Below are 144179 nucleotides of genomic sequence, written 5' to 3'. Positions count from 1 at the left end.
CCTGCCTGGTTTATTTCCTGCCCCCCCTTCTACTGTGTTGGTTTCTCAGCCGCCCCCCACCACCACACACCCCTCTCAAGATTGGTGGACTGAAAAGAGCAGGTGGGGTAAGAGCTGGGCTCTGGGATCAACGTCCTGCCTGAGACATGAGTTCTAACCCACCCAGCTGTGATGTGAGCCCCTGAGATTTCTCAAATGAGAGATGGAAAGGTAACTGAACCCACATCCCAGGGTGATTGTGGAGACTGAGATCACATATAGTCACACCTCGGCGTCCAGTACACGTGGGACACCAGCCATGTTGCCCCTGATGGGAATCCCTCTATGCCCCCTTTGCTACCAGAGTCAACTCCCAGAAGTAGCTGTGGAGGGTACATCCTCCATTCCCACCCCACTCACCTCCCATGGCTCCACGCAGTGACCTGCCACGCAGCGGCCACCAGCAAACCCAGTCCCACTGGATAACTGACCATCCCCCCCACTTTGGGGCGTCTTCCACTTGCAGTTCTGAAGCAGGCCAAGAAACTGCCTTCAAGGGCACTCACCTGTTCCTTATTGCACGTAATGACCTGCCACGCAGGACCACCAGCAAACCCGGCTCCACCATCCAGGCTCCAGGGAATAACTGACACCCCCCACCCCCACCTTGGGGCTTCTTCCATTTGCAGTTCCGAAGAGGGCTGAGAAACCGCCCTCAAGGGCGCTCACTTGTTCCTTATTGCACATAATGACCTGCCACGTAGGGCCACCTGCAAACCCGGCTCCACCGTCCAGGTTCTGGTGGGTAACTGCACCCCTCCCCTACTTCCCCCTGGGGTGTCTGGGAGGCTCAGAAACTGCCCTCCAAGGACACTCATCTGTTCCTTATTGCACTAATACCTCGTTTACAGAAATCCACTTTGACTTCCAGCACTGCAGGTGTGACAATTTAGGAATCCTGCTTGCTTGCAAGCTCCAAGAGCTTGAGGTCACGTCCACCTCACCAGCATCCCAGAGACCCAGCACTGTCCCACTGTTTAAAATTCCAAAATACTCTTTCAAAATGCTATTGGCATTTGGTTTGTGCATAAAATGCTAAAAACCTTCAAGTGAAACAAGTATCTTCAACAGTTTGATTCAATCATAACATGTGAGTTACATATCTGCCAAGTTGTAAAGCCTCATGCATTTATAACATTTTATGTATGGTCAAATTGTTCATTAATATAAATTATGAGAATCTCTAAGAAACAGGTTTTTTTCTGGCATTAGATGACCAAAGGAAAACTGAGTTCTGGCTGAGCTTGCGCGCCTGTAGAGGCAGATATATCTGCTGACACAAACAAGCTCCTTCCCACTGACGTGGCCTCATCCCAGGCCCCTCACCCGGATGCCTGCAGGCACCTGGAGGAGGAAGCTGACCTGCCCACATTTCTCAACTGCACAGCTGTTGCTCACACCGCAGATGGAGCTCAAGGCACGAGCAGGCCACCACACTAAAAATACCACGCAGCGTCCACGCCAGGTGACGGTGCTTTTCACTCCATCCCAAAGCCCCATGTGTGAGTTTACAGCCATGACTACTAAATGGATTTTTGGACCCTCAAGACATACTTTGTTTCCTTTATATGCAACAAAGTGAAAAGACTATCCCTCACATATAGGCTCTGAAACTGTGGAATTATTTGGGAACAGAGCGTCTGCCACATCAGGATAAGCACTTGGGACAACACCCTGTGCCATCGGTCCACACAAACCCATCCAAACCAGAGGCCTCCTGCACTTCTCTGGAATTTGTGGATTTCTATAAATGAGGTATTAGTGCAATAAGGAACAGATGAGTGCCCTTGGAGGGCAGTTTCTGAGCCTCCCAGCCACATGACCACGTTCAGGCTGAAGCCACACCACCTCCAGAAACACTGTCCCTCGCCGAGGTATGCCTGGCTTCTCCCTTTTTCCAGAACTTAAAACCTGAAAGGACAGGTCTGTGTAGAAAAAAAACTACTTGCCATTCCTCTTCCCAGTTCAGGCTGTAGGAAGCTCATTTCAGCCCTCACTGTGTTCTGACTGTGACTTGGTTCCCATAAGAAATAAAGTCAGAATTCTAGTCCCTGTCTCCTGGGCGGTGTGGCAGGCATACATACCTTCAGTTACATGAGGAAAGGCGTGGCGAGCTCCCTTCCTTCAGTAAAACTGCACGGTTCCCAGAACCCTGATGCCATCCCCCTCACGCCACTGTGAACACCTGGACACAGCACATTTCAATGCGTGCACCTCCGTGGACTAGTTTTCTATTTCTCCACTAAATCACCCCAAATTTAGCACCCTAAACACTGACTTATTTTCTCACATTTCTGGAAGCTGGAGCCCAAAACAGGTCCCACCACCTAACATCGAGGTGTCGGCAGGGCTGGCTCTGGCGAAGCGACTGTCTCCTTGTCTCCCACAGCCTCTAGAGGCTTCCGCACCCCCTGGTCCATATGGCACCCTCTGTCTTCAGGACCCACAGTGGCCCTGATGGCCCCTCAACAGGAAGACACAGAATGTCAGGAGCCCGGGCTCTAGCGCTAGGGCTATGCCTCCCCACCCTCCTAGCTCCTCACGTACTCCGGTACGAGCTAATATAGATTCCACTTCAACTAGTGTCACCTGTGTAAGGGGTAAGTGCCCAGCTGTGAACTGGTTACCCTCGCCCACACAGACCCCGGGAATAAACTCACAGGCCATGGACCACCTGCTCACGGACCTCCATGGCCCAGCGGAGTCCTGTGGTGCCTTCCTATGGGCTCAAGGGACCGGTGGCTGGGGTGTGCAGCACCAGAGGGCCCTGGATAAAAAAGAAAGCTCCCATGTTGGGAGGCACCCACCTGCGGTTGGGTTCCTGGTACTTTAAGGAGCCCAGGTGGACAAGCCGTGAAGCGTGCAACTCCATCACCAGAATAGTGGCTGCACGTGGCGAGTGCACAGGTGGCCACCCCTCAGCCCAGCTGGCCGAGCTAAGCACATCACGGCCATGACCCCCAATCAGACTCAGCTGCTGGCACAGTCCAAGCATCTGCCCCCAAGAACATTCTGGATCACGATTCACAGTAGTGATTGTGATCAGGGCCACACGTAGCTGAATGTATTTACAGGAGGACGCCACAGCTGATCTGGGTGGACTGAGAGCATTTCCCACTGTACCTTCTTACAACACCATTTTATTTGCCCTTTATTAAACTTTTATGGTTTTTTTCTGTTTATCTACTTTATGGGAGTGTTTCTTATTCTTATGACTGCAGTGATACTTCAAGCTACAACTATCAATGTGTAAAATTAGTTTGGAAGGCGCCTTATCATTAAACATTTCACAAGCAAGCAGTCAGAGGCACCCAACCCGGAGGCCTGTTTTCTTCTCTGAGCCAAACCTACATTGGACTCAAAGAAAACGGCACATGGGGCTGGTTCTCCAGCTCCCATTCCTGGGGTGCCTCCTGGGGAGCAGATATGGAAGGAGAAGCCCTGGGCTACAGCACCATCTTACTAAAGAAAAGTCCATTTGGGTAAACGTAAGCACCAAACTGAAGAGATTAAGCAAACCATGAAAAGAAACCACTAACCACAGCTTCTCTAAAATAGAACTAAACTCCCTTTAGTTTGAATTGGAAAAGCAGAAGTGATGATCAGGATACAAAGAAAAAATGACAAAGTATCTGAACACAGGAGAATAAACAAGGGCCACCGTCTCTTCCTGTGTCAGTGGGAGCCTCACATCTAAGCTGGATTTAGAAGGTTGCTACTTTGGACTGAAAGTTATCCCCAACCCTAGTTTGTAAGCAAGCGGAGCAGAACGCTTCAATTATTTCAAGGTTTAGCGGTAAAGCTCTGCAACTCTCACAACCATTTTAATTGGTGTGAATTTTAAAGTGACTCAATCTGTTGGCTGGAGTATCTAACGGCTTAACCACGGGGTCATGTTGGAAAATTATTCCAATTGCTTTTGTTTTTCCTACTGAAGATGCATTTGAACGTTCTTGTAGTTTGCAGTTGGCTGGTTCTGATGCTTGGTCCTGAGGAGGCCCAAGTACCCGGAGAGGAAGAATCTGAAACCTCAAGACACTGGAGTGCTGTCTGGGGAGATGGAGGCCCCAGCCCGAGTGCCACTGTTGGACTCAGCATGGGCGCAGGACCGCCCTAGGCAACGGGCCACGTATATGCCACTTACAAAACAACATAAGCACACACCCCCAGGTGTGCACACACGCTCTGTACATGCTCACATCTGTCCGTGCCAGCACCAGCAAACACTGCCAGGTGTGCACACATTCTCTGTACACGCTCACGTCTGTCCGTGCCAACACCAACACACAACCCCGAGGTGTGCACACACGCGCTGTACACATCTGTCCCTGCCAATGCCAGCACACACCCCCAAGGTGTGCACACACATTCTGTACGTGCTCACATCTGTCCCTGCCAACGCCAGCACACACCCCCAAGGTGTGCACACACGCTCTGTACACGCTCACATCCCTCCCAGCCAATATGAGCACACACCCCAGGAGTGCCCACACACTCTGCACATACTCACGTCTGTCCCTGCAGCCTGAGTCAAACAGTCACAGAGAAGCAGAGGAGGAGGAGGAAGGACGCGATGGGCACTGAGGTCCTGGGCCGGTTCCCCTCCCTACCTCAGGAGAGACCCCTCATGTGATCCTGCCATCACTCACCCTTCCACCTCCATCTTCTACCCTCCCACATGGATCAGGAGGACGCCCACTGCACAGAGCTGTGATGAGCATGAACAGAAGATGGCAGGAGCTCGTGCCAAGGTGCTGAGCACGGGGCCTACGGAGTGCTTCTTTCTGCTGTGGCTGACATCATCAAACAAGAGGCTGACACGGCTTCTGCAGAGAATGTCACTCACTGAGAAACTGAAACGTGTGACCTAGGAGCCTGTGAAGGTCTAAGAACAAACCAACAAACCAAATGGCTTTGTTTGTTTTTCAAACACCATAGCCTGCTTTTTCCTTTTTTTTTTTTTTAATGCTCTACCTTGGGCATCATTTAGTTTAATTTCAAAGTAAGTCCAATAAATACACAAAATCGCAGCACTGAGCATGGAGCATTGTTTCACTTCATGTCCTCCAGCCTTTAGGACACATTAAGGAAAGACATGATTCCAGGATTCCCGCTAGAAAGGCTGCCCTGAGGCACCTGCTGGGGCAGCCAAATTGTAGCTGTTCATGCTGTCCCCAAGCTGCTTGGATGAAGCAGAAGATTCCGGAGGTCTCTTCTCTTCTGCCCCTCGCCCAGGAGAGAAGGTGGGGGGAGAAAGGTGAGAGAAGACAGGAAGAAGGAGGGGGGAGGGAGGGAGAGAGGAGTGGGGAGGAAGGGAGAGAGGAGTGGGGGAGGGAGGAGGGGCTTGTTCCATCCACCAAGGCAGCCGCACTGCAAAGAGAATGGAGGGTGTGTTGCCTCTCAGGACAGCAAGTTCAAGCTGTTTATAATTGTTAGCATAAACAGGGACCAGCAGAGGACAGGGCTGTAATTGGAGTTGACAATGTTTTATTTTCATAGTTGATATTGGGGACCTGGACCTAAAGCTCCGTGTCTTGCCCTTTCACCAGATGGGCCAAAGCCTCTCTATACTTGAGTCTATTTGACTAAATACCCAATATTGACTAGGAATTATGACATGTAGGATACCACTTACCACAGTAACGTCAAACTCACTTTCTAAATGCAATTTGCTCAGGGACTGGCTTCTAACTCTGGGTGGGAATGTTAAGCTCAGTCCAGTTCAATTCAATAAACATTTATCAAGAAACTCCTAGACCAAGAGCTGTGTTAGACACTGGGTATGGGGTGATGGGGATACGAAGATGTGGAATTAGAGCTCGAGAAGCTCAAATGCTTTCATTTAATTCCCTAATGCAATTACCTAGCTTCAACCTGATGGCTGTAATGTCTAAATTCACTTTTTCTTTATTCCAGTTCTACATAACAAAGCATAAATAATCACAGAGGAATGATTCTGTGTTGGACTATTCAGTGGACAGAGAAGAGCATTCTGACCCGCGTAAGACACTGTCTCCGTTCCTGGGGAGCCCGTGAGGTGGCTGCACGGAGCACACGCGTGAAGATTCAGGAACAGGAGCATCAGGTGATGGCAGGGGCACGGAGGCAGCACCAGGCAGATGCTTGCCGAGAGGCCACTGTAGCCGGGCTGGCCGGGAAGGTCACGGGAGCGGGCGCAGGTGTCTCCCTCCAGCCGCACTTGGTTTTCATGAGGACACCTGCAGGGAAGGGGATGACACTGAAATGCTGTGGCACTAAGGGGAGGAGGGGAGGGACGCAGGGCTGAGGGCTGGCCACCACCCCTTTCGTCCATGCCCCTATGAACACTGCCAAAATCAGCCCCAATGGGGAGAAGTGAGGTGGGTGAAACAGGTGGACAGACTTGGCTTCCATGGAATTCACAGATTCCAGTCATTAAAAATCCCTTCTGAGTTTTCATCTGGAAAACTTTGCAAATGCATTTAGGGACAAGAGGCAGAAGATGAAGCCAACACAGTTGGGCTCAAAACGCCGCCCTTCTCCTTCTCTCTGCATCCAGGACCCGCCCCGAGCCCCTGAGTGTGAGGACCCGGAGCTGCCCAACTCAAGGGCGTGGCCCCTGACCAGAGGAGGAAGGCTCACAGCGGGGCCCCCAGCAGTGGATGGCAGGATCTGTGCTATCTCAGTCCCAGGGCCCCAGGCAGAGAAGGCCTGGGGCTCCCAGCTGAAGTTTTGCTGTCCCCTCTGTCACCAAAGTCGAGAAGGACTGAGTGCGACCAACGCCGGACCTGCTGGCTCCTCGGTGGCTGCCGATGTGGCCCTCAGGCTGCGGGCGAGACCTTCTAGGGGAGCCCAGACAGCGGCGGGAATCACAGCCACGAGTGCTCCAGGGGCCCCAAAACACAAGCGCAGCCTGAGGAAGGCAGCGCCCGCTCAGATCCCCGTCCAGGCTTGTGTGCCACACTCGAGAGGTACATGGCACCAGAACCTGGCACTTTAAGTGTCTTTGTGGGGTGTAGGAACACAAAGTGCGGCCTCGAGTGGCTCAGAAGTCACTCCCACCAGCCCGCGGGGACCCGGGCGGCCCCTCTGGAGGTGGCTGGCGTCTCTCCAGGGTGGGCTCCAAAGTCCCCTGGAGGAGGTGAGCGTGAGTCTTGCTCTGACCTGAGGAAGGCCCCTGGCAAGTATCCTGAACACGCAGGCACACAGCTGGCTGACTCATCTGAAGGGACCTGCTGAACCAGGAGCCAGGGAAGGCTGGAGAGAACTCGACGAACACACGAACCCTGCCCAGGCGCCCACCTAGGGCGCCCATGAGAAAACTAGGGAAGCTGTGAAGACGGAGGTGTGCATGGGGCTGGGAGAACCCAGGGAGGAGCCGCACTGGGGACCGGGAAGGATGGAGGGCTGGGGCCCACAAGCAAATGAGGGGGGCACTCAGTGCCCTGAAGATACCGCTGCACCCACAGTTGCAGGCCTGGCTGGGAGCACTACCTTGGCTGCAGGGGCCCAGGAGCACGTGTGTTTGGCAGGAGCTGCCCTCCTTGAGCCGCACTAGGGAAAATCAAACATGCCACCCTGAATTACAGCCGTGTCCTCAGCGGGTCACTGTTTACGCTGACAATTACAAAGAGCTTGAACTCACTGTCCCAAGAGGCAACAAGCCCTTCATTATCACTGCCGCAAGCCTCTGTGCGGACCTCCTCCCCCGCGGCTTCCTGTCGGGGCAACGTGAAGTCCCGTGACAGTGACTCAGAGCCAGCCCAGTAGCTTCAGTGCAGGAAAAATCACAAAAACTCAGACACATCCTAAACATGGGCAGTTGGTAGGAGCCGATTCCTCAATTAAACCTGTTCAGAGGCTTTCTGGGCTAGCACAGCTCTAATCACAGGCTTGCGCTTTCCGCTCCCTGTGAAGGGCGGGGAGGGGGCCGGGCTCTGCCATTCTGCAGGCTCCGCTAGGTGGAGTCTGCCCTGTGGCCTCGGTGGCCTGTGCCAGACAGTGTGACCGTCGCCCGCAGTGAACACTTGGCACAGCAGAGCAGGCTTGGGGAAGAACAGAAAGTGACCTCTAAGTCTGCAGAAGACGCTAAGCCACGCACGGCCTCACGTGCACTGCGTGTCAATCACTGCGGAAGCCCGAACGAGCTCTTAATAGTTCCAGGAAATGCAAAGGCCGCCCTGGAAAACTGCGTGAACCTTTCTGACTACTCACAGGTGGGGAGCCACTGCCTGAGACACAAAGGTAAAGAATTAACCTGAAACTGCATATTATAAAACTTATTTTGAAATGACGGCGCTTAATTTAAAAGACTTCCAAAGAATACTGCATTAGAAAGTGACAGAGTGAAACCGTGAGGCTGACCACAGGAGTCTCTGGAAATTTCACCAAATGTTGTGTCAAAACCGGGAAACAGAAGAACCACACCTGATGAAACATTCGATTAATCACTCGAGTCCTCCCCACATACAAAGCTCTGTTAAAAAGTGTTCCAAGGGTGGAGAGGATGATATTTCTTCCGATTTCGCAGGGGGTGTAAACCACCCCTGTGATATGATTCCTAATATGCATGGGGAGAGAGGGTGCTATTTGTCTCATTATTGTGGGAGGTGTACACTCCCTAGTGATATGGTTCCTAATATCCAGGCAAGGAGAGGACGATATCACTCCCAATAGAGCAGGGGATGTACACCCTTTCTGTGACATTGTTCCTAATAGCCAGTGGGGGAGAGGAAGATATTACTCCCAATATTGCAGGGGGTGTACAGCCCCTTGTGATATTGTTCTCTATATCCTGGGAGGGAGACGATGATACTAGTGGTAATATCGCAGGGGGTGTACACACCCACTGTGATATTGTTCCAAATATCCAGAGGGAGAGAAAATGATATGACTCCCAGTATCACAGGGTGTGTACATCCTCCTGTGCTATTGTTTCTTATATGCAGGGGGAGAGGATGATATTACTCCCAATATCGCAGTGGTTGTACACACCTCCTGCGATATTGTTCCTGATATCCCGAAGGGGAGAACATAATATTTCTCTCAATATGGCAGGGGCTGTACACCTCCTTTGTAATATTGTTCTTAATATCCATGATGGGAGAGGACGATATGACTCCCAATATCACAAGAAGTGTACAGTCACCTGTGATATATTTCCTAACATCTAGGTGGGGAGAGGATGATATTACTGCCCATATCACACGAGTTGTAAAACCCTTTCGATATTTTGCCTACAATCCTGAGGGGAGAGGATGATATTGCTCCCGATATCGAAGAAGGCATACACCCCCCTGTGACATTATGCCCAATATCCACGTTGGGAGATGATGACATTACGCCCAATATCGCAGGGGATGTACACCCACCCTGGGATATTGTTCCTTATAGAGAGAGGGGGAGAAGGTGCTATTGCTCCCAATCACACAGGGATCGTGGCTCTACACCCATCCTGTGATATTGTTCTTAATATCCTACGGAAGAGAGGATGATGCTACACCCAATATCACAGGGGGTGTACACCCACCCAGTGATATTGTTCTTAATGTAATCCACCCCCCACCACCAGGGATATCGTTCCTAATATCCAGGGGAAGAGAGGATAACATTATACCCAATATTGCAGGGAGGTGTACACACCCTCTGTGATGTTGTTCCTCGTATCCAAAGGTAGAGACGATGATATTACTGGCCATATCGCAGGGGGTGTACACCCTTCTGTGATATTGTTTTTGATATTCAGTGGGGGAGAGGATAACATTAATCCCAATATCGCAGAAGGTGTACAGACCCCTGTGATGTAGTTCCTAATGTACAGGAGAAAGAGAAGAGTATTGCTTTCAATATTGCAGGGGCTGTAACCACCCTGCCCCCCGAATATTGGTCTTAATATGCAGCGGGGTGGAGGCTGATAGTACTCCCAATATCCCAGAAGGTGCACACACACCATTGATATAGTTCTTAATATCCAGCGGGAAAGAGGCTGATTTTACTTTCGATACCACAGTGGGTGTACACCGCCCCCAACCCTGGGGTATCGTTCCTAACATCCAGGCAGGAAGAAGATGACACGGCTGACAATATCGAAGGGGGTGGACACCTCTTCAGTGATATGGTTCCTCTTATCCAGGGGGTGAGTGGATAACATTACTCCCAGTAAAGTAGGAACCATACAGCCACCCTGGGATTTTGTCCTTAATAACCACAGGGGAGAGGTGATATTATTACCAGTATTGCAAGGGGTGTACACCCCTCCTGTGATACTGTTTCTTATATCCAGGAAAGGAGAAGATGATATTAGTACCAATATTGAAGGGATGGACAGTCCCCATGGGATATTGTTCTAAAGATACAGGTTGAAAGAGGATGAGATTCCATCCAATACAACAAGGGGTATACACCCCACCTGTGATATGAACCGTAAAACCTAGAAGAAGAGAGAATGACATTGCTTCCAAAAACACACGGGGTGTACACCCACCCTGTGATATTGTTCCTGTCATCTAAAGGAAGAGATGGTGATGGTACTCCCACTACTGGAGAAGGTACACACCCCCCTGTGATATTGTTCCTCATAACTTGTGGGGGAGAGCATGATTTAACTTCCAATACGACAGTGGCTTGACACCCAGTCTGTGTTATTGCTCCTAATTTCCAGTAGGTAAAGTACAATGTTCCTGCCAAGAGAGTAGTGGGTGTACAGCCGCCCTGTGATATGTCTCCGAATATTCAGGGAAACACAGGACGACATTACCCCAAATCTCCCAAAAAGTGTACACCCATTGTGTGATATGGTTCCTAATATCCGGAGGTGCAAATTGTGGTATTCGTTCTCCGATCGCAGGCTGTGTACACACAACGTACGAAATTGTTCCTAATATCCTGAAAAAAAGAGCTGCATTGCGGTGGGGATTAATTGGCTATTAAGATCCCCATCGCGGGGGAGTGAGGCACCCCCCGCGATGTGGGGAGTAATAGCCCCCTCTCCCCCCCTGGCTATTATGATCTACATCGCACGGTGGTTCAGGACACCAGCCCTGCCCCAATCTTGACCCAGACAGTGGGTATCATGGGACCACCTCAGGGTGGGTGTCAGCTCAGCTCTAAGGTATCCCTGCTGCCAAAGACGAACAGTTCCTGCTTGTTTGAATCCAGCCACAGGGTCTGTGTTGGTGAGACAGATGACCATGAGGCAGACACCCTGAAATCTAGCACGACAGAGCTCAATGCCCCCATGAGAGGCACCATAGCACTCAAACTTTGCAGACATACTAGCGAAGGCCACAGCAGGCCCTGAGTGAGGAACAATCTGACCAAGATCCTGGGGTCCTGCCACACAGCCTTTAAACCAGGGACTGGAAACTGTTTCCCTAAAGAGCCAGGAGTCAGTATTTTCAGCTTTGCTAGCTGATCTTCGCCTCAAGGATGCATCTCTGCCCTGGCTGAACGACAGCAGCCTTCTGCAGGTGGCCTGTGAAGAGATGGGCAAGACTGCACCTCCATAAAACTTTACTTATGGACATGGAAACTTCTCAGTGTCGTGAAGTGTTATTTTTTTATTTGTTCAACCATTTGGAAATGTAAAATCCATTCTTGATTCATGGGCCACAAGAGCAGGCAGGGACAGGCTGCCCCTGGCCGACCTCTGGAATGAGCTTAGAGAAGGAAAGGACAGGCTGGGCCCGTGCAGCCTCCTCACAGCGGATTCGCTGCAGGAGGATCCTTCTTAGCAACCACTTCTCATCCTTCATCTTGGCTTCAAGTGCAATTCAGGTGGAGAAAGAGAGAACAGAACTGGCCTCAGGAACAAGAAGGAAGGAGATGAAGGGTCAAGCAGCCGTGTGGATCGGTCACACTCAACATTGACACCAAGCGGAGCACAGGCAGGACCAGCCCGGGGGTGCTGAATGGAGGCTCTCTGGCATGCGGGACCTCTGGGTGGGCAAGATTCTCTACCTAAAACTCACATAGAGGTTCTACACAGCAGTAGTTACAGAAAACACACACTACGAAAAAGGCCAAAATAAAAATAGGACACCAAGTTTGGCCAACTGGGTCTCAGAATCCAGTAGGTAAGAAAGCCCAGGAGGGCCCACCAGAGGAGCTGGGGGTGGGTTCCTGCCTGCAGGGGGCCTGGGACACCCCATTCCCACAGATGAGAACCCAAACTTTGGGGAGTAAGCTGTCAGAGTCACCAAGTGAGCTAATCAGAACTGGAGCCACAGAGCAGGTGAGGAGCCCTGGCCACATCCCCGTATGGGCTGAGAAGCTGGGGCGGGGGCAAAAGCCCAGGGGCAGATGCAAACAGTGGACCGCAAGCCTTCCTCCTGCCCAGAGGATGCTCAGCTCCCAAGGGACCACCAAGGCCTGGAACCCAGGGAGACACCACCTGACCATCCTGCCCAGGCCTCCTGGACCAGGCAATGTCCAGTACAGGCAGGCAGTCTGGGCTTGGGACCAGGACAGGGGTGGATGATCCTGCTAGGCAGGCCTCCTTCTCCCTACCAGCTGGGCTGGTGGCACTGTAGTTTTGGTTCTGGCAACATATTGCTGCCCACTTTGGTCACAACAGTCCCTGGTTCCCTGACTAGGCCCAGTGCTGTCCAACCCACTTACACAGACCCCACACACCCTATGCCCACCAGGCTCCTGTCAGTTAGGAGGACCCATGCTCATCCCCTGAAGTATCCGTGCGAGGCTGCATCCCACAGGGACCCACAACTCGGGGCCAACCTCCATGGGGGCCTCTTGGTTGTGGTGGTAGGGGCAGGGGGGAGTTGACCTCCAGCCCTCCCATCCTGGCCACTGGGTTTTGTGGGGATCATTCAGTCCTGGGAGCTTCCTGGGGACCCCAGAAGGAAGAGAACAGGGTGGTCATGGCAGCCTCAGCCCCAGGCTCTGGGCCCAAGGGCACCAGTCTTTTGATTCTGGTTTGATTTGGGCTGTAACAACAGGTCTTGTCATTTACACAAGGATTGGCTTCAATGTAATGCATCAAGGGACTGTGGAGGACACAGATCAGCCTCCAGCCCAGTTAAACCTGGTGACTTAGGCAGTGCAGGCTGGGGAGTGGAAAAGCTGACCCTTGACCTCCCCACCTACCCTGCCCACCAGATGCCAGTAGCGGCCAGGGATCCCTGACTTCAGGCAGAGGCAGACAGCACAGTTGCTGCCTCCTTTGATCCCATCCCAGGGCCCACAGCCCCTTGAGAAACCTGGCAGGGGCTGAGTTGGGAGAATCAGGCAGGGGGATGCCAAGTGAAGAATGTGAGGGACTGGGCATGAGGGGCACTAAGGGCACAGGGTCTCCTTCCCCTGGGGAGGGGGCAGTGAGACAAATAGTAGCCAAGCCTCCGCAGGCACCACCCTGCTGCCAGGCACACGTGGTGCCCATACCCACCCGAACGGCTGTGGGAAGGTTCTTCATCAACAAAAGGGAGGACGCACCCACACCCATATAGGCATTGGTGCCCACACACATCAGAGAAGAAAATTGCTGCTGTGCCCAAGGTGTGGGGAAAGGGACAGTGTCCCCTTCCTCCCCATGGTGGCTCCAAAATTACCTGCTCCTGCCAGCACTCTCACCCCCAACTCCACAAGCTATTGACCTCCACCACAGTGCCATGCCACGTGCCAAGAACAGCTCAGCAATACATCTCAAAGGGTACTATCCTGGAGCAGTTGTGCTGGGTAAGGGACATGTTTCCTAGTCACAGATGTTTTCCTTCTTTACCGCTCACTGGCCCTGTGCCTCAGTTTCCCCCACTGTGGCACAGTGTAAAAATCCCATCTTGAAGGCTAGGAACCAAGAAAGGTCACCACACCTGGTGAAATGGGCGGTGAAACTCCCTGCCTTGGACCTCTTGCTCCAGGACTGATGTCCATTGGGACATGGCCAGGCCAGCATCCTGGGGAGGGCTGCATTCTTTACCTGGGGAACATTGCTCCTGGTTAGGGATCACTAAGTTGAGGCCCCTAATGGATTGGGGGAGGCACAGGGGTAGAATGGAGGTAGCCCCATCATATGGGCCTGTGTAGACCCCAGAAAGCAAGCATAGAGTTCAGACTCTTGTCTGAAGCTGGCCACCTGAAAGTATTTTTGCTTTGGGGTGTGATGAGGGCCTGGGGTCAGGGAAAAAAGTGTGCTGGTTTGGACACGCAGGAGGTTCTCTGCAGCTCTCTCAGGTACAGGGTATGTTGCCAAATATATGCTTTTAAAACCCTTAGGAGGAGGCGGCACCCAGATGGGGCCCTGAAGTCAAGGGCAAGGTCCAGCGTTTCTACCTCCCCAGCTGAAGACATGCTGGAGGACAATTCTCCAGAGTTTCATAACAAAGAAGAGAAAAAAGAAATCAAAAAGACCTGGAGGATAGGCAAGCTAATGAGGGCTTACAGGGATCACCCTGCTTTATCCTCAAAACAAGCCTTCCCTATCTGTCCTCTGGGCCAGGTGAGGAAACAGGTCACAGTAGGACATTCAGACCCTGGGCAGGCACCTGGCAGCCTGGAGCCCAGGAGGTGCAAACACATTTTCCCTAAGGCACATCCTGCACAGCCCTAAATCCATTCAACCTTGAATCAACACAGCACATGCTTCTGTGAGCACAGGGTTGGGGCTGGGGTTACAGATTAACAGCATCTCAAGGCAGGAGAATTTTTCTCAGTACAGATCAAAATGGACTTTCTTTTTTTTTTTCTTTTTCTTTTTCTTTTTTTTTTTTTTGAGACGGAGTCTTGCTCTGTCTCCCAGGCTGGAGTACAGTGGCCGGATCTCAGCTCATGCAAGCTCCGCCTCCCAGGTCCATGCCATTCTCCTGCCTCAGCCTCCCGAGTAGCTGGGACTACAGGCGCCCGCCACCTCATCCGGCTAGTTTTTTTTTTTTTTTTTTTGGTATTTTTTAGTAGAGACGGGGTTTCACTGTGTTAGCCAGGATGGTTTCGATCTCCTGACCTCATGATCCACCCGTCTCGGCCTCCCAAAGTGCTGGGATTACAGGCTTGAGCCACCGCGCCCGGCCCAAATCGACTTTCTTATGTCTTCGTCTTTCTACATAGACACAATAACAGTCTGATCTCTCTTTCTTTCCCCCACACAGAGAGTGTCACCCTGTATGTCAGCCACTGGAGGACAGGCTTCAGCTTACACCCACCTTCCAGATTCCACCCTCTCACCTTGGCAGAAGCTGGCCAGGAATTGTGGCCAATGGATGGGTGGGATCTGCAGACGACACCATGTTCAGGTCCCCATGATGGCCTCACACATGGATGGTGGCCCTGCAGTTCCAGGTGCCACACACACGCCAGCCTCTGCTCGGACACTGATCTTTGAGGAGGGAGAGCAGCAGAACCCGGGAACTGACCCCACAGTACCACTCACACCCACAGATGATTCTCCACACAGGCATCAGGTCTCGGTGCTGGCTACCTCCCCCTGCAGGGCCTCAGCTCTTTCCTGGGACTCACGTGGTCCTTCCTCACATGCAGCTCTGGTAGGATGCTATGCTCTGTACCCAGAGGCTCTGAGGTGACAATGGCCACGCTCAAGTAGAGTGCAATGGCACAGGCTGGGTGTCCATTGTGGGGACCCTGACTGCAGCACTCCCAGACTATCATCGGGCATGCTGGCCCCCAGGCTTAGCTAGGGCACCAGCGGTAGGAGTGCACTGCTCTGGACTCTGCAGAAGGAGGACAACTATCACTGCATCTTTATGTTCTCCTGCTGGTGTCACTCTGTGCTTCTCATCACTCAGGGCAGACTTTCTGAAGACCTTGTGGGAAACAGCAGAGTCCAGCAGAGAAGAGGAGAAAAGCCCAGCTGCAAAAATGAAAAAACGGCAGGTGTGACATGGGCACCCAATCAGATTCTGTATTTAAATTAGGTATTCCGGAATACCTGCTCTCATTGGATAATACTTCAAATATATATATATATAAATATACATATACATATATATATATATTTTTGAGACAAAGTCTCATTCTGTAGCCCATGCTGGGGTGCAGTGGCATGATCTCGGCTCACTGCAACCTCGGCCTGCCGAGTCCCGGTTCAAGCTATTCTCCTGCCTCAGCCTCCCAAATAGCTGAGATTACAGGCATGCACCATAATGCCAGGCTAATTTTTTGTAGTTTTAATAGAGACAGAGTTTCACCATGTTGGCAAGGTTGGTCTTAGACCCCTGGCCTCGGGTGATTCACCCACCTTGGCTTCCTAAAGTGCTAAGATTACAGGCATGAGCCACCCTGCCCAGCCCATTGTGGCATCTTAATCACAGAGGAAAAGAAGTCCTGGACCCAGCATGAAGATGATGGAAAGGGGTAAGAGCCGCTCTCTCACCTATGGTGTTGCCAGGTGCTTCCAACTTTCTACATAAGGGACACTAAATAGCTCTCCCAACAAAAACAACTGAGATGTTGGGTAAAACCTACCAAAATGCATCTTTGTAAGTGCATTACTGAGCTGGCATTGAAGGATGGAATCCACAGCAGTCAATAAAGAATTGGCAGGAACCAAAGTGGAATTTTTTTTTTTCTGTTTAGACAGCTGCACAGAGGATGGGGCATCAGAAACAAAACCGGATGTCTCTCCAAAATGAGGTCAGAAATCTGACATCTTAGCCTTAAAACAAAAGCCCACCTCAGAGCAGGAGCAGCAAGGAGAGCAGCTGTCCCTGCATTGGTGCTGGGTGGAGGGAAAACCACTGACCCTGAGAACTGATGAGAAGCAGTCCTTCAAGAGTTCGTGCTGGAAGACCTCGAGAGCATGGGTCAAATCGACGTGGCACCAGGCGGCTGCTCACTTCACCTCTACCCCATGTGAGTGAACATCTTTGCTGAAACAATGCAACCCTGTCCTCAAAATATCTCCCCACATAAAATTCCAAGGAAGATAAGTCCACGTGCAAAACGTTACAAAACTTAAGTAAACAAAGTACTGTGGATACATCCAATAATTCAAGAAACAAATTCAGCAGAGCCACAAAAATCCACAAGGTGGAAAAGATCAACTGCTGGCAAAGTATCCACTGCTGTTGCTCCTGTTAAGAGACTGCATTTCATACAAAGCTAGACACGCCCCTCTGTGGCCTCACACTTGCCTTCTCCGGCATGTCTGCCCCAGAAATGCCCTTGCACGGTCTTCTCCAAGAGACATATATGGGGCAAGAATATTTAGGCAGTGATTCTAGAAATAGAAAACACCTGAAAGTCATCCAAACACACCTCTATCAAGTAAAAAAGCTGCCCTAGTCACATTATGGAATATGATACAGCAGTGAAAATGAACGGCACTTAGAAGCATCAACAATGAAAAATTACAGGGAACAAAGGAAATTACTGAAAAATACACTGCTATTCCATATACAGTTCACAAACCATAGTATATGATGTTGCTTAATAATATACGCAGAAATGATAAAACTTATGAAAAGCAAGACAAACATTAACACATTAGTCCTATGTCTGGGTGAAGAAGGGAGACTCAGGTTATCAAGGAAGGGCATATTGTAGCCTTTCAAGACACTCGATGCTAATGGATGATGACATCAGCGCAATTATTAATCTATTGGATTATACATTCAGTTTTTGTTTGTTTGTTTTTGAGGTGGAGTTTTGCTCATGTAGCCCAGGCTAGAGTGTAATGGCACGATCTCGGCTCACTGCAACTTCTGTCTCCTGGGTTCAAACAACTCTCCCAACTCAGCCTCCCAAGTAGCTGCGATCACAGGTGACTGCCATGATGCTCAGCTAACTTTTTGTATTTTTTTAGTAGAGACGGGTTTCACCAGGTTGGCCAGGCTGGTCTTGAACACCTGACCTCAAATGATCTGCCCGCTTCAGCCTCCGAAAGTGCTGGGATTACAGGCATGAGCCACCATGCCCACCCAAATTTTATAGACTCTTTTGTGTTATGTATTTCATAATTAAACATAAAAAATAAAATATTTACTGTAGTGTGTAAATGAAAGAGCAATAAAAAATGCTGCAAACTTTTAAACAACAAACTTGTTGTATAGCTCATAGTGACCCCCGTATTAAGCTGTGGTAAGTTCCAAGTTGTATTTTACTGTAATTTTCTAAAAACTAGGTGAACAGATGCAAAACGGAATTCAGTTTTAAAACAAGATACTAAGATAATGTTACTGGTCAAAGGGGTCCAGGTTCTTGGTGTCTTGAACCAAGACTTGGACACAATGCAAAAACGGAGCAAGGAAAGAATGGAGCAGCAAATTAGAGATTTACAGAAAATGAAAGCACACTCCACAGGGTGGGAGCACCTGAGCACAGGGAGCCCGTTACTGAAGTTTCTGGGATTCAAATCCCCTTTGGAGGTTTCCATTGGTTACTTGATGTGCACCCTATGTAAATGAAGAGGATGAAGTAAAATTACAAAGTCATGTACTCGGTGTACGCCTTGTGTAAATGGAGAGGATATTTCCTGTCATAGCCCAAAAGTTTCCATTTGATTCATTCTCCAAAGTCAGGGTGAATCAGCCTTATGTTCCTGCCTCCAGACCCTTTTCTCCTGCCTCCGTAGAATGGATGGCAGACATGGAAAAGTGTTTTGTCCAAATGACATGTCCCAGGGCACTGGCAGCTGAGGACAAGAGGGAACCAGGTGGTGACACTGAGGAACGCTCACCCGCATCTCCACACCGCACAGAACAAAGTGAGTGTCCTTGTCCTGAACGCTCTAAAGTGAATATCTCGCCTCAGGGCTTTCATGAAACCCTTTTTTGGAGAGGCTCCTTCTCTCTCCTTCTGCAGCCACAAGGCAGCCGGGATAGCCCCTCTCGCGCTGAAGCTCTTCTTAAAAAAACAAAGAGAATAAAATAATAGAATTAATGTAATGAATAATAAAATAATGAAAATGAAACTTTTTTTTACAGAAGCAGACCTGGAATTTCATGTATTGGTGGCATTAAAAGCAGAAAATGGGCCTATAAGCCTGGTGGGGTGGCTCACGCCTGTAATCCCAGCACTTTGGAAGGTCGAGGTGGGTGGATCACGGGGTCAGGAGATCGAGACCATCCTGGCTAACACGGTGAAACCCCGTCTCTACTAAATATACAAAAAATTAGCCAAGTATGGTGGCGGGCACCTGTAGTCCCAGCTACTCAGGAGGCTGAGGCAGGAGAATGGTGTGAACCTGGGAGGTGTAGCTTGTAGTGAGCTGAGATCGCATCACTGCACTCCAGTCTGGGCAACAGAGCAAGACTCTGTCTAAAAAGAAAAGAAAAGAAAAGAAAAGAAAAGAAAAGAAAAGAAAAGAAAAGAAAAGAGAATGGACCGATAGAGCTCAATTTAATGGCAAAAAATTAAGGAAAGAATAAAAAGACTCTGCTAATAATGGTGACATGAGCTGCTCATATTGTCATTTTCTCTGGGACCTAATCTTGGGAGGAGGTGGGACCACCTGCCACCAGGCTCCAGGTGATTTTCAGGCTGTTCCCCCAAATCACTGCAGCCTCTTCCCTGCTGGTCCCTTGATGCTGCTGCCGTGCCGGGCGTCCTGTGTGGCAGGAGGCACCTCGGCAGCTTCCAGTGGGATAGGCCCGCGGCATTCTGAGCCTGAATGCCGTGATCTCTAGGAAGTAAGGAGCCACAAGCAGGAAGGGTTCAGGGATGGAGCGGCCGCTTCTCAGAGATCAGTCTCAGGCCCGAGCTGGGAAGAATCCCCTTTCAGGGCAATGGCCCCAGGCTGAGGTCAACGCTGTTTCTGTGCATTATGATGACTGACCTGCATCCACAGGGAAGCGTATCCGGGCGATGTTGGGAACACCTTGAAATGGGCACCGGTGGATTTCAATTCCAGCCTTCCAGAAGCCACTCCAAATGGAAATTGAGCTAAGGGATGTAGCTGGAGTAAGTTAACAACTTTGGGTCCCGAACAACAATTTTCACACACAATATAGTGTGCAGGGAGAAATAAAGCCTCGGGACCCCAATTCACAGCCAAAAAGGAAGAAAACATTAAGCTGGAAGCTGAATCATACAAGAAACTGCCTTTCCTTTTGTTCCTAAGCAGATAGCTACAGATAAAGGGTTACATATCTCCACAGGAAGCTGTTCTATGTTCGCCTTATCTTATGTGAAGGACTGATTTACTGCATGTGAGATGAAGACATAACTGATCATTCCCCACCTGCTCTCTTTCTCTTGCAACCTGAGGACGACCACAGACTCCCTCTTTCCCCTCCAGCCCACCCTTTTCCTCCAGCTCACCCTTCCCCTCCAGCCCACCCTTCCCTCCAGCCCACCCTTCCTCTTCAGCCCTCCCTTCCCCTTTAACTACTGAAACCCTCAAAATCGTCTTGGGAGGAAGGCACAGACCACAGACTGTTTCTGTGATTCCATGGTTTTTTCTCCCAAGCACGTCCTTAACCTTGGCAGAATTAACTTTTAAATGGATTGAGATCGGTTTCAGGTACCTTTTGGTTTACAATCGCATGCCTCAGCCATCGCTCAGCTCTCTGGTCTTTGTCCTCTTTTACCAAAGGAGGAGGGTGGATTCCATGACCCTAAAACCCCTTCAGCTCTCCATAGGTTTCTGGGGGGACACAATTACCTAAGAGATTAGAGAGAGCATCATAAAATGTAAGTAGATGGTGTGTGGCAGTTAAGGTTAAGTTTGGCTGCATAAAACAGAAGACTCAAGCTAACAGAGGTTCACACATATAAAGGTCTGTCTTTTCACATGAATGGAATCTGAAAGCAGTCAATCCTCCCCTGTTCACTGGATCTGTGGTCTTATCAGAGAGCCCAGCTTCTCCTATCATTCCCTCAGGCACTTTGACTGTAGGTGGTTGTATCTTCTAGATCACCTCATGCCCCAAGATAGCAGCTTTGTTCCTGCAATCACAGCTGCATTCAAAGCAGCAGGAAAAAGAAAAAATAAGAAAGAGCCATACCCAGTAGTTTGGCCCCTTTTAAGGAGTCTTTTTGGATGTCCTGCTCAACAATTCTACTTATATCACATGGGCCAGAATGGACCCACGTGGCCACATGGGTGCACAAAGACAGCTGCGGAATGAAGTATTTAGTGCGGAGCCTTGGTCACAAGAGGAGGAGGAAATGGATACTGAAGCAACTGTTTCTGTCACATGGTGTGTTAGTTGAGCTTGGAAGGATGAGTGGGTTATTCACAGACAGGTTTGGAGAGAGATACAAGCAAGGATCGTGTGTGGAAGAAGCACGCCGGGAATTCGCAGGATAAAAAGAGTCTTCCCCTCACTGCAGATACTTCTCGTTAAAAACTCAAGGGCTTCTGAATTATTTCCATATTCTTTCTTTCTGAATTTAGAAGATTTACAACTCAATTATATGTAATGCTAAGACATCGTCTTCTTGGGGATTGTTTAAAACAAGTCTGTTTGGGTTTAGAAAGAGAAACCTAAGACCCACGTAGAGGGGGAGGGAGTTTCAAGGTTCCTGGAACACAATGCTGGAAGGAATTCAGGCAAAATATTCCATGGTCTTCTGACTGCTCTCTGGTGCCTGTTGTGAAGTTTAAAAGCTGTGATGCTCCCCGGGAATGGCTATGTTCTGAAAGCTTTTCCAGGAAAGTGTCTTGAGCTGGGCTACATTATTAGCTCTCTGGTTCACAGAAAGAGCCTTCTCGAAGTCCAGAGGGCACTTAGATAAGACAGACTACATGGCACTCAAGGTTTCCTCTGTGGTTTTCTTCCAGACATCTCTGAGACATCAGTAGCAAGGGTCAACAGCTCAGTGTAATAGAAATTTTAAAATGAATCAAATATTTGGATGGAAGGAGAAACCTTCAAAATTATGCCTATTATTTAGCATTGTATCTTCCACAAAGCAAAACAAAGCTATAAACTTCTTACTGCAACTGTGAGGGAAGAGGATCCTAAAACATTTTGTCTTAGCCTGTTTTCTACTTCTCTTAGCAGAGTGTCTGAGACTGGGTAATTTACAAAAACAAAGATTCATTTTTCACAGTCCTGGAAGTGGGAAGCCCAAGGTTAAGGGGTGGCGGGCATCTGGCAAGGATCTTTGTGCTGTGTCATCCCACAGGAAGGTGGAAGGGCAAGAGAGCATGAAGGAGTAAGAGAGGTCAAACTCACTTTTGTAACAGACAAACTCTTGTAATAAGGAACCCACTCCCCCAATAACAACATTAGTCCACTCACGAGGGTGAAACCCTCATGACCTGATCACCCCTTAAAGATCCCTCCCCTCGGCACTACTACATGGGAGATGCAGTTTCCAACACTTGAAATTTGGGGGACACTTTCAAACCATAGTAAGAGAGAAATGGCAAAAATAAATTACTTATACAGTGTATATCACTAAAAATAAGGTATGCACAAAACATCATTTATAGTCTATATTCACTATGATATGTTGTGCTCTATCTCGATGTTAATTCATGCAAAGAAATAAAAAACAGAGAGAAAGATTTTCGAGAGAGTTATTAAGAAACAGCACCATAACCTTTAGCAAAACTGAGAAACAGGTGGAAGTAATTGTTTTAAAAACCTTTTTTGTTTCCTGGTTGTTTGGAAGTCAGTGGTGACATTTCAAGGAGGAGTTGTCATTGGGAAGGCAGATTTCAGGAGGCTTTAGTAAGAGGGCATGAGGAAGATGAGGAAGGAAGGAGGACAGGTGACATAGAAAGATTCTTGGTGGTGACTGAAAGTGCAGAAATAGAATGGTGACTTCAGGGAGAAGCAATTCAATGAATGTTGTGCTTTTGCTTCTCTCTTTCTGTCCCTCTCCCCATCTCGCTTTCCATCTCTCTCTGCCTCTCACTTTGTCTGTCTCTGTTTCTCCCTGTGTGCGTCTCTCTCCTGGTTGCTCTGTCTCTCTCTGTCTCCTTTTAAGACTCTGTGTATGTCTCTGTTTCTCTCTTCCCCTCATCTCTTTCTCCGTCTTTCTATGTCTCTTTGTGTCTCTGCTTCTCTGACTTTTTCTATCTCTCTCTCTGTTTCTCTCACTCTCCCTGTTTCTTTCTTTCTTTCTCTCTCTCTCTGTGTATGTGTGTGTGTGTGTGTGTGTGTGACTCACTCTCTTGGTTTTGCACCCTCACTCTGCATCTCGCAGCTTTCTTTGGTGAGGCACGCCTGTGATCTGGCTCCCAACAGCCACTCTGCCTCGCCCCTTGGCTATTGGGAGGCACGGAGGACTCACAGCCTGTTTCCGCTCTTGTGAGAAAAATCATCTCTCCATCTGCGAAATACGCCCTCTTTCACAGACGGGTGTATACCCCCAGTGTGTCCACCCTCAGAGGGTGTATCAGGAGTCATATCAACCTCTTCCTCCCTGAATATTAAGAACACTATCCCAGGAGAGTTCCTACTCCCTGAGATATTGGGTATCACATCATCCTCTCCCACATGGAAATTCGTAGCAATATCACCGGGGGCACGTCCACCTTCTGTGATATCGAAAGTAATATCTTCTCCTGGGTGGATATCAGGAACAAGTCTATTAATTATTAACATTAATAAATGAAATAAAAATTATTAGTAATTGTAGATATTAATGATCACAGTAAACTTAGTAAAAATTAATACTGGCTTAAAGTATTAACGTTTTGTCATAATAATTAATAGTAATATCACTATTAATAATAAAATAATGATAACAGCATTTAATCTTCCTTGAATCAATACAAAGTGATGCTGGTAATAAAATAAACATTAGTATTAGGGACTAATAATATTGTTCAATGACATTAATATTAATAATTTGAGGTGTGCATAATCATGTGTTTCAAAGAATTTTCCATAATTAATACTTGTATCCAATTAATTATTAGTATCATTGATAATTATTAAAATCGATCATTGATGATTAATAACCATACTATTACTCCTAATACCACAGGGAGTGTACACCTACCTGTGATATTGTTCCTGATATCCAGGGACGGAGAGCAAGACTTTAGTTTTAATATCGCAGTAGCTGTACACTCACCCCGTGACACTGATCCTAATATCCAGGGGTGTAGAGTATGACATGACTCCCAACATAGCAATGAATGGACAGCCACCCGGTAATATTGCTCCTAATATTCCCGGAAGAAGTCTAGGCTATTCCTCCCAGTATCGCAGGGTGTGTACAGCTCTTCTGTGATATTGTTTCCAGTACCCGGAGGGGAAGAGGATGATAATAATTCACAGGCTGTGTTCACCGCCCCCCCGGCGATATTATTATTAATATTGTGGAAGGGAGAGGGTGTTATTACACTCCGTACAGCAGGAGGGGAACACCCAGCCTGGGATATCGTTCCTAATATCCATGGAGGGGAGAGGTTGATATCACTCCCAACATGCCAGAGGGTGTACATCAACCCTGGAACACTCTACTTAATATTCCAAGGCCGACAGCTCGATATTACTCCCAGTATGGCAGACACAGTAGTACAACCTGTGATATTCTTCCAGATATCAGGAAGCGGAGAGGATGCTACCAATCCCCAAACGGTAACAGGTGAACATAAATTCTGTGATATCTGCAAGGCGCTCCCAATGATCTCAAAACCAACAGCTGCCACCCATCGCCCCCGGCTGCAGAAGGCCCCATCCCGGCAGGGTGAGGTACGCCCCCGATCGGCCTCCCAGCAGCCGCCCCACCTCGCCCCCCCGGCTGCTGGGGGCCCCATCGCCGGGGGGAGAGCCACTCCCCGCGATCGGCCTCCCAGCAGCCGCCCCCACCCGCCCCCCCGGCTGCTGGGGGCCATGATGGACTCACATCCTGTTTCCCATATTGAGTTGTGAGTTATATTATGCCCTCTGCAAATTAAGATCTCTTTCACAGACAGGTGTATACCCTCAATGTGTCAACCCTCATCAGGTGTATCAGGTGTCATATCATCCTCTTCCTCCCTGAATATTAAGAACACTATCCCAGGAGAGTTACTGCTCCCAGTGACATTGGGTATCATATCATCCCCTCCCACACGGAAATTCGTAGTACTATCACAGGAGGCGTGTACACCTTCTGTGATATTGAAAATAATATCATCTCCCTGATGGATATCAGGAACAGGCACATTAATTATTAATATTAATAAATGTTATAAAAATTATTAATAGTTATCAATATTAATGATCACAGTAAACTTAGTAAAAATAAATACTGGTTTAAAATATTAATGATTTGTCATAATAATTAATAATAATATGACTATTAATAATTAAATAATGATATCAGCAATTAATGTTTCTTAAATCAATACACAGTGATGCAGGTAATGAAATAATAATTAGTATTAGCGACTAATAATATTGTTCAATGACATTAATATTAATAATTAATTTGAGGCATCCACAATCATGTGTTTCAAAGAATTTTCCATAATTAATACCTGTATCCAATTAATTATTAGTATCATTGATAATTATTAAAATCGATCATTGATGATTAATAACCATACTATTACTCCTAATACCACAGGGAGTGTACACCTACCTGTGAGATTGTTCCTGATATCCAGGGACGGAGAGCAAGACTTTAGTTTTAATATCGCAGTAGGTGTACACTTCACCCCGTGACACTGATCCTAATATCCAGGGGTGTAGAGTATGACATGACTGCCAACATAGCAATGAATGGACAGTGACCCGGTAATATTGCTCCTAATATTCCCGGAAGAAGTCTAGGCTATTCCTCCCAGTATCCCAGGGTGTGTACAGCTCTTCTGTGATATTGTTTCCAGTACCTGGAGGGGAAGAGGATGATAATAATTCACAGGCTGTGTTCATTACCCGCCCCCCCACGCCCCGCGATACTATTAATAACATCGTGGAAGGGAGAGGATGTTATTACACTCCGTACAGCAGGAGGGGAACGCCTAACCTGGGATATTGTTACTAATATCCATGGAGGGGAGAGGTTGATATCGCTTCCAACATGGCAGAGGATGGACATCCACACTGGAACACTCTACTTAATATTTCAAGGCCGACAGCTCGATATTACTCCCAGTATGGTAGACACAGTAGTACAACCTGTGATATTCTTCCAGATATCAGGAAGGGGAGAGGATGCTACCAATCCTCAAACGGTAACAGGTGAACATAAATTCTGTGATATCTGCGAGGCAACCCCAATGATCTCAAAACCAACAGCAGCCACCCATCGCGCCTGGCTGCATAAGGCCCCATCACAGAGCGGGGAGGTGAGGTACGCCCCGATAGGCTTCCCAGCAGCTGACCCACCGAGCCCCCACGGCTGCTGGGAGACCCATCGCCGGGGGATGGGACACGCCCCCCGATCGGCCTCCCAGCAGCCGCCCCCAGCCCACCCCACGGCTGCTGGGGGACCCATCGCCGGGGGGTGGGACACCCCCCGCGATCGGCCTCCCAGCAGCCGCCCCCAGCCCACCCCACGGCTGCTGGGGGACCCATCGCCGGGGGGTGGGACACGCCCCCCGATCGGCCTCCCAGCAGCCGCCCCCAGCCCACCCCACGGCTGCTGGGGGACCCATCGCCGGGGGGTGGGACACGCCCCCCCGATCGGCCTCCCAGCAGCCGCCCCCAGCCCACCCCACGGCTGCTGGGGGACCCATCGCCGGGGGGTGGGACACCCCCCGCGATCGGCCTCCCAGCAGCCGCCCCCAGCCCACCCCACGGCTGCTGGGGGACCCATCGCCGGGGGGTGGGACACCCCCCGCGATCGGCCTCCCAGCAGCCGCCCCCCAGCCCACCCCACGGCTGCTGGGGGACCCATCGCCGGGGGGTGGGACACCCCCCGCGATCGGCCTCCCAGCAGCCGCCCCCAGCCCACCCCACGGCTGCTGGGGGACCCATCGCCGGGGGGTGGGACACCCCCCGCGATCGGCCTCCCAGCAGCCGCCCCCAGCCCACCCCACGGCTGCTGGGGGACCCATCGCCGGGGGGTGGGACACCCCCCGCGATCGGCCTCCCAGCAGCCGCCCCCAGCCCACCCCACGGCTGCTGGGGGACCCATCGCCGGGGGGTGGGACACCCCCCGCGATCGGCCTCCCAGCAGCCGCCCCCAGCCCACCCCACGGCTGCTGGGGGACCCATCGCCGGGGGGTGGGACACCCCCCGCGATCGGCCTCCCAGCAGCCGCCCCCAGCCCACCCCACGGCTGCTGGGGGACCCATCGCCGGGGGGTGGGACACCCCCCGCGATCGGCCTCCCAGCAGCCGCCCCCAGCCCACCCCACGGCTGCTGGGGGACCCATCGCCGGGGGGTGGGACACCCCCCGCGATCGGCCTCCCAGCAGCCGCCCCCAGCCCACCCCACGGCTGCTGGGGGACCCATCGCCGGGGGGTGGGACACCCCCCGCGATCGGCCTCCCAGCAGCCGCCCCCAGCCCACCCCACGGCTGCTGGGGGACCCATCGCCGGGGGGTGGGACACCCCCCGCGATCGGCCTCCCAGCAGCCGCCCCCAGCCCACCCCACGGCTGCTGGGGGACCCATCGCCGGGGGGTGGGACACCCCCCGCGATCGGCCTCCCAGCAGCCGCCCCCAGCCCACCCCACGGCTGCTGGGGGACCCATCGCCGGGGGGTGGGACACCCCCCGCGATCGGCCTCCCAGCAGCCGCCCCCAGCCCACCCCACGGCTGCTGGGGGACCCATCGCCGGGGGGTGGGACACCCCCCGCGATCGGCCTCCCAGCAGCCGCCCCCAGCCCACCCCACGGCTGCTGGGGGACCCATCGCCGGGGGGTGGGACACCCCCCGCGATCGGCCTCCCAGCAGCCGCCCCCAGCCCACCCCACGGCTGCTGGGGGACCCATCGCCGGGGGGTGGGACACCCCCCGCGATCGGCCTCCCAGCAGCCGCCCCCAGCCCACCCCACGGCTGCTGGGGGACCCATCGCCGGGGGGTGGGACACCCCCCGCGATCGGCCTCCCAGCAGCCGCCCCCAGCCCACCCCACGGCTGCTGGGGGACCCATCGCCGGGGGGTGGGACACCCCCCGCGATCGGCCTCCCAGCAGCCGCCCCCAGCCCACCCCACGGCTGCTGGGGGACCCATCGCCGGGGGGTGGGACACCCCCCGCGATCGGCCTCCCAGCAGCCGCCCCCAGCCCACCCCACGGCTGCTGGGGGACCCATCGCCGGGGGGTGGGACACCCCCCGCGATCGGCCTCCCAGCAGCCGCCCCCAGCCCACCCCACGGCTGCTGGGGGACCCATCGCCGGGGGGTGGGACACCCCCCGCGATCGGCCTCCCAGCAGCCGCCCCCAGCCCACCCCACGGCTGCTGGGGGACCCATCGCCGGGGGGTGGGACACCCCCCGCGATCGGCCTCCCAGCAGCCGCCCCCAGCCCACCCCACGGCTGCTGGGGGACCCATCGCCGGGGGGTGGGACACCCCCCGCGATCGGCCTCCCAGCAGCCGCCCCCAGCCCACCCCACGGCTGCTGGGGGACCCATCGCCGGGGGGTGGGACACCCCCCGCGATCGGCCTCCCAGCAGCCGCCCCCAGCCCACCCCACGGCTGCTGGGGGACCCATCGCCGGGGGGTGGGACACCCCCCGCGATCGGCCTCCCAGCAGCCGCCCCCAGCCCACCCCACGGCTGCTGGGGGACCCATCGCCGGGGGGTGGGACACCCCCCGCGATCGGCCTCCCAGCAGCCGCCCCCAGCCCACCCCACGGCTGCTGGGGGACCCATCGCCGGGGGGTGGGACACCCCCCCGCGATCGGCCTCCCAGCAGCCGCCCCCAGCCCACCCCACGGCTGCTGGGGGACCCATCGCCGGGGGGTGGGACACCCCCCGCGATCGGCCTCCCAGCAGCCGCCCCCAGCCCACCCCACGGCTGCTGGGGGACCCATCGCCGGGGGGTGGGACACCCCCCGCGATCGGCCTCCCAGCAGCCGCCCCCAGCCCACCCCACGGCTGCTGGGGGACCCATCGCCGGGGGGTGGGACACCCCCCGCGATCGGCCTCCCAGCAGCCGCCCCCAGCCCACCCCACGGCTGCTGGGGGACCCATCGCCGGGGGGTGGGACACCCCCCGCGATCGGCCTCCCAGCAGCCGCCCCCAGCCCACCCCACGGCTGCTGGGGGACCCATCGCCGGGGGGTGGGACACCCCCCGCGATCGGCCTCCCAGCAGCCGCCCCCAGCCCACCCCACGGCTGCTGGGGGACCCATCGCCGGGGGGTGGGACACCCCCCGCGATCGGCCTCCCAGCAGCCGCCCCCAGCCCACCCCACGGCTGCTGGGGGACCCATCGCCGGGGGGTGGGACACCCCCCGCGATCGGCCTCCCAGCAGCCGCCCCCAGCCCACCCCACGGCTGCTGGGGGACCCATCGCCGGGGGGTGGGACACCCCCCGCGATCGGCCTCCCAGCAGCCGCCCCCAGCCCACCCCACGGCTGCTGGGGGACCCATCGCCGGGGGGTGGGACACCCCCCGCGATCGGCCTCCCAGCAGCCGCCCCCAGCCCACCCCACGGCTGCTGGGGGACCCATCGCCGGGGGGTGGGACACCCCCCGCGATCGGCCTCCCAGCAGCCGCCCCCAGCCCACCCCACGGCTGCTGGGGGACCCATCGCCGGGGGGTGGGACACCCCCCGCGATCGGCCTCCCAGCAGCCGCCCCCAGCCCACCCCACGGCTGCTGGGGGACCCATCGCCGGGGGGTGGGACACCCCCCGCGATCGGCCTCCCAGCAGCCGCCCCCAGCCCACCCCACGGCTGCTGGGGGACCCATCGCCGGGGGGTGGGACACCCCCCGCGATCGGCCTCCCAGCAGCCGCCCCCAGCCCACCCCACGGCTGCTGGGGGACCCATCGCCGGGGGGTGGGACACCCCCCCGCGATCGGCCTCCCAGCAGCCGCCCCCAGCCCACCCCACGGCTGCTGGGGGACCCATCGCCGGGGGGTGGGACACCCCCCGCGATCGGCCTCCCAGCAGCCGCCCCCAGCCCACCCCACGGCTGCTGGGGGACCCATCGCCGGGGGGTGGGACACCCCCCGCGATCGGCCTCCCAGCAGCCGCCCCCAGCCCACCCCACGGCTGCTGGGGGACCCATCGCCGGGGGGTGGGACACCCCCCGCGATCGGCCTCCCAGCAGCCGCCCCCAGCCCACCCCACGGCTGCTGGGGGACCCATCGCCGGGGGGTGGGACACCCCCCGCGATCGGCCTCCCAGCAGCCGCCCCCAGCCCACCCCACGGCTGCTGGGGGACCCATCGCCGGGGGGTGGGACACCCCCCGCGATCGGCCTCCCAGCAGCCGCCCCCAGCCCACCCCACGGCTGCTGGGGGACCCATCGCCGGGGGGTGGGACACCCCCCGCGATCGGCCTCCCAGCAGCCGCCCCCAGCCCACCCCACGGCTGCTGGGGGACCCATCGCCGGGGGGTGGGACACCCCCCGCGATCGGCCTCCCAGCAGCCGCCCCCAGCCCACCCCACGGCTGCTGGGGGACCCATCGCCGGGGGGTGGGACACCCCCCGCGATCGGCCTCCCAGCAGCCGCCCCCAGCCCACCCCACGGCTGCTGGGGGACCCATCGCCGGGGGGTGGGACACCCCCCGCGATCGGCCTCCCAGCAGCCGCCCCCAGCCCACCCCACGGCTGCTGGGGGACCCATCGCCGGGGGGTGGGACACCCCCCGCGATCGGCCTCCCAGCAGCCGCCCCCAGCCCACCCCACGGCTGCTGGGGGACCCATCGCCGGGGGGTGGGACACCCCCCGCGATCGGCCTCCCAGCAGCCGCCCCCAGCCCACCCCACGGCTGCTGGGGGACCCATCGCCGGGGGGTGGGACACCCCCCGCGATCGGCCTCCCAGCAGCCGCCCCCAGCCCACCCCACGGCTGCTGGGGGACCCATCGCCGGGGGGTGGGACACCCCCCCGCGATCGGCCTCCCAGCAGCCGCCCCCAGCCCACCCCACGGCTGCTGGGGGACCCATCGCCGGGGGGTGGGACACCCCCCGCGATCGGCCTCCCAGCAGCCGCCCCCAGCCCACCCCACGGCTGCTGGGGGACCCATCGCCGGGGGGTGGGACACCCCCCGCGATCGGCCTCCCAGCAGCCGCCCCCAGCCCACCCCACGGCTGCTGGGGGACCCATCGCCGGGGGGTGGGACACCCCCCGCGATCGGCCTCCCAGCAGCCGCCCCCAGCCCACCCCACGGCTGCTGGGGGACCCATCGCCGGGGGGTGGGACACCCCCCGCGATCGGCCTCCCAGCAGCCGCCCCCAGCCCACCCCACGGCTGCTGGGGGACCCATCGCCGGGGGGTGGGACACCCCCCGCGATCGGCCTCCCAGCAGCCGCCCCCAGCCCACCCCACGGCTGCTGGGGGACCCATCGCCGGGGGGTGGGACACCCCCCGCGATCGGCCTCCCAGCAGCCGCCCCCAGCCCACCCCACGGCTGCTGGGGGACCCATCGCCGGGGGGTGGGACACCCCCCGCGATCGGCCTCCCAGCAGCCGCCCCCAGCCCACCCCACGGCTGCTGGGGGACCCATCGCCGGGGGGTGGGACACCCCCCGCGATCGGCCTCCCAGCAGCCGCCCCCAGCCCACCCCACGGCTGCTGGGGGACCCATCGCCGGGGGGTGGGACACCCCCCGCGATCGGCCTCCCAGCAGCCGCCCCCAGCCCACCCCACGGCTGCTGGGGGACCCATCGCCGGGGGGTGGGACACCCCCCGCGATCGGCCTCCCAGCAGCCGCCCCCAGCCCACCCCACGGCTGCTGGGGGACCCATCGCCGGGGGGTGGGACACCCCCCGCGATCGGCCTCCCAGCAGCCGCCCCCAGCCCACCCCACGGCTGCTGGGGGACCCATCGCCGGGGGGTGGGACACCCCCCGCGATCGGCCTCCCAGCAGCCGCCCCCAGCCCACCCCACGGCTGCTGGGGGACCCATCGCCGGGGGGTGGGACACCCCCCGCGATCGGCCTCCCAGCAGCCGCCCCCAGCCCACCCCACGGCTGCTGGGGGACCCATCGCCGGGGGGTGGGACACCCCCCGCGATCGGCCTCCCAGCAGCCGCCCCCAGCCCACCCCACGGCTGCTGGGGGACCCATCGCCGGGGGGTGGGACACCCCCCGCGATCGGCCTCCCAGCAGCCGCCCCCAGCCCACCCCACGGCTGCTGGGGGACCCATCGCCGGGGGGTGGGACACCCCCCGCGATCGGCCTCCCAGCAGCCGCCCCCAGCCCACCCCACGGCTGCTGGGGGACCCATCGCCGGGGGGTGGGACACCCCCCGCGATCGGCCTCCCAGCAGCCGCCCCCAGCCCACCCCACGGCTGCTGGGGGACCCATCGCCGGGGGGTGGGACACCCCCCGCGATCGGCCTCCCAGCAGCCGCCCCCAGCCCACCCCACGGCTGCTGGGGGACCCATCGCCGGGGGGTGGGACACCCCCCGCGATCGGCCTCCCAGCAGCCGCCCCCAGCCCACCCCACGGCTGCTGGGGGACCCATCGCCGGGGGGTGGGACACCCCCCGCGATCGGCCTCCCAGCAGCCGCCCCCAGCCCACCCCACGGCTGCTGGGGGACCCATCGCCGGGGGGTGGGACACCCCCCGCGATCGGCCTCCCAGCAGCCGCCCCCAGCCCACCCCACGGCTGCTGGGGGACCCATCGCCGGGGGGTGGGACACCCCCCGCGATCGGCCTCCCAGCAGCCGCCCCCAGCCCACCCCACGGCTGCTGGGGGACCCATCGCCGGGGGGTGGGACACCCCCCGCGATCGGCCTCCCAGCAGCCGCCCCCAGCCCACCCCACGGCTGCTGGGGGACCCATCGCCGGGGGGTGGGACACCCCCCGCGATCGGCCTCCCAGCAGCCGCCCCCAGCCCACCCCACGGCTGCTGGGGGACCCATCGCCGGGGGGTGGGACACCCCCCGCGATCGGCCTCCCAGCAGCCGCCCCCAGCCCACCCCACGGCTGCTGGGGGACCCATCGCCGGGGGGTGGGACACCCCCCCGCGATCGGCCTCCCAGCAGCCGCCCCCAGCCCACCCCACGGCTGCTGGGGGACCCATCGCCGGGGGGTGGGACACCCCCCGCGATCGGCCTCCCAGCAGCCGCCCCCAGCCCACCCCACGGCTGCTGGGGGACCCATCGCCGGGGGGTGGGACACCCCCCGCGATCGGCCTCCCAGCAGCCGCCCCCAGCCCACCCCACGGCTGCTGGGGGACCCCATCGCCGGGGGGTGGGACACCCCCCGCGATCGGCCTCCCAGCAGCCGCCCCCAGCCCACCCCACGGCTGCTGGGGGACCCATCGCCGGGGGGTGGGACACCCCCCGCGATCGGCCTCCCAGCAGCCGCCCCCAGCCCACCCCACGGCTGCTGGGGGACCCATCGCCGGGGGGTGGGACACCCCCCCGCGATCGGCCTCCCAGCAGCCGCCCCCAGCCCACCCCACGGCTGCTGGGGGACCCATCGCCGGGGGGTGGGACACCCCCCGCGATCGGCCTCCCAGCAGCCGCCCCCAGCCCACCCCACGGCTGCTGGGGGACCCATCGCCGGGGGGTGGGACACCCCCCGCGATCGGCCTCCCAGCAGCCGCCCCCAGCCCACCCCACGGCTGCTGGGGGACCCATCGCCGGGGGGTGGGACACCCCCCGCGATCGGCCTCCCAGCAGCCGCCCCCAGCCCACCCCACGGCTGCTGGGGGACCCATCGCCGGGGGGTGGGACACCCCCCGCGATCGGCCTCCCAGCAGCCGCCCCCAGCCCACCCCACGGCTGCTGGGGGACCCATCGCCGGGGGGTGGGACACCCCCCGCGATCGGCCTCCCAGCAGCCGCCCCCAGCCCACCCCACGGCTGCTGGGGGACCCATCGCCGGGGGGTGGGACACCCCCCGCGATCGGCCTCCCAGCAGCCGCCCCCAGCCCACCCCACGGCTGCTGGGGGACCCATCGCCGGGGGGTGGGACACCCCCCGCGATCGGCCTCCCAGCAGCCGCCCCCAGCCCACCCCACGGCTGCTGGGGGACCCATCGCCGGGGGGTGGGACACCCCCCGCGATCGGCCTCCCAGCAGCCGCCCCCAGCCCACCCCACGGCTGCTGGGGGACCCATCGCCGGGGGGTGGGACACCCCCCGCGATCGGCCTCCCAGCAGCCGCCCCCAGCCCACCCCACGGCTGCTGGGGGACCCATCGCCGGGGGGTGGGACACCCCCCGCGATCGGCCTCCCAGCAGCCGCCCCCAGCCCACCCCACGGCTGCTGGGGGACCCATCGCCGGGGGGTGGGACACCCCCCGCGATCGGCCTCCCAGCAGCCGCCCCCAGCCCACCCCACGGCTGCTGGGGGACCCATCGCCGGGGGGTGGGACACCCCCCGCGATCGGCCTCCCCAGCAGCCGCCCCCAGCCCACCCCACGGCTGCTGGGGGACCCATCGCCGGGGGGTGGGACACCCCCCGCGATCGGCCCTCCCAGCAGCCGCCCCCAGCCCACCCCACGGCTGCTGGGGGACCCATCGCCGGGGGGTGGGACACCCCCCGCGATCGGCCTCCCAGCAGCCGCCCCCAGCCCACCCCACGGCTGCTGGGGGACCCATCGCCGGGGGGTGGGACACCCCCCGCGATCGGCCTCCCAGCAGCCGCCCCCAGCCCACCCCACGGCTGCTGGGGGACCCATCGCCGGGGGGTGGGACACCCCCCGCGATCGGCCTCCCAGCAGCCGCCCCCAGCCCACCCCACGGCTGCTGGGGGACCCATCGCCGGGGGGTGGGACACCCCCCGCGATCGGCCTCCCAGCAGCCGCCCCCAGCCCACCCCACGGCTGCTGGGGGACCCATCGCCGGGGGGTGGGACACCCCCCGCGATCGGCCTCCCAGCAGCCGCCCCCAGCCCACCCCACGGCTGCTGGGGGACCCATCGCCGGGGGGTGGGACACCCCCCGCGATCGGCCTCCCAGCAGCCGCCCCCAGCCCACCCCACGGCTGCTGGGGGACCCATCGCCGGGGGGTGGGACACCCCCCGCGATCGGCCTCCCAGCAGCCGCCCCCAGCCCACCCCACGGCTGCTGGGGGACCCATCGCCGGGGGGTGGGACACCCCCCGCGATCGGCCTCCCAGCAGCCGCCCCCAGCCCACCCCACGGCTGCTGGGGGACCCATCGCCGGGGGGTGGGACACCCCCCGCGATCGGCCTCCCAGCAGCCGCCCCCAGCCCACCCCACGGCTGCTGGGGGACCCATCGCCGGGGGGTGGGACACCCCCCGCGATCGGCCTCCCAGCAGCCGCCCCCAGCCCACCCCACGGCTGCTGGGGGACCCATCGCCGGGGGGTGGGACACCCCCCGCGATCGGCCTCCCAGCAGCCGCCCCCAGCCCACCCCACGGCTGCTGGGGGACCCATCGCCGGGGGGTGGGACACCCCCCGCGATCGGCCTCCCAGCAGCCGCCCCCAGCCCACCCCACGGCTGCTGGGGGACCCATCGCCGGGGGGTGGGACACCCCCCGCGATCGGCCTCCCAGCAGCCGCCCCCAGCCCACCCCACGGCTGCTGGGGGACCCATCGCCGGGGGGTGGGACACCCCCCGCGATCGGCCTCCCAGCAGCCGCCCCCAGCCCACCCCACGGCTGCTGGGGGACCCATCGCCGGGGGGTGGGACACCCCCCGCGATCGGCCTCCCAGCAGCCGCCCCCAGCCCACCCCACGGCTGCTGGGGGACCCATCGCCGGGGGGTGGGACACCCCCCGCGATCGGCCTCCCAGCAGCCGCCCCCAGCCCACCCCACGGCTGCTGGGGGACCCATCGCCGGGGGGTGGGACACCCCCCGCGATCGGCCTCCCAGCAGCCGCCCCCAGCCCACCCCACGGCTGCTGGGGGACCCATCGCCGGGGGGTGGGACACCCCCCGCGATCGGCCTCCCAGCAGCCGCCCCCAGCCCACCCCACGGCTGCTGGGGGACCCATCGCCGGGGGGTGGGACACCCCCCGCGATCGGCCTCCCAGCAGCCGCCCCCAGCCCACCCCACGGCTGCTGGGGGACCCATCGCCGGGGGGTGGGACACCCCCCGCGATCGGCCTCCCAGCAGCCGCCCCCAGCCCACCCCACGGCTGCTGGGGGACCCATCGCCGGGGGGTGGGACACCCCCCGCGATCGGCCTCCCAGCAGCCGCCCCCAGCCCACCCCACGGCTGCTGGGGGACCCATCGCCGGGGGGTGGGACACCCCCCGCGATCGGCCTCCCAGCAGCCGCCCCCAGCCCACCCCACGGCTGCTGGGGGACCCATCGCCGGGGGGTGGGACACCCCCCCGCGATCGGCCTCCCAGCAGCCGCCCCCAGCCCACCCCACGGCTGCTGGGGGACCCATCGCCGGGGGGTGGGACACCCCCCGCGATCGGCCTCCCAGCAGCCGCCCCCAGCCCACCCCACGGCTGCTGGGGGACCCATCGCCGGGGGGTGGGACACCCCCCGCGATCGGCCTCCCAGCAGCCGCCCCCAGCCCACCCCACGGCTGCTGGGGGACCCATCGCCGGGGGGTGGGACACCCCCCGCGATCGGCCTCCCAGCAGCCGCCCCCAGCCCACCCCACGGCTGCTGGGGGACCCATCGCCGGGGGGTGGGACACCCCCCGCGATCGGCCTCCCAGCAGCCGCCCCCAGCCCACCCCACGGCTGCTGGGGGACCCATCGCCGGGGGGTGGGACACCCCCCGCGATCGGCCTCCCAGCAGCCGCCCCCAGCCCACCCCACGGCTGCTGGGGGACCCATCGCCGGGGGGTGGGACACCCCCCGCGATCGGCCTCCCAGCAGCCGCCCCCAGCCCACCCCACGGCTGCTGGGGGACCCATCGCCGGGGGGTGGGACACCCCCCGCGATCGGCCTCCCAGCAGCCGCCCCCAGCCCACCCCACGGCTGCTGGGGGACCCATCGCCGGGGGGTGGGACACCCCCCGCGATCGGCCTCCCAGCAGCCGCCCCCAGCCCACCCCACGGCTGCTGGGGGACCCATCGCCGGGGGGTGGGACACCCCCCGCGATCGGCCTCCCAGCAGCCGCCCCCAGCCCACCCCACGGCTGCTGGGGGACCCATCGCCGGGGGGTGGGACACCCCCCGCGATCGGCCTCCCAGCAGCCGCCCCCAGCCCACCCCACGGCTGCTGGGGGACCCATCGCCGGGGGGTGGGACACCCCCCGCGATCGGCCTCCCAGCAGCCGCCCCCAGCCCACCCCACGGCTGCTGGGGGACCCATCGCCGGGGGGTGGGACACCCCCCGCGATCGGCCTCCCAGCAGCCGCCCCCAGCCCACCCCACGGCTGCTGGGGGACCCATCGCCGGGGGGTGGGACACCCCCCGCGATCGGCCTCCCAGCAGCCGCCCCCAGCCCACCCCACGGCTGCTGGGGGACCCATCGCCGGGGGGTGGGACACCCCCCGCGATCGGCCTCCCAGCAGCCGCCCCCAGCCCACCCCACGGCTGCTGGGGGACCCATCGCCGGGGGGTGGGACACCCCCCGCGATCGGCCTCCCAGCAGCCGCCCCCAGCCCACCCCACGGCTGCTGGGGGACCCATCGCCGGGGGGTGGGACACCCCCCGCGATCGGCCTCCCAGCAGCCGCCCCCAGCCCACCCCACGGCTGCTGGGGGACCCATCGCCGGGGGGTGGGACACCCCCCGCGATCGGCCTCCCAGCAGCCGCCCCCAGCCCACCCCACGGCTGCTGGGGGACCCATCGCCGGGGGGTGGGACACCCCCCGCGATCGGCCTCCCAGCAGCCGCCCCCAGCCCACCCCACGGCTGCTGGGGGACCCATCGCCGGGGGGTGGGACACCCCCCGCGATCGGCCTCCCAGCAGCCGCCCCCAGCCCACCCCACGGCTGCTGGGGGACCCATCGCCGGGGGGTGGGACACCCCCCGCGATCGGCCTCCCAGCAGCCGCCCCCAGCCCACCCCACGGCTGCTGGGGGACCCATCGCCGGGGGGTGGGACACCCCCCGCGATCGGCCTCCCAGCAGCCGCCCCCAGCCCACCCCACGGCTGCTGGGGGACCCATCGCCGGGGGGTGGGACACCCCCCGCGATCGGCCTCCCAGCAGCCGCCCCCAGCCCACCCCACGGCTGCTGGGGGACCCATCGCCGGGGGGTGGGACACCCCCCGCGATCGGCCTCCCAGCAGCCGCCCCCAGCCCACCCCACGGCTGCTGGGGGACCCATCGCCGGGGGGTGGGACACCCCCCGCGATCGGCCTCCCAGCAGCCGCCCCCAGCCCACCCCACGGCTGCTGGGGGACCCATCGCCGGGGGGTGGGACACCCCCCGCGATCGGCCTCCCAGCAGCCGCCCCCAGCCCACCCCACGGCTGCTGGGGGACCCATCGCCGGGGGGTGGGACACCCCCCGCGATCGGCCTCCCAGCAGCCGCCCCCAGCCCACCCCACGGCTGCTGGGGGACCCATCGCCGGGGGGTGGGACACCCCCCGCGATCGGCCTCCCAGCAGCCGCCCCCAGCCCACCCCACGGCTGCTGGGGGACCCATCGCCGGGGGGTGGGACACCCCCCGCGATCGGCCTCCCAGCAGCCGCCCCCAGCCCACCCCACGGCTGCTGGGGGACCCATCGCCGGGGGGTGGGACACCCCCCGCGATCGGCCTCCCAGCAGCCGCCCCCAGCCCACCCCACGGCTGCTGGGGGACCCATCGCCGGGGGGTGGGACACCCCCCGCGATCGGCCTCCCAGCAGCCGCCCCCAGCCCACCCCACGGCTGCTGGGGGACCCATCGCCGGGGGGTGGGACACCCCCCGCGATCGGCCTCCCAGCAGCCGCCCCCAGCCCACCCCACGGCTGCTGGGGGACCCATCGCCGGGGGGTGGGACACCCCCCGCGATCGGCCTCCCAGCAGCCGCCCCCAGCCCACCCCACGGCTGCTGGGGGACCCATCGCCGGGGGGTGGGACACCCCCCGCGATCGGCCTCCCAGCAGCCGCCCCCAGCCCACCCCACGGCTGCTGGGGGACCCATCGCCGGGGGGTGGGACACCCCCCGCGATCGGCCTCCCAGCAGCCGCCCCCAGCCCACCCCACGGCTCCCGGGGGACCCCCCGGCGTCCGTCCCCACCCGCCCCCACTGAATTCTGTTTTTCATCTGTTCACCTAGTTTTTTGAAAATTATAGTGAAATTCAACTTGGAACTTATCACAGCTTAATACGAGGGTCACTATTAGCTACACAACAGATTTGATGTTTTAAAGTTTGCAACTTTTCTTATTGCTCTTTCATTTACACACTACTGTAAATCTTTTATTTTTTATGTTTAATTATGAAATGGATGACACAAAAGAGTCTATAAAATTTGGGTGGGCATGGTGGCTCATGCCTGTAATCCCAGCACTTTCGGAAGCTGAATCGGGAGGATCATTTGAAGTCAGGTGTTCAAGACCAGCCTGGCCAACCTGGTGAAACCCGTCTCTACTAAAAAATACAAAAAGTTAGCTGATCATCATGACAGGCACCTGTGATCGTAGCTACTCAGGAGGCTGAGGTGGGAGAGTTTTTTGAACCCTGGAGACAGAAGTTGCAGTGAGCCGAGATTGTGCCATTATACTCTAGTCTGGTCTACATGAGCAAAACTCTAGCTCAAAAACAAGCAAACAAACAAAAACTGAATGCATAATTCCATAGATTAATAATTGCGCTGATGTCATCATCCATTAGCATCGAGTGTCTTGAAAGGCTACAATATGCCCTTCCTTGATAACCTGGGTCTCCCTTCTTCACCCAGACATATGACTAATATGTTAATGTTTGTCTTGCTTTTCATAAGGTTTATCATTTCTGTGTATATTATTAAGCAATATCATATGCTATGGTTTGTGAACTGTATATGGAATAGCAGTGTATTTTTCAGTAATTTCCTTTGTTCCCTGTAATTTTTCATTGTTGATGCTTCTAAGTGCCGTTCATTTTCACTGCTGTATCATATTCCATAATGTGACTAGGGCAGCTTTTTTACTTGATAGAGGTGTGTTTGTTTGACTTTCAGGTGTTTTCTATTTCTAGAATCACTGCCTAAATATTCTTGCCCCGTATATGTCTCTTGGAGAAGACCGTGCAAGGGCATTTCTGGGGCAGACATGCCGGAGAAGGCAAGTGTGAGGCCACAGAGGGGCGTGTCTAGCTTTGTATGAAATGCAGTCTCTTAACAGGAGCAACAGCAGTGGATCCTTTGCCAGCAGTTGATCTTTTCCACCTTGTGGATTTTTGTGGCTCTGCTGAATTTGTTTCTTGAATTATTGGATGTATCCACAGTACTTTGTTTACTTAAGTTTTGTAACGTTTTGCACGTGGACTTATCTTTCTTGGAATTTTAAGTGGGGGGATATTTTGAGGAAAGGGTTGCATTGTTTCAGCAAAGATGTTCACTCACATGGGGTAGAGGTGAAGTGAGCAGCCGCCTGGTGCCACGTCGATTTGACCCATGCTCTCGAGGTCTTCCAGCACGAACTCCTGGAGGACTGCTTCTCATCAGTTCTCAGGGTCAGTGGTTTTCCCTCCACCCAGCACCAATGCAGGGACAGCTGCTCTCCTTGCTGCTCCTGCTCTGAGGTGGGCTTTTGTTTTAAGGCTAAGATGTCAGATTTCTGACCTCATTTTGGAGAGACATCCGGTTTTGTTTCTGATGCCCCATCCTCTGTGCAACTGTCTAAACAGAAAAAAAAAAAATTCCACTTTGGTTCCTGCCAGTTCTTTATTGACTGCTGTGGATTCCATCCTTCAATGCCAGCTCAGTAATGCACTTACAAAGATGCATTTTGGTAGGTTTTACCCAACGTCTCAGTTGTTTTTGTTGGGAGAGCTCTTTAGTGTCCCTTATGTAGAAAGTTGGAAGCACCTGGCAACACCATAGGTGAGAGAGCGGCTCTTACCCCTTTCCATCATCTTCATGCTGGGTCCAGGACTTCTTTTCCTCTGTGATTAAGATGCCACAATGGGCTGGGCAGGGTGGCTCATGCCTGTAATCTTAACACTTTAGGAGGCCAAGGTGGGTGAATCACCCGAGGCCAGGGGTTCAAGACCAACCTTGCCAACATGGTGAAACTCTGTCTCTACTAAAAGTACAAAAAATTATCCCGGCATTATGGTGCATGCCTGTAATCTCAGCTATTTGGGAGGCTGAGGCAGGAGAGTTGCTTGAACCGGGACCCGGCAGGCCGAGGTTGCAGTGAGCTGAGATCATGCCACTGCACCCCAGCATGGGCTGCATAATGGGACTTTGTCTCAAAAAATATATATATATATGTATATGTATATTTATATATATGTTTGAAGTATTATCCAATGAGAGCAGGTATTCCGGAATACCTCTTTTAAATACAGAATCTGATTGGGGGCCCATGTCACACCTGTCATTTTTCCATCTTTGCAGCTGGGCTTTTCTCCTCTTCTCTGCTGGACTCTGCTGTTTCCCACAAGGTCTTCAGAAAGTCTGCTCTGAATCCTACAACCAGGAGATGAGAAGCAGAGAGTGATACCAGAAGAAGAACATAAAAATGTGGTGATAGTTGTCCGCCTCCTGCAGAGTCCAGAGCAGTGCACTCCTACCGCTGGTGCCCTAGCTAAGCCTGGGGGCCAGCATGCCCGATGATAGCCTGGGAGTGCTGTAGTCAGGATCCTGACAATGGACACCCAGCCTGTGCCCTTGCACTCTGCTTGAGCGTGGCCATTGTCACCTCAGAGCCCCTGGGTACAGAGCAATGCATCCTACCAGAGCTGCATGTGAGGAAGGACCACGTGAGTCCCAGGAAAGAGCTGAGGCCCTGCAGGGGGAGGTGGCCAGAACCGAGACCTGATGCCTGTGTGGAGAGTCGTCTGTGGGTGTGAGTGGCACTGTGAGGTCAGTTCCCAGGTTCTGCTACTCTCCTTCCTCAATGACCTGGGTCCGAGCAGGGGCTGGCATGTGTGTGGCACCTGGAACTACAGGGCCACCACTCATGTGTGAGGCCATCATGGGGACCTGAACATGGTGTCGTCTGCAGACCCCACCCATCCATTAGCCCCAATTCCTGGCCAGCTTCTGCCAAGGTGAGAGGGTGGAATCTGGAAGGTGGGTGTAAGCTGAAGCCTGTCCCCCAGTGGCTGACATACAGGGTGACACCCTCTGTGTGGGGGAAAGAAAGAGAGATCAGACTGTTATTGTGTCTATGTAAAAAGACGAAGACATAAGAAAGTCCATTTTGATCTGTACTAAGAAAAATTCTTCTGCCTTGAGATGCTGTTAATCTGTAACCCCAGCCCCAACCCTGTGCTCACAGAAGCATGTGCTGTGTTGACTCAAGGTTGAATGGATTTAGGGCTGTGCAGGATGTGCCTTGTTGAAAATGTGTTTGCACCTCCTGGGCTCCAGGCTGCCAGCTGCGTGCCCAGGGTCTGAATGTCCTACTGTGACCTGTTTCCTCACCTGGCCCAGAGGACAGATAGGGAAGGCTTGTTTGAGGATAAGGCAGGGTAATCCCTGTAAGCCCTCATTAGCTTGCCCATCCTCAAGGTCTTTTTGATTTCTTTTTTCTCTTCTTTATTATGAAACTCTGGAGAATTGTCCTCCAGCATGTCTTCAGCTGGGGAGGTAGAAACGCTGGACCTTGCCCTTGACTTCAGGGCCCCATCTGGGTGCCGCCTCCTCCTGAGGGTTTTAAAAGCATGTACTTGGCAACGTACCCTGTACCTGAGAGAGCTGCAGAGAACCTCCTGCGTGTCCAAACCAGCACACTTTGTTCCCTGACCCCAGGCCCTCATCACACCCCAAAGCGCAAATACTTCCAGGTAGCCAGCTTCAGACAAGAGTCTGAACTGAATGCTTGCTTTCTGGGGTCTACACAGGCACATATGATGGGGCTACCTCCTTTCTACCCCTGTGCCTCCCCCAGTCCATTAGGGGCCTCAACTTAGTGATCCCTAACCAGGAGCAATGTTCCCCAGGCAAGGATTGCAGCCCTCCCCAGGATGCTGGCCTGGCCATGTCCCAATGGACATCAGTCCTGGAGCAAGAGGTACAAGGCAGGGAGTTTCACCCCCTATTTCACCAGGTGTGGTGACCTTTCTGGGTTCCTAGCCTTCAAGATGGGATTTTTACACTGTACCACAGTGGGGGAAACTGAAGCACAGGGCCAGTGAGCGGTAAAGAAGGAAAACATCTGTGACTAGGAAACATGTCCCTTGCCCAGCACAGCCATTCCAGGATAGTACCCTTTGGGATGTACCGCTGAGCTGTTCCTGGCACATGGCATGGCACTGTGGTGGAGGTCAGCAGCTTGTGGAGTTGGGGGTGGGGGTGCTGGCAGGAGCAGGTAATTTTGGAGCCACCATGGGGAGGAAGGGAACATTGCCCCTTTCCCCACAACTTGGGCACAGCAGCAATTTTCTTCTCTGATGTGTGTGGGCACCAATGCCTATGTGGGTGTGGGTGCATCCTCCCTTTTGTTGATGAAGAACCTTCCCACAGCCGTTGGGGTGGGTATGGGCACCACGTGTGCCTGGCAGCAGGGTGGTGCCTGCGGAGGCTTGGCTACTATATGTCTCACTGCCCCCTCCCCAGGGGAAGGAGACCCTGTGCCCTTAGTGCCCCTCATGCCCAGTCCCTCACATTCTTCACTTGGCATCCCCCTGCCTGATTCTCCCAACTCAGCCCCTGCCAGGTTTCTCCAGACCCTGTGGGCCCTGGGATGGGATCAAAGGAGGCAGCAACTGTGCTGCCTGCCTCTACCTGAAGTCGGGGATCCCTGGCCACTACTGGCATCTGGTGGGCAGGGTAGGTGGGGAGGTCAGAGATCAGTTTTTCCACTCCCCAGCCTGTACTGCCTACATCACCAGGTTTAACTGGGCTGGAGGCTGATCTGTGTCCTCCACAGTCCCTTGATGCATTACATTGAAGCCAATCCTTGTGTAAATGACAAGACCTGTTGTTACAGCCCAAATCAAACCAGAATCGAAAGACTGGTGCCCTTGGGCCCAGAGCCTGGGGCTGAGGCTGCCATGACCACCCTGTTCTCTTCCTTCTGGGGTCCCCAGGAAGCTCCCAGGACTGAATGATCCCCACAAAACCCAGTGGCCAGGATGGGAGGGCTGGAGGTCAACTCCCCCATCCCGCCCCTACCACCACAACCAAGAGGCCCCCATGGAGGTTGGCCCTGAGCTGTGGGCCCCTGTGGGATGCAGCCTCGCACGGATACTTCAGGGGATGAGCATGGGTCCTCCTAACTGACAGGAGCCTGGTGGGCATAGGGTGTGTGGGGTCTGTGTAAGTGGGTTGGACAGCACTGGGCCTAGTCAGGGAACCAGGGACTGTTGTGACCAAAGTGGGCAGCAATATGTTGCCAGAACCAAAACTACAGTGCCACCAGCCCAGCTGGTAGGGAGAAGGAGGCCTGCCTAGCAGGATCATCCACCCCTGTCCTGGTCCCAAGCCCAGACTGCCTGCCTGTACTGGACATTGCCTGGTCCAGGAGGCCTGGGCAGGATGGTCAGGTGGTGTCTCCCTGGGTTCCAGGCCTTGGTGGTCCCTTGGGAGCTGAGCATCCTCTGGGCAGGAGGAGGGCCTATGGTCCATTGTTAGCATCTGCCCCTGGGCTTTTGCCCCCGCCCCAGTTTCTCAGCCTGTAGAGGGATGTGGCCAGGGCTCCCCACCTGTTCTGTGGCTCCAGTTCTGATCAGCTCACTTGGTGACTCTGACAGCTTCTTCCCCAAAGTGTGGGTCCTCATCTGTGAGAATTGGGTGTCCCAGACCCCCTGTAGGCAGGAACCCACCCCCAGCTCCTCTGGTGGGCCCTCCTGGGCTTTCTTACCTGCTGGCTTGTGAGACCCAGTTGGCCAAACTTGGTGTCCTATTTTTATTTTGGCCTTTTTCATAGTGTGTGTTTTCTGTAACTACTGCTGTGTAGAACCTCTATGTGAGTTTTAGGTAGAGAATCTTGCCCACCCAGAGGTCCCGCACGCCAGAGAGCCTCCATTCAGCACCCCCGGGCTGGTCCTGCCTGTGCTCCGCTTGGTGTGAATGTTGAGTGTGACCGATCCACACGGCTGCTTGACCCTTCATCTCCTTCCTTCTTGTTGCCGAGGCCAGTTCTGTTCTCTCTTTCTCCACCTGAACTGCACTTGAAGCTAAGATGAAGGATGAGAAGTGGTTGCTAAGAAGGATCCTCCTGCAGCGAATCCGTTGTGAGGAGGTTGCACGGGCCCAGCCTGTCCTTTCCTTCTCTAAGCTCATTCCAGAGGTCGGCATGGGGCAGCCCGTACCTGCCCGATTTTGTGGCCCGTGAATCAAGAATGGATTTTACATTTCCAAATGGTTGAACAAATAAAAAAATAACACTTCATGACACTGAGAAGTTTCCATGTCCATAAGTAAAGTTTGATGGGGGTGCAGTCATGCCCATCTCTTCACAGGCCAGCTGCAGAAGGCTGCTGTCGTGCAGCCAGGGCAGAGTTGCATCCTTGAGGGAAAGATCAGCTAGCAAAGCTGAAAATACTGACTCCTGGCTCTTTAGGGAAACAGTTTCCAGTCCCTGGTTTAAGGGCTGTGTGGCAGGACCCCAGGATCTTGGTCAGATTGTTCCTCACTCAGGGCCTGCTGTGGCCTTCGCTAGTATGTCTGCAAAGTCTGAGTGCTATGGTGCCTCTCATGGGGGCGTTGAGCTCTGTCGTGCTAGATTTCAGGGTGTCTGCCTCATGGTCATCTGTCTCACCAACAGAGACCCTGTGGCTGGATTCAAACAAGCAGGAACTGTTGGTCTTTGGCAGCAGGGATACCTTAGAGCTGAGCTGACACCCACCCTGAGGTGGTCCCATGATACCCACTGTCTGGGTCAAGATTGGGGCAGGGCTGGTGTCCTGAGCTGCTGCGCGATGTAGATCATAATAGCCAGGGGGGGAGAGGGGGCTATTACTCCCCACATCGCGGGGGGTGCCTCACTCCCCCGCGATGGGGATCTTAATAGCCAATTACTCCCCACTGCAATGTGTGTCCATTATTAGCAGTCTCTTTTGTTCAGGATATTAGGAACAATTTCACAGGTTGTGTGTACACAGCCTGCGATTGGAGAACGAATACCACAATCTGCACCTCTGGATATTAGGAACCATATCGCACAATGGGTGTACACTTTTTGGGAGATTTGGGGTAATGTCGTCCTATGTTTCCCTGAATATTCGGAGACATATCACAGGGCGGCTGTACACCCACTACTCTCTTGGCAGGAACATCATACTTTACCTACTGGAAATTAGGAGCAATATCACAGACTGGGTGTCAATCCACTGTCATATTGCAAGTAATATCATGCTCTCCCCCACAAGTTATGACGAACAATATCACAGGGGGGTGTGTACCTTCTTCAGTAGTAGGAGTACCATCACCATCTCTTCCTTTAGATGACAGGAGCAATATCACAGGGTGGGTGTACACCCCGTGTGTTTTTGGAAGCAATGTCATTCTCTCTTCTTCTAGGTTTTACGGTTCATATCACAGGCGGGGTGTATACCCCTTGTTGTATTGGATGGAATCTCATCCTCTTTCAACCTGTATCTTTAGAACAATATCCCATGGGGACTGTCCATCCCTTCAATATTGGTACTAATATCATCTTCTCCTTTCCTGAATATAAGAAACAGTATCACAGGAGGGGGTACACCCCTTGCAATACTGGTAATAATATCACCTCTCGCCTGTGGTTATTAAGGACAAAATCCCAGGGTGGCTGTATGGTTCCTACTTTACTGGGAGTAATGTTATCCACTCACCCCCTGGATAAGAGGAACCATATCCACTTGGACTCGGGAAGGGGAACATCACACACCGGGGCCTATCATGGGGAGGGGGGAGGGGGGAGGGATTGCATTGGGAGTTATACCTTATGTAAATGACGAGTTGATGGGTGCAGCACACCAACATGGCACAAGTATACATATGTAGCAAACCTGCACGTTGTGCACATGTACCCTACAACTTGAAGTTTAATAATAACAAATGAATTAAAAAAAAAAAAAAAAGAGGAACCATATCACTGAAGAGGTGTCCACCCCCTTCGATATCGTCAGCCGTGTCATCTTCTTCCCGCCTGCTTGGGGCCCTGGGACTGAGATAGCACAGATCCTGCCATCCACTGCTGGGGGCCCCGCTGTGCGCCTCCCTCCTCTGGTCAGGGGCCGCATCCTTGAGCTGGGCAGCTCCCGGTCCTCGCACTCAGGGGTTCAGGGCGGGTCCTGGATGCAGAGAGAAGGAGAAGGGCGGCGGTTTGAGCCCAAGTGTGTTGGCTTCATCTTCTGCCTCTTGTCCCTAAATACATTTGCAAATTTTTCCAGATGAAAACTCAGAAGGGATTTTTAATGACTGGAATTTGTGAATTCCATGGAAGCCAAGTCTGTCCACCTCTTTCACGCATTTCACTTCTCCCCATTGGGGCTGATTTTGGCAGTGTTCATAGGGGCATGGATGCAAGGGGTGGTGGCCAGCCCTCCACCCTGCGTCCCTCCCCTCCTCCCCTCAGCGCCACAGCATTTCGGTGTCTTCCCCTACCCTGCAGGCGTCCTCATGAAAACCAAGTGCGGCTGGAGGGAGATGCCTGCGCCCGCTCGTGCTTCTGAATCTTCATGCGTGTACTCCGTGCAGCCACCTCACGAGCTCCCTGGGAAGGAGACAGTGTCTCACGCTGGTCAGAATGCTCTTCTCTGTCCACTGGATAGTCCAACACAGAATCATTCCTCTGTGATTATTTATGCTTTGTTATGTAGAACTGGAATAAAGAAAAAGTGAATTTAGACATTACAGCCATCAGGTTGAAGCTAGGTAATTGCATTAGGGAATTAAATGAAAGCATTTGAGCTTCTCGAGCTCTAATTACATATCTTCGTATCCCCATCACCCCATACCCAGTGTCTAACACAGCTCTTGGTCTAGGAGTTTCTTGATAAATGCTTATGGAATTGAACTGGACTGAGCTTAATATTCCCACCCAGAATTAGAAGCCAGTCCCTGAGCAAATTGCATTTAGAACGTGAGTTTGATGTTACTGTGGTAAGGGGTATCCCACACGTCATAATTCCTAGTCAATATCGGGTATTTAGTCAAATAGACTCAAGTATAGAGAGGCATTGGCCCATCTGGTGAAAGTGCAAGGCACAGTGCTTTAGGTCCAAGTCCCCAATATCAACTATGAAAATAAAACATTGTCAACTCCAATTACAGCCCTGTCCTCAGCTGGTCCCTGTTTACGCTACCAATTATAAACAGCTTGAATTTGCTGTCCTGAGAGGCAACACACCCTCCATTCTCTTTGCAGTGCGGCTGCCTTGGTGGATGGAACATGCCCCTCCTTCCTCCCTCCCCTGTCCTCTCTCGCTCCCTCTCCCCTCCTCTCTCCCTCCCTCCCCCCTCCTCTCTCCCTCCCTCTCCCCTCCTCTCTCCCTCCCTCCCCCTTCCTTCTTTCTGTCTTCTCTCACCTTTCTCCCCCCACCTTGTCTCCTGGGCGAGGGACAGAAGAGAAGAGACCTCTGGAATCTTCTGCTTCATCCAAGCAGCTTGGGGGCAGCATCAACAGCTGCAATTTGCCTGCCCCAGCAGGTGCCTCAGGGCAGCCTTTCTAATGGGAATCCTGGAATCTTGTCTTTCCTTAATGTGTCATAAAGGCTGGAGGACATGAATTGAAACAATGCTCCATGCTCAGTCCTATGATTTTATGTATTTATTGGACTTACTTTGAAATTAAACTAAATGATACTCAAGGTAGAGCATTAAAAAAAAGAAAAAACAGGCTATGGTGTTTGAAAAACAAACAAAGTCGTTTGGTTTGTTGGTTTGTTCTTAGACCTTCACAGGCTCCTAGGTCACACGTTTCAGTTTCTCAGTGAGTGACTTTCTCTCTGGAAGCTGTATCAGCCTCTTGTTTGATGATGTCAGCCACAGCAGAAAGAAGCACTCCGTAGGCCCCGTGCTCAGCACCTTGGCGTGAGCTCCTGCCATCTGTTCATATTCATCACAGCTCTGTGCAGTAGGCGTCCTCATCCATGTGGGAGGATGGAGGATGGAGGTGGAAGGGTGAATGATGGCAGGATCACATTAGGGGTCTCTCCTGAGGTAGGGAGGGGAACCGGCCCAGGACCTCAGTGCCCATCGCGTCCTTCCTCCTCCTCCTCTGTCTCTCTGTGACTGTTTGACTCAGGCTGCAGGGACAGACATGAGTATGTGCAGATCGTGTGTGTACCTCTGGGGGGGCTGTGCTCATATTGGCAGGGAGGGATGTGAGCGTGTACAGAGCGTGTGTGCACACCTTAGGGGTGTATGCTGGCATTGGCAGGGACAGATGTGAGTGCGTACAGAATGTGTGCTGGCATTGGCAGGGACAGATGTGTACAGAGCATGTGTGCATACCTTGGGGTTCCGTGTTGGTGTTGGCACGGACAGACGTGAGCGTGTACAGAGCGTGTGTGCACACCTAGGGGTGTGTGTGCTTATGTTGTTTTGTAAGCGGCAAATACGTGGCCTGTTGCCTCAGGCGGTGTGTGCCCGTGCTGAGTCCATCAGTGGCCCTCAGGTTGGGGTCTCCATCTCCCCAGACAGCACTCCAGTGTCTTGAGGTTTCAGATTCTTCCTCTCCTGGTACTTGGGCCTCCTCAGGACCAAACATCAGAACCAGCCAACTGCAAACTACAAGAATGTTCAAATGCATCTTCAGTAGGAAAAACAAAAGCAATTGGAATAATTTTCCAACACGACCCCTTGGTTAAGACGTTAGATACTCCAGCCAACAGATTGAGTCACTTTAAAATTCACACCAATTAAAATGGTTGTGAGAGTTGCAGAGCTTTACCGCTAAACCTTGAAATAATTGAAGCGTTCTGCTCCACTTGCTTACAAACTAGGGTTGAAGATAACTTTCCGTTCAAAGTAGCAACCTTCTAAATCCAGCTTAGATGCGAGGCTCCCACTGACACAGGAAGAGACGGTGGCCCTTGTTTATTCTCCTGTGTTCAGATACTTTGTCATTTTTTTTGTATCCTGATCATCACTTCTGCTTTTCCAATTCAAACTAAAGGGAGTTTAGTCCTGTTTTGGAGAAGCTGTGGTTAGTGGTTTCTTTTCACGGTTTACATAATCTCTTAAGTCTGGTGCTTACATTTACCCAAATGGACTTTTCTTTAGTAAGACGGTGCCGTAGCCCAGGGCTTTTCCCTCCATATCTGCTCCCCAGGAGGCCCCCTAGGAATGGGCACTGGAGATCCAGCCCCTCTCCGTGTGCCATTTTCTTTGAGTCCAACGTAAGTTTGGCTCAGAGAAGAAAACAGGCCTCCGAGTTAGGTGCCTCTGACTGCTTGCTTGTGAAATGTTTAATGATAAGGCACCTTCCAAACTAATTTTACACATTGATAGTTGTAGCCTGAAGTATCACTGCAGTCATAAGAACAAGAAACACTCCCATAAAGTAGATAAACAGAAAAATGCCATAAAAGTTTAATAAAGGGCAAATAAAATGGTGTTGTAAGAATATACAGTGGGAAATGCTCTCAGTCCAGCCAGATCGGCTGTGGCATCCTCCTGTGAATACATTCATCCACGTGTGGCCCTGATCACAATCACTACTGTGAATTGTGATCCAGAATGTTCTTGGGGGTGGATGCCTGGACTGTGCCAGCAGCTGAGTCTGATTGGGCGTCATGGCGGTGATGTGCTTAGCGCGGCCAGCTGGGCTGAGGGGTGGCCACCCGCGCACTCGCCACGTGCAGCCGTTATTCTGGCGATGGAGTTGCACGCGGCACGGCTGGTCCACCTGGGCTACTTAAAGTACCGGGAACCCAACTGCGGGCGGGTGCCTCTCGACATGGGAGCTGTCTTTTATTTTTATCTAGGCCCTCTGGCGCTGAGTTTATTCCCGAGGTCTGTGTGGGCGAGGTTAACCAGTTCACAGCTGGGCACTTACCCCTTACACAGGTGACACTAGTTGAAGTGGAATCTATATTAGCTCACAGAGGAGTACATGAGGAGCTGGGAGGGTGGGGGAGGCTTGGCCTTAGCACTGGAGCCCGGGCTCCTGACATTCTGTGTCTTCCTGTTGAGGGGCCGTCAGGGCCTCTGTGGGTCCTGAAGACAGTGGGTGCCATATGGACCAGGGGATGTAGAAGCCTCTAGAGGCTGTGGGAGGCAAGGAGATGGTTGCTTCCCCAGAGCCAACCCTGCTAGCACCTCGATGTTAGCTGTTGGGACCTGTTTTGGACTCTAGCTTCCAGAGATGTGAGAAAATAAGTCAGTGTTTAGGGCGCTAAATTCGGGGTGATTTAGTGGAGAAATAGAAAACTAGTCCACGAAGGTGCACGCATTGAAATGTGCTCTGTCTAGGTGTTCATAGTGGCGTGAGGGGGATGGCATCAGGGTTCTGGGAACCGTGCAGTTTTACTGAAGGAAGGGAGCTCGCCACGCCTTTCCTCATGTAACTGAAGGTATGTATGCCTGCCACACCGCCCAGGAGACGGGGACTAGAATTCGGACTTTATTTCTTATGGGAACCAAGCCACAGTCAGAACACGGTGAGGGCTGAAATGAGCTTCCTACAGCCTGAACTGGGAAGAGGAATGGCTAGTAGTTTGTTTTTCTACACAGACCTGTCCTTTCAGGTTTTAAGTTCTGGAAAAAGGGAGAAGCCAGGCATACTTCAGCGGGGACAGTGTTTCTGGAGGTGGTGCGGCTTCAGCCTGAATGTGGCCATGTGGCTGGAAGGCTCAGAAACTGCCCTCCAAGGGCACTCATCTGTTCCTCATTGAACTAATACCTCATTTATAGAAATCCACAGAAATTCCAGAGCAGTGTGGGAGGCCTCCGGTCTGGATAGGTTTGTGTGGACCGAGGGCACAGGGTGTTGTCCCAAGTGCTTATCCTGATCTGGCAGACGCTCTGTTCCCAAATAATTATTCCAGTTTCAGAGCCTATATCTGAGGGGTAGTCTTTTAACTTTGTTACATAAAAGCAAACAAAGTATGTCTTGAGGGTCTAAAAATCCATTTAATAGTCAAGGCTATAAACTCACACATGGGGCTTTGGGATGGAGTGAAAAGCACCGTCACCTGGCATGGACGCTGCGTGGTATTTTAGCATGGTGGCCTGCTCATGCCTTGAGCTCCATCTGCAGTGTGAGCAACAGTTGTGCATTTGAGAAATGTGGCAGGTCAGCTTCCTCCTCCAGGTGCATGCGGGCATCTGGGTGAAGGGCCTGGGATGAGGCCACGTCAGTGGGAAGGAGCTCGGGTGTGTCAGCAGATATGTCTGCCTCTACAGGCCCGCAAGCCAGCCAGAACCCAGTTTTCCTTTGGTCATCTAATGCTGAAAAAAAAGTTAGTCTCATAATTTATATTAATGAACCATTTGACCATACATAAAATGTTATAAATGCATGAGGCTTTACAACTTGGCAGATAAGTAACTCACATGTTCTGATTGAGTCAAACTGTTGGAGATATGTTTCACTTGAAGGTTTTTAGCATTTTATGCACAAACCAAATGCCAATAGCATTTTGAAAGAGTATTTTGGAATTTTAAACAGTGGGACAGTGCTGGGTCTCTGGGATGCTGGTGAGGTGGACGTGACCTCAAGCTCTTGGAGCTTGCAAGGAAGCAGGATTCCTAAATTGTCACACCTGCAGTGCTGGAAGTCAAAGTGGGTTTCTGTAAATGAGGTATTAGTGCAATAAGGAACAGATGGGTGCCCTTGAAGGACAGTTTCTGAGCCTCCCAGACACCCCAGGGGGAAGCAGGGGAGGGGTGTAGTTACCCACCAGAACATGCACCGTGGAGCCAGGTTTGCAGGTGACCCTGTGTGGCAGGTCATTACGTGCAATAAGGAACAGGTGAGTGCCCTTGAGGGCGGTTTCTCGGCCCCTTTCGGAACCGCAAGTGGAACGAAGCCCCAAGGTGGGGGGTGGGGTTGTCGGTTATCCCCCGGAGCCTGGATGGTGGAGCCGGGTTTGCTGGTGGTCCTGAGTGGCAGGTCATTACGTGCAATAAGGAACAGGTGAGCGCCCTTGAGGGCAGTTTCTCGGCTTGCTTCAGAACTGCAAGTGGAAGATGCCCCATAGTGGGAGGGGGGTGGTCAGTTATTCGGTGGGGCCGGGTTTGCTGGTGGCCGCTCCGTGGAAGGTCACTGCGTGGAGCAATGGGAAGTGAATGGAGTAGGAATAGAGGACGCACCCTCCACAGCTACTGCTGGGAGTTGACTCTGGTAGCACAGGGGGCATAGAGGGATTCTCATCGGGCAACACGACTGGGGTCCCACGTGTACTGGATGCCGAGGTGTGGCTATATGTGATCTTGGTCTCCACAGCCACCCTGGGAAGTGGGTTCAGTTACCTTCCCATCTCTCATTTGAGAAATCTCGGGCTCACATCACAGCTGGGTGGGTTGGAGCTAATGTCTCAGGCAGGACATTGGCCCCAGAGCCGAGCTCTTACCCTACCTGCTCTTTTCAGTCCACCAAGCTTGTAGAGAGCAGTGTGGTGGTGGTGGTGGGCAGAGGTCCTGAATTTCAGGGGGCGGCTGAGAAACCACAGTAGAAGAGGGGGCAGGAAATAAACCAGGCAGGAGACACAGGCAGTGCTTGGGAGGTCTGCGTGGGGTCTGGGTGTGGGGGGCACCTCTGTGAACACCGTTCTGTGCTCCCAGCTTGCCCAACCTTGGCCCTCAACCACATGCTGCGTGCTTTAGGTGAAATCTCAGTCCCTTGTGTGGTGGGGGCATCTTTTCCCCCTGGCTTTGCCTCTCCTTAAATCACGGAGTCTCAGTGGGGATGGCGGGGTGGTTGGTGGTCCACGGAATTTGACCTCCACCTCCCCATCCTTGTCCTGGCCTGTTACCTGAATCTGTGTCTCTCCAGAGCCTGCAAATGAGTGGAGGCTCACGGCAGCCTCGCGCTGACCGGCGCCTCAAACTTTTTTTCATCAGAATCGTGTTAAATGCTGATTCCTAGGTACCCCATTAGACTCTGTACGCCTGCCTGGCATGGGTACTTTGAGAAAGGTACAGAGGCTTGCTGGGCTGTTCCAGGAGGGAATTTGCATTTGTAGAATGTCCACTGTGGCCCTTCCAGCACTCTACTTTCCACGCATACGTGGCATTAAACCTGGAAGACCTCTGGGTGCTGTGCTGGTGAGGAAGCCCCCACTGGATGAGGGGCTGCTGGGGCTCAGACTTGATTCCTGGGCTGGGGGCTGCGGGCTTATTCTCTTCAGTGGGCCTGCTGATGGCATGCCCTGGGAAGTCCTGCTGTGCACTCAGGGGAAGGTGCAGAGACAGGCTTAGGAAATAGACCATGGATTTGAAAATTCCTACTGGAAAATCTTTTATGAGCAAATTAATTTGCATCTGACTGAAGACAATCATTGCTTGAATAGTTGTTTACAAAATTGGTCCTATGAACAGATTAAAATTATCTTTCATATCTTGTCTATAACCTAAATAGGAGCTATTACCGCAACCTAAATTACCTTTAAATTTTGTATCAGATTGCAGTCTAGATTACAAATGGCTGCTTGATAATCTAATTGATAAAACGGAGGAATTTAGTACTTGGAACCCAGAGTGAAGAGAACAGAATTGTTTTGGTTTCTCAAAAGTGTGCGACTGAGGGATGACGTGGGGTGAAGAGAAGTGGGTGGAGTCATTACACTCGAGATGATCTGCACCAGCCTTTCTCAGCTGTCTTCCGGATAAAACAAAGGGGCGATAAATGGAAAAATTCAGCACTGAGTTCGTCTATGCCCTGAGCAGCTTACATGGTCATTAATGTGACCTGGCTGTATCTGTGAAGCCTCCATGCAGGCACAAAGGAATTAGGCTGGAGTAAGGTGGCCGGCGACCTCTGGCGTCTGGGCCGCGTGTCATTTCCTAAAGCCCTTTTGGGTGAAATGACAGTTGCAATGTCTGTTCAGAGGAGTGTAATCTCATGTATGAGATGCAGATTTTAAACACCAAAGCCAGGAAGCTTGGTGGAAATGGCTGTCTTCCATGTGCTTTTCTGTGCTGCCATGGACAAGGCGTGGATGTGTCATCCGTTGGTGAGATCCACTGGTGAAGGGGCTAAGCAAACCCTTGGGAGGGGGGCTGGTGAAGCTACATCTCTTCTGGCACCCCAAGTTAGTACATTTTGTAAAAGTTGTGAATTTGACCCTAACCCTGAGTGTTGAAGTCTGGGGCAGTGTCTTGAGCCCTCTTCTACACTGAGGGTGAGTGACTGTAAATGACCGATCCCTCACTGGTGAAAGTTCAAATTTAGTTTTCCTGAGGAAGGCAGACCTCAGTCACCCATGTCTCCATTGTAAACACTGCAGCCCCTACGCAGGTGGCTGCAAGTTTCCAGGCCCTCCTTGGAGAAGCTGCCCTGCGGTGCTTGGTGATTTGATAACATCAGCCACCTTCTGTCTCTGTCTAATCATGGTTCAAATGATTCTCCTACAAGGAAATGGATCTGGTTTCTTCCCCGATCGTTGGAAGAAGCAGCCCACCTAGGGACTGCACCGTCCTCTGCACTTTCACAGCGAAGCTTGTGTCTATCTCCGAGGAGTGTCATGTGTGTCGTGGGAATTGCAGAAATTGCCTGCTTAATTCTGCGTGCTTTTGAGGGCTCGGGCAGCTCTGCCTGTTTCACCTGGGATGAGCAGCGGGTGGCCTCTGGCTGCCTTGGGACTAGGGCTTGGGGTGCGTCATCACATCCAGTGGCCTGTCCAGGTGGGCATCATTGTCTTTTGCCTGTTGGCTGAGGCAGCTGTGATGCCATGGGGGTCATGCTTGTGTCAGGTCCAACCCAGTTCTTCCCATACACACCTGTCCTACTGGAGTGCCTGTCCTTATGATGACGTGTTGATTTAGTGTGGAGAATGTAGAGAGGCTCTGGGCCTCTCCTTCCCATTCTTACTCCCTGGAGCTGTGATGTCCCACGAGGGAGCCCATAGTCAGAGGCTCCTTTAAATTTAATTAGAATAAAGATTTGATTACATAGCCAAACACATTTGAAAAGAACTTCACAGGTTAAATTCCAGATTCAGCCTTTCAGGCCCAGTGGCCACGTTTCAGGGCTCAGCAGCTGTAGGTGGCTGTTGCCTTCGAGTTGGCTGAGCAGATTGGGACGTTTCCAGTTCAGCAGGCAGTTCTCTTGCATGGCTCTACCTGTGGTGAGGGCACCTTGGCTGGAGAGCCTCCTGGGGATCCCTTAGGCCTCTGGCTGCAGCCAGGCTGCACGGTCCCTGTGCCCCGGGTCCTCTGCAGGCCCAGACGGATCCCACCACAGAGCCAGCACTGCTAGACTTGTGGTACTGTGTGCACACAGCAGAAGGGCACATCCAGGCCTTGCAGGGGCTGGAGTGACTGGCCGCCTTGGCCAGGCTCCCGTCTCCTAGTCTTCATGGGAAATGCATCCACCATCCACACTGTGTACCAGAGGAAAGCTGCAGGCTTCTCTGTGGATGGTGAAGTGAGATCATGCTGAGTGACTAGGCTTGGGCTCCTGACCAGCTTGGAACCTGATACCTTTAGATGGAACCCAACATGCCTCCGTGTGTACGTGGCAAAGAGAATGCAGCGTTGTCAGCTTGAATCCAGATGTGCTCCCGTTTTGAGGTGGAAGGTTCTGGGAGTATTGACCGTTGGTGATTGTCCTGCCGTGGAGGACTTTGAATGCAGGCACTGGTTTAGGATAACCCTGGTTTCCTGGTCCTGTATGTGGGTATCCCTGAATATCCCGGGCTGGAGGAAGGCAGGGCAGATGGGAGGGTGACAAGAGGTCAGGTGTTTCCAGCGGTGGGGAGTGATGCCATCAGATGGCCGAGATCAGGAGGGTGGTGGCCGGGGGACCAAAACAGGGGTGCATGGAAATGCCATGTTTCCCGGGGCATGGGGAGGACCTGTTGAACTCTATTTCTGGGCAACAGTTCTTCCATTCTCAGGAATCTGTGCCATTGTAATTGAGTAGCAAATTCTGTAATTGCTCTAATTACTTACTGTTAAGTCCCCATCCCAATTACCATGAATTAGCAACAGTGGTAAGTTTACCTGGTCAAGTCTTGCCAAGAAAAATCAGTGGAACTAGTTTTAGTTGCCTTGAGTTCCCTCCAAATCGGATTCCTTAGCGCCTTGTGTCCCCACAGCTGCAGCAGTTCCTCCTGGGCCTGGCAGGCACATTCCAGACATTCACATCTCAGTTCAGATGCAGGCGTGCACATTATTTATAGAAAATCGCACTGCGCTGTGATCAGCTTGAGCTGACGTTTTCTAGGTGGGAGATGGCGGCTGAGGACCTGTGAGGGACTGTCCGAGTGTCCTCTCATTGACTTGGAGCAGGTGCACATCTGTTCTTCAAAAGTTCTAATGGGATGAAATTAGAAATATGAATTTTTAAAATTCACGTGTTATGAACTCTGTTCAGTGATTTCCTCTGAAATGAGAGACTATTTGCATACGAGGCAGTCAGCCTGCAGCTCTCCTTAGAACTGTCCTAGTCCTCGATGACGTCCTATGGCCTCTTCATGGGTGTGGGGTGCTCTGCTTGAAGCAAAACCAAAGGAAAGAACATGGTCAGTGTGCATCACTACTGCAGCCAGCTCAGTGTGCACACCCACTGGGAGGGGGGCCTGATCACTTAACATTTTAAATGCATTTAACATTAAACCAGCAAGTCAGCCAGTGCTTTCTGTAACCAAGCTGCCTGGCTCATGGGAACCTGACACTTTTCGGAAGAGAATACTTGCTTCTGAGGAGTGTCAATATTTGTCTCATTTCTTGAGACTTTGTTCAAAGTAATGAACGTGTGTAAATTAGAACCTTTTTGTGTAAATTGGCCACAGAGCTCTCTAGGCACAGCCAGGGGAGTAAATGACTGTGAAAGATGCCACCTGATGTAAGCCGTGGCCAGGCGCTTGGGAACCTGGGATCCCATCTCCAGCCTTTCAAAGGACGTAGAGGAATCGGCCTGATGTGAGCCATGGCCGGGCACTTTGTAACCTGGGATCCCATCTCCAGCCTTTCAAAGGACATAGAGGAATATAAAATGCAGATGGGAGAGTTCATATTTTGGGCATCTCTGTTCTTTTGAAATCAAAGTGCAAAGAAAAAGTTTGCCTTGAGGTCTTACCCCATACTTGTTTTTCTCTTGAGGTTTCAAAATTTTCTTAACTGCTTTTTTCTCCCCTGATCCTTGGGGAACTTCCATCTTCATATCTTCTTAAAAGATATGGTTAAATTCAACACTAAAATTTAAAAGCATGTTTTCTTTTTTCTTTTAACTGATGTATCTGACATCAGTGAAGAACGAAGTGGGCGTATTGGTTTATTTTTATTTTTTTGAGACAGTCTTGCTGTGTTGCCCAGGCTGGAATGCAGTGGCATGATCTTGGCTCACTGCAGTCTCACCTCCTGGTTCATGCCATTCTCCTGCCTCAGCCTCCTGAGTACCTGGGATTGTGTCTGCCACCATGGCTGGGTTCATTTGTATTAGTAGAGAGGGAGTTTCAACATGGTGGTCAGGCTATTCCTGAACTCCTTTCCTCAGGTGATTCGCTCACCTTGGCCTCCCAAAGTGCTGGGATTACAGGCGTGAGCCACCACACTCGGCCTGCGATATTCTTGATTGTAACTGTAATAGATCTCTTTAATAAAAACAGAATAAAACAGAGCAACAACAACAAAAAACAGCTGTCTGAAAAGTCCCAAAATTAAAGAGCTCATTTGGACAGGGATTTGGACACCAGTTGAATGGCTCAGCACAAACCATAGTTACATGGGTCACTCAGCCTGTTAGATCCTTAGGGTATTTGAAGTCGTGGGGATATTTGCATTTCTGCCTCTGGATACCGTGTTACTACGAATTCGGCTAGCGTTTGAGGGCCAGGCTCAGATTCGGGAAAACAAGAGCCCCTGCCCTCACAGCACTTCTATGTGTGTGTGTGAGGAAAATACAAAGCATAAGAGATTTTTGTCAATGAGCTGGGAAGATGGAAAAACAAGCTTAAGATGTTTACTTGTTCAGAAGAAGGGAAGTGCAAGGAATACTCAGCTTTGCTGCTACTGAAGGAGGACCCTGGCGGAGGCTGCTTCAGAGGTGGGGTCTCTCTGAGAAAGGTGGTAAGAGGCAAATAGGATGCCCCATCCGGTTTGCCAGAGATGGGGTAAGTTAGTATCCCCAAAACAGCCTCAGCATTCTGGAAAAGGCTTCGGAAAACCAGCTAGGGTGTGGGACCTTGTTGGCCGCTGGGTACAAAGAAAACATTGCTGGTCCCGAGGACTGTACTCTTCTTCCACTGCTATAAAGAATTACCTGAGGCTGGGTAATAAGGAATAAAAGGTTTAATCGGCATACAGTTCTGTGGGCTGTACAGGCTTCTACATCTGGGGAAACTTACAATCAGGGTGGAAGGTGAAGGGGAGGCAGGCCTGTCTTCACATGGCTGGAAGGGGAGAGAGTGAAGGGGAAGGTGCCATGCACCTCCAAACAACCAGATCTCAGAAGAACTATCATGAGGACAGCACATGGAGGATTGTGCTAAACCAGTAGAAACCACCCCCATGAATCAATCACCTCCCACCAGGGCCCACCTCCAACACAGTTACAGTTCAGCATGAGATTTGGGTGGGGACACACAGCCACACCATGGCAGGCTTCCCATTCTTCTTCTGCACGTGCTTGGCAAATGGTTCTGTCATTGGTTTTTGTTTTTGTTGATACATAGTATGTGTACATATTTTCAGAGTGCGTGTGATATCTTGATTCATCCCTATATTGATCAAATCTGGGTACTTGAGATGTCTTTCACTTGAAATATTTTCTTTTCCTTGTGTTGGTAATGTTCAAGTTATTCTCTCCTAGCTGTTTTGAAATACACAGTAGATGACCCACTGCCATCCCCCTGCTGATTTATCAGTAGTAGGTCTTGTGCTCCCGTTAGGTTGTGTGTGTGTGCCTGTTACCAGCCTCTGCCCATCCTGCTTATGAGTGGGCTCTGCTGGGCCCTGTTGGCCACCTACTCTTGGTCTCCATGAGATCTGCTCTCAGTTCCTGCTTATGAGTGAGAACACGCGCCGTTTCTTTGCTTGGCTCGTTTACTTAACGTCATGTCCTCCAGCTCCATCCATGCTGTCGCGGATGACAGGGCTCTCCGCTGTGTGGTGGAGTATTGCTCCTGTGTATGTTCAGGCCACGTTCCCTTCATCCCCTGTTGGCGGGCACTCAGGTGATTCCGGACCTTGGCTGCTGTGGATGGTGCTGCATTGAAGCCGGGAGCAGTCACTGGCTTTATACTTGGGGAACGTGAGCCACTTTGATGTTCTCAAGCAGCCTATCCCCAAAATCCTCCGTGGAATGCCGCATTCCTTTGTGCCTATGGCTTCCACTAGGATGAACCGCTGGGAAGGGGCTTTGAGTCAACGCTTGGGTTTCTGTCTTTAATTGGTACCCGGCTGCACTGACCAAGCGGGGGTCCCAGTGACCCTGGACACTGCCTCACATAAGGTCCAAAGATGCAGTTAGGTTCTTTTTTTAACTTAAAAAATAAACAAACCCGCTTTTTACCTGGTTAAGCTATAGCATTATCAGTTAGTGTTTTTCATCTTGGAAAGGTGTATATTTTATTTTCTAAGAAGGAAAAAAATCCTGTTAAACACTCTAACCACAGATTAAATCATGTCAAGGAAAGAGGTACTATTTTGGGGGAAAAACACCCCTTCATGTCAAAGATGGAGATGACTTCCGTTGTTTGCATTAATTATGAAATCTTAAGTGGTTTTGAGAAGACGAACTGTGGATGCTCTAAGACATGAGACTGAGGCTGGTTTAATGTTACTCAGCCCTGGCAGAATGTGGCTGTTATTTAAGGCTTGCTCCAGTATTGCTTGATAAATTGTAAGTTAATGTAAAGATCTGTTTGATGCTTTTATGTTACAAAATATCATTGAGAAAAAGTTTGACAGCCAAGGAACAGCCTTCAACCAATTTCTTCCTAATTTCTATCACCAGAAAAATGTGTCCTGTTAATTCCAGAATTTACTTTTGGAAAGTTCCTGTAAGGAGAGCAGAGGTATTGGTGGTTGAATGGCGACTTGAATTTAGGTGAAGACTGTTAAATATTTCATAGTCATGTTTGTCTGGGTGGTTTTAGCAATTTTATATTAAATTTAGAACTGCGAGTTAAACCAAATGTGTTCTTTTGCTTTTGTGATACTCCTATGTTTGTATGACTATACTGGTAAGGAATGATAAAATGTGTATAGGGTATTTTTTTCTGTGTAGATATTAGGACTTTTAGGGGAACAAATTAATCATTCTTCTAATAGACATTGTGCTGTGTGTTGGGTCCTTTGTATATTGAATCACTAATGAGGACCACTTGAAAGTATGTTTCTATACAAGATCTTTTATATGCTGACTCGTGTTATGCAAAATCCTTCATCCTCTAAGAAGACTAAGCAATGGGTTGGAGGAGAGGTTTAATCCCCCATTAGGTCTATTCCAAATGCCCAGAATTGAATGCAAGTACGGATTATGTTTTTGAAGTGGGGCTGTTGTGGGTGTGGTGGACTCCTTTTGAGGTCATGGGAGGGAGGTAAAGCAAAGATCAGATTTGCTGAAGAACATTTGTGCATATTCAAGTGGAGAAGTCATATGACTTGACTGCACCTGCGTACTCTGATTTTGGTTTCATTAGTGTCCGTGTCCACAAGCCTCAGCCACCTCTGGGACCCACCCTGAGGGGCTGTGGTGAGGGTTATTACAGAGTCGTGTGTCTTAGTGAATGGCACAAATGGCCTTGTGTTTAGGTGTTTGAGCTGCCTTAAGAGGTTAGGTCAATTCTCACTGGTGTTTTCAGGGCTTTAGGCCTTCGGAACAAGCAGGAGGAAGTACAACTTTGTAGAGCTTTGGAAATCTCAACGGACTTCAGGGCCATCCCCCTTGGCAGGAGAGAGCCCCACTGGAGGTGAGCAGGGTGCCGTGCAGGCCTGTGCTGGGCCCAGGCATGTACTGACGTTGTGAGGGCCACAGGACACAGATCGGTCATGCTTCACAACTGGTGTCCATGGCCACGTAGCATTTCTGATAGGTACATGAGTACGGGGACTTGGGTTTCAGGGGGTGCATCCTGGTTGCCTAGTTGCTTGGAAGATCCCTATTCAGACCCCAGCCTGAGTCACTGTGACAGGCCTCCAGCATCACATGGCACACGGAAGCCGTGGCGTCAGTCACTGACTCCCACCAGATGTCAGATGTGCATGTATCTTCCCTGGTCTGGGGATGGGTCTTGTTTTGAGGTTATAGTAAACGTTCTTTAAGAGGGGATTTGGATTTTTTGTTGTTTGCAAGGAGGCAGCAGGGAGTGCTTGAGCAGTGAGATCCCCTTCCCAACCAATGCGATTTCAGATCACAGCAGGTAATTAGGGCAGCGGAGCTGTGAGATCACCTTCCCAACCAATAAGAATTCAGATCACAGCAGGTAATTAGGGCAGTGGGGCGGGTGGTAGAACCCTGAACTGTGGCTGTTTCTGGTGTCTTGCCCCGTGGACGGAGCGTGCTGGGGTCTCCATGGTCCTCTGTGGGGTGGGTGGAGCGCATGAGCTGGGTGCTGCTGGGCCGTGGCTGGCTCCCCAGCCCGGGGTTTATGTAGGACTCGTTCTGAAGACCACTTGGAACCCAGAAAGCAGCACGAGGAGAACGGGTTTTTGTGCGTTTCTGGATCCTTGGTGTTTCCGAGTCTCAGACGCTGCACAGGCTCTGAGGGGTCTCGCCAGGAAGACTTGCACAGTCGGCCCTGGGGTGGAGTGGGGCTGCAGCGGGTCTTGCAAGAGCTGGAAGTGGAGGTGAGTGTCTCGCAAGCAGGGCCTTTCAAATGGGCCCAGCAGGATGCATCTGTGGAAATGGTGCCACCTAATGCTGGGCTGCGGCCAGCAGGGCCTGAAAGGCTACAGCGGGCTGTGTTTCTGCTCTCTTAAGAGAGTCTCTGCACGGTTTTCCTTGGTTTTTGTCTGTTTGGAGGACGCTTCCCCCTTTCTTGGGCTTACTTAGCCTTCTGAGCTTCCTTGTTGAGTATGACAAAGGCCTGAGAAGGCATTTTTATGGCATAATTATGTTATCCTGGTGGCTGGATAAATGACCTGCAAATGCGGGTGACTCAGTAGCTCTGAGGGTGTTCAGTATCCAAGACAGAGGTGGGAATGAAATGTTCAGGCAGCCGTCAGGGGATCTGTTCTCTGCTTCACATGGTTTGAAGACGGTCAAAGAAGTCAACTGAAGTTGACAGTCAACTGAAGACAGTGTGGGGCCCTGGTTTGCTGATGGTCTTCACACTTGATCCAAAATGGGGATAATGAAGTCTCACCGATTCGACGTCAGCTGAGAGCTGCCTCCAGCACAGTCTTGTGTGAGTAACAGTTTATATGTTTGGTGCGAAGGGCAGGCATCATTTGATCTTATTTGTGGTGGTGCTTATTGGTGGCTTTTCCGTAAGGAATTTAGACTTTATTAGCTTTGGCAAGGGAATCCTGAGTGATAAATTGGAAGAATGTTTCAGGAAATTCTGAAACCTGCAGTGAATCTGGAATCTGTATGAAATTGGGATTTGGATTCTCATGATTTCCTAATGCTACCCCAAAACCCAGTAGTTGAGATAGTCATAGAGCTTCAGTTGTGCTGTCTCAGTTCCCCATTTTAAAAGGAACACGTAGCTTTCATCTAGAATGCCCTGAGCTCTAAGTGCTGCCAGTGGAGTGACCAGCTCTCTGCATCAGACGGAAAGCCAGGACTGCGCTCACGGCATCGCGGCAGCTGGGAGCTCACCCTGGACCTCAGGCACGTGTGCTGCTGACCATTTTCTGTCAACTCCAAGGGTGCAGTGGTCTCCTTGGCGCTTTACAGTCTTCTGAAGCTTTTGATGTGTCTGCACTTTATAGATTTTTCCAAAGTAGACGGCCTTTTCCCACACCCTTGGGCTGAGTTTTGTCAGAGGCTGGTGTGTGGGAAGCACCACACCCACATTCTGACAGGGAAGACTCTGGTGCCCAACTGAGGTCAGAGTGGAAATTTGTTTTTCCTTCCCTCCAGTCTGGTCCAGCTGCTCCCTGCTTGGCCAGAAGAAAATCATGCTTATCCAAGTCGTAGGCAAACCCCTAAATCAAACATTTGTCTTTTTTCTTTAATATACCCGTTTAGTTTATATGGAATGATAGAGAAATGTCTTTTTAGGGGAAAATTAATTTAATTACAGAGAACTTTTTGGATAAAAACTGCAATCAAGAGGCTATTTTTGTAGTAAGATCTAGTTAAATACTACAGTCGAAAGCTCCTTGTATTTGATCTTAAACTTGGGCCCGGTGTGCGTGTCCGCACACTCGTGTTCATGAGGCCAGGTTTAGCTGTGAACTACAGGCACAGTACATACTTTTCTGGTTGCTTTTTTGAAAGTTACTGCTTGGCCTCTCTGACTCAAATGTTGAGTTACATTGACTCTGTTCAGAATGTTCATCCCTCCGTCTAGGGTCCAGTCATCTTTCAGGGAGGAACCATCTTCCTCATCCTTGTCCCCTACAGTATTTAATAGTCAAATATTTATAGGTTACATGGGTGACTGATCCCTTCATTAGGAAAACAGTGCCAACTTTTACATCATTATAATGGACTTGTTAAATGATTATGTTAGTATAATGAAGTTTACATGGCAAAAGAGGCTTTACAGATGTGACTGTAATGGACAGTGAGATGGGGGAGGACCCTGGGTTGTCCAGGTGGGGTCCAGTGTCCTCACATGTGCCTTGATGAGAGGGAGTACGAAGGCCTGCCTCAGGAGGAGACCTGAGGATGAGATAGGGGCCAGAGGGCTGTGGGGCTGAGGGTGGGGATGGGGCAGGGGCCGGAGGGGCATAGGGCCCAAGGGTGGGGCAGGGGCCAGAGGGGTGCAGGGCTGAGGCCGGGGCAGTGGTCGGAGGGGTGTGGGGCTGTGAGCCAAGCTGCATGGTGGCCTCTATGAATTGGGAGACTCCAGGTAGGAACACAACCTACTGACCCCTTGGCTTCAGCCCTGGGACTCCTGACTTCCAGGGCTGAGAGGAGGTTTGCATTTGTGGTAATTTGTTGCAGCAGCAATAGGAAGTTAATGCATTGTGTCTGTTCTTCACCTCCAAACCTTTGAAAAGTAACCGTGTTGTATCAGCCCTTTGTGTGCCCTAAATTCTAATGAGATGGTTTGTAGGAAATAATGGACACAAACGATGGCAGAACAGAAAGTTGGACAGAAGCAGTGTCTTCTGTGGTTCTGTGGTTTGGGTCTGAAGTTAGATTTCGGTCAGAGTGTGTGGTCTTGTTCAGCGTATACCTGGAATACTTGTTCAGAGCTCCTGGGGGAGTGGTCTTTAACACTGTTAGGATTAAAACTTCACATCAGAGACAGAGTTCCTGAGTCAGTGTTAGGTGACCTTCGAATAAGAATTGGCATGTAGAATCTGCCCACTTTACTAGTATGAAGCAGCAAAACCTTTTTTTTTTTTTTTTTTTGAGATGGAGTCTCATTCTGTCACCCAGACTGGAGTACAGTGGTGCAGTCTCGGTTCACTGCAACCTCTGCCACCTGTGCTCAAGTGATCCTCCTGCCTCAACCTCCAAATTGCATAATTTATTTTCCTGTTTTATATACTTAGTATATGAAAACTCTGCAAACTTTATTAATACAAATGACATGCCAGAACTTATGAGAATCCAGCATTTTCCCATGCAAATTAGTAGTGATGTGGAATTCCTGGGTTGGTTTGGTTTTATAAGACATAGGGGGTGGATTCTTTGCCTAATTTCTGTGGAACTAACAATTGTTAATCACCCAGCACTCTTACCTCCCTCAACAGCTCAGGTGAGGGGTGCTACCCCCGCTGTCGTGTTGAGAGGTGGGAGACTGAGGCTTAGAAGAGCAGGTGACACGTTGCTGTACAGCCCCATCCACCCCATAGTTTCCTGCCATGGCTCAGTTATCTTCCTGCAAGAAAGGATAGACACCCTGGTGCTGGGTAAAATTCCTTGGGAACCCCTTTCCATCCTCCAGGAAGTTCTTGCTTTATGGTGGTGGCTCATGGGGAGGCCTCTGGCCCACTGAGAATGTGATTCATGTTGTAACATGACTCTCTCTCTGTCCGGCTGCTGTCGATTGGGTGATTTGTAAGCAGACATTTATTGCTCACAGCTCTGGAGGCTGGGAAGTCCAAGGTCAAGGCAGCCCAAGGTCAAGGCGCCTGCAGATCTGGTGCCCCAGGGCCTGCGGCTCACAGACGGCAGCATCTCGCCGGGTCTCATGTGGCAGCAGGCGTCTCGTCGGGCCTTATGTGGTGGAGGAGCAGGAGGGCTCCTTCAGGCCTGCCAACCAACGACACCAACCCCGGTCCTGAGATCAGGGCCTCCCAAAGACCCTCCCCACCTCTTAATGTATCCCACTGGAGATGGTTTCAGCATGAGGTTTTGGGGACATTCAGGCCAGAGCCGTTGCTCTGCTGTGGTGTCAGGGCTGCCATGGCATCATTACTGCAGCAGAGCCACAGCTTCTCATCTGCATTTGCTGCAGGAGGAAGATGCAGGTGCCTGTGCAAGTTGGGATTCGGTGCAAGAAATGGAGACCCTCTGGGAGTCTTACCAGGAGGAACTGAAGGGCTTTGAGAACTGACACCTTAGGACTGTAGTTTTCTTCAGACTGTTAAAACCTTGCTGTGTGACAATACTGAACATTGCCTGAGCCTTGTGATCCTGTAAAACAGTGATGGTTAAGACATTCCCCCTCCCCACAACTGCGCCCCCACGTTGTTTGCTGCAAGAAGCCCCTTCCCATGTGGCTTAGGCTGACTTTCGGATGAGCATTTACCGAGGACAAGGCTAGACACAGGCCTTCAAATCCCTCTTCTCTGCCTTATAAGTGATTAGCTTAACTGCCTGTTCCCACTGATCAATCAGAACAAAACATTTGTTAGCCAAATCTTCGTGGTTCCTTTTCTCTCCTTACCTGAGCCTGAGGCCCCTGTGAGGAAACCTCTGATCCCCAATGAGCCACCCCTTCGCTTCCCCAACCGCTTCCTCCTGGCCTTGTTTCCCCTTCCCTGTGAAGGAGGGAGCAGTTCTGGCTGCTCTGAGATGCCGGCAGGCCTGCTGTTGGAGCAGTGGGCACCTCCCACCTTCAAATGGTTCTTCGTGGTGCGGTTGTACCTAGGGGATTGGACTTGTCTTTGACTGTTGCCTTCCACAGAGGACGCTTAGGGTGGGCAGGAAATAATTCTCTGCTACAAGTCTGCATTCCAGGCTGTTTCCAGAAGTGGGAATTCTCATGCCCTGCAGTCTGGGAATGGATTTCTAGTTTCCCAGCTCCAGGTGGAGTTGAAATTGAGTGAGGCAGCCCAGCACACATCTGGAACCAGGAATTAGAGCCGTTTTTAAAGTGGCAGTTTCTCTGTAAGATTACCAAAAAAAAAAAAGCACATTTCTTTCTTTCTCCCATGCATTTGGCCCTCTAAAATGGGAATGGTGGTTTTTTGAAGCATGGATATAGTTTTAAATTTTGAGTATTGTAAACCTTAATGTAGCTTCTTGAAATATTTGCCTGATTATCTGGAGATTTACTAAACCTTTGGAGTGGTAATTTAGAGTGGTAATAATGAGTTGATCTATATGACTCTGTTTTCTATGATGCAATGAAAGTACTATAATTAAAACCTCTGCAGTTGGGTGCAGCAAAACGAATTCTGCCTTTTGGTTTTCTTGAACCAAACAAGGGAGTAGAGTGTAGGCTGAAGTGGCAAATTCATTTCAGAGCACGCCAGAGCCCTCAACGATTGAGCAGCCTTCTCAGGTGAACGTGTAACGTGCCATGAGTCTTGGCAAGCCTGGCTGCTGATGTGTGCACGTGACACCACGGAGCCACACCTAGGAAGATGTGGTTTCTGTAAGAAGCTTTGGAAAACCAAAGTTCAACTTAATTATCCGACTTACAGAAAAAGTTTTGACCAGATGGCCAAAGACCTGATTGTCTCACGGTCAAGACGTGGTTGTAAAATTGCCCTTACTTGGTGCCAATCAGTGCTGGTCCACAGTGATACTCATCCAACCTCACTGAATAGTTCGGAGACTGAAATGAGACTGTGAACATATCCTTAAGGTGAAAAGGGCTCTGGGGCATCTGGGAATATCCGCACACCCGTGGCCATTCTCCTTTAAGGTGGAAAGGATGGCTGGGTCATGCGGGAGCATCCGCACACCCATGGCTGTCCTCTTTAAGGTGGAAAGGGCTGCTGGGGTGCCCAGCAATATCTGCACACCCATGGCCATTGTTGCTGTCTCCCTTTCTGCTCAGTCACCTCTGGGTTCCCGCATTCAGGCTTTGTGACACTCATGAGCAGCTCATCCCCTGGGCTGGTGAGGAAGGAGTGGGAGGTTGTTCTGAGGCTCTGTCACCGTCTGCCCTGTCATGAGCTCGGCAAGGCAGCGGCAGTGACCCTGGAGGAGTCTGGTCAGTGGGGGCTCCGGCAGGAAGTGTCGAGGCTTGAGGTGGCTCTGCCAGTCGTAACCAAATGTCTTCCCTCTTATTTCCACGATTCCTTCTAGTTCTGCACCTTGCACTGCAGAGTCTCTGTGTATCTATAAATACAGATTAGTTACGATACAGGTGTCTCTTTCTCCTCTGTCTGGGATTGGGCCTAGGTAGTGAAGTGCAAGACCTTCTTACTGCTGGATGCCCACCAGCACGAGGCACTGCCTGCCCTGCTAACTAATGCCTACAGTGAGTCCTGGAAGCTCCCTCCTGAGCACCTGGCCTGTTGACGGTGTACACGGGAGATAGATAAGCTCCCCTTGCCCCGCCCTGAGCAGACACTGAGGAGGCGGCCGCAGCGCTGTCCCCCATGGTGCATCCTCGGTGCATGGAGGAAAAGTCTGTTCATGCTTAAAACAGCCCATCCTCTCAAAAGCAGGGTGACAACCACATTTACATCTGGAATCTTACAAAAGGGCCCGTCTCTTTGAGAGAAGAACGTGGCATGTATGTGTGTACCTCCTCTTTTTTTTTTTTTTTTAAGACAGTCTCCCTCTGTCACCCAGGCTGGAGTGCGGTGGCACGATCTCAGCTCACTGTGAGCTCCGCCTCCTGGGTTCACGCCATTTTCCTGCCTCAGCCTCCCTGGTAGCTGGGACTACAGGCACCCACCACCATGCCTGGCTAATTTTTTGTACTTTTAGTAGAGACGGGGTTTCACTGTCTTAGCCAGGATGGTCTCGATCTTCTGACCTCGTGATCCGCTCACCTCGGCCTCCCAAAGTGCTGAGATTACAGGTGTGAGCCACTGTCCCGGGCCGTATGTGTGTACGTCTTTACAAGTCTTGCCCGACCTTTGCATTTAAAAATTATTGAAAAACTTAAGAATGTAACTGACAAGAACTTTATAGGTTTCTCCAAGTAAAAATTTGGAAAAGTTAAGTGAACCCATAATGTGTTTATTTCTATGAGACCCACACTTAGATTTTAAAGGTGGGCAAAACATCCCTCAGTTCTTCAGCCTGATTTCCGTGGGATCATAAATGCAACGTGCTGAACTTGCCACGCGGATTTTGTTATGTGGCGGTGACAAGTGGGGCTGTAGGGATTCCTGTCCTTTCTGTGCTCCTGTTGGACACTAGGCACGTGGTTGGGTGTTTTCTGTGTGTGGACAAGATGAGGACAGAATTTCTGGATGATCCACACGGTGGCATCTTCTCCCTTTTCTGTTAAAATGTTTCTTCTGTTGCTTCTACATAGACCCAGTGTTTCTCTCTTACCTGTCGACATAAACGCTGTTTAACAAAAACTGTATTGTAGACATGTGAAGCAGAATTCCACATTATAAAGCAGATAGAGATGACTGAGTATACTGTTTTGTGGAAGGAAGGTTTAAAATGATTTTTAGCTTTTTCCCTGAAATAGGGAATAATGAAATGGGAAAATAAATTTTCCCCTTTAATTGTTAGATTATATTTAATTATTTGTTAGATTATTCATGTATTGCAAGAGAAAAAGGAACTAGATCATCCCATGTACCCAAATTAAAATTTAAAGGGTATGGGCAAATTCATTTGAACTCCTTTAATTTTTTTTTTTTTTTTTTTTTTTTTGGGACAGTCTCTCTTTCTCAGGCTGGGTGCAGCAGTGCAATGACAGCTCACTGCAACCCCAACTTTCAACCCCAGGCTCAAGTGATTCTCCTGCCTCAGCCTCCCCAACTGCTGGGATTTACAGGCATGAACCACCACACACAGCTTATCACCTCTTGGAGGCTAGCTTTGAGTTTGGGCATTCAGTGAACTGTATTTTGGTTAATTCCCAAAGTTTCTCACTGTTTATCTTTAATTTGCTAAAAATCTAAATGTATTGTGAAATGCATTACATTTCCTTAGCATTCACAGATTCCCTGTTAATGGGGCAGAGACGCAGAAGGTGTTCAGACATCATCAGGGTTGCAGTCGAGTGCTTGCCCCATACACACTGGAGCTCTGGGCTCTGTGGCCCCACGGGGGTCCTCTGTCCACTGAGGGGGCCGGGTTACCTGGAAAGTCCCTCCAGTCTCTGCGATTTTGCCCTTTAAAGGTTAACATCTCCTCATTGTCCTGGACAGCATTGCCTTTCGTTCACTGACCCACGAGTGAACAGCTGGTCAGTGGCCAGGGCTGCTTCCTTCAGCTGGGAGGTGGTGATGTGATTTCACTTCTGTGGAGCTTGGTTCTTGGTGTATTAAGGGTTCAGTTGTATCTTGATTTTTAATCTGCACCTCTGAATTGCTCATTTGATTGCAAAGAGATTGCTTGCTGGATTTGTTTCTGAATATTTCGTGGATAACAGGAGAACTTTGCTTATCTGTGTGTTCCTTTAATGTGTTTTTGCTGGGCATGTAAACGGGTGTCTTAGCCCTTAGCCCACTTTCTGTGTGTGGTGAATTCAATCTAATTTATTTGAAGTCTCTCTTCTATTAAGGCTGGAGGACGTGGGGTGTTGTCTCCCTAAACTCGGGGGAAATGGCATTGTTCTGCCCTCCTCCCTGGGAACGCTGTGGTTTCCAGGTGTCTGGACTTGGCTCCCACACTGGGAGAGTGGCTGTGGCTTCTGGAGCCCATTTTGTGCGGGACCGACTCCTTCACTTGCTTTATTCCCCACCATCTTTGCTGCTTTATGATGCGGGGATGAGGGAGTTGAGCCCGGGGGCCAGGCCTGTGCCTGAAAGGCTCGATGCAGAAACTCCTCGTGGGAAGGATGTTCCTTGAGGGCAGCTTGGAGTCTTTTCCTACTTTTAACAGAGAAGTGGCTATTCATATTGGTTCTATTTTGCTAGAGACATTTCAAAATAATTGGTGTAGAGTTACGAAGATGTCCGAGACACCCACGATCCACTCCGGGCCAGTGCCGGGCATTGTGCTGAGATGCCTTGAGACAACATTCAGATGCCAAAGATTCTTCCTTGGTTATTCTCAAACTTATGAGAATCTAAAACACGAGCCACGGTGTGGATTTTCTCTTGAGCCCCCATGCCTTTGCTTTGCAGTTTGGGAATGAATGACTTCATCAAGGGGAAAGAATTTGGGAAGGAGCCTCTGAAGCTAGGAGGGGGTGGGGAGGGGCGGGGGCAGAGGGAAAAGGAGTTGTAGGGGGAGGAGCCAGGCTGGGGCGTCTCCCCATGATGCTCCCCCACCCCTGGCACGAGGCCCCAGGGACTGACTGACTTTCCCACAGGAAATGTGTATGAGGATTGCGTGTCTGTTTTGTGGGCTGGCCATTTGGATTGAGGGAATGTCCGTGTTGTGATTCCTTATTGATTCGAAGGTTGAAAAGGTTTGTGCTCAATACAGGGGTCTCTTGGTGCGATGGGAAATGTGATCGCTGCCACCTTCGGGGTGGGAAGGACCCTCAGTGGTGGCCGGTGCCGGCCTTAGCCTCCCTGGGTGAGCTGCCCTCTGAGTGGGAAGGGAGATCCTCGGTGGTGGCTGCTGCCGGCCTTCGTCTCCCCGGGTGAGTGCTGCCCTGTCCCCAGCGTCTCCGACTCCTTGCCTGGCACCTTCCTCCTTGGAGGCCGTGATCCATCAACTTTGTCCACGCGTGTCCTGCAGACTAGTGCTGACTACAGGTCCAGGGGTGGTCAGAGGAGGCCCTCGTGATGCGAGGCTAAACATTTAATGAATGCGCTGCTGAGTGCATGAGCCGCGTCACCCCAAGAGTCCGGGTGGGAGGGAACGGCGGGGTTGGAGGGAAGACTGTACAGATGGGTGCTTTCCTTGGCCCCTGTGGGCATGGCCAGGTCCATGCTCAGACCCTCCTGGTTTCTCCCATATTTCCATAAATAGCAAGGGAAGGACTCGGGGCACCCAGGGACCTCATGGGTATAAGCTGTGTCCTCACGTGGCCCCAGCTGTGGCCAGTGACATTATTCTCTTTAACCTCAGGCTTATTTTGTATAAAAACACCAAGGGACAGAAGTAGTTCACGGGCCTCTAAAGACTTACGTAATTGCTAATAGGCCTACTTTTATGATTTCTTATGTATTAAGAGCAAATCATGAAACAAACTCATTTCTGTTTGAAGAAATATTTACTGTTCTCATTTCTGTGGAAAGCAACATTGATTCTTTGCTTAGTGAGAGCGTTAATGCCCTCCTGCCCAGCGCCACTGCCTGGTGTGTCCTTGGCACACACCTCTGTCCACTGGTCTCCGTTCATCTTTCCATTTAGAATTGTAGAAGGGGCGCTGGGATCTTAGGGCTAGAAAGAAACTCTGAAGACCACTTGTAGGGGAAGCTTTTAGTCAGGGCTCTCCGGAGAGACAGCCAGCCGCGTGTGCGTGTGTCTCCAGGGGAAGGTTTGCTGCAGGGGTTACGGAGTCCAAGAAGTCCCAGGACCCACAGCCTGCAAGCTAGAGTCCTGGGACGGTGTGGCTTGAAGACTTGAGAAGCGGAGGGTGCAGATCCCACCCGGGTCTGAGGAGCTGAGACCCAGGAGCACGGGCGGCAGAAGACGGATGTCACTGGCCCATCAACCAGACAGGTGGAGTGAGCCCAGTCTTCCCCACCTTGCTGTTTTACTCGAGCCCTGGGTGGATAGGGTGGTGCCCCCCACAAGGCCGAGGGTGGGTCTCCAGTCAGTCCAGAGGCAAACATGCATATCACACAGAAATAATGCAGAACCAGCCATCCGGGCACCCCAGGCACGATCAGGTCGATGCACAAAACCAACGCCGCGCGTGGCCCTGACGTCTGCATGTTCGCATCACTCCACACACATTGCTCGGTCATTGTCTTGGTGAGTTTGTAAGCTCGTTGTGCGGTTCTGGGGTGTCTTTGCCCCGGGTGGTGGTGGTGACAGGCTCCCCACCGCCCCAGCTCAGGTGTGGAAGGTGATGCTACCAACGGGTCCTTATTTCTCAGACACTTGAGCGGGTGCTCTGTGCAGCCAGTTCCACCTGCAGCACCATCTTTGTTCCCTACGCCGTTTCCATTCGGAGTGTGTGCCTGCCTTCTGTTGGGGTGCAGCCTTCCTTCAGGAAGGAACTGTGTCCTGTTCGCCTATGTCTCCTGTGGTGTATCTCATGGCTGAATAAGTAGCTATAGGATACCTCGGTGGCTGAATGATAGGTCATTGGAAGGAAAACTTTACACTTTTTTTTCTTTTTGAGATGGAGTTTCACACTCAACGCCCAGGCTGAAGTGCAATGGTATGATCTTGGCTCATTACAACCTCTCACTTCTGGGTTCAAGTGATTCTCCTCCCTCAGCCTCCCAAGAAGCTGGAGTTACAGGCGTCTCCCACCATGCCTGGCTAATTTTTGTATTTTCGTTAGAGACGGGGTTTCACCATGATGGCCAGGCTGGTCTTAAACTCTTGACCTCAGGTGATGCACCCACCTCGGCCACCCAAAGTGCTGGGATTACGGCCATGAGCCGTTGCACCCAGCAACTTAATACCTTTTTTTTTTTTTTTTAAATCATGATGGGCTTGTTAAATGTTTACGTCAATGTTTATTTTTAAAAATGTTATCTGTGACCATTCAACTTTTCATAGCACTTCTCGTGTGAATATTTTAAAAAGGCCCTTTAGTCATGGGGGAGAAGAGGGGTTTATCCCTTTCAGCAGAGGGAGATGGAGGAACAGGCCCTGGTGGGTCTGAGCACAGGCAGTCACCCCAGCCTTGGTGCTTGCTTAGGTCTGTTCTCCATTCACCGTAGCAGTGTCCACTCTCATTGTCAGCTTTTAAAAATAAGCTTTTTCCTCTTTCTAATCAGAATGAACAGTTAGTTTGTTAACCATCACGTTAAGGTATCGAGAATGATGGCTTTCAGGCCTCAGATATGACACAAGTAGTAAATGCAGCTGACCCTGAACGACATGGGTTTTGAGCTTCGAAGGATCACTTATGTTAATTTTTTTCCCAACCAAACCCTTACTGAAAAAAACCTGGCTTTGTGGAGGGCTGACATTTCCTACATGTGGTTCCATAGGGTGGCTGCGGGGTCCTGTGGATACGTAGATTTGGGCAAACTCAGGGAGTGTTCTGGAATCCATGTCCCTGTGTATACAGAGGGAAAACTGCAGCTTTTTAAAAGTTTGTGTCCTGCCTTGTCCTAAAAAGGCTCCAAGGTGGATGCAAAGTTATTTCATTCTTTTGGTTTTCTTTGCGGGATATTGATGTTTATTCTTCAGTGTCTAAAATCCTGAGTGAAAAGAGTTGGTGCTTCAGGAACAAAGCCAGTCTGGAAACACATATTGAGATATCCACCTTTTCTTCATGTTTTCACGAAAGGTCATGATCATATTTTATTCGGTTGAACCGTAGCAAACTGCCAATATTTGCTGTTTTTGGCCTACAAAATGGCAAGTTCGTACAATATTAAAAACAAAGCCTTCCTGGATGGGGAGAACAGGAATCGGTAAGAACCTGAAGTTGTCTGTCTTGGCCTGTGAGTCACAGGTAAATAAACCTGTGTGAGAGGATGTTGGCTGTACAGTATTTTCCTTCTGTTTTGAGACTGTCAGAAAAAGGTCAGTTCTATTCTGTTGGGTCCCTGTGCCTCACCTTTGCTGCAGAGGGGACTTGCCATTACACTTCGTGTCCCCAGTGCCCAGGAGGCTGATGCCACATAGAAGACCTGCAGGTCGGTGAACGTGAACAGGCATCGGACACGCTGTGCACCTTGGGACGCATCTGAGAAGTGCGTGCTTGCAACAGGTCTGGGGTGAGGGTGTGTTCCATTTCCTCTCCCTTGTCTGACTTTTCAGGCCTTTGAAGTTGGTCCTGGAAAGTGAAATTAGTTAATGCTGATTAGCTCGAGGTCAAAGCTGGAATCAGGCTCATCATTTCCTGCAGTGTTCACAGCAGCAGGTCTTAAACTCGACATGACCTGAACCCAGAGAGTCGAGGTTCCGCCCTGCTTTGTGACTCGGTTGTGTGTGGTCTTGAGAAAGCGAACATGGGTTTTCTTGATTCTGAGGGGGCTGAAGAGAACCCGATCTTCACTAGGGGTGTGAAGCATTGGGCCTTCCCATCAGGAGGCAGCAGGGACTCGAGAAAGCCCCACATACCCTCCAGTTCCCTTATGTTGAAATGGTTTGTACTCGGCCATGCCGGGTCATTTTGGGAGGTAAGAGGGGCATTCACATGGGGGTATGCAGTATTCTTAGGTGCCAGGTGTGAGAGTTGAATTTGTAGAAACTGTGCAGATAGGAAAGGGCCTGGCAGGGAGTGCTGTTTACATGGAGCCGATGTAACACGAGGTCTGCACTCTCCCTGGGTCCTCGTCTGACCGGTGTCTCCCAGTCTGCAATGGGATGTCCACGTGACTCGGCGCCATCGTCCCACTTTGTGTAGACGTCTGAGGATCTGTGTGCGGCTGCTCTGTTAGAGTGAGTTGTGATAATGAACTGAGAAACAGTGAACAAACCCTGAATTGGTTACTACTGGTTCCACGGCCAGTTCTGCTGTGGTTGGAGTCATTCATATTAAAGTGTGCTGGACTCCTACGCAGAGCTCTGAATTTCAGAGGCCCTTTAACTCGGCAGCTAACCAGCTGCTTCCTTCAGAAGACATTTGAGTCCCCTTTACCTGCCAGGGTGACCCTGGGAGTTTGAAGATGAGTGAGACAAGCCCTCCCCGTCTTATGGATTTTACTGTCCAGAGGGAAGACAGATGTGGATGGTGAAGGAGGCCCTATCAGAGGTCAGCGCACATCCGTTTTATTTCTTCAGCACTTGCTGTGTTCAGGCGGTGCCCCGGGCCATGTGCAGAGCATCTGGGGACCCTGCCCATGGCATCCTAGGCACAGTTAGCATCTGCGACATCTTCATACTTGGCCTGAGTTTTGGGGAAGTACCGAGGATGGCTTCTGCCTTTGCCGGAGAGGGTTGGAAGTCAGGGCAGCCCTCCACAAGGGGATGATCGCCAGCTGATTCCTCAAGAAAGAGAGGTGGTCCCCACATGGGCAGAGCAGGGCAGCATGCACAGACCTGGCTGTGGGGTCTGGGGCAGGTGTATCTGAGTGGGGTCTGTTGGGAGACAGCAGGGGTGAGGTGTGAAGGCAGTTGGAATTTACAGGATAAATTATCACTAAGGTGATGCTGAGTAAACAGATAAAATTGTGACTCTCTGGGGTAAACGTGGACTTAAGGTTACCCTGGGCATGGGTGTTTTCAGGCTCTGAATGCAGAGATTTAGGAAATTGGGGACAGAGCTGAGCTCCAGACGAGGATGAAGACCACCCTTGGGAGGATGTTGAATGAGATAGGGGTAGAGACCCAGTGAATGTCCTGGGGTCAGTCCAGCAGGAAGGCAGCAGAGGACACCAGTGCCCTCAAAGGCCCTGTGGAGCCTGCCTCTCAAAGTGCTGGGATTTTACAGGCATGAGCTGCTGCTCCCTGCCGATACTGGTAAAATTTCTAAGCTACTCTCTCTCATACCCACTCCCGTTTTTTTTTTATTTTTAAACCAGGTTTATGGCTGTATTTTTTCCAAGGGAACTAAACAGTTACCTGTTTGAAGTAAAAATAACACCATGTTTAGAAACCAAAAATGCCAATTTGCACAGAAGTTTCCAAATACCCAGTTGGTTTGAGCCTTGCATTGCAGTGTCACTACTTGCTCTTAAATTTCTACACGATGTATAGATAGCGAGGCAGGGATGGCTCATACATCTTCATGTTTCGATTCTACTATCTTGGGCTATATTTTCATTTGTTTTGGCACACCTGTGGGTGTGGTGAGCAATGCCAGGGTATTTATTTTGAAGCTTGTCAAAGGAACAGTTGGGAAGATGTTCACATTTTTAGAATTTTCATAGTAATAGTTATAATTTACAAAGAATTTAAAATCGTGTAGTCATTATTTTGCTTTTTTCTAGGTGTGCCCCTAAACAGAGTTGCTAGCTATAATTCTACATCACAGGATTCAGAACAGTACCCTTTTGGAGCAGATGCCTGTAATCGAGGAGTCTCGTGTGTAGAGTAAGGGCAGTTCATGTATATCTTAAAGCAGGTAGATCTAGGAACACAGAGAATCCCGGTGCTAGGACGGAGTTTTCCGCTAACTCTGGGAATGGAATCTGTAGAGCCTCGGGTGCTTTTGCACCATGAGGTTAGCCAGGTTAGCGAGGGTGCACTCACAACCCTGCCTGTGCCCCGTCCCTTCTGCTAGAGCATCTGCTGGGGCCTGCGTGGGTCGCCTGAGCGTTGCTGTTACCTTTTTCACATGAGCCTTTTTACCGAATACTAGGATAAACTTGACCTCACATACTTTGTGGAGAGAGAGAAAAGTATATCTGGGACCTCTGTAATTATATGTTGCAAAATAGATTTAGGCAAAATATTTCTGCATATGCGTGCTTGGTGGGCATGGGGTTCCCTGCCGCACCCTGAGGCACGTTCGCACATTTTGATTTAATCTTGGGTCTATGGCAACAAAACTATAGAAGCTGGCTATGACTTACTTTCTAAAATCTAGAAATCAACATACAATTGGAATCATCTATTGGACTTCTTTGTAAAACCTGATTTGAGCGATCATTTTTGCTTGGTATATTAACAGCTTCATTTTTTATTTAACGTGGCATAGAACGAATGGAACAAATATTCAAACTCAAATTTTAAAATGAGGAATTGTAACCATTTTGTTTTCATATCAACATATTGCTTCACCAAGTTTCTTTTCATTAATAGTTATACTTTCTCTGAATGCAGCATAATTGTTACAGAATTAAGAAAAAGGTTGGGCATGCTGGCTTATACCTGTAATCACAGCACTTTGGGAGGGCAAGGCAGGAAGATCACTTGAGGCCAAGGGATTCAAGACCAGCCTGGACAACATAGCCAGACCCCATCTCTGTAACAACAGAAAAATTAGCTGAGTGTGGTGGTGCGTGCCTGTGGTCCCTGCCACTCTGGAGTCTGAGGTGGGAAGATCACTTAAGGCTACAGTGAGCTGCGATTGCTCCACTGTACTCTAGTCTTGACGACACAGTCAAGACCCTGTCTCAGAAAGAAAAAGGTAAAAAAAAATCCAGAAATGTCATTTTCTTTTTTAATCATTCCAAAAGAGAAATCGGTTTTTTCTAAGAATGTAAAGGGTAACTGATAAGATTCTTTCCTTGCATTTGTTTCTCCTTTTCAAATATTTACAGTATTCTGTCCACATTGTGTCTCATCATCTTGTTACAAAGCAGCAGGTGTCTTGGAGGTTAGTGGTGTTTCTCTCTGTTGCACCTTGGAGAACAGCCAGTATGAAACCTCTTACCACGATCATGCATATTGTAGTCCCAATTAAAATTGTCTCCAGAGACGCCTGTGCTGCTTATTAAAGCAGAACTTGGGTTGTGCTAAAATGTGTGTTCAGCTAATGGTTTTAAGTTCATATCTGAGATGCTGTATAATTCATTAAGCAAATGGGATCAGTAGTGATTGAAGATGATTCTGGCTGATGTCATTGAGAGGATATTTTTCACTTCAAGTTAAAACTTCCTTCGCCATAGTCATTTTAGGATTCATTTAAATATGTGCTTTATTTCATAGCTCAAATTTTCATTAGTCATATCATAACATAGGATTTTGAAAGCAGATTTGTCAATCTTTCTTAAAAAATGTTTGCTTATGACGTCCCAAGGAGCAGCACTCAAAATTGCTGGTAACTGTGGTACATTTTAAGGCTGATGATAGAAGTTACTTGAATGGTAAGAGCTGCTTTGTGAGGCAGATGGGGTTTAAACCCTGACCCTCCTGATAAGCCAGCCCTTGACCCTGGCCTTCTCTCCTCTCCACTGGGAGATGAGAAGGGTGCCAGCATCCACCTCACAGGCCGTCCTGAGAGAACCCGGGACTAAGGGCTTGTGTTCCTCTTGCAGGTGGCGCAGATGTGGGGGCTTGACGATATGCACATTGCAGGCTGCCAGTGTTGAGGTAATCCAGTTTTAGTCAAAAGGTGGGATTTGCTTTGCTCCCCTGCGGACCACGTGCGGTGCTGCTTTTGCAGCAGGTGTGTGGATCCTCTTGGGTGGTCCTCAGGTGGACCAAGGAGTCACTGATTCCGATTCCCAGGGTTAGATGTGAGGGGACCATGGACCTCATGTGTTCAGAGGGGAGGAGTAAAAAACTTCCCTTGTAATTCCAGGATTGTCTGTCCCAGGAATGCCAAACCACTGGCTTTCACCTGAAGCTGTCGTAGGTGACACTGTATGGAAATGAGGACTCTTGTTCCGCATACCTGGGCCAGTATCCGTCTCCCTCCAGGGCCGTGGCTGAGCCCTCCTGATTTCATTGGGTTTCCAGCCTGGGGATCTGTAAGCCCAGTGACATCTCCGGTCTCGTCCCCTGCTCCCCGTGGGGACAGGAGGTGGCTTCAGGATGCTGGTGATGAATTCCTGAATGAAGCCGACTTGTGACTGCAGTTCTAAGGGCCTCCCCGGGTGTTAGATATCAGTAAACGACACCTCTGTGTGGATCTCGTGTGATGAGAGAAACAGTGGGGGAAGAAACCAGAGCTTGTGGAGTCTGCAGGTTCTGGACTGGGGGGTGTGTGCACCTGTGTACTTGGTGAGGGGAGTGATGTCTGGAATGACTGTGCAAGTGTGTCACGTTTGTGCGTGTGTGGTGAGTGTATTTAGCAGGTGTGGCTGCAGTGAGCATGTTCATGTGTGTTGTATGTATTTGAGGGTGTGTGGAGTGTGTACATGCATCACATTTGGTGAGTGTATTTGAGGATGTGTATGGAGTGCATACATGTGTTTGTGTGTATAGTACTGGGTGATGGGGCGGCATGTGTGGAGTAAGCATGCACACGTGTATGCTGTGTGTGGGGTTTCTACCTGGTCCTCCCCTGAGCCTGCTCCTGGGCCCTGCTGTCCTGGCAGCTTTACAGTTTGGTGTGTCTTTGATTCCAGAAGATTCTGGAACCAGATTCTGAAGCTATGATCACAAACTTGCAGCCCTGGAGGACACTGGACCCTGGAGCCGGTACGAGGATCTCTGTGCTGGCCTGTCCCTGGGCTCTGTCCACAGCAGAGCGTGTCTGATGATTGAGCTGTGCGGGTCTGTGGCTCCCCAGCCTCGAGTCAGCCTTCGGTTCTGTCCCACCTCTGTTTCTTGCTGAGGGGCTCCGGGAAGTGGTGCCTGGGATGACGTTTTCACCCTGGGGTTGCTTCACCAGCTGCCCAGGTGCTGGCTGCCTGAGGCCTGCTGCCGTCCTGGGTGGATGGGGCTGGCGCGGGGACATCCCTGAGCACCTGTCGGGAGGCAAGTTTAGGAAGTGCCAGAGGTGAGTGGTTTTCTTCCAGACTTGATTTTCTGGAAAGTTCTGGGCCTCATATTTTTCCCTAAGGGAAGTTAGAAACGGAGTTTCTCTTTAGGGGAATGTCTTTGCAGCGTCTGTTGTTAGAATGATCTCCAGGTGTGGAATACCCGGGGCCGTGTGTGTTTGGGAACCTCCGTGTCCTGAGCGAATTCAGTAGGGGATGGAGAGAGGCCTCCTGTCAGCTTGGCCTCTGTTTCCAGCTTGTGAGGGTTGACGGCTGCTGGTATCCCAGGGAGAGTAAAACACTGGGCGGCGTGGGATAGAAACTTTCACTCTGACAAGGTCAGTGGGAAAGCGTCTAAACATTCCTGTTCTCCGGGCTCCTCGGCGTCGAGCTTGTTTTGTGGAGTTGAGGGAAAGCTACCCTTGTTCCTGTTCCTCACCATTTGAATGGTATCCAGGGCTCGTTCCGCTGGAGAGGCGATGCACATGAGAGGGGGTCAGGTCGCAGGCTGCGAGGTTATTTGGAATCTGTCAGCTGATTTCCTAAAAACACAGGTGCTTGGTAAAGATGTTCCCAATGAGCTAAAACATTTCAACAGGACGTGATAGCTGGGCATTGTTTAAAGACTATCACAATTTTCCTGTAACTTTTTAAATGCCTGTTGAATAGGGAAGGATTCACATACTTTTCTTTTCCTGTCTGCATACTTGATATTTTGTTTTTTGTTTTTTATGTGGGTGTGCAGTAGTTAACAGGATTTAGAAGCAGTCTCAACCCTGGGGAGACTTCAGGGCAGCCTCAGTCAGTGCTGAAGGGAGGCAGGGATTTGGGGGCTACCTCCTCCATAGGACGGACACCAAGGGCCAGAGGTTGACAATCTCAGGTCACAAAGATGGGCACACCCAGCACCCTGGCCCCTGTGCCTCTCCTTCTCATTTGTCTCTGCTCAAAGCTGCTCTCCTGGGTCGTCACGGGTGATCTCTAGGCGTGTGCTTGGTTCTTGCAGAAGTAGTGTCTGGCGCAGTGCTGGGTGGCCATGATGGGGCAGGAGGGAGAGATGAGAATAGGAAGGATGAGTTTGTCAGGGGAGGGGAGCCCCTTGCCGAATTCCTGTGTCTGTTTTAGGTTAAAGACAAATGGCCGGGGTGGTGGATGTCTCACCAGGTGTGGCTGGACCTCGCTGTGCTGAATCCTGAGCAGGGGCCCCAGCAGCTGCCTCCTGCCAGGCCAGGGCCACAGGGCTGGGCTTCTGACTCTGGGGTGGGTCACGAGGGCTCATGCCAAGGTGCAAGGGTCTGCACCCCTCCTGTGTGACCTGAGGGGCATGTGGGAAGCTGGTCTGTGCTCCTTACCTGGGAGAAGCTGAGCTCACCTGGGCCAGAGCCTCTGGGGAGGTAGGCAGAGGCCTGGAATTCCTGCTTTCCCCAGACAGCAAGAAAGCTCAGTGTTGCACCTGCTCTGAGAGGCCCTCAACAGCCATATATAGTTGATTTTAACATGAGGGAAGTTGCCAATTAACCCGGCTCTGTGGGGAGCTTTGAGGAGTCCAGGCCCTGGGCCCTGGGGTTTTTAATATGTTCCTTCCTGAACAAAAAACAAAAGATTCCTGTGGCTGATGCCGACTGTGTGGGGTAGGACATCCCGAGCTTGCGTGGGGCTTGCCCCTGCGTTTCCTTGGTGCTGCTCCCAGCCCCCACGGACACCAGCCATTCCAGGCCGAGGCTAGTCCTGGTTAGACCCTCGTTGGTGGGGTCTGTGGTCCTGGATCGAAGGCCCAAGCACTTCTTTGATTATGAAAATGACTCACCCGAGATGCACGGCTGCCTCCAAACATCTCGTGAGCATGAGATAAAGCCAGTGCCGCTGTCCCAAGCTCATAATTCTAGTGGAAAGGAGAAATTTTACTTTTAATGTGCTCATGTGACTCAGATGCAAATATTCAATTCCCGTTAAACTTTCAAGACCTTGAGAACCTCTGAGATTCCTTGGAAACCACTCCTTGGCCCCACGACTAACTCTCCTGTGGAAGGAGGCTGGGGTGGTCTGTGGGGCAGGGCCAGGTGGTCTGCAGGGTCTGGGGTCCTGCTGCGTTCTCTAGAATTCCTTCCGGTTCATCATTATTCCCAGTTCTTCAGCAGGTGGAGCAGATTCACTGACATTTCCATTATTTTGTTCTTGTGTTGCCTCAGTTAACTTAATATTTACCAGAAATAATTGATGGCAAGATGGGAATTGTCAGTGATTCCATGACAATAGGCAGCCTGTATAGATAAGCGTGTTACAGTGTCTGATTTCCGAGATGTTGGTCCACACCTTCTCAGGAACACACTTTCAGGGGTAGATTCCTGTACAGGAGAAGCTGCTTTTCCCCGAGACACGGTGGCATGCCCTGTACTGGCATGGCAGGGTGGCTGTGTGACCAGGCAGGGCTGGACGTGCTCCTGTCTGCCCTTGCGCTGGGCACCCGCCTCCACCCCACATCTGTGTCGAGGGTGCCTGCCTTTGTTCCCCCAGCTCGAAGTCAAATAATTGTACCTTCCTTGACACATTTCTGCATAGAGATGATGAGATCTGGGGGCTGAATCTCAATCTGACATGCATGCAGGTAAATTATTCACGTGAATGACTTGGGTTCTCGGCGTTCAGGGTCAGGAGGCATGAGGTGGGTTCGGAGACAACTGCCTGGCCCCAGGAAGTTTCTCTCAGAGCCTGTTTCTTTCTCTAGCAAACTAAACGATTCCCACCTCACCGGGCTTGACACAGGCTCAGTACTCAGATGCCGTCTGGTCTTTATTATAGTTAGTATTTGGTAGCGTGGCTGGTAAGAAAATGCATTATCTTGACAATTTATAGAATGTCATACAAGGCAAGCATGAAACTGGGACACTACCTTAATCTGAAGATGCTGGTGCTTACTCTTCTCCTTAAGCATTTTGTAATTCTGGCGTGTGTCAGCCGAGTCATATGACGGCATCACGCACATGATACCAGCTCTCAGTTACCTTGGAAAGGGGAGACTGAGGCTGCTAGGGAGCATCCCTACTGCCTCTAGCCCTCGGAGGTTTCTCTCTCTCCTTCCCTCTGTTCGTTCCTATCCCCCGTTGCCCTCGCTGCCCCCCTCACTTACTCTACAACAAAAGCCCAGACTTTGGCGAATCCCAGCTGGGCCTATTTAACACTTGGCTGGGAAACCAGAGGGAAAGGGGCCCAGTTACTACAGAAATAGAGAATTGAAACAGAATGTGAGCTACTTTTGCGTCTTTTTTATTTTAATCTGAATATAAAAGGCAAGTGTCAAAACAAAATCGGTGCTAACTACGTCACCCAGCTCCGAGTCTGCCTTGTCGGGGCTCCGTGGGTTCCCACGCCCTGGCCTGCAGAAAGCATTCAGTTACGGTCCTTTGAATGTTCCAGAGTCACATTTAATACAAATCTTCACATTCATCCATGGCCAAGGCTTGATTTAATAACAGGTATTGCAGGTCTTTGAGTGGGGCTCAGCCTGTTTTAGAAGCAGCTGTGCCATCCGAGGGGCAGGTCCGTGTGGGCTGGCGACCCAGCCCTGACAGTGTGGGGCCTTGTGGTTCTAGAATGTAGTGAATGCAACCTGTGGCATGAATAAAAAGCCTCATATTGCCCCCCTGAGGAGCTGGGGCTTCCCCTCAGTACTGTGGTGTGCTGTGTTTGTGATTGTGCCAGATGTAAAAGGCTGAGGGAGATGCCTAAAAACCAGGCTCCCAAAGACAGCCCTTCATGTCTGGTGCTTTCCCGTGTGTATGCACACCTGTTTGACGTGTGTACACCTGCTTCATGCGTGCACCTGTTTCATGTGTGTACACCTCTTCGTGTGTGCATGCACCTGTTTCGTACGTGCACACCTGTGCATTCACCACCCTGTATTGTGTCATATATTGTACTTTACAGATTGCTTTTCACTTTGTATTGTGAGATTGTAACGACTTTGTGAAGAAAAGAGGGGGCTCTGGCAGCCTTTGGCTCTGAGAAACGTGATGTCGCGGGAACAATTGAGGCAGCCCGTGTGAGGCCGGCAGAGGCCATTGTGTCCTGGGAGCCCGTGTGCATCCACTGTCTGTCACTGTGTGACAAGTGACCCCAAAACCCAGTGGCTTAAGGCAACATACACGTATGACTGTACAGCTTCTACAGGTTGCAAATTCAGGGCAGCCCTGCTGAGCGGTTCTGGCCCAGTCCCCCTGGGTCACCGCGAAGATGCTGTCCAGGGCTGCGGCCATCTGTAGGCTCAGCTGGGCTGGAGGTTCTGCTCCAGGATGCTGTGCTGACATGTCTGCGGGCAGAGGCCTGGTCCCCCACACCTGGTCCCTCCCTGGGGCTGCCAGGTGTATTCCTGCCCAAGGCTCCTCCTTTCCACAGAGACGTAGGAGTGCTGGTCTTGTGCCCAGCGTCAAGGTGGCTGGTCCCCTGGGCCACACTGATCAGCCCTGAGCTCCGCGGAAGGGAGCATGCAGCTGTATGAGCCCCAGCAGGGAGATCATGCGACCACTGAGGACTGGCTTCGGGGCCATGTGAGAAGAATTAGGTGTTGTCTTAAAGCTGAGGAAACTGGCAGAATCTGGCTGGGAGCTGGAGAGAGAGGAGAGCATGCATGTGGGTTGGACAGGCCGTGAACGTCAGGACAGGGCTACGAAGTACTCGCATGCACAGATCCCTTCCAGGGTCAGGGTGCTCAGTGTGTTCCTCTGACTCAAGGTACGTGCTTCTTGAGGGTGGTTTTCTGTGTTTTGTTTGATGCATCAAGAAGGTTGTTTTCAGGACGGTAGGTGTTGGGGGTGAGTCTGGGGCTGCTGATCCCAGAGGAACGTCCTGGAATGGAAGTGTGGACAGGACGGAGGGCCAGGCCCCAACGGGCAACAGTGTGGAGGGAGAGAGGCTTGTTGCCTGTGTCCGGTAGATGGTGACGTGTTGGAGTGACAGGGTCTGTGAGGGAAGAGCCGTGTTCAGTCTAAGGGCGTCGGGTTTGCTGAGGAACCTCCGAAATGTCCTGGTAGAGACGGGTAGCAGCTGCCAGGGTGTGTGGGGATCCCGCTCTCGGGAAGGTACGGGTGGCTGCGTGAGGACAGCCTGAGGTCCAGGTGCTAGAGACGGTGGCGTGTGCAGCGGGGCCTAGAACAAGCCTGGGATTCGATTGTGGAAGAGGTGGGTGCTGTGAGGGAAAGGCGGCTGTGACTGAACTCTACTGGGATTTCCGTGAGAATGTGGGGTGTGTCGGGGGCAGGGTCAGGAGCAAAGACTTGTTTCCCCTACTCAGCGGCTACTCCTGCAGGTCTGGGAGACAGTGGAGGTCGCGCAGGAAGGTGTTCGCTGAAGACCTTGCTCTGACTTGACGGGTGTTCCTCCCACGAGGGTGGAATGGAGACTGGACACTGAGTGGCTTGTTGGGAGCTGTGTCCTGCGTGACCCCGAGTGTAGTGGGCTCAGAGCAGAGCTTGAGTCCTTCCTTTACAGACACTTTTCAGAGTTCGCCCACCTTTAGATTCTCTGATTAACATGTCTGAGGCCGGTCCCAGGAGTCTGCCACCTGCCAGGCCAGGAGGTTCCCCGCATGTGGCTGGTCACCTGCACCCTGAGAAACGTGGCTCGGGAGGATAACCCGAGTTTCCTAAATATAAGTCACTTGCTTTCTCTTCTCTTTGCTTTCATGCCTCCCCCAGGGTGGGCCAGTCCTGTCAGCCGCAGTGATATCCGCATGCTGGGGTTACAAGGAGATTGGGGGTGTGGTCCCCTGGGGAGATTTGGTGACTGAGGATGCTGTCATCGCAGCCACATGTCCTTATTGTTTTCACTTTTAATGAAGTTCAATTACTAGGCTTTCCGATGCACAATGATGTCCTTGTGAACAATTGGTGATCAAGGAAGCAAACAAGTGTGGGAAAATGATCCTGCCCTTAAACCTAAGAAACGATAATACAGCAAAGAGCCCTGAAGAGCCCATGAACCTCCTCATGGGGCAGTGAGGAGACACCTCAGTAAAGACTTAAAAAAAGAAATCAGATAATCCTGAAGAAAAGGTAAACTAAATGTTGGGTCTCATGGGTAAACGGATTGTGGTTTACATTTTGTAGGCAAGAGTTTTTACACTTAATTATTTTTCTTTGATGGATTTAGAATTAGTCACAATAAACATGATTTTTTTAAATGAAAAAAATATTGGGGTAAGTATAAGAAGTCTAATCCCTTTGCGATATTTCTGTACTGTGAGACTCCAGATACAAAATTGAAGCTCAGACTCTGTCTCTAACCAACCAGAGAGAGAAGTGGTCATCTCCTGCAGGCTGGTCTGGCCTCCAAGCGTCTGGCCATCCTCCCAGTCTTGGGCACACCTGCATCACTGGTGCTTCCTGCCAGGCTGTGACCCTGTACCCAGGTTTCAGGAGCACATGGAACAGTTTTCCTGGGGACTCCTGCTTTGTCCTGGTTCCTGGAAGCACAGGCTTTTGATGAAGGACTCTCCCCACTGCCAAGTAACTCAGTGATTGCCCCCCAGGATGTATTTCTCGCATGGGGCGCAGAGAGTCTAGGCATGGTGTCCTGGCCCTGGAGCCAGCTCTAGGACTGCATGGCAGCCTTGCCTCTGCCCCTTATCTGGGAACAGGGCAGTAGGGAGGAGAAGGGAACCAGGGCCTTGCCCCTTTTGTGTCTCAAGAACACAGAAACACATCGTTCCACTCCCTTACACCGTTTACAGCCCAAGCTTGTGTGAAGTATTTAAGCTATTTTATAACTTATAACCTCCCTTGACAATGATGTGTTTTATATAAGCAGCACGTAGAAAGTGGTAATTTAAATACCCTATCAAGTAAGATCTAAACAATAAGGAGCAGATACCACTGTAGAAAATGTTACTTTCTCCAGGAAACATTTATCTACTACAGATGGAAATGAATCATCGCTTCCTCTTTGGCGGCTCCTGATGAGCCTGTGAAATTCTGTCCTGTTTGCCACTGTTACAGTTACAAGCTATAGCTTTTCTTCTATGATGTTTATTTCTTGCCTGTTCACTGCTGTTACAGTGACAAGCTATACCTTTTCTTCTGTGATGTATATTTCTTAAAGGCATGGACTAAATCCTAATTCCACAGTATTCGATGTACATACTCAAGAGATACTTGTTTGAATGAATGGATTAATGGAAAATAGAAGCGGTGACTTCACTTTTAATTCATTAGGTCAAACTTCAAGTGTTTACACGCACAATTTTATGGTCCTTTGGATAGATTGGGCTGCTGTGCAGGGTGGTTAGAGATAGTTGGGAGTGCAGCTAATGGCTCTGTGGCTCTAGGCTCACGAAGGGCTTTGAGGGGCTTGGCGGCACCTGTGTTGAAAACTCAGTTTCGCAAATCCATTCGAGTGACCTGCCAGCACACACAGCCCTGCTTCCCAGCTGATTTCTGCAGAGGCGTCTTCTGAACACCCCAGGGGAAGGTGGGTTCAGCCAGCACTGCTGGGCTTCCACAGCAAGCCAAGTGCAGGGACGAGGGAGAAGAGAGGCAGGACCCGACTCTTACTGGGCCCCAGCATCTGTGTGAGGATGCTGCCTGGCCTAGCTCTTCTTGAGGAGATCAGGGAAACGATGGCATGGAGGGTGTGTTGGCATGAGCCGCTTCCTCAAACATGGATCCCAGGTCTGTGTGGAAGGCAAAATAGAAGTTTATGTGGATATTGTCAGTAACATACTAAATATGGGCTTCTTCCCTAGGGTGGCTGACCCTCTCGCTCTTCTGCTGAGCAAAAGCCCGGTGCGACCTTCTGGGCCTCCACAATGAGCTTTTCCCAAGCTCTGTCCACTCCGTGGAGGTGGCCAGAGCCAGGGCAGACATGGGGTGTTTGCTACTTTTTTTTTTTTTTCTTTCTTTCTTTCTTTTTTCTTTTTTCTTTTTTTTTTTTTTGAGACGGAGTGTTGTTCTGTAGCCCAGGCTGGAATGCAGTAGTGCCGTCTCCGCTCACTGCAACCTCCGCCTCCCCGGTTCACGCCATTCTCCTGCCTCAGCCTCCTGAGTAGCTGGGACTACAGGCGCCCACCACCATGCCTGGCTAACTTTGTGTTTTCATTAGAGACGGGTTTTCACCGTGTTAGTCAGGATGGTCTGGATTGGAATCCTTGTTTTAAGTGCACTGGAGCAGAGATGGGGAGAGGGGACCACCATTTGCTCAGAATTTGGTCCTGCTCACAGCCAATGAGGCAACATAAGCACCTCCTAAATGAAGCATTCCACAGACTGATTTTACAGATGACAGTTGTGATGGCTGGAAAAGACTTCTCACAATGAGCGAGTTTGAGCTGCATTTGAAGGAAGAACAGGTCTCTGCAGGTGGAAATGAAAGATAAGGGTGACCCAAGCCATCAGCAGCAGCAGGGGTGGGGTGGGGCGGACTCCCCATGGATGGTGGGCATGGCTGAAATGCAGGAGAGGGCAGGGGTGCGAAGGAACAGCAGGGCGGCATTAAAATCCCCCTGCAGAGAGGGGACGTGACTGAGATATTATCGCATGTATACAACTGAGAGATGATTCGAGGATGAATTCTGGGAGCCTGTGGGAAGAGCACGTGGTCATCATCAGTTCTCTGGATCTCTTTTTATGAAGTGGTGAAAACAGTCATACCTCTGCCTATCTTGTGAGCTGTTGTGAAGATCAAATCGGATAATCTTCAGCGAGCCTTGTAAATGCTAAAGCTTATGACAGACTGTTCCAGCCCCCTTGTCTCCACCCTCCTTTCCTCCTCGGTAACATGAATCCTGCTGTGTACCTCAATATCTGCCTGGCTTCCTCCTCCATCACGTGATCCCTGAGTACTTGCTGGGTACCTGGCTGTCCACATTCCTTCATCAGCAACGTGAGCCCTGAGTATTTGCTAGGTACCTCTCTGCCTGCCATACAGCTGGCTGTAGCCTTGTCAAACGCACTTGGCTGGCACATAAGCAGAAGTGCTCGCCGGGCCTTGGGAGGGCTTTCTGACATGTGGGTGCCTGCTTTTCCCTGTTAGGCTGGAGCTGCAGGAGCCCTCCTGGACCAGATAGAGGACCAAGGCTGTGGCCTTGGCGTGGGGGCTGAGGGCTGGGGGAGCTACCTGGGTTTATTGTGTGGGTGAGAGCAAACTTCATTCCTGCTGCGGCACCGGGATTCAGGGTTCCTTCTGGAATGTTCTGAGTGAGAAACAGGAAGGGTGCACAGGTGCGTCTTCTGAGGGTTTTATGGTTATCTTGGGAGAGCACTGGTGCCTCTGAGCTATGAACCTGCAGAACCACTTCTTCCACTAACGGCCTTCTTTAAAGAAAGACTTACAAATGATGCCACTTCAGATGGAGGTATTTGCAGGTGTGGCCTGAAAAATAAACAAAACGACTCTTTGATCTCAAAGTATCTTACGTCATTCCCAGTGACAGATGTCTGAGCTTTCCAGTGAATATTAAAATACAAAAACCTTGTGTCCACCACTTTCTCATGTGATCAATGGTGATATTGATGTGGGGTTTTTTTTTTTTTTTTGACATATAATGAAATGTGGAAGCTGCTCATAACTCTGAACCAGTGCTGTCTAACCAATGTGTGATTAGAAAATCGTGTGCTGGTAAAAGCCATTCAAGTGCAGGATGGACCAGTCGACTTAGAAGGAATTGGGGCAGAAAGACCCGTCGACCAGAGTGCAGACTCTGTGTTGCAGACAGCCCGTATGGAAGTGCCACTTGTTACATTTGGTAGCAGAGAATACCTAAAATGATCTGAAAACACAGTAAAAATACTGCTTCCTAATTGTATATCAGCATAGGGTCGGACTTCCTTCATAAACTTCTACGACAGCTCTGCAGCTCACTGAATGCAGATGCAGGCATGAGAACCCTGCTGTCTGAGGTGCAGAGATGTTAGGTGTTTTCACAGTGGCACAAACGGTTGCCACACTGTTGCTTATTTTGGAAAATGGTTTCTTCTTTAAGACTGTGTTAAGATGTAATGACTTTATCATTGTAAAATGAACTAAATTGTACTTTTTTTTTTTTTTTTTGAGACGGAGTCTTCCTCTGCCACCCATGCTGGAGTGCAGTGGTGTGACCTCAGCTCACTTCAATCTCTGCCTCCTGAGTTCAAGTGATTCTCCTGCCTCAGCCTCCCTAGTAGCTGGGACTACAGGTGTCCACCACCATGCCTGGCTAATTTTTGTATTTTAGTAAAGACAGGGTTTCACCATGTTGTCCAGGCCGGTTTTGAACTCCTAACCTCAAGTGATTCATCTGCCTCTGTCTCCCAAAGTGGTGGGATTACAGGCATGAGCCACCACTCCTGGCCTCATGAGAAGCCCTTTGTGATCTTTAATAAAGTGCAAAGAGTTCCTGAGACCCAAAAGTTTGAAAACCACTGGCTTAAACCGACAAAATTGTCCATGATTCTTCAGTGTATCTTCTAATCTGTTGATGGAGAAAGGACGTAAGGGTTGTTTTACTTTTTTCCTTTCACATCTCAATGGTGCTGGGACAACTGGGGTATCCACATGGAAAAGAATGGCCTGGGCCCTTCCTCACCCTACACAGCTTAAAATGGATCCAGCGTAAGGAGCCAACTGCAAGACCCATTCTGTCAGTCTGCTGGGTACTATGACCAATACCACAGACCTTGTGGCTTAAACAACAGCATTTTATTTCCTTTGTTCTGGAGGCCGGAAGCCTGGGGTCAAGGTGCGGGCAGAGTTGGATTCTCTGGGGCCTCACCCCATGCTGTGTAGACGGTGTCTTCTCCGTGTCCTCACAGGTTTCTCTTATGTGTGTGCAGCACTGAGGACTGTGTGTCTAAATTCTCTTAAAAGAACACCAGTCATACTGGATCAGGGCCTACTCTTAAGATCTTATGGGACCTAAATTGCCAAGTTAAAGGCCCTGTATCTACATACAGTGACATTTTGAGTTTCTGGGGTTGTGATTTTAACATGGGAATCTTGGGTGGGGGGGCAGTTCAGCTGATGACACTTTTAGGGGCGAATCCTGGTGAAACTTACGTTGGATTAGACAATGTTTCCTTAAATGAGACGTCTAAAGCATAACAAGCAACTGAAGGGAAAAAGACGGTATCAAAATTAAATGTTCATTTCAGAGGATACTATTAAAGTAAAAAGACAACCCACAGAACGGGACACATTATCCCAATAAGGGCCTGATATCAAGAATATATTTAAAAACTCTCAATCCAATTTAAAAATGGACAAAGGATTTGAATACATTCTCCAAAGAAAGACATAAATGCCTTAAAAAGCACATGAGATGTTTAACAGAATTCGTCATCTTAGGTAATGGAAATCAAAACCACCGTGAGATACTACTTCACAACCACCGAGATGGGTAAATCCCCAGTATTGGAGAGTGACATGTTGGTGAATTGGGGAAAACTGAAATCTTTATATATAGCTAGTGGGAGGGGAAGTAAAATGGTACAGTTGCTTTGGAAAAGTCTGGCAGTTCCTCAGAAAAGTTAAGCATAAAATTACCGTACGACCCAGCAATTTCACTCCTAGGCATATGCCCAAGAAAATTGAAAACATTTTTACAAAAAAACTAATGCAAGATTCTTCATAGTGGCACTATTTGTAATAGTAGAAACAGCCCAGGTGTCTGTCAACAGATGAATGGATAAAGAAAACATGTACACAATAAAATATCACTCAGCTATAAAAAGGAGCAAAAGAACATGTGCTCCAACTGGAATGAGCCTTGGATGTGAAAGATGCCGGTACCAAAGGTCAAGAAACTGTACGATTCTCTTCACAACAGGTGTCCAGAATGGGCAAATCTAGAGAAACGGAAGTTGGCTGGCGATTGTCAGGGGCTGGCGGAAGGAAGGAGAAGGTGCTGACTCTTAATGGGTTCAAGGTTTCTTTGGCCGTTGGTGAAAAAGTCCCGAAACTACATACTAGTGGTTGATTGTTGTGCAGCTTTGAGAATACGCTAAAAAGACTGAATTGTATCCTTTAATATTGGGGCTTTTATGGTTTGTAAATTGCTTTTCAATTTAGAAAGGAACTCAAGAACTACTTCGGTGTTGATATTTAGAATGTGAAAGAGACAGTATCCAAAACATGTTACTATGTAACTCACGTCCCCAGAGAGTTAAACTTCATTAAAGGATGTGTTTGAGCCTAGGAGACACAACTGATCCTATACTATATGTTACAGCCCATCTTACTGATTTCTATCTCACAAAACAACCATATTCAGGGAAAACGGACATGTAAACCTGAGCTGAATGCTATGCGGAGGCACATTCCTCTTACCCGGATGGTCTGTAGTGGTGCAGTAAGAGATGCAGTCATAGCAATGTTAGTTGAATTTCCATGGCAACAGGAATTTGCACATCTGATGAGTTAGATCTCCCTGCACAGCTCCTAACAGTGTTGCCCATTTCTGTGTGGTGTCTGTGTATGTTCTTGCTGTGGAAATAAGTGATAGCACCTGCACAAACACTTGCCCGGAAATGCGCACGAAGTTGGTGAAAGCAGAGGATAGGCGAGAGGGAAGCACGGCTCAGCCCTGGCAAAGGAGACGGTTATTCCAAATGCGGGAGATTCAGGAACCACGATCCTTGGGAAGATTGGTGATGTCCGTGGATCTCACCTCTGTCGGGTTGTATCTGTGCAGCCAGTTACCGGAGCCGTCAGAACCGCATGTATTGGTATCGGTGTCATCACTCAATGCTTCTGATTTTTCCTGGTGCTGAGGATGACTGCATGTGGCGGAAGCGAAATGCTGACTTAGCGCAGATCATCAGATCCCAATTCTTTTCTATCAAGGGGGGCAGGGTTAGAAACCCCCCCCCAATCTTACAAGAACTGGGATCTGATGATCTGTGCTGTCAAGAGAGGTAGGGTTAGAACACCCCACTCCCCAATCCCATTGTTGAAAAAAATAATTGACTTGGGAGGGTTTTTACTCCTAAGATTGAAGCCGTGCATTTTTGGAGCCTGGGCTGTCAGCCCTGGTGGCTGGGGAATGCTGGGGCTGCGGTCATCCGGCCGCTGGCAGCCCTGCTGGTGGGTCCTGCCTCTTTGACACCATTTATTTCTGAAGCCTGCTTTCCCCAGTGTTAGAAGTAGCAGCACTGGATAAATGGCCTCCTTCCTACAGTGAAGCTCTGCCAGGAGAGGAGAAGACATGGAGCGTCTGTTGAAGGATGTGATATTTGGGGCACTGCACCATGCGTTCTGCTGCTCAGCGGTGCCTCCTGGTTGATGTTAGCATCACCTGGCATTGCCCAGGAGGTAACTCGCAGATGCCACACTGATGGAAAGCTGCAGTAGCATGGTTCGAGTCCAGGGCCAGCTGGAGCTTATCAGTAAGGTCAGGCTGGACACACATGCTCCACTCAGTGGGTGGGTCTGTGGAGCTGGGGTGGTGTGAGAGCCAGAGAGTCCTGGTGGAACCCTGCCAGATGACAGGAAAGGGGCCCATGAGGAGAGGAACCAGTGGATTCAAGACAGGGAACGGAAGGAGCTCAGGAAGGAGCGAGCCGTCACAGGGTGGGAGGCTCAGGAGCCAGCAGGCGAGTGGGATGTGGCCTCGGGGTGCTGCTGGGTTAGTGAGGGGCCTTCTGTGACTTTTCTGAGAGTGCAGTCAGTTGTAGGGGTGGGTGCTGGCTCCCACAGATAGAAGAGCCAAGCGTCCTGCAGGAGACCAACGTGTGCACTGGGAGTTCCCAGGTGCGTGTCCTGGCACACGGCCCAGAGGCACCTGACAAGCTCAGTGCACCAGGCACACAGTGGACTGTTGGTGCCTGATCCAACGAGGGAAGTGAGTGAGGGCTCAGACACAGGTGCGGGGATGCACGGAACGGGGGTACGGTCAGGTGGAGAGTCATACTGTGGGGTCCGGGAGAGATGGGTTGGAGAATAAATGGGACGGGGGTCCATTTAGGTGGGGAGTCATGCTGCTGTGGTCTGGGAAATGTGTTTTTGCTTCTGAGAAGCTGTACCTGAGCACGTCTGTGCTTTGACATTTAATCTGGGCACTATCCTCAGCAGGGTGCGTATCTCTGTGGCAGAGGATACCTCGGGCCCAGTGGATATCAGCGGCCGTGGCTGGACTCGGGGTCCGTGAAAGTTGCGTGATCGAACGTGTTTGGTACATTGTCAGCTCCTGCCAGGTGCCTCCCGAGCATCGGGGTGGTGTGGCTCTCCACACCCTTTCTATCTGCGTGTAGCATGACCACCACCTTCCTACCATGTTTGTCCTACCACGGCTGCCATGTCTAATGGACGCTGTGCTTTCCATCTACTTTGCTGTAATCAAAACCCTTGACTTTGCCTGCGTTTCAGAGAGGACAGGATATTAGTCTTTCATGATTGCTCTGAGGATTTCCAAAAGCAAATGCGTCTTACAGGATGCAAGATATTGGAGACAGTAATTATAGATGATTTTCCTCAGTCTTTTGATTGTGGTAAAATTACATAGCACTCGAACCATTTTTAAGTGTATGGTTTGGGGGCATTAAGTGTGTTCACTCTGTCACGCCACGATCACCGCCATCCATCTCCAGAACTTCCTGGTCTCCCCACGCTTGAAACTCGCTCTACCAAACACTAGCTCTCCTCCTGCCCCAGCTCTGGTAAGCACCACAGATTGCTTGGAAAAGAGGCTTTGTCAGTAAGAGAAGGGGTGAGGAGAAGAGCTCTCCAGACTCACTTGAGATTTGAGGAAGTGTTTTAGGTTTTGCTCACTGGTCCCCAGTGTAAAGGAACTATTGAAGACGTGGGAAGGCAAAGGTCTGTGATCTCAGGAAGTGCTGGGCTAGGCAGCTTTCCCGCTGTGATGGGGACATTTGCCCTCAAACCCACCTGAGATAATCGCGTGAGGATGATGCTGCATTGTGACAGCTCTGAACTTGGTCTCCTCGAATGTTGCCAAGTACATAAGCTTTGGCGGTTCCCGTCTAGTGTCTGCGGGAGACCTAGAATTGGAACATTGTTGACTTTAGAACACACACATTCTTATAACACTCTACCTGTTCTCATCAATAGGAGATATGCTGTGTCCTTTTTTTTTTTTTTTTTTTTTTTTTTTTTTTTTTTTTTTTTCCTTTAATATTCTGTGTTGCAGTAGTTGCAGCGGACGCTACTTCTGGTTCATGGTTATTGCCAAACACAAGCTTCTGGAAACCATGTGAAAAATGAAGGGGGAAAGTAGTTTTCTACATAAGGCTTTTTTTGAACATCTTGTTTTTTTCTGGAATATCTGTTGTGGTGTAAAACATTTTTAATTTAGGGAATTGTAACGTGTTTTATTCTGGTTAGCTTTGAAACCCCATGTTTCTGCATGTCATGGGGCTGCTTTATCCTGTTATTCTATGATATAGCTGGTTTTCAAAACTATTGGTTATTTCACTTTAAAAACCAAAGCAGCTTACAGTATGAGTGTGATTCCCATAAGAATTTAATTGTAAAATTGATTCGTGTTCAATAAACTTACTGGAATGACTCGTTAGATCAGTGGACGAAAAGATGATAAGAACATGTCAAGTCTCTGGGCCAGGAAGGACTTCCAAATAATACACGTGATACATAGTAATTTCTTAACAAAAGATTAGATTTAGTACATAACTGTTTAAAACCTCTGTATTTTCTATTATAGCCATTCCACAGTGCCCACGGGGGTGGGCTGCAGGACTGCCTATGGACACCAAGGTCTGTGGGCGCTCAGGTCCCTGGTATAAAACGGCATCGTGTTTGCATATGACATACGCACATCCTCCTGCAGACTTTCAGTCATGTCAGGGTTGCTCATAACACCTATACCATGGACATGCCATGCGAGTAGTTGTTAAACGATATTGCTTAATGAATAATAGTCTGAATGCTTACTACAGACACCTTAAAGTATTCTTGGTCTATGTTTGCTTGAATCCACAGGCCTGGAACCCCGGGTTAGAGTACAAACTCTAGAAGCAAAATGAACAAATAAAGAACTTGAGGTCGGCAGTGACGGGTGTGGGTTCACACTGAATCTCGTGTGTTTTGCTGTCTGTGTCACTACAGAGTGTAAACGGGGACCATTTTTAGCTTAAGGTAAAATAGGTAACAGGAAACACTACGGAATGGGCACAAAGGCGCGCCCCTCATTACCACGTGTTACAGCCAAGTCTCTGCCTCTTGGGGAGGAATCTGTTCTGTGGGGGAGACTAGACGTTGATGATTTCTGGATGTGTGAAGAGAAATGGCCTCCAAGAAGCATGGCTTTGGCCGGAGCACGTCAGACGACAGTTAGCGTGGCGTGGAGTTGCCACAGTGCCCCTCACGCCTGCTGCTGCTCTCCTCTCCTCACCTCTGGCCCTGGCCCTGGCCCTGGCTCTGTCTCTGGCTCTGGCTCTGGCTCTTACCAAGGGAGGAAAGTTCAGCTCCAGCTGAACCCCACACAGGGCTGTGGGTCTCTAGGGTAGGTGCTGCCTTCTCCTGAACAGGCCGCGGCAGAGGAGGGTCTGGCCGTACTTGAGCTGTAAGTGATGCTCTCAGAGATCCAGCATCCTGCAAACCCAGGTGCTGAAGGTTCCTTCTCCACCGTCCTGCAGAGAGAGGGGTCTGTTCCTGCTTCCCCTCAACCCGAGCTGACTTCTTGTCTGTTCTGTACACCTATCTCTTAAGAGCAGTTATTGTTAAAAATAATCCTCTAGCACACAAACACCATAAGGTGACAGCCTGGGAGGGTAGATGGGGCTGGAAGGTGGTTTCCTGAATAACAGGTTCAGTTTCCTGTTTTGGCGTCACTTGACCCAAGGCCCCCAGATAATTGAAATATTATTAACAAACCACCCATGTTGTATCTGAGTTTTTTTTTTTTTTTTAAAGCAATGGGTGCAAACTTCTAACAGGGACCTGACAAAAGAGAAGGATTTCTTCTCTGCAAAGCGAGGGTTGGGGCTGGTTGGCATTTGCCATCTGTGACTAGCAGGGACCCAGGCTGCTGCCCGACTCCTGACCCTCCAGCTCTTGCCCCTGCCCCTGTTCCTGTTCCCGCCAGCAGGAAGGAGAGCGGGAAGGTGCTTTTTCCCCTTTAAGGGGATGAGGTAAGAGTTGCACCTGCCATTTCGCTAGTCCCTGGAATGCTTCTCCAGCATGAATGGGAGTGAGTTGGGTTTGGCGGCCTGAGCCCCATGAAGCTGGGGTTGCTGTTCCCTGAGCAGCAGGAAGCCTGGACTCTGGGAAGTGGGCTCAGAGGGTAGCCTTTGCTGCATCCCCAGGAGGGGGCCCTTCATCCCAGTTGACATCACTGCAGAAGGGGGTGTGGGTTTTCATGGTCCATTGATAAATAGAACGTTCCTTTTTTTTTTTTTTTTTTTTTTTTTTTTTTTTGGAAGCACATCAAACCCTAATTCCTTTGGCCTTTACTAAAGTGGCATTTTGTGATTCCATATGATTGCATTATACCCGCAGGACAGAATGCTTCCTGTAAACCGGAAGCGTCTGAGATAGTTCTTTGCCCATTCAGAAAGTTCATTTTCCCAAGGTTAAAGACACAGCGTCAGGAGGGGTTGAGGACACACTGTGACAGTCTCAGGAGGGGTTGAGGACACACCCAGGACACAGCCTCAGGAGGGGTTGAGGACGCACCGTGACAGTCTCAGGCCCCCAAGGTGTTTGGGGCACAACTTGGTCTTACACATTTTAGGGAGATGTGAGACATCAATATATGTGAGATGTACGTTGGTTTGGTTCAGGAAGGAGGGATGACTCGAAGCGGGGAGGGGTTTCCAGGTCACAGGTAGATCAGAGACAGATGTGTTTCTGGTGAACCTTTCCAGAGAAAGCAAGATCCGCATTTATCTCCGTGTGCAGATGGTGACTTTGAGTTCTCTCCTCTGTCCCTGAGGAATTTCCTTGTGGACCAACAGTTGTGAGGGAGGTACGTGGCTTCCCACCCCGCCCCCCCCCCCCCAAGTCTCTGTTAGGAGCATGGAGGGCAGGTTTGCCCTAAGCCATTTCCCATCTTGACCGTTTCCCATCTTGACCATTTCCCACCTTGACTTCCCTTTAGCTAACTGATTTCGGAGTCCTGAGATGTATTTTCACTTCACACTTCTGAACACACTGGCACTCTAAACAGTGTTGTAGGAGGCGTTCTGATTTAGAAGAAGAAACTATTTGGAAGGACTTGAGCACCTTCATCCTTGAGAGAAACAAGCCTTTGTTTATTTGCCCCGAGGCTGTTAGGTTGCCAGCATGGGCGGCCTTAGAAAGCTGTGCCTCTCTGAGCACCTGCCTGTGGAATCTAGTGACTTTGAAGTTAATCCAGCAGCTACATGTTTTGGAAAGCAGATTGTCTCTTAAAGTGTTGGTGATTGATTCTAACACCAGAATTTCAATGTGTATTTTCCACCCTTCTTACTTTGTCTCATGCCCTGAGATGCTGCTGCATTTGCCCTTAGGCTTCATTGAGGGAGGGTCAGTTCTGGCCCTTTCTTTAGATATTGACCTTGAATGGACAGAATCGAGATTCAGAAAAACCCTTGAGCTGTGAGAGTGTGCTGATATCTATGTCAGTGGAATTTATGTGTTAAACTCAGTAATAGTTTAAGAAATATCAATCCTAGGCTGGGCATACTGGCTTACACCTGTAATCCCAGCACCTTGGGAGGTTGAGGTGGACAGATTCACTTATGAGCCCAGGAGTTTGAGGCCAGCCTGGGCAACATAGCAAGACCCTGACTCTACAAAAAATTAAATAGTGGTGGTGTGCACCTGTGGTCCCAGCTACTCGGGAGGCTGAGGCTGGAGGATCACCCAAGCCTGGAAGTTTGAGGCTGCAGTGAATTGTGATAGCACCACTATACTTACGGTGCACTGTGCCTGAGTGACAGAACAAGAACTTCTGCCACCACACACACACACAATCAATTCTAAATGAACAGAAAAGAGACCTTTTAAGTGGAAAAACATCCTGTTTGGTTGCTCTACTTGGGTAACTGTTGATTCATTTGCCAGGAAGAAAATGCAGTGGCCAGGTCTGCTGGGACCACCTGTTAAGACTACTCTGGGCCTCACAGTTTGAGAAGGGTCTGTCCGGGGGAGAGTGGGAGTGGCTTGAGGGCCTAGAAGCCAGTTCTTGTGGCTCAGCGTGACTGAGGGTGTGAAACTGGGGGCAGGGCCCTCTAGGGCGTGAGTGGATAAACCAATGGGCTTCCAGGATGAGCCCCTGTGACTTTGTCTGGTTTACATCTGTCCAGTACAAACCCACAGGCTCTTACTCTAGAAGCTTCTGCCAGGGCTGATGGACTGGCCTGGGGACAGAGGGTGCCCTCAGAGCCTCAGGGTGCCTTCTGGTTTGGGAAGAGCACTTACTCACTTAGATCTAGGATTTATGGCACTACAGGGGACTCATCACACTCGGAGCAGCAGCCATGTGCCTTCTAGACTTGGTTCTAGGCGAAGTATTTTAGAGTCTGTTGGAACCCTGTGTTCTGTTTATCTGTAAAACAAGTTAGAGTCCTAACTAGTTAAAACCTATTTTTAAAATTTTGCCACAGAATATGGCAGTTGTGGTGGAGCCTGGCCAGAGACCCCCACACTCAGAGGCTGCCGCGTGCCGGGGTTGCAAGCGTTGCCTGCATTGGCTGCCTCTCCTGGCGCATCTGTGTTCTTGACACGGGCGCCCATCGAGGCTCGGCCTGTGGGACTCATGCAGCCATTTGTCTGTGTTCCTCTGAGGTTCTGTAGACTTCATGGGCCCGTGGCAGAGTGTACAGTATCTGCTTGCATCCTGATTTCCCCAAACCCCAGGACAGGCCAAGAATTCCTTACACACAGCTGCAGAGGGCCCCGGGGGGTGGATTTGCAGGTGACACAGCCTTTCCCCAGCTCAGCCTTCATCTCCAGAGTTGGCTTTAGAGCGATAGAAGCTTCCATCAGACTGGGGGGCCCTGAAGCTTTGGTGGTAGGAATTGGGTGACCAGCACGGGATGATACCCCATTTCTTTGCATTTGTAGCAATAGTTGTTAACATGACCACAAGAGATGTACAGAGGAAGGAAAAAAGGAGGTTTTTTATTTTCAGAGTAAGTCTGTGCTTTGGGAAATGTGGTCTCGGGGGAGCTGTAAGCACAGGCCCCTCATGAGGGGAGGAGGCCGCAGCGTTAAACGTTCCGGTTTTTGTTTGCTGTGTGTGTTCATCGGGCTCATGGAATGTCTGAACGTTTACAGGAAAAGTGGGGTTTCTTCATCCAGTTCGTGGAATGTCTGAACACTTATAGGGAAAGTCTAGCACATGCACAGTGAGTTAACCTCTAACATCCATGTTCGCCTTGGGGCTAGTGTAACATTCGAAATGAGGCGGACTCAGCGTGTCATGTACAAAGGTGAGTTGTTGGGCACAGACGTTTATGCGCAGCCTCAATCTCAGCCAGGACTGGCTCAGAGTCTGCGGCTTCTGGCGGGAAAGAACACTCATGAGGCCATTCTCTCCAGTTGGGGCTGCCGGCAGGGTCCCAGGGTGGGGCTGTCTGGTCGGCCGGCGTCGGAAGTCCACCCAGGTCCCTTCTGTCTGATGGCAGAGGAGACTTCAGGCTGGGTAACAAACTGTACAGGAGTTAGCATCGTGGGGCTTTGGGGCTGACCTTCCTCCCTGTAATGCCGGTTACATTTCTCTCCAGGCCTCATTGTAGCCACAGAGAATCCACCTCGTCTGACAGCAGGGAGTGCCATGTTGACATAGTAATTTATTGTATTAATCTTTTTATTACTATTTTAATAAAAGCCTTTTTTTTTTTTCTTTTTAAAGTGATAGGGTCTTGCTGTGCTGCCCAGGCTAGACTTGAACTCCTGATCTCAAGCAATCCTCCCATCTTGGCCTCCCAAAGTGCTGGGCTTATGGTCGTGAGCCACTGTGTCTAGTCCAAAGCCATGTTTTAAAACTCGGCAGTTTAAAAACACTACTCCTTTCACCCCCTCAAGCAGGCTGGTTGGCCTTGTACAAACTGGAGTGTCTGGACCTTGGTCCCCCTTTGATTTTTCCCTTTGGCCTCAAATTCTGATGAGAACAGAAGTTACAAAAGGGGCATTAGGTGACTCTTCAGTTACTCAAGCCAGAATTCTCACTAGTTAGAGATGTTTGTCCCCAGGATCTCAGAAAGCTGTTTTTGAATCAAGCCCATAGCAAATAAGTAAGGAACTAAAGCCTTGGTCCTCTGCTTAGTATCTGGGGAATGTGTTGTTGCTCACACCTTTTCATCTGTGCTGACGTGCTGCATCTCATCACGGGAAGCAGAGTCGCCCTGTGGAATAAAGCCAGGCTCATGGTGGCATGTCGGGATGCTCCGGGCTGCCAATCCCTTAGATGGCGGCAGACGTGGAGACTCAGCATCTCGTGCAGAGCCCGGGCAACCGGGGTGCATCCTCCTTGGAGACCACACAGCCGGTCGGTAAGGTTGGATGTCCAGGCAGATGGCCCTGATGGTCTCACCACGCAGTGGTGAACTAGGAATTTGTTAGCAAAGAAATGAAACTCGCCTGTGGGTCCCAGCTACATGGAAGGCTGAGGCGGGAGGAATGCTTGAGCCAGAAGGTCAAGGCCACGATGAGTCATGATTGTGATATTGCACTCCGGCCTGGGTGACAGAGTGAGACTCCGACTCAAAAAATAAAAGAAAGCAAGCTAAACCCTTACTCTCCATAGCAGGAGGGAGAATTTATCAAAGTAACTGCAACAAAAATCTTAGATGATGTAATTTCAGTGGCTAAATGAGCTGTCCAACCCATGTGGCTGGCTCACAACGCAACATAGCCAGGTGCTGCTGCAGCTGCCCTCCCACCCGATCGCTTGTGGACATTTTCTGTTTTCCCATATCTCTCTCTTGGATACGTAGCTCGCTCCTTTGTAGCTAAGCATCAGTAAAACAGGTTGTGAGACCTAACTATTGTGTCTTTTAAGGACAGAAAATGAAGCAGGTGACAGCGTGGCAATGTGGTGAATAGATTTAGATGAATATTTAATACTTGGCACCACTCTAATCGCTTCTTCCTGTCCCATGCTTAATTACAGCTGCCGCCTCCTGGGACAGAACACTTTCAGCTCTGTGAGTAGGAATTAAACATTTTCTAAATCAGAAGTTTCAGTTAAGCAGTATTTTACATGAATGCCCAGTCCCTAAGTGCTCACTGTACTGGTGTGTGGTGTAGAGGAAGGAACGGGGGCTTGGGGCCGGGTCTATGGTGCAGTGTCTTGGTTCCCATCTGTGAGATGAGGGTCGTGAGAATGGCCTAGAAGGTTCAGAGTGTGGGATTGAATGGATCTGCCCACTCCTGGGAAGCCTCGAGTCTACCTCGACTTGGGCTGGTTTTAGGGAGATGCCGGCAGCGCTGTCCTCACAGGTCACTGGGAGGGGCTCTGGCACTGTCCCCTTCAGGTGTCTCATGATCAGCCCAACTTGCTCATCTCAGAAGCTGCTGGTCGTGTTCTCGTTCCTGTTGTTGCGTGTTACTTAGGTCCTGTTCATGTGGGGACCTAGGAAGTTCCCACAGTGAGAGGAGAGCTGCTGAGCCGCCTTCCTGCCTGGACGCCAGCCCCACGGAGGACCGTAACTGCTTGAGGTTGGCTTCTGCCCCCGTCCTCACCTGTGGATGCGTTGATGTAGTGGTACTATCTAAGCTCCTGGGGCGCACAGCGCAGTTATGTGGATCCACAGGACACTATGGCATCCAAGCACGTGCTCCCGGAGGAGAGGACCCTGCGGGCGCTGATGCTGGGAGCTGGCCGAGAGTCCAGCGTGTGAGACTCCCTGTGACGTGCACAGCTGCCATCTGCACAGGCCCTCGTGATGCCAAGATGGTCATGCCATAAATGCACAAAGCGCATCTCCAACAAAAGGCCGCCAAGCATCCACATCCAGGATATCCACCGCGGTGGCTTTTTGGTGTTAATACGATGAATGTGAGCAGCAGGTGGTCTGCGTTCTGGGTGTGTGTTGATTGTGCCACTGCAGTTTTGTTCTCATGTCCTCATGTCTTCATGAGCGTGAACAGCTCCTGATGAGGGTAGGTAACGATGCTGTGACCGGAGACTCTGCAGGATTGTAGCTTGAGGAACCAAGGATTTCTCTCTTGCAAAGCCTTCAGGGAGGAAGTTCCAGGCTGGTGACTACTCCATGAGGTATTCGGGGATCCAGGTTCCTTCCAGACCCCTGCTTTGCATTCCCAAGGACTCGGCTGTTCTTGCTGTGGTTGGGACTGGGTGATTGCCACTCTGGTGGGGTGGGAGGGGTGGGGGTGGGAGGGGGGAGGCTTAGGGTGAGAGTGGCCATGATTTACCTAATCTACATAATGACAGGGAGCTGGGAGTAAAGTGTAGCCATGGCCTGGAAGATGGATGTTGGTGAACAACTGGCTGCACTTACCTCAGCTGGCCCAGGGATGGGGAAAGATGGCTGATTATGCCATTTAACTGTACCTGGTTCTTTCAGATTTGACTTCCTTATGGATTTTTTGCTGTAAAGAGGAGAGAGCCTGTGGTTCTAGGTCAAGCATCTCACTCATCTCAAAACATCTGGTATCCCTTAGCGAACATTTGTGTCAAGTTTTAGAAGTCCTGCAAACTGGCAAGCATTTCTCAATCTGGTTTAATCATTGGATTCTATATCTGTGTCTGCATCTCTATTTACATCTATGTGGTTATTTGGCACCTTGTAGTACCTTTGTAATAGGTTCTATTTGGTGGAAGTTATTTTCAACAAACCCTTGTTGCTACTAGAATTTTCAAGATTGCACGTAGAAAGGAGAAAATAAAAACCACATCTTCTCTAATTTTAAAATTTGTTGTTCCTCAAATCACACCAGAAGTACAAATAGTACAAATTACAAAAGCAGCCAGAATCAAGAGTTTTCTGGGTGATTCAGGCTAATCAGCAGTATTTGTTGAGGTGTGTGAAGCAGAGCAACACACCAAGAAGCCCGGGATGGGGGAGAGTTGGGAGGCCAAGCTGTGACTTCAGAGGTGCTGTTGCCCCAGGGAGAGGAGCTAGATGCAGAGAAGATAAATGGCCGCAGGTGCGACCACTGCCATCCTTGCCGTGGTATGGGGGGCCTTTGTATGGGGGGCCTTTGTGAGCTGAGTTATGAACCAGGTAAAGGCCGTGCAGGCATCGGAGAATCCAGGCCAGACACGACCGGTGGAGGCTTGGTGGAGGTGAGGAGCCAGACAGCCTCGTTAAATGTGCGGTGGCTCACTGCACACAGCACCCAACAGTCGCCAGACAGACGGGCTTGATCTTCAGCCCCTACAACAGCTGCCCTTATCCTGTCTGCCTCCACCTTCTGAGGGCCTATAGGTGTCGCAAATGTGTGTTTTTAAAACAGATTCGGATGAGTTGCTTTCTGCACAACACACCTGGACAGACGGAGGCTGGTTCTCCACAATGGCAGCAGGGACTTGGCATGGACTAGTGGGACAGAGCCTCGCAGCACAGCAGCAGCTCCCTGGGAGAAGATGGTGCCTGGGGGATGGAGGAAAGAAGAGGCAAACGGTGCTGAGGCGTGAACGCCAGTTTGCTCTTAGACACGACACACATGTCTTCCGGAAGTTTCCACGAAGCACCGTTAAAGCCACCAGTGTGGACGGGTGCTGAGATCAGGACACCCAGAACATACTTGTATTTGAAATCCTTCATGTACTGCAATCTCTTCAAAGAGGACCACAAGTCGTCTCTAATAATGTAAAATTAATTTTTTAGTAAGTGCCATGGCTTTTTTTTTTTTTTTTTTGGTGGGGTAGGGCTGGTGTGTGACAGTAAAACAGATGCAGTGACACAGCTGGTGGGTGTTGGTTCTGGGCCCCAGTTGGGCAGATGTATGAAAACAAACCAAAAAGTCTCCACAGTGGTATGAACCGAAACACCTGGATTACGTGTTTCCATGTATTTAACATAAATGCACACATTTGTATTCTAAACATACATTTTTCTATTATGTAATAAAATTCCCACCTTTAAGTATTTAGCATAGAAACAGCTGTGCAGCATCTTCTCCCTGCCCACAGACACCCGGATATTCTGTGTGGAAACTGCTACTGTGGGCTTTGTGAGTGGTGAGCCGTGCACAGATATGTGCTACGTTTGCTGTGTCCACTGACGTGAGTCCTGATCAGTCCTGTTTCAGGTGGATGCTTTCCCTTGTAGTTCCCTTCTCTTGTTCTGTTTGTAAGTTCAGTAAACTCGGGACCAATGGTGAAGAGTAGGCGTTACAGGAGCGCGGTGTCGGCAATTAAGGAAAATCCACGCCAGTTGCACAAGGAGGCGTGCGGGGTTCCACTGTCTGTGTGAGCCATGACTGGTGAGGGCCTCTGGGCAGAAGCTCATCTGGGCTACTTGGAAATGCAGATTCCTGGGCACAGACCTGAGAGGCCCTGGAGTGACCACCCTCCAGGGATTCCGCCCAAACTTGGCCATCTTGTCTCTTGGCAGGTCGTCGGTGCCTGGCTGTCTCATTGACATGCCTGGCCATCACAGAGTTAGCTGAGTCATCTGCATAGCTGGTGTGGATGTGCTGATGGGTGTACAGGGCTGGCCCATCTTCCTTTCTTCCCCTATGAAGTGTTTGAAGGTCTGTTATCCTACCCTGTTCCCTCCCTGTCCTCAGTGGGCAAGCAGGAGGTTCATTTTCACTTGCAGATGTGGAAAATTCTGAAAGCCTCATAAAGCAGCTAGGATCATCTTCAGAATCTTCTTTGTTCCAATCAGCTCTGATATTTTCAGTTGGAAAGACTTTTCCTCAAACATTTTGCATTCGTTCTGTATGAGAAGTGCTGTAGACTTTCCTGTTGTTTTAGTAATTAGGATCTGTTCTGTTGTCCATCACAAAGGTATATATTTTCATTCTGAGACATGCTGAGTCAGGCTTTGCAGTCCAGAGGGATTTCATGTGCGTTCATAGAAGCTACCATCAGAAACCAGATTCCAAATAGCTGTGGACATACAACCTGCTTGTGACTTTGGGAATTGCCAAAGTCAAATTCTCTATTTGAGGCTTTAGGAGCTTTAGAAATCTTGAAATTATAAAATGAAAATGTGACAAAATTAAGTGTATTTAAAACAAAAGAGATATTATGCTGTGAGTTTTAAGGGCTATGATGCATTATTTGGTTATCCTAAAGGATGTCCTGTTCCACCCAAGTTACAAATACATGAATTAATTTAAATATAAGGTGATCCCTTCAGAACATCCTGGATTTGGTCTTGATCTTCTGCCCTTGAAAATGTGATCCTTTCTCTCTTTTTCTTGAAAATGTGATGGTCTTAAACTGTGTGTCTAGATCATCTCATCTGAATTGCTTCAGAAACATCTGCACGGGCATCTTTCTATTCTTGGGTATAGAGAGATAGACATCATTACGCTTTAAAGTAGCAAAAGGCCCGTAGAGCAGTTTTTCTTAAACTAAGGAGCTATTGTTGGAAATCAAGGTGTAGCAAGTTATAGAATCTCTCAGTGAAAGTGATTATTTAAAATAGAAATCTTAGTTTTTATTTTTTTATTTTTATTTTTTTTAATTTTTATTTTTTGTGATTTCTTCAAAATTTTATTTGTAACTCCGGGATCAAAACCAAAAAGGTTAATTTTCATATAATTAAAGGTCAGTGATTTTTTTTTTTTTTTGCAACTTTTTTTTTTTTTTTTATCCCCTGCAGGGGGAGGCGGCCAGCACCGAGACCTGATGCCTGTGTGGAGAATCATCTGTGGGTGTGAGTGGCACTGTGAGGTCAGTTCCCGGGTTCTGCTGCACTCCCTCCTCAAAGATCTGGGTCCGAGCAGGGGCTGGCGTGTGTGTGGCACCTGGAACTGCAGGGCCACCACTCATGTGTGAGGCCATCATGGGGACCTGAACATGGTGTCGTCTGCAGACCCCAACCATCCATTAGCCCCAATTCCTGGCCAGCTTCTGCCAAGTGAGAGGGTGGAATCTGGAAGGTGGGTGTAAGCTGAAGCCTGTCCCCCAGTGGCTGACATACAGGGTGACACACTCTGTGTGGGGGAAAGAAAGAGCGATCAGACTGTTATTGTGTCTATGTAGAAAGACGAAGACATAAGAAAGTCCATTTGGGCCGGGCGCGGTGGCTCAAGCCTGTAATCCCAGCACTTCGGGAGGCCGAGACAGGTGGATCATGAGGTCAGGAGATCGAGACCATCCTGGCTAACACGGTGAAACCCCGTCTCTACTAAAAAATACAAAAAAAAAAAAAAAACTAGCCGGGTGAGGTGGCGGGCGCCTGTGGTCCCAGCTACTCGGGAGGCTGAGGCAGGAGAATGGTGTGGACCCGGGAGGCGAAGCTTGCAGTGAGCTGAGATCTGGCCACTGTACTCCAGCCTGGGAGACAGAGCGAGACTCCGTCTCAAAAAATAAAAAAGAAAGTCCATTTTGATCTGTACTGAGAAAAATTCTTCTGCCTTGAGATGCTGTTAATCTGTAACCCCAGCCCCAACCCTGTGCTCACAGAAGCATGTGCTGTGTTGACTCAAGGTTGAATGGATTTAGGGCTGTGCAGGATGTGCCTTAGGGAAAATGTGTTTGCACCTCCTGGGCTCCAGGCTGCCAGGTGCGTGCCCAGGGTCTGAATGTCCTACTGTGACCTGTTTCCTCACCTGGCCCAGAGGACAGATAGGGAAGGCTTGTTTGAGGAAAAAGCAGGGTGATCCCTGTAAGCCCTCATTAGCTTGCCTATCCTCCAGGTCTTTTTGATTTCTTTTTTCTCTTCTTTGTTATGAAATTCTGGAGAATTGTCCTCCAGCGTGTCTTCAGCTGGGGAGGTAGAAACGCTGGACCTTGCCCTTGACTTCAGGGCCCCATCTGGGTGCCCCCTCCTCCTAGGGGTTTTAAAAGCATATACTTGGCAACATACCCTGTACCTGAGAGAGCTGCAGAGAACCTCCTGCGTGTCCAAACCAGCACACTTTGTTCCCTGACCCCAGGCCCTCATCACACCCCAAAGCGCAAATACTTTCAGGTGGCCAGCTTCAGACAAGAGTCTGAACTCTATGCTTGCTTTCTGGGGTCTACACAGGCCCATATGATGGGGCTACCTCCATTCTACCCCTGTGCCTCCCCCAATCCATTGGGGCCTCAACTTAGTGATCCCTAACCAGGAGCAATGTTCCCCAGGTAAAGAATGCAGCCCTCCCCAGGATGCTGGCCTGGCCATGTCCCAATGGACATCAGTCCTGGAGCAAGAGGTCCAAGGCAGGGAGTTTCACCCCCTATTTCACCAGATGTGGTGACCTTTCTTGGTTCCTAGCCTTCAAGATGGGATTTTTACACTGTGCTGCAGTGGGGGAAACCGAGGCACAGGGCCAGTGAGCGGTAAAGAAGGAAAACATCTGTGACTAGGAAACAGGTCCCTTGCCCAGCACAACTGCTCCAGGATAGTACCCTTTGAGATGTATTGCTGAGCTGTTCTTGGCACATGGCATGGCACTGTGGTGGAGGTCAGCAGCTTGTGGAGTTGGGGGTGAGAGTGCTGGCAGGAGCAGGTAATTTTGGAGCCACCATGGGGAGGAAGGGGACACTGCCCCTTTCCCCACACCTTGGGCACAGCAGCAATTTTCCTCTCTGATGTGTGTGGGCACCAATGCCAATGTGGGTGTGGGTGTGTCCTCCCCTTTTGTTGAAGAACCTTCCTGCAGCCGTTGGGGTGGGTATGGGCACCACGTGTGCCTGGCAGCAGGGTGGTGCCTGCGGAGGCTTGGCTACTATATGTCTCACTGCCCCCTCCCCAGGGGAAGGAGACCCTGTGCCCTTAGTGCCCCTCATGCCCAGTCCCTCACATTCTTCACTTGGCATCCCCCTGCCTGATTCTCCCAACTCAGCCCCTGCCAGGTTTCTCCAGACCCTGTGGGCCCTGGGATGGGATCAGAGGAGGCAGCAACTGTGCTGCCTGCCTCTGCCTGAAGTCAGGGATCCCTGGCCGCTACTGGCATCTGGTGGGCAGGTTAGGTGGGGAGGTCAAGGGTCAGCTTTTCCACTCCCCAGCCTGCACTGCCTAAGTCACCAGCTATAACTGGGCTGGAGGCTGATCTGTGTCCTCCACAGTCCCTTGATGCATTACATTGAAGCCAATCCTTGTGTAAATGACAAGACCTGTTGTTACCGCCCAAATCAAACCAGAATCGAAAGACTGGTGCCCTTGGGCCCAGAGCCTGGGGCTGAGGCTGCCATGACCACCCTGTTCTCTTCCTTCTGGGGTCCCCAGGAAGCTCCCAGGACTGAATGATCCCCACAAAACCCAGTGGCCAGGATGGGAGGGCTGGAGGTCAACTCCCCCATCCTGCCCCTACCACCACAACCAAGAGGCCCCCATGGAGGTTGGCCCTCAGCTGTGGGTCCCTGTGGGATGCAGGCTCCCACGGATACTTCAGGGGATGAGCATGGGTCCTCCTGGCTGACAGGAGCCTGGTGGGCACAGGGTGTGTGGGGTCTGTGTAAGTGGGTTGGACAGCACTGGGCCTAGCCAGGGAACCAGGGACTGGTGTGACCAAAGTGGGCAGCAATATGTTGCCAGAACCAAAACTACAGTGCCACCAGCCCAGCTGGTAGGGAGAAGGAGGCCTGCCTAGCAGGACCATCCACCCCTGTCCTGGTCCCAAGCCCAGACTGCCTGCCTGTACTGGACATTGCCTGGTCCAGGAGGCCTGGGCAGGATGGTTAGGTGGTGTCTCCCTGGGTTCCAGGCCTTGGTGGTCCCTTGGGAGCTGAGCATCCTCTGGGCAGGAGGAAGGCTTGCGGTCCACTGTTTGCATCTGCCCCTGGGCTTTTGCCCCCGCCCCAGCTTCTCAGCCCATACAGGGATGTGGCCAGGGCTCCTCACCTGCTCTGTGGCTCCAGTTCTGATTAGCTCACTTGGTGACTCTGACAGCTTCCTCCCCAAAGTGTGGGTCCTCATCTGTGGGAATGGGGTGTGCCAGGCCCCCTGCAGGCAGGAACCCACCCCTAGCTCCTCTGGTGGGCCCTCCTGGGCTTTCTTACCTACTGGCTTGTGAGACCCAGTTGGCCAAGCTTGGTGTCCTATTTTTATTTTGGCCTTTTTCGTAGTGTGTGTTTTCTGTAACTACTGCTGTGTAGAACCTCTATATGAGTTTTAGGTAGAGAATCTTGCCCACCCAGAGGTCCCGCACCCCAGAGAGCCTCCATTCAGCACCCCCGGGCTGGTCCTGCCTGTGCTCCGCTTGGTGTCAATGTTGAGTGTGACCGATCCACACGGCTGCTTGGCCCTTCATCTCCTTCCTTCTTGTTCCTGAGGCCAGTTCTGTTCTCTTTCTCCACCTGAACTGCACTTGAAGCCAAGATGAAGGATGAGAAGTGGTTGCTAAGAAGGATCCTCCTGCAGCGAATCCGCTGTGAGGAGGCTGCACGGGCCCAGCCTGTCCTTTCCTTCTCTAAGCTCATTCCAGAGGTCGGCCAGGGGCAGCCTGTCGCTGCCTGCTCTTGTGGCCCGTGAATCAAGAATGGATTTTACATTTCCAAATGGTTGAACAAATAAAAAAAAAAATACTTCACGACACTGAGATGTTTCCAGGTCCATAAGGAAAGTTTGATGGGGATGCAGTCATGCCCATCTCTCCACAGGCCACCTGCAGAAGGCTGCTGTCGTGCAGCCAGGGCGGAGTTGCATTCTTGAAAGATCAGTTGGCAAAGCTGAAAATACTGACTCCTGGCTCTTTAGGGAAACAGTTTCCAGTCCCTGGTTTAAAGGCTGTGTGGCAGGACCCCAGGATCTTGGTCAGATTGTTCCTCACTCAGGGCATGCTGTGGCTTTCACTAGTATGTCTGCAAAGTCTGAGTGCTATCGTGCCTCTCAGGGCGTTGAACTCTGTCGTGCTAGATTTCAGGGTGTCTGCCTTATGGTCACCTGTCTCACCAACAGAGACCCTGTGGCTGGATTCAAACAAGCAGGAACTGTTGGTCTTTGGCAGCAAGGATACCTTAGAGCTGAGCTAACATCCACCCTGAGGTGGTCCCATGATACCCACTGTCTGGGTCAAGGTTGGGGCAGGGCTGGTGTCCTGAGCTGCTGTGCGATGTAGATCATAATAGCCAGCGGGGGAGAGGGGGCTATTACTCCCCACATCGCGGGGGGTGTGTCACTCCCCTTCTATGGGGATCTTAATAGCCAATTACTCCCCACCGCAATGTGTGTCCATTATTAGCAGCCTCTTTTGTTCAGGATATTAGGAACAATTTCACAGGTTGTGTGTACACAGCCCGCGATCGGAGAACAAATACCATTCTCTGCACCTCCGGATATTAGGAACCATATCACATAATGGGTGTATACTTTTTGGGAGATTTGGGGTAATGTCCTGTGTTTCCCTTAGTATTTGGAGACACATCACAGGGCGTCTGTACACTCACTACTCTCTTGGAAGGTACATCATGCTTTACCTACTGGAAATTAGGAGCAATATCACAGACTGGCTGTCAAGCCACTGTCATATTGAAAGTATCATTCTCTCCCCCACAAGTTATGAGGAACAATTTCACGGGGGGTGTGTACCTTCTCCGGTAGCAGGAGTAGTATCATTTCTTCCCTTAGATGACAGGAACAATATCACAGGGTGGCTGTACACCCCTTGTAGTTTTGGAAGCAATGTCATTCTCTGTTCTAGGTTTTTCGATTCATATCACAGGTGGGGTGTACACCCCTTGTTGTATTGGATGGAATCTCATCCTCTTCCAACCTGTATCTTTACAATATCCCATGGGGGCTCTCCATCCCTTCAATATTGGTACTAATATCTTCTCCTTTCCTAGATAATATCACAGGAGGGGTGTACACCCCTTGCAATACTGGTAGTAATATCACCTCTCCCCTGTGGTTAAGGACAAAATCCCAGGGTGGCTGTAATGTTCCTACTTTATTGGGAGTAGTATCATCCTCTCTTCCCTAGGATATTAAGAACAGTATCACAGGAGGGGTGCAGAGCCACAGCCCACGTTATTGGGAGCAATAGCAACTTCTCCCCCTCTTGATATAAGGAACAATATCCCAGGGTGGGTGTACATCCCCTGCGATACTGGGCGTATTCTTATCTCCCAACGTGGATATTGGGCATAGTGTCACGGGGGGTGTATGCCTTCTTCGATATTGGGAGCAATATCATCCTCTCCCCTCAGGATTGTAGGCAAAACACCGAAGGGGTTTTACAACTCATGCGATATGGGCAGTAATATCATCCTCTCCCCACCTAGATGTTAGGAACTATATCACAGGCGGCTGTACACTTCTTGCGATATTGGGAGTCATATCGTCCTCTCCCATCATGGATATTAAGAACAATATTACAAAGGAGGTGTACAGCCCCTGCCATTTGGGAGAAATATTATACTCTCCCCTTCGGGATATTAGGAACAATATCGCAGGAGGTGTGTACACCCCCTGCAATAGTGGAAGTAATATCCTGTCCCCTTGAATATAAGAAACAGTATCACAGGAGGATGCACACGCCCTGTGATATTGGGAATCATACCATTTTCTGTCCCTCTGGATATTCGGAACAGTATCACAGTGGGTGTTTACACCCCCTGCGATATTACCACTAGTATCATCGTCTCCCTCCCAGGATATAGGGAAGAATATCACAAGGGCTTATACACCCCCTGCAATATTGGGAGTAATATCTTCCTCTCCTCCACTGGCTATTAGGAACAATGTCACAGAAGGGGTGTACACCCCCTGCTCTATTGGGAGTGATATCCTCTCTGTGCCTGGATATTAGGAATTATATCACTAGGGAGTGTACACCTCCTGCAATATTGAGACTAATATCCTCTCGCCTCCTGGATATTAGGAATCATATCACGGGGGTGGTGTACACCCCCTGCAAAATCAGAAGAAATATTCTCTCCACCTTTGGATATTAGGGACAATATCACGGGGGAGGTCTACGCCCCCTGCGTTACTGGGAGTCATATCCTCTCCCAATCCAGGTACAACGAACAACATGACCGAGGGGATGTATACCCACTGCGATAGTTTCAATGTTATCCTCTACTTCCTGGTATTAGGAATAACATCATAGAGGGGTATACACTTTCTTCGATATTGGGAGTAATATCTTCTCCCTGCTGGATATCAGGAGCAAATCTATTAATATAAAATTAATAGTAATCATCGATATTAATCACAATATAGTAAAAATTACTGCTCAAAAATGTTCATTAGTATTAATACTAATATCACTATTAATATATCAGCAATTCATGTTACATCAATACTAAGATATTGTAAAATATTGTTAAATGACATTAATTTTAAGTGTGCATAATCATATTTAAAATTATGTATAATGGTGTCCTGTTTAATAGTATCATTGATTAAAATCTACCATTGATGTTTAATTAAATTATTCCTAATACCGCAGGGGGTGTACACCTACCTGTGATGTCCTTCCTAATATCCAGGGATGGAGAGCATTATATTAGTTTTAATATCAGTGCCACCCCCTGACACTGCCACCCCGTGACACTGATTCTAAAATCTAAGGGGCAAGAGTATGACATGACTTCCAACATAGTAATGAATGGACAGCCACCCGGTGATATTGCTCCTGATATTCACGGAAGCCGCCTATGATATGACTCCCAATATCACAGGGAAGGTACAGCTCTTCTGGGATATTGTTCCTAGTATCCGGAGGGGGAGAGGAGAATAATAGTTCCACTATCACAGGCTGTGTTCACCCGCCATGAGATAGTTATTAATATCCTGGAAGGGAGAGGATATGACTCCCCATAGAGCAGGAGGCGTACACCCAGTCTGGGATATTCTTAAAATCTCAAGGCCGAGGGGTTATTACTCCCAGTATCGCAGACACTGTGCACCCCCGTGTGATACTCTTCCTGATATCCGGAAGGGGATAAGATGGTATCAATCCCCATATCGCAGGAGGTGAACACCCACTCTGTGATCTCTTTCGGAATTTGCAGGGGGAGAGAGGATAATATTCCCAATATTGCAGAAGATGTACACGCCCCTCTGTGATATTGCCCTTAATATTCCAAGGCACAGATGATGTTACTCCCAATATCGCGGAAAGTGTACACCCCCCAGTGATGTTCCCATGTTCCAGAAGGGAACAGGATATTACTCCCAATATCGCAGAGGTTATAAACACTCCATTTGATATTGTTCCTAATATCCAGGTGGGGAGAGGATGATTTCCCTCCCTATATTGCAGAGGGTGAACACCCGTCTTTGATACTGCTGGAAATGTCTAGGGGGGAGATATTACAAAATTGTAAACACGGTGTCTCTACCGTGGATCCTAATATCCAGGGAGGGCTAATACTCCCCAGGTCGCGGGGGTTGTCCACCACGCCTGTCACGTTGTTTCCTAAACCCAGGGAGGAGAGGATGATATCGCTACCAAAATTGAAGTGAACACGCCCCCTGTGATATGGCTCCTAATATCCACGTTGGGAGAAGATATTCCTCTCAATATCACAGGGGTTGTCCAACCCGCCTGAGATATTGTTCCTACTATCCAGGAGAGAATGTTGTTACTCCCAAAAGTGCAGGGGATGTCCCCTGCCATGTGATATTGTTCTCAAGAGCTAAAGGAAGATATTACTCTTCTTTGCACTACAGGGGGTGTTCAATCAACAGTGATATTGTGAGGGGGGTGAGGCACTCCCTGCGAGGTGGGGACTAATAGCCACCCCCTCTCCCCCTCTTAGCTATTAGGAAACATGGTGGACTCACGGCCTGCTTACGATTTTGTGAGTAGTATCTCCCCCTCTGAAAATTAACTCTTTCCTAGACGGGTGTACACCCTCAGAGGATGTACACCCATCTGTATTGGAAGTTGTATCATCCTCTTCAATATTAAGAACAGTATCCCAGGATTGTATCTACTCCCTGCAATATTGGGTGTCACATCCTCCTCTCCCACCTGAAAATTAGAAATAATATCACTGGGGGCGTATACACCTTCTGCGATATTTAAAGTAATATCATCCCTTTCCCTCCAGGATCATGGGAACAATATCCCTGGGGGGTGTACACTTTCTGCCATATATGTAATATCCCCTCTGCCTCGGAAAGTTATGAAGCACCATCTCACACGGGGGTGTACATCCCTTGCTGCGATATTGGGAATGTGATTTCCAAATATCTGCATATTTGGAAACATATCAGAGTGAGTGGACCCCTCCTGCGATATGGGGATTGATCTTCTTCCTTGCTAGATATTAGAATATCACACGGGGGTTTGCACCTTCTTCCATATCTGGAGTCATGTCATCCTCTCCTGTTTTGAATGGCAAAAACTATCTCGGGGGGATGCTGACAAGTTAGGGGCTGTCACCTGCCAGCGTAGTCCATGGGAACAGATGTGCTCTTCTATTTTCTTCTGAAAAGCTCCCTGTGATTTTAGAGTTGTGGCCATCTTCCATCCATTGGTGAATGTTACGTTTATAGAAACGCTACTCAAAGGCAGACGGTGGTTCTCAGACCAAGGCGCCTGGGGAAGCCTTTCCGATGCACAGGCATCAGGTCCCCGAGTGACATGTCTGCCATCCGCCCTCCACGAGGACCCAAGCTCAGCGGGGAGAAAAACAGCAGAGAAATGCATCGGCCGCCTTCCCACCCACACACCAGTCCGGGCTGCAGCGCCCTCTCCTGGGACTCTGCAAAGCCTCTGCCTGGGCCTCAGCTCCCACCCCGGCACCCTGCAATCTGTTCACACAGACGGGAGACCCATCTATAAAAAGCATTCAAAACCCTTTGCTCACTTCACGTCAAGCCTTTCTCGGGAATCCCTGGCCCTGCCTGCTTCTGACACCAGGTCCCGCTCTAGCTCCAGCCACCCCCACGTCCTCCTGGGGCCTCTGGATATGCTGGTCGCTGTGTGCATCACATTCAGGCACAGTGGTGGGTGGGAGAGGGGCCCCCAAAGGAATCCCGGTACTAATCCCTGGAACCTGGGAATGTTTCCTCATGCGGTGATAAAGGTGAATCCTGAGGACTACCCAGGTGAGCCCTAAGTGCCACCACTTGCATCAGAAGATGAGGGGTGCAGAGGCTGAAGGCCCTGGAGCAGGATGCTGCACACCCACATGGGAGGCGGCGGCTCCAGGGAACAAGGCATGCAAAGCCCACAGCTCTGGGCACCTGAATGGGCCATGAGGGACTCTCCTGGAACAAACACTCCGGTCTCAGCCCATGGCTCCCGCCCTCCAGAGCTGTGAGAGAGTATTACTTTCCAGCCCCAGGTGTGTGGTCAGGGTCACAGCAGCCACGGGACACACAGAGGCACCTTCCTCAGCTCTGACCCAGAGGGAAATGTCATTTCCTCAGGAAAACGCCGCCTGGTTTCTAGGACCAAAGTTCCCTCTGTCAAGGGCTCTCGGGGCACCCCATGTCCTCTCTTCATAGAAATCACCCCGGTGTCTCTCCCTGCAGTTACCTCGTGGTTATTTGACTTGCAGTCCCCACTAGGCTGCGAATTCCATGAGGGCAGGAACTGTGGGCTGGGCTTACACCACTGCACCATCAGCAGGACCCAGCTGAGCCCCCACAGCAGGCGCTCAAGAAATGCTTGTCTCTGAATGACATAAGCACAGTATTCCCCAGCCAGTCAGCCATCTGTCCGTCCGTCCGTCTGTCCTGGTCAATAAATAAGCCCAGGCTTATTTCTGTGCCCGGGACATTGTTGCTAATCGTGGCCGGCACCACACAGGGGGGATGCAAAACTCCTGGTGGCGGCCTTGTGCCTTGGCCATGTCGCACACGCTCTTGTAAGCCTGAAGCAGCGGGGCCAAGTGGTTAGCAGGGGTGCCGGGTGCTCACCTGCCAGCCCCAGGGCCTGAATTGAGGTCCAGGAAGGGACAGGAGGGGCCTGAGTCACCAGGGAAAGCCCGTTCATGCGGGTCAAGGGGCCCGGGGAAGCTCTGGAGGCTGTGCGGGAACAGGACAGTCCTCAGCGACACAGGGGGCTGCCTGGGCACAGCCCAGGTCCTCGTGAAAGGGGAGGCCTGCAGGCAGCACAGCAGGGTGGGTGTGAGGCCGGCAGCAGAGCAGGTTGCAGGCAGTGGTGAGTTAGTCACGAGCGGGACAGCTCAGCTCTCGGCATCTCATTGTGGGTAAGGGAGGCCAGGGCGGTCAGGACGTTTAAAGGCAAAGCCAGTCCTGTAGCTTTCTGCAGGCAGGCAAGGATGAGTGGGATGGGGGCCACAGCTGTAAGGACCACACCAAGTGACCGCCATCATCGTGCAGAGGCGGCCTCCGCGCGCAGGCAGGGAAGGAGGCAGGCAGCTGGATTACCGGGGGGCCACACTCAGCCCCAGGCCGCATCTCTGCTCTCCGGCGGGAGGCTGCCATTTCTGCCCTCGGGAAGCCGCACACAAAGCCACACAGGCGAGCAAGAACCCGAGTTGCTGCTCTGGGGTTCCACCGGGAAATGGGCTCTGGTGTCAGAAAGGGGAGCAGTTCTCGAGCCTGTGTGCACCGGGGTTTTTCAGACTCCACCTCAGGTTAACCAAGGTAACAGCCTGACACGCCCACTGTTCCCACCTCCCAGCGGCCCCACACAGCAAGGTGTTTTTATCATCCACTTGGTGGCATAACAATTTATGGACTTGGACGTGTCCCTCTTACTGTGAATATCCCCACATCTGCTGCAGAAATGCTACTGTTGGGACACAGGGTAGGGCCCACATCTCCCTGGGAGAATTGGACAGTGAGCGACCCAAGCTCTGCAGCCCTGGTGCAACCCAAAGCATCCCAAGGCCAGGAGCCCATGTGGGCAGAGGGCTTTGGACAGTGAGTGGAGATCCATGGCAGGTGAGTTCACAGCGTGGTGGGTAGGAGGGTAAGGTGGGTGGGTCAGTGCTGGGTGACAAGGTGAGATGTGAGCAGGGGCCCCCGTGCCCCCATGGCACAGCCTCCACATCCACCCAGGCCCAGCATATGCCCAGCTCTTGGGCTACTCTGTACAGGCTCTGGCCATGGCAGTTTTTGCAGGACTTCAATCCAAATGCCAGCCTGCTTCCCAGCCAGAAACACTCATCTGGGGATACTCGCTGGCCTGGTGCCCAGGATGTGGCCCCCTCAGGACCACCACATGGGGGGCTCCTTATGCTTTTCAGACAGGTGATGTCACTCCTTTACTGTGGAATACCCTAGCTCAGGACTGACAAAGACTGGCTGGACCAAGACTGGCTGCGGGGAGCTGGCTGCTTCTCCAAGAAGCCCTCGCTGGAAGCCAGAGGGTGTGGGTGACCTGGGGCCAGGAGGGGCCTGAGGCACACAAGAGGGCAGGTGGGGGGGTCTCAGCTCCTTAACTCCACATTGAAATCTGTGGGAATGGCCACATTGCTGCAAATCCTCTCTCCCCTCTTCCCTATCGCTCCTCTTTTCCTTCCTTCAGTCTCCAAAAAAGAGGAGTGAAGCTTCAAGACAGGGGAGACCCTGCCCAGAAAAGCATAAAACTCTCAAGACCAAACACAGCTGGGCCCCTGGGGTCTGTGGTGGGGCCACTATGACAAGGAATTACAAGGCTGTGGTCACCGCCACCTTCGCGACACCTGACAGCAGCGTGGCACCCACCTACTGTGTTTCTGATGTGACCTGATCAAGCTTACAGGACAGAATAATGCACCAGCCAGTGCTAAGGAATGAAAGGAGTCCAACCGAAACTCCCTGCAGCCACATCCTGAGAATGTGTAACACCTGCTCTGAGGTATTCCATTCATTCTGTTCTGCCCAGAAGACCCACTCGCCAGCACCGCATAGATTCTGAGGGGCTGTGGCGTCAGCTAAGCATCAATGCTGGCAAGAAGGAAATCATGAGTGAGAATGAGGACGCACGTGTCCAAAGATGACTTCACATCAGATCCACCCAGGGCTTCTGAAGCGCAACATGGCCACGTCCTGAGCCAGACGCCTACTATGGAGCCCGCCCTGTGCTTGGAGGAACTTTCCGCAGCGTCCCTTGTCCCCAGTCCCAAGTGCTGGGAGCATCCCTTCTCCCAGTTCTAACCAGAAACCTTTCTGGATGGTGCAAACATCCCCTGGGGCACAATCGCCCCATGAGAATCACCAAATTGAACAACTGGAGCCATCCACAGACCTCAAACAAATGCTGCCCAGGGCCAGGCGTCACAGGTCACACAGGGTGTGGCCGGACAGGGAAGAGATGCTCAGTCCCACACATCCTCAGCCTCCGACGGCTTCAGGACAGTGGCTGGAGCGACCCAGAGCCATCCATGTCAAGTCGCCTCACACCCTCATTTCCCGAGTTCGTCACCAGCTCCTGTTCTGCCAGATGAGCCCAGTTCAGACCCAAATCCAAACCTTCTCAGGATTCAGCCTGTTTGGCCGTCAGTAAACAGAGCTCTGGAGAAAACAGCTGCCATGTTCACATCTCGGTCCCTCTCCCTTCAGGGGTCCACAGAGGGATCCCCGGCGGCTTTCTCGTCCCTGCCCCGGCTCCCGAGTAGCTGCAGCATTCGCCAGGGTGACCTCTATCAGCTCAGCCGGCGTCACTCACCCATCATGAGACTAGAACCACAGCACTCCCAAGTCAGCCTCATTCCTCGGAGCTCAGGATCAGAAGGGCAATGAGGACACACATACACACTAAGGTGGCTGTGCTTGGCCAAGGGGAAGCTCAACTACACGCTCCAGTTCTTTCTCTATTGTAATCAGTTAACTTAAGGCCCGGTGTGGTGGCTCATCCCTCTAACCCCCCTGCTTTGAGAGGCCAAGACAGGGGGACTGCTTGAGCCCAGAAGTTTGAGACCAGCCAGGGCAACATAGGGAGGACCTCGTCTCTGTAGAAATACAAAAAATTAGCCATGCACGGTGGCATGAACCTAGAGACCCAGCTACTCAGGAGGCTGAGGTGGGAGGATCACCTAAGCCTGGGAGGTCGAGGCTGCAGTGAATTGTGATTGCACCACTGCACTCCAGCCTGGGAAACAGTGAGGCCCTGTCTCAAAAAAAAAAAAAAAAAAAAAAAAAAAAAAAAAAACCCGAAATTGTTTAACCTAGCTTTGAGAAACTCGAATGAAAAACTGAATTTAAAACAATCGCATAATAAATCACACAGTCCCCTCCAAGGGAAGTCAAAGCGGGTGGAACTGATCATCTCTGGGGTGTTTGGCTCAAGTATTTTGGTTTTCAAATTTTGACCCTACACATTTGTTACATATTTACAATCTGAAAAAAAAGTTATTTATAGCGGAGGACCCTGGAATTAAAGATTTTCTTCATGCCTGAAAGTGTACATCACATACCACAAGGATCTATGCATTGTGTGGAAACTTGAAAAAAGTCACAGGGAGATCAACACCAGCTTTTTCCCACATCTTCAGATGCTCAGCTAACTGCAGTGACTGCTCTCAAATTCTCCACCTGTTCCCTCTGGGCAAGTTCCAATTAGGTAACGATTAAAAACGCAGCTTCAATCCCTCCCATTACACACCCAACTTTCACAGACCCAAAAATCCAGCTAAAGCCGGTGAAAGAGCAGTGAAAGCCATGCTGGAATCCCCTCTGTGAAACAGACACTCATGTTCACGTTCCCAGCATGAAGGGCAGCCCAGAGCCGGGCTGGACCCACAGCAGCAAAACCGTGACACCCGTCACCAGGATTACAGAAGCAACGTCTAGGTCAGAGACTAGTGACTGCCAAAAGTAAGGTGAAAGTTGCCCCCAAAGCCAGTGAACATGGGAAAACCTGGGCAGGTTTCCTTCACAAAGAAAGTGAAGAAAGTTTAAGACGCTCAGAAAAGCAAGAAACGAGTGCTAAGCGTTACTTACCATATGAGCTGTATGTTAAAATCTTTATTTACCAGTGCTAGAAATAAGTTTCATGCCAAGGATTTACAAAAAACAAAACTTTGAAAAATATTCGTGAGACCAAGTCGCACAAGAAAAATTAAAACTTGAGAATTTCTGAAAAATTTTAGACATCGAGTTTTAAAAAAATGAAATGCTTCCTGCATTAGGTACGGTTCAGATTCCCACATGAATCACCAAGTGTGACACACAAACATGGGGATAGGCGCGTATTTCTTTTAGCCGGGAATGGTGGCACGTGCCTGTGGTCCCAGGTACTTGGGAGGCTGAGGTGGGAGGATCACCTGAGCCCAGGAGGTCGAGGCTGCAGTGAGCCGAGATCACACCACTGCACTCAAGCCTGGGTGACAGAGTAAGACCTTGTCTCACAAAGAAAACAAAATAAAAAACAGAAGAATATACTTCTATGTTTTATTATTGTCTCTGGACAAAAAAACTAAACCAGCCCCAATATTGCCTTAGATGCAATTTAACATCCCCAGTTTACAAAGGGGAAAATGAGGTCAATAGCCAAGACCAAACAGATAACAAATGCAATGGTGCGTTCAGGACAATGACTACAATTATAAAATATTCAGTTCAATTTCTACCCTCAGCACCAAGGCAAGGGTTCATCATAATGCGTATTGGAGGTTCAAAGAAAGTTTAGGCTGAGCATTAAAAAAAAAGGGGGGGGGGGTTTTAATGCTGGTGCAATCACAGGAGACTGCGGCCCAGCCATCCTCAGCGCTGCAGCTACTCAGGAGGTCTTGGCCATACTACGTCCCCACCGGTGGCCACACAGAAGAGGTGGTCAAACTTTTTTAGAAGTGAGATCAAAAATGTTCAGAGTCTAAAAACCTTTTCTAGGAGGGAAAAAAGAACAAGAGCTCTCATTCAGGGTATTTGTAAAAGGCTGTTTCTAGCGCACTGGTAGATAATAAGGGCCAGGGCCCTCGGGTTAGCGTCAGCAGGCGCCCGCCTGGCTGGGCACACAGGGACTTACCTCAGTGATAGTGTTCAGGTCTGTGTCCCCCCGATGCTGAAATCGGAACCCGGCACATTGCTGGACACAGTAGCGGGAACCATGACCATGGGCACACAGAACTCCTCGTGCTTCTCCGGGGCGGCTGACAGCTCTAGGAGTCCCATCTAAATTGACCCAGTATCTACACGCTGGCTACTCAGAGGCCGTGGTGTGGAACGGCCAGGACATCGCTTAGTCATACGGGGCACAAGCAACTCACTTGCCACTCCTGTCTTTCTATTTCATCAAACCCCATTTTCTCCTGAATATTGACCATAGCAAAGTCAGCCTTCGAGATGCATTTGAAACATCAACTTGCTTTGTTCAAGAGGTTTAAGACACACGTAAGTCTTTCTTGCCATGCTCAACACACACGGCCAGCCGTTTCTGAAGTCAGTGTTTCTGGAACAAAAGCCTTGGCCTGCCCTGTGAACATTCACACTGAGCACACTGTGGCGAGGCCGTTTGGCCAACCAGCAGGGGGCAGAAGAGAGCCGCCAGTGCCACGTGGGGTCCCTGCAAACTGCGCATCTCTCCCTCAATCAAGGGGTGTGCCTCCTGCCCATCCAGCGGCTTCCTCCAAGGCCTCTTCAGCTGCCAGGGCACTGACTTCAGACTGCTCAGCTAATGGGGTAACAGATTCAACAGAGTTCCATGTTGTTAAAGGAAAACTTCTGTTACCAGGCAACCTTAATATCAGGTTCAAGGTAAAATAACCAACAAGACTGTTTCCAAGCCAACATGCTAGTAGTGCCTTATCCTTCAATGCTGCTTATACACGGAGAAGTATGAGGGAAAAAGAGCATGGCACTTACTTCTTAAAAAATAACACCTCTTCCAGGTTCATTTTACCCATATTATAAAGACTTAGAACTGTGGATTCCCTACAGAAACGTGGAGTGTGGGTGGATCCCCACCGCTGACCCAGCCTCCCCCCCCAGGTCAGTCACCACCCCCACCACGGGGTTCACACCTCTCCAGGCCCTGTCACCTCAACAAGGAAAGGTGGCATCTCTGAGCTCTCTTCACAGGGAGCACCCGAACGGGAGGCTAGAGAGAGACACAGACACACCCACAACTGCTTTAAAATCCTGAAATGCAATACATATTCAAGGACTTCATTATTAGTTTTTTAAAACTGTAAGAACAGAGTGAGCCTGGTTTTAACTTCTCTGCCACAATAACACCGTGTACATCTGTCTTTTACTGTTTGTTCGTTCTCCAGCAGCTGCTGCCTGGCTGGCCAACTGCAGAAGAGCCTCTGGTACTCCCGGGAGGCCCTCAGGAAAAGCGTGAGCATCACGATCACGTCTCAGGACGCCGCACACGTTAAGGTCGCCTACAGACCGCCATTCCCAATGCCTAGAAGGCACTGAAGGGGCCTCCTGCTCTTTGTAAATGTCAACTCTCCTAAGCTAGGTTGTGTTGAAAATTTTTAACTGCAGTCCACACATACTTCTCTGTTTCAGTCTTGTTTTTATCCTAGAGGCATATTATTATGGAAAATTAAGTTTGCAAGGTTGAAGGATTTTCTGAAAGTCGACTTCTAATCCTGGAAGAAAAAAAAAAAATGGGCCAGATGTGGTGCTCACACCTGTAATCCCAGCAGTTTGGCAGGCTGAGGCGGGCAGATCGTTTGAGCCCAGGAGCTCGAGACCAGCCTGGAAAACATGGCAAAACCCTGCCTCTACTAAAAATACAAAAAAAAAAAAAAAAAAAAAACAATTAGCTGGGCGTGGTGACATGTGTCTATTTTCAGCTACTCAGGAGGCTGAGATGGGAGGATCACCTGAGCCCAGGAGATGAAGGCTGCAGTCAGCCAAGATTTGGGTCACTACACTCCAGCTTGGGTGACACAGTGAGACCCCGTCTCAAAAAAATAAAAAGCAAAAACTATATAAATCATTACAGAAGGGAGCTGGCCGAGCACAGTGGCTCATGTCTGTAATCCCAGCACTTTGGGAGGTCGGGGTGGGCAGATCACCTGAAGTCAGGAGTTTGAGACCAGCCTGGCCAATATGGCAAAGCTCCATCTCTAATAAAAATACAAAAATTAGCTGGGCGTGGTGGCGGGTGCCTGTAGTCCCAGCTACTCAGGAGGCTGAGACAGGAGAATCACTTCAACCTCAGAAGCAGAAGTTGCAGTGGGCCGAGACTGTGCCATGGCACTCCAGCCTGGGCAACAAGAGCAAGAGTCCACTTCAAAAAAATTAAAAATAAAAATAAAAGGGAGCTAATGTTTTTCATTTAAGGAAAGGGAGAAGAACATTCAGTATTTATACATCTCACGCACACATCTGCAGTGGTGGCCTCAAGTATTAAAGATACACATTCCCACAAATATAGTTCAAAACTACTCACCAAGTTACATGCTAAAAACTCATGCATTGTAAGAATGCTACATTATATTTTTTAAAAGCGTCTGTATCCAATATTTTAGCATACTGGCAATTTTCCCTTCAGGTGCTGTATGCCTAAATTATTACATGTTTAGTCATTCATTTTAGAATTTATGACTTGCTTTAGACAAGAGAAATATATTTACACATAAGCTACTAAATTAATGACTTAGGGGAAAAATTACTAAATTAACTTGGAAGTTCAGCTTTGCAAACTGTATTTGTTGGATCTCATGTAAGTTAGATGATCAGTTTTTTAAATTGTTGTGTGTTTCCCTCGAGGATAGAAGTCTCCTCTTGTCTCTCATCCACTGTGCACACCACTGCTGCCCCCGCCTGTCCTCCACGGCGCCACAGTGCAGCCTGCAATTCACCCTGTACCACACCTTCCACAGCTTACCTGGAAGTCACTAAGTATAACCAAGAAGGAAATGAAAAGCAGATAAATGACCTCCACCCCCACATCCAGCATGCAAAAGTTAAACACTCATCAAAGTAAAACCAAAAACCAAAAACCCTTATTAGCTCACGATTGTAACTGGTAGTTATGTGCACGGCAATTTTAAGAGTCTAGTTAAGTAAAAACCTAATTGAAAGTCTCAAGAAATACGGAGTTTATACAAGAAGACATCTGCAAACATTGACAGTGAGGAGAGGACTTCACTCTGCATCCAGCCTGTCCTGGAAGCCACGGCCAAATGCCAGGTTGTATAGATCTGAAAAGCAGAAAAAAACAAGCGTTGAAATGTGTACAGTCTCAGCAATGTACAAATTCGATATAGGATGCTCAGAAACCTTGAATTTCCAATCAGAAAACAGGAACATGAGCAAGTTCCCCAGCAGTGCCCACCTTCTGCCTACGGCATGTGTAACAGGAACGCTGGCCACCTCGGGGGGACAGAAGCTTCCTGGTCACATTCGCTCTGGCAGCCACACAGCCGGCCCCGCCACAAACACCTGGCTAACAATGAAGAACCACCCGCTCCCTGGGCTTTGCTCACTCTAGCTGGGGGAGCTATTTACAGAGTACATTATCGACTGAACCCCTTGTTCAATGCGTCAAGCTTGTTGGAGGCAGGGCAACCCCATTCCTGGCCCAATTGTGTGAACTGAGCAGAGCAAATGTCCCCCGTTGGACGGCACTCAGTCCACTGTTCACAGGGCGCTGGCTTCGTGCCGGGAACAGTTCCAAGCGTCTTCTTTCTGTCCGAGGAATGTGCCCTGTGGGGCCATTTGCAACGTCCACCAGAGTCCTGAGGCAGCCGAGTCCAGGCTGTCTGTGGGCCTCGCTGTGTGGCCCGTCCACGTCCCCTGCAGACCAGACCTCACTGCAGGGACTGCGGGTTCCAGGGCTGCCTTGAGGCACATGCTCCCCTTCACCACCTCTTCCTGGCCCGACACCAACCCTCACCACTGCTGCCAACACTTGATTTTCTCAGGGCTCCTGAGGGGCCTGTTCTTTCTGCCCTTCCCTGCTCCCTGCGTCCGGCTTGGAGGATGCCCACATCAACGCCAACGCTCACGTAATCATCACCCCTTTCATGGGGCTTGATGCCTAGGAGTCTCAATATCAGAAAGTCAGATTCCTGTGCTTCTTGGAGAATTTCTTCCCATCGTGGAAGTGAAGGAGATCAAATTCTAGGTGCCTGCAATAACCTCATTTCCACAGCTAAGCAACTTCAGTAGTAGCACAAAACAAAACAGCTTTTTAAAACTTCTTTTATACAAGCTAAATACAATGTAATTTTTACAACCACGTTCTCATCAGCTCCCACCTGATGAGCAGGCAAATAGTAATTTTCAAAGAAACAAATTGTTCCATAATTTTAACACTTAGCATTATCACTATTAAGAATTATCCCAAAAATACACGATGATCTTGTTCTCACATTCAAAACTTGATTGTCACACAGTGAAATAGCACTTAATGCAAAGGAATGTTTCTTTTCAGGTTTCTGTTCTGGGGAAAAAAAAAAAAAAGATTTCTGGCAAAGAGATAAACATTAATTATGTAACTATTCAAAATGCCTCCGAGAAAAACAAAGTCATCCAATTACTTCTTTAAAGTGTTACAAATGCAGCCGAGTTTTAATAGTAATTTGTCCACAATTATCAAAAGAATCTTTAAAAATCTTAATACTGAAAGAATAACCATAAATGGATATAAAAAGCCAAGCAGAAGAGTTAACATTTGGGGTAGATTTTGGCCCACATTTTTAACATATGCATACTTATTTACCTAGCTGAAGTATATCCCTCTCCTCTTAGGCTCTTCAAGCCTGATTTTCAAACATAGACTGGCTTTTGGTACATGAAGGCAGCTTTAAAAGATGTCAGGATTGGGCTGGGCACAGTGGCTCAAGCCTGTAATCCCAGCATTTTAGGAGGCCAAGGTGGGCCAATCTCTTGAGGTAAGGAGTTCAAGACCAGCCTGGTCAATACGGCAAAACCTTGCCGGTATGAAAAGTTTTTGTAATTAGCCAAGTGTGGTGGCACACACCTATAATCCCAGCTACACGGGAGGCTGAGGCAGGGAGAACTGCTTGAACCCAGGAGGCGGAGGTTGCAGTGAGCCAAGATCGCACCACTGCACTCCAGCCTGGGCGACAAAGTGAGACTGTCTCAAACAAGAACTTTGCCCTCTGAAAAAGCTTGAGCATCCCCCGCCCCAACCAACCCAAGGAATCACATGGCAATGTTTATCATCTGATTTCGACACAGTGAAGTTCTATTTTCCTCTCTAAACACAATGGTAAACAGTTGCCATCAACCCACAGAAACTCCCAGGACCCAGTAACACCGGACTAGCAAGACTAATGGGCCACGTACGTAGCGTTCAGCTGCAGAAAGTGATGGCACCAAGAATGTGTGTGTGCTCAAACCAGATTCCTTGCTTTCAGGGTGGAGGGTCTCCCGGGGAAGATCATCCAGTGGGATGGTTTCCACTTCCACCATGAGGAGGAAACGGGGGGTTTCCTGAGGGCACCGACAGGACTTGGGTCTCTGCCTTTGTCCTCTGTCCTGTTACGGGATGAGGGTGGGCTGAAGGCAGGTTCTCTACATCTTCCAGGCAGGAGAGATGGAAATCTGACAAGTGGACGACAGATTTTCCAAAAACGTTCCCATGTTTATAACCTGTTATCGACCTGCTTTCCCTGGAGATCAGTGAAGCAGCATCATTGATTCTCTTCCATTAGGGACAACCCAGTGGTACGGGCGGCAGGAGATGGCATCCGCCCTGGGTCAGCCTCCGCGTGGGTCTGAGTCAGTCACTTGGCCTGGGCCTCAGCGTGCTCATCTGTCAAATGGGTGGCCCCACAGACCAGTGACTTTCAACCAGAGTTTCAAGGAGGTTGCCCAAGGACAGGGAAGGAGAAAGAGAGAAAGAAAGCTGTCCAGGAAATAGGGAGGAAGTGGGAAAAGGAAGGGCTGTGCAGGGAAAGGGAGGAGGAGGAGCAGGAACATGGAGGAGGAGCAGGAACATGGAGGAGGCGGCGGAGGAGCAGGAGCGTGGAGGAGGCGGAGGAGCAGGAGCGCGGAGGAGCGCGGAGGACGATACAACAGGGTTACTTTTCAAAGGTTTGGAGGTGAAGAACAGACACAATGCATTAACTTCCTATTGCTGCTGCAACAAATTACCACAAATGCAAACCTCCTCTCAGCCCTGGAAGTCAGGAGTCCCAGGGCTGAAGCCAAGGGGTCAGTAGGTTGTGTTCCTGCCTGGAGTCTCCCAATTCATAGAGGCCACCATGCAGCTTGGCTCACAGCCCCACACCCCTCCGACCACTGTCCCGGCCTCAGCCCTGCACCCCTCCGGCCCCTGCCCCACCCTTGGCCCCATGCCCCTCCAGCCCCTGCCCCACCCCCACCCTCAGCCCTCCTCTGAGGCAGACCCTCGTACTCCCTCTTATCAAGGCACATGTGAGGACACCGGACCCCACCTGGACAACCTAGGGGTCCTCCCCCATCTCACTGTCCGTTACAGTCACATCTGCAAAGCCTCTTTTGCCATGTAAGCTCCATTATACTATCATTTAACAAGTCCATTATAATGATGTAAAAATCGGCATTGTTTTCCTAATGAACAGATCAGTCACCTGTAACCTATAAAATATGTGACTATTAAATACACAATACTGTAGGAGACAAAGATGAGGAAGATGACTGGACCCTGGACAGAAGGATGATCATTCTGAACAGAGTCAATGTAACTCAACATTTGAGTCGGAGAGGCCAAGCAGTAAGACTTTCAAAAAAGCAACCAGAAAGTATGTACCATGCCTGTAGTTCACAGCTGAACCTGGCCTCATGAGCACGAGCGTGCAGACACACGCACTGGGCCCAAATTTAAGATCAAATATAAGGAGCTTTCAACTGTAGTATTTAACTAGATCTTATTACAAAATAGCCTCTTGATTGCAGTTTTTAATCCAAAAAGGCCTCTGTAATTAAAGAAATTAATTTTCCCCTAAAAAGACATTTCTCTATCATTCCATATAAACTAAACAGGTATATTAAAGAAAAAAGACAAATGTTTGATTTAGGGGTTTGCCTACGACTTGGATAAGCATGATTTTCTTCTGGCCAAGCAGGGAGCAGCTGGACCAGACTGGAGGGAAGGAAAAACAAATTTCCACTGTGACCTCAGTTGGGCACCAGAGTCTTCCCTGTCAGAATGTGGGTGTGGTGCTTCCCACACACCAGCCTCTGACAAAACTCAGCACAAGGGTGTGGGAAAAGGCCGTCTACTTTGGAAAAAATCTATAAAGTGCAGACACATCAAAAGCTTCAGAAGACTGTAAAGCACCAAGGACACCACTGCAGCACCCTTGGAGTTGACAGAAAATGGTCAGCAGCACACGTGCCTGAGGTCCAGGGTCACCTCCCACCTGCTGTGATGTCGTGAGCACAGCCCTGGCTTCCCCTCTGATGCAGAGAGCTGGTCACTCCGCCGGCAGCACTCAGAGCTCAGAACATTCTAGATGAAAGCAACGTGTTCCTTTTAAAATGGGGAACTGGGGCAGCACAACTGAAGCTCTACGACTGTCTCAACTACTGGGTTTCGGGGTAGCGTTAGGAAATCATGAGAATCCAAATCTCAATTTCATACAGATTCCAGATTCACTGCAGGTTCCAGAATTTCCTGAAACATTCTTCCAATTTATCACTCAGGATTCCCTTGCCAAAGCTAATAAAGTCTAAATTCCTTATGGAAAAGCCACCAGAAGCACCACCACAAATAAGATCAAATGACACCCGCCCTTTGCACCAAACATATAAACTGTTACTCACACAAGACTGTGCTGGAGGCAGCTCTCAGCTGAAGCCGAATCCGTGAGACTTCATTATCCCCATTTTGGATGGAGTGTGAAGACTCTCAGGGAACCAGGGCCCCAGTGTGAAGCAGAGAACAGATCCCCTGACGGCTGCCTGAACATTTCATTCCCACCTCTGTCTTGGATACTGAACACCCTCAGAGCTACTGAGTCACTCGCATTTCCAGGTCATTTATCCAGCCACCAGGATAACATAATTATGTCATAAAAATGCCTTCTCAGGGCTTTGTCATACTTAACAAGGACGCTCAGAAGGCTAGGTAAGCCCAAGAAAAGGGGAAGCGTCCTCCAAACAGACAAAAACCAAGGAAAACTGTGCAGAGACTCTCAAAAGAGCAGAAACACAGCCCGCTGTAGCCTTTCAGGTCCTGCTGTCCACAGCCCAGCATTAGGTGGCACCATTTCCACAGATGCATCCTGCTGGGCCCATTTGAAAGGTCCTGTGAGAGACACCCCCACCTTCCAGCTCCTGCAAGACCCGCTGCAGCCCCACTCCACCCCGGAGCCGACTGTGCAAGTCTCCCTGGTGAGACCCCTCAGAGCCTGCGCAGCATCTGAGACTGGGAAGCACCAAGGATCCAGAAACGCACAAACCCATTCTCCTCAGTGCTGCTTTCTGGGTTCCAAATTGTCTTCAGAAGGAGTCCTGCACAAACCCCGGGCTGGGGAGCCAGCCACCGCCCAGCACCCGGCTCATGCGCTCCACCCACCCCACAGAGGACTAGGGAGGCTACAGCACGGTCTGTCCGCGGGGCAAGACACCAGAAACAGCCACAGTTCTGGGTTCTACCACCCGCCCCGCTGCCCTAATTACCTGCTGTGATCTGAATTCTCATTGGTTGGGAAGGTGATCTCACAGCTCCGCTGCCGTAATTACCTACTCTGATCTGAAATCGCATTGGTTGAGAAGGGGATCTCACTGCTCAAGCTCTCCCTGCTGCTGCCTCGCAAACATAAAAAATCCAAAAACCGCTCTTAAAGAACGTTTACTATAACCTCAAAACAAGACCCATCCCGAGACCAGGGAAGATACAGAGGCACATCTGACATCTGGTGGGCGGTGAGTGACTGACTCCACGGCTTCCTTGTGGCCTGTGAAACGGGAGGCCTGTCATGGTGACTCAGGCTGGGATCTGAATAGGGGTCTTCCAAGCAACTAGGCAACCAGGACACACACCCCAAAACCCAAGTCCCCGCACTCATGTACCTGCCAGAAATGCTGCGTGGCCATCACACCAGTTGTGAACCAGGACCTATCTGTGTCCTGTGGCCCTAACAACGTCCGTACGTTCCTGGGCCCTGTACAGGCCTGCAGGGCACCCTACTGGCCTCCAGTGGGGCTCTCTCCTGCCAAGGGGATGGCCCTGAAGTCCGTTGAGATTTCCAAAGCTCTCCAAAGTCGTGCTTCCTCCTTTTTGTTCCGAAGGCCTGAAAGCCCTGAAGACACCAGTGAGAACTGACCTAGCCTCTTAAGGCAGCTCAAACACCTAAACACAGGAACGCTGGACCTCTCTGCCCTGGAGAGCAGCTGATAACCTACTGGACTAAGCAGAAGGCACAGACCTCACATCCACAAGCCAGTGGTGCCCACGTTTGCATTCCAGGAGCCACCCATGTGAGTCCCTCCAAGGCTTCCAAGTCCCACTTGATTGTTTTCATCGTATCTCTATAACATCAGAGACATTATATCTCATGGTATCTATGAGACCGTCTCCACTTTTATGAGCACATATGCTCCCTGACTTACCATGGGATGAAACTGTTCCAATAAACCCAGCGTAAGCTGAAAATATCCTAAATAGAAAGTGCATTTGACATAATAGTTTCAACTTACAACGGGTTCATCCAGAGGCAGCCCATCTCGGGTCGAACAATTCACTGAGTGTGACTAGTTAACACCATCACAAGGTTGAAAAAAAAACTCACAAATGTAACCATTGTGAGCCAGGGACCATCTGTATTGTGGCTCCTGTCTTCAGAGACAATAGAAACATCTTAGACAAGAATCACAATTTATAATCCTCAAAATGTTAAACTTAGTTTAACAATCTACAGGTTCAAGCAAACCCAAAGTAGGCCCACAAGGCCATTTGTGCCTTTCACTAAGACACACGACTCTGTAATAACCCTCACCACAGCCCCTCAGTGTGGTTCCCAGAGGCGGCTGAGGCTTATGGCTATGGACACTAACGAAACCAAAATCAGAGTACGCAGGTGCAGTCAAGTCATATGACTTCTCCACTTGAATATGCGCAAATGTTCATCAGCAAATCTGATCTTTGGTTTACCTCCGTCCCATGACCTAAAAAGGAGTCCACCACACACACACACACACACACCCCACTTCAAAAGCATAATTGTTACCTTGCATTCAATTCTGGGCATTTGGAATAGACCTAATGGGGGATTAAACCTCTCCTCCAACCCATTGCTTAGTCTTAGAGGATGAAGGATTTTGTATAACACAAGTCAGTATATAAAAGATCTTGTATAGAAACATACTTTCAAGTGGTCCTCATTATACTGATTCAATATACAAAGGACCCAACATACAGCACAATGTCTATTAGAATGATTAATTTGTTCCCCTAAAAATCCTAATAGCTACAAAGAAAAAATAACCTATACACATTTTATCATTCTTTACCATATAGTCATACAAACATAGGAGTATCACAAAAGCAAAAGAACACATTTGGTTTGACTCACAGTTCTAAATTTAATATAAAATTGCTAAAACCACCCAGACAAACATGACTATGAAATATTTAATGGTCTTCACCTAAATTCAAGTCACCATTCAACCACCAATACCTCTGCTCTCCCTAGAGGAACTTTCCAAAAGTAAATTCTGGAATTAACAGGACACATTTTTCTGGTGATAGAAATTAGGAAGAAATTGGTTGAAGGCTGTTCCTTGGCTGTCAAACTTTTTCTCAATATTTTGTAAAATAAAAGCATCAAACAGATCTTCACATTAACTTACAATCTATCAAGCAATACTGGAGCAAGCTTTAAATAATAGCCACATTCTGTCAGGGCTGATTAACATTAAATCAGCATCAGTCTCATGTCTTGCAGCATCCACAGTTTGTCTTCTCAAAACCACTTAAGATTTCATAATTAACTCAAACTATGTAACTCATCTCCTTCATCTTTGACATGAAGGGGTGATTTTCCCCCAAAATAGTACCTCTTTCCTTGACATGATTTAATCTGTGGTTAGAGTATTTAACAGGATTTTTTTCCTTCTTAGAAAATAAAATATACACCTTTCCAATATAAAAAACACTGATAATGCTATAGCTTAACCAGGTCAAAAGCTGTTTTTTTTTTTTTTAAAGTTAAAAAAAGAACCTAACTGCATCTTTGGACCTTATGTGAGGCAGTGTCCAGGGTCACTGGGACCCCCGCTTGGTCAGTGCAGTCAGGTACCAGTTAAAGACAGAAACCCAAGCGTTCAAAGCCCCTTCCCAGCCGTTCATCCTAGTGGAAGCCATGGGCACAAAGGAATGCGGCATTCCACGGAGGACATGGAGAATAGGCTGCTTGAGAACATCAAAGTGGCTCACGTTCCCCGAGTATAAAGCCAGTGACTGCTCCCGGCTTCAATGCAGCACCATCCACAGCAGCCAAGGTCCGGAATCACCTGAGTGCCCATCAACAGGGGATGAAGGGAACGTGGCCCGAACATACACAGGAGCAATATTCCACCACACAGCGGAGAGCCCTGTCATCCGCGACAGCATGGATGGAGCTGGAGGACATGACGTTAAGTAAATGAGCCAAGCAAAAAAACGGCGCGTGTTCTCACTCATAAGCAGGAGCTGAGAGCAGATCTCATGGAGGCTAAGAGTAGGCGGCCAACAGGGCCCAGCAGAGCCCACTCATAAGCAGGATGGGCAGAGGCTGGTAACAGGCACACACACACACAGCCTAACGGGAGCACAAGACCTACTACTGATAAATCAGCAGGGGGATGGCAGTGGGTCATCTACTGTGTATTTCAAAACAGCTAGGAGAGAATAACTTGAACATTACCAGCACAAGGAAAATATTTCAAGTGAAAGACATCCCAAGTACCCAGATTTGATCAATATTGGGATGAATCAAGATATCACATGCACTCTGAAAATATGTACATATACTGTGTATCAACAAAAACCAAAACAAGTGACAGAACCATTTGCCAAGCACGTGCAGAAGAATGGGAAGCCTGACATGGTGTGGCTGTGTGTCCCCACCCAAATCTCATGCTGAACTGTAACCTTGTGTTGGAGGTGGGCCCTGGTGGGAGGTGATTGACTCATGGGGGTGGTTTCTAATGGTTTAGCACAATCCTCCACGTGCTGTCCTCATGATAGTTCTCCTGAGATCTGGTTGTTTGGAGGTGCATGGCACCTTCCCCTTCACACTCTCCCCTTCCAGCCATGTGAAGACATACCTGCCTCCCCTTCACCTTCCACTCTGTCAGTTTCCCCAGATGTAGAAGCCTGTACAGCCCACAGAACTGCACGTCGATTAAACCTTTTTTTCCTTATTACCCAGCCTCAAGTAGCTCTTTATAGCAGTGGAAAACAGTACAGTCCTCAGGACCAGCAATGTTTTCCTTCCACCTCGTGGCCAACGAGGTCCCACACCCTACCTGGTTTTCCGAAGCCTTTTCCAGAATGCTGAGGCTGTTTTGGGGATACTAACTTTCCCCATCTCTGACAAACCAGGTGGGGCATTCTATTTGCCTCTTACCACCTTTCTCAGAGAGATCCCACCTCTGAAACAGCCTCCGCCAGGGGCCTCCTTTAGCAGCAGCAAAGCTGAGTATTCCTTGCACTTCCCTTCTTCTAAACAAGTAAACATTTTAAGCTTGTTTTTCCATCTTCCCAGCTCATTGAAAAAAATCTCTTATATGCTATTTTCCTGAGACACACACACACGAGAAGAGCCATGAGGTCAGGGGCTCTTGTTTTCCCAGATCTGAGCCTGGCCCTTAAACACTAGTTGAATTCATACTAACACGATATCCAGAGGCAGAAACGCAAATATCCCCACGACTTCAAATACCCTAAGGATCTAACAGGCCGAATGGCCCATGTAACTATGGTTTGTGCTGGGCCACTCCACTGGTGTCCAAATCCGTGTCCAAGTGAGCTCTTTAATTTTGGGACTTTTCAGACAGCTGGGGTTTTTTTGTTGTTCTGTTTTTATTAAAGGGATCTGTTATAGTTACAATTAAGAATATCCCAGGCCGAGTGTGGTGGCTCATGCCTGTAATCCCAGCACTTTGGGAGGCCAAGGTGAGAGAATCACCTGAGGTCAGGAGTTCAAGACCCACCTGACCAACATGTTGAAACCCCATCTTTACTAATACAAAAATGAACCAGCCATGGTGGCAGGCACTTACAATCCCAGCTACTCAGGAGGGTGAGGCAGGAGAATGGTGTGAACCAGGAGGTGAGGCTGCAGTGAGCCAAGATCACACCACTGCATTCCAGCCTGGGCAACACAGCAAGACTATCTCAACAAAATAAAAATAAACCAACACGCCCACTTAGTTCTTCACCAATGTCAGATACATCGGTTAAAAGAAAACTAAAATGAAAGCATGTTTTTAAATTTCAGTGTTGAATTTAACCATATCTTTTAAGAAGATATGAAGATAGAAGCTCCCCAAGGATTGGGGGAGAAAAAAGTACAGTTAAAAAAATTTTAAAACCTCAGGAGAAAAACAAGTATGGGGTAAGACCTCAAGGCAAAACTTTTTCTTTGCATTTTGATTTCAAAAGAACAGAGATGCCCAAAATATGAACTCTCCCATCTGCATTTTATATTCCTCTACGTTCTTTGAAAGGCTGGAGATGGGATCCCAGGTTCCAAAGTACCTGGCCATGGTTCACATCAGGCGGCATCTTTCACAGCCGTCTACTCCCCTAACTGTGCCTAGAGGTCTCTATGGCCCAATTTACACAAAAATGTCCCAATTTACACACGTACATCGCTTTGAACAAAGTCTCAAAAAATGAGACAAATATTGACACTCCACAGACACAAGTATTCTCTTCCAAAAAGTGTCAGGTTCCCATGAGCCAGGCAGCTTGGTTACAGAAAGCACTGGCTGACTTGCTGGTTTAATGTTAAATGCATTTAAAATGTTAAGTGGTCCGGCCCCCCTCCCAGTGGGTGTGTTCGTTGAGCTGGCTGCAGTAGTGATGCACACTGACCACGTTCTTTCCTTTGGGTTTGCTTCAAGCAGAGCACCCCACACCCAGGAAGAGGCCATAGGACAGCATCGAGGTCTAGGACAGTTCTAAGGAGAGCTGCAGGCTGACTGCCTCATCTGCAAATAGTCTCTCATTTCAGAGGAAATCACTGAACAGAGTTCATAACATGTGAATTTTAAAAATTCATATTTCTAATTTCATCCCATTAGAACTTCTGAACAGATGTGCACCTGCTCCAAGTCAATGAGAGGACACTCGGACAGTCCCTCACAGGTCCTCGGCCTCCACTTCCCACCTAGAAAATGTCAGCTCAAGCCAATCACAGCGCAGTGCGATTTTCTATAAATAACGTGCACGCCTGCATCTGAACTGAGATGTGAATGTCTGGAATGTGCCTGCCAGGCCCAGGAGGAACTGCAGCAGCTGTGGGGACACAAGCCACTAAGGAATCTGATTTGGAGGGAACTCAAGGCAACTAAAACCAGTTCCACTGTTTTTCTTGGCAAGGCTTGACCAGGCAAACTGTTATCACTGTTGCTAATTCATGGTAATTGGGATGGGGACTTAAGTAATTAGAGCAATTACAGAACTTGCTACTCATTTACAATGGCACCGATTCCTGAGAATGGAAGAACTGTTGCCCAGGAATAGAGTTCAACAGTTCTTCCCCATGCTCTGGGAAACATGGCATTTCCATGCACCCCTGCTTTGGTCCCCCAGCCACCACCCTCCTCATCTCGGCCATCTGATGGCATCACTCCCCACAGCTGGAAACACCTGACCTCTTGTCACCCTCCCATCTGCCCTGCCTTCCTCCAGCCCGGGATATTCAGGGATACCCACATACAGTACCAGGAAACCAGGGTTATCCTAAACCAGTGCCTGCATTCAAAGTCCTCCACGGAGGACAATCACCAACGGCCAATACTCCCAGAACCTTCCACCTCAAAACGGGAGTATGTCTGGATTCAAGCTGACAACGCTGCATTCTCTTTGCCATGTACACACGGAGGCATGTCAGGTTCCACCTAAAGGTATCATCAGGTTCTATGCTGGTCAGGAGCCCAAGCCTAGTCACTCTGTATGATCTCACTTCACCATCCACAGAGAAGCCTGCAGCTTTCCTCTGGTGCACGGTGTGGATGGTGGATGCATTCCCCATGAAGACTCAGAGATGGGAGCCTGGCCAAAGAGGCCAGTCACCCCAGCCCCTGCAAGGCCCGGACCTGCCCCTCTGCTGTCTGCACACAGTACCACAAGTCTAGCAGTGCTGGCTCTGTGATGGGATCCATCTGGGCCTGCAGAGGACCCGGGGCACAGGAACCGTGCAGCCTGGCTGCAGCCAGAGGCCTAAGGGATCCCCACAAGGGTCTCCAGCTGAGGTGCCCTCACCATAGGCAGAGCCATGCAAGAGAACTGCCTGCTGAACTGGAAACGTCCCAAGCTGCTCAGCCAACTCAAAGGCAATAGCCACCTACAGCTGCTGAGCCCCGAAACGTGGCCACTAGACCTGAAGGGCTGAATCTGGAATTTAAGGAGTAAGAATGGGAAGGAGAGGCCCAGAGCCTCTCTCCATTCTCCACACTAATTCAACACGTCATCGTAAGGAAAGGCACTCCAGCAGGACAGGTGTGCATGGGAAGAACTGGGTTGGCCCTGACACAAACATGACCCCCATGGCATCACAGCTGCCTCAGCCAACAGGCAAAAGATAATGATGCCCACCTGGACAGGCCACCGGATGTGATGAGGCACCCCAAGCCCTAGTCCCACAGCAGCCAGAGACCACCTGCTGCTCGTCCCGGGTGAAACAGGCAGAGCTGCCCGAGCCCTCAAAAGCAAGAAGAATTAAGGAGGCAATTCCCACGACACGACGCTCCTCGAAGACAGACACAAGCTTCGCTGTGAAAGTGCAGATGGTTCAGTCCCTAGGCGGGCTGCTTCTTCCAACGATCGGGGAAGAAACCAGATCCATTTCCTTGTAGGAGAATCATTTAGTACCGTGATTAGAAGACAGAAGGTGGCTGATGTTATCACATCACCAAGCACCACATGGCTGCTTCTCCAAGGAGGACCTGGAAACTTGCAGCCACCCTCGTAGGGGCCGCAGTGTTTACAATGGAGACACGGGTGACTGAAGTCTGGCTTCCTCAGGGAAGCTAAATTTGAACCTTCACTACTGAGGAATCGGTCATTTACAGTCACTCATCCTCAATGTAGAAGAGGACTCAAGACACTGCACCAGACTTCAACACTCAGGGTTAGGGTCAGGTTTTACAAAATTCACAAGTTTTACAAAATGTATTTACTTGGGATGCTAGAAAAGATGTAACTTCACACACCGCCCCCACACCCCCCAGGGTTTGCTTAGCCCCTTCACCAGTGGATCTCACCAACAGATGACACATCCAGGCCTCGTCCACGGCAGCACAGAAGAGCACTTGGAAGACAGCCACTCCCACCAAGCTTCCTGGCTTTGGTGTTTAAAATCTGCATCTCATACGTGAGATTACACTGCTCCGAACAACAGACATTGCGACTATCATTTCACCCAAAAGGGCTTTAGGAAATGACACGCGGTCCAAACGCCAGAGGCCGCCAGCCGCCTTACTCTAGCCTAATTCCTTTGTGCCTCTATGGAGGTTTCATAGATACAGCCCGGTCACATTAATGACCCTATGAGAAGCTCAGGGCATAGACGAACTCAGTGCTGAATTTTTCCATTTATTGCCCCTTTGTTTTATCCAGAAGACAGCTGAGAAAGGCTGGGGCAGATCATCTCCTCCAGTGTAATGACTCCACCCACTTCTCTTCACCCCAGGTCACCCCCTCAGTCGCACGCTTTTGGGAAACCAAAACAATTCTGTTCTCTTCACTCTGGGTTCCAAGTACTAAATTCCTCCGTTTTATCAATTAGATTATCAAGCAGCTGTTTGTAATCTGGTCTGCAATCTGATACAAAATTTAAGGCTAATTTAGGTTGTGGTAATAGCTCCTATTTACGCTATAGACAAGGCATGAATAACTTTAATCTGTTTGTTCATAGGATCAATTTTGTAAATAAACCAACTATTCAAGCAATGATTGTCTTCAGTCACATGCAAATTTGCTCATAAAAGATTTTCCAGTAGGAATTTTTAAATCCATGATCTGTATTCCCCGAGCCTGTCTCTGCACCTTCCCCCGAGTGCACGCAGGACTTCCCATGGCATCCCATCAGCAGGCCCACTGAAGAGAATAAGCCCGCAGCCCCCAGCCCAGGAATCAAGTCCGAGCCCCAGCAGCCCCTTGTCCAGTCGGGGTTTCCTCACCAGCACAGCACCCAGAGGTCTTCCAGGCTTAATACCACATGTGCGTGAGGAGTGCCGGAAGGACCACAGTGGACATTCTACAAATGCAAATTCCCTCCTGGAACAGCCCAGCAACCCTCTGTACTTTCCTCAAAGTACCCATGCCAGGCAGGCGTAGAGTCTAATGGGGTGCCTAGGAATCAGCATTTAACACAACTCTGATGAATAAAAAAGTCTGAGGCCGGTCAGTGAAAGGCTGCCATGGCCTCCACTCATTTGTAGGCTCTGAAGAGACAGATTCAGGTAACAGGCCAGATAGGACAAGGATGGGGAGGTGGAAGGCAAATTACATGGACCACCAGCCACCCTGCCAACCCCACTGAGACTCCGTGATTTAAGGAGAGGCAAAGTCAGGGAGAAAAGAGGCCCACACCACGCAAGGGACTGAGATTTCACCTAAAGTGTGCAGCATGTGGCTGAGGGCCAAGGTTGGGCAAGCCAGGAGCACAGAATGGGGTTCACAGGCCCAGAGGTACCCCCCCCCACACCCAGACCCCACGCAGACCTCCCAAGCACTGCCTGTGTCTCCTGCCTGGTTTATTTCCTGCCCCCACTTCTACTGTGTTGGTTTCTCAGCCGCCCACCACCACCACACCCCTCTCTCAAGATTGGTGGACTGAAAAGAGCAGGTGGGGTAAGAGCTGGGCTCTGGGACCAACGTCCTGCCTGAGACATGAGTTCTAACCCACCCAGGTGTGATGTGAGCCCCTGAGATTTCTCAAATGAGAGATGGAAAGGTAACTGAACCCACATCCCAGGGCAGCTATGGAGACTGAGATCACATAGCCACACCTCGGCGTCCAGCACACGTGGGACACCAGCCATGTTGCCCCTGATGGGAATCCCTCTATGCCCCCTGTGCTACCAGAGTCAACTCCCAGCAGTAGCTGTGGAGGGTGCGTCCTCCATTCCCACTCACCTCCCATGGCTCCACGCAGTGACCTGCCATGCAGCAGCCACCAGCAAACCCGGCCCCACTGGATAACTGACCACCACCCCCTCTCCCCACTTTGGGGCGTCTTCCACTGGCAGTTCCGAAGCAGGCCGAGAAACCGCCTTCAAGGGCACTCACCTGTTCCTTACTGCACGTAATGACCTGCCACGCAGGACCACCAGCAAACCCGGCTCCACCATCCAGGCTCCAGGGAATAACTGACTCCCCACCCCCCCCCACCTTGGGGCTTCTTCCACTTGCGGTTCTGAAGAGGGCTGAGAAACCGCCCTCAAGGTCGCTCACCTGTTCCTTATTGCACGTAATGACCTGCCACATAGGGCCACCTGCAAACCCGGCTCCACCGTCCAGGTTCTGGTGGGTAACTGCCCCCCTCCCCCGCTTCCTCCTGGGGTATCTGGGAGGCTCAGAAACTGCCCTCCGAGGACACTCATCTGTTCCTTATTGCACTAATACCTCATTTACAGAAATCCACTTTGACTTCCAGCACTGCAGGTGTGACAATTTAGCAATCCTGCTTACTTGCAAAGCTCCAAGAGCTTGAGGTCATGTCCACCTCACCAGCATCCCAGAGACCCAGTACTGTCTCACTCTGTTTACAATTCAAAAATACTCTTCCAAAATGCTATTGGCATTTGGTTTGCACATAAAATGCTAAAAACCTTCAAGTGAAACAAGTATCTTCAACAGTTTGATTCAATCATTAATATATGAGTTACACATCTGCCAAGATGTAAAGCCTCATGCATTTATAACATTTTATGTATAGCCAAATGGTTCATTAATATGAATTACGAGAATTCCTAAGAAACAGTTTTTCTGGCATTAGATGACCAAAGGAAAACTGGGTTCTGGCTGGCTTGCGGGCCTGTAGAGACAACCATATCTGCTGACACAACCAAGCTCCTTCCCACTGACGTGGCCTCATCCCAGGCCCCTCACCCGGATGCCTGCACGCACCTGGAGGAGCAAGCTGACCTGCCCACATTTCTCAACTGCACAGGTGTTGCTCACATCGCAGATGGAGCTCAAGGCACGAGCAGGCCACCACACTAAAAATACCACGCATCGTCCACGCCAGGTGACGGTGGTTTTCACTCCATCCCAAAGCCCCATGTGTGAGTTTACAGCCATGACTACTAAATGGATTTTTAGGCCCTCAAGACATACTTTGCTTTTATGCAACAAAGTTAAAAGAGTATCCCTCAGATATAGGCTCTGAAACTGTGGAATAATTATTTGAGAACAAAGCTTCTGCCAGATCAGGATAAGCACTTGGGACACCCCGTGACCTCCGTCCACACAAACCCATCCAGACCAGAGGCCTCCCGCACTGCTCTGGAATTTGTGATTTCTGTAAACGAGGTATTAGTGCAATAAGGAACAGATGAACGCCCTTGGAGGGCAGTTTCTGAGCCTCCCAGCCACCTCCACCTCCAGAAACACTGTCCCTCGCCGAGGTGTGCCTGGCTTCTCCCTTTTTCCAGAACTTAAAACCTGAAAGGACAGGTCTGTGTAGAAAAACACAAACTACTAGCCATTCCTCTTCCCAGTTCAGGCTGTAGGAAGCTCGTTTCAGCCCTCACCGTGTTCTCACTGTGGCTTGGTTCCCATAAAAAATAAAGTCAGAATTCTAGTCCCCGTCTCCTGGGCGGTGTGGCAGGCATACATACCTTCAGTTACATGAGGAAAGGCGTGGCGAGCTCCCTTCCTTCAGTAAAACTGCACGGTTCCCAGAACCCTGATGCCCTCCTCCTCACACCACTGTGAACACCTGTTCAGAGCACATTTCAATGCGTGCACCTTCTTGGGCTAGTTTTCTATTTCTCCACTAAATCACCCCAAATTTAGTGCCCTAAACACTGACTTTTCTCACATTTCTGGAAGCTGGAGTACAAATTCCAGCAGCTAATGTCAAGGTGTCGACAGGGCTGGCTCTGGGGAAGCGACCGTCTCATCTCCCGCAGCCTCTAGAGGCTTCCGCACCCCTTGGTCCATATAGCACCCACTATCTTCAGGACCCACAGTGGCTTTGACGGCCCCTCAACAGGAAGATGCAGAACGTCAGGAGCCCGGGTTCCAGTGCTAAGGCCAAGCCTCCCCACCCTCCCAGCTCCTCACGCACTCCCGTGTGAGCTAATATAGATTCCACTTTAACTAGTGTCACCTGTGTAAGGGGTAAGTGCCCAGCTGTGAACTGGTTAACCTCGCCCACACAGATCCCGGGAATAAACTCACAGGCCATGGACCACTCCACAAGCAATGAGTGACCACCTGCTCAGGGACCTCCATGGCCCAGTAGAGCCCTGCGGTGCCTCCCCGTGGGCTTAGGGACTGGCGGCCGGGCTGTGCAGTGCCAGAGGGCCCTGGATAAAAAAAAAAAGACAGCTCCCACGTCAGGAGGCACCCACCCATGGTTGGGTTCCCGGTACTTTAAGTAGCCCAGGTGGACAAGCCGTGCCGCATGCAACTCCATCACCAGAATAATGGCTGCACGTGGCGAGTGCACAGGTGGCCACCCCTCAGCCCAGCTGGCCGGGCTAAGCACATCACCGCCCTGACGCCCAATCAGACTCAGCTGCTGGCATAGTCCAGGCATCGGCCCCCAAGAACATTCTGGATCACAATTCACAGTAGTGATTGTGATCAGGGCCACACATTGCTGAATGTATTTACAGAAGGACGCCACAGCCGATCTGGCTGGACTGAGAGCATTTCCCACTGTATATTCCTACAACACCATTTTATTTGCGTTTTATTAAACTTTTATAGCTTTTTTCTGCCTATCTACTTTATGGGAGTGTTTCTTGTCCTTATGACTGCAGCGATACTTCAAGCTACAATTATAAACGTGTAAAATTAGTTTGGAAGGCGCCTTATCATTAAACATTTCACAAGCAAGCAGTCAGAGGCACCCAACCCAGAGGCCTGTTTTCTTCTCTGAGCCAAACCTACATTGGACTCAAAGAAAACGGCACACGGAGAGGGGCTGGATCTCCAGTCCCCATTCCTAAGGGGGCCTCCTGGGGAGCAGATATGGAGGGAGAAGCCCTGGGCTGCGGCACCGTCGTACTAAAGAAAATCTATTTGGGTAAATGTAAGCACCAGACTGAAGAGATTAAGCAAACCATGAAAAGAAACCACTAACCACAGCTTCTCCAAAACAGAACTAAACTCCCTTTAGTTTGAATTGGAAAAGCAGAAGTGATGATCAGGATACAAAGAAAAAATGACAAAGTATCTGAACACAGGAGAATAAACAAGGGCCACCGTCTCTTCCTGTGTCAGTGGGAGCCTCACATCTAAGCTGGATTTAGAAGGTTGCTACTTTGGACTGAAAGTTATCCCCAACCCTAGTTTGTAAGCAAGTGGAGGAGAACGCTTCAATTATTTCAAGGTTTAGCGGTAAAGCTCTGCA

The sequence above is a fragment of the Chlorocebus sabaeus genome, chromosome 11 (genome assembly GCF_047675955.1).
Source record: "Chlorocebus sabaeus isolate Y175 chromosome 11, mChlSab1.0.hap1, whole genome shotgun sequence".
Lineage (NCBI taxonomy): Eukaryota > Metazoa > Chordata > Mammalia > Primates > Cercopithecidae > Chlorocebus > Chlorocebus sabaeus.
This window is presented reverse-complemented; position numbering follows the sequence as displayed.